General features: G+C 51.0%; 1 protein-coding gene and 1 pseudogene across 1 annotated transcript; both read right to left on the bottom strand.

Moving 5' to 3' along the window:
* Positions 1 to 28,565: 28,565 nt before the first annotated feature.
* On the bottom strand, positions 28,566 to 90,899 carry LRRN2 (leucine rich repeat neuronal 2). Its single transcript, XM_035010238.1, has 2 exons — positions 90,848 to 90,899; positions 28,566 to 31,598 (listed from the first exon to the last, which is right to left on the bottom strand). Exon 2 carries the CDS (start codon positions 31,361 to 31,363, stop codon positions 29,201 to 29,203), a length of 2,163 nt encoding a protein of 720 aa, XP_034866129.1. The 5' UTR covers positions 31,364 to 31,598; positions 90,848 to 90,899; the 3' UTR covers positions 28,566 to 29,200.
* A 5,606-nt stretch (positions 90,900 to 96,505) lies between these two features.
* Positions 96,506 to 97,949, bottom strand: LOC118013804 (annotated as a pseudogene).
* Between the last annotated feature and the right edge of the window lie 44,642 nt (positions 97,950 to 142,591).

Raw genomic sequence — 142,591 nt, 5'->3', positions numbered from 1 at the left:
CTTCCTTTCTTTCTTCCTTTCTTTCTTCCTTTCTTTCTTCCTTTCTTCCTTTCTTTCTTTCTTTCTTTTTTTAATAGGGCTTATTTTTTTAGAGCAGTTTAGATTCACAGCAGAACTGAACAGAAAGTATCGAGATTGCCCATATCCTCCAGCAGCGCCCCCCCCCAGCTCCCCCACCATCCCCATCCCCACCAGAGGGGTGCATTTGTTACAGCTGATGAACCTACACTGACGCATCATCATCACCCACAGTCCATGGTTGACATGAGGGCTCATTCCTGGGGTTGTCCATTCTGTGGGTTTGGACAAAAGTGTGAAGACATGGGCCCACCATTAGAGTCTCATACAGAGTTTCACTGCCCTAAAAATCCTCTGTGCTCCACCTGTTCATCCATCCCTCCCCCTGGCAACCACTGATCTTTTTACCAGAGTTTTACCTTTTCCAGAATGTCCTGTAGTTGGAATCACACAGTACGTAGCCTTTTCAGATCAGTTTCTTTCACTTAGTAACATGAATTTAAGCTTCTTCCACGTCCTTTCATGATTCAATAGCTCATTTTTTTTTTTAGTGCTAAATAATATTCCATTGTCTGAATGTACTACAGTTTATTTATTCATCTACCGAAGGACATCTTCTTCACTTCCAAGTTTCGGCAATGATGAATAAAGCAGCTGTAAACATCTGAGTGCAGGTTTTTGTGTAAACATAAGTTTTTAACTCTTTTAGGTAAATACCAAGCAGTTTGATTGCTGGATCGTATGGTAAGAGTATGTTTGGTTTGTAAGAAACCACCAAACTGTCTTCCAAAGCGGCTGTACGTTTTTGCATTCCCACCACAACGAACGAGAGTTCCTGTTGCTCCACATCCCCACCAGCATCTGCTACGGTCAGTGTTCTGGACTTTGGTCATTCTGATAGGCTGTGTAGTATTTTAATTTGCATTTTCCAGATGCCATATGATATGGGGCCTCTTCTGTGCTCATTTGCCATCCACGTATCTTCTTTGGTGAAGTGTCTCTTCAGATCTTTCACCCATCTTTTTTTTTTTTTTTTAAAGATTTTATTTATTTATTTGAGACAGAGAGAATGAGATACAGAGAGCATGAGAGGGAGGAGGGTCAGAGGGAGAAGCAGACTCGCTGCCGAGCAGGGAGCCCGATGCGGGACTCGATCCCAGGACTCCAGGATCATGACCTGAGCCGAAGGCAGCCACTTAACCAACTGAGCCACCCAGGCGCCCCAACCCATCTTTTAATCAAGTTGTCTGTTTTCTTACTATTGAGTGTTGAGTTCTTTGTATATTTCAGATAGCCATCCCTTATCAGGTGTGTCATTTTTTTGTTTTTTTTGTTTTTTAGATTTTATTTATTTATTTGAGAGAGAGAGAGTGAGAGAGAGCATGAGCTGGGGAAGAGGCAGTTGGAGAAGGAGAAGCAGACTCCCTGTTGAGCAGGGAGCCCGATGCGGGACTCGATCCCAGAACCCTGGGTCATGACCTGAGCCAAAGGCAGATGCTTAACCAACTGAGCCACCCAGGCGCCCCTATCAGATGTGTCTCTTGCAGATATTCCCTCCCAGTCTGTGGCTTGTCTTCCTATTCTCTTGACAGTGTCTTTCATACAGCAGAAGTTTTTAATTTTAATAAATGAGTTCAACTTGTCAATTCTTTCTCTCATGGGCTCTGCCTTTGGTGCTGCATCTACTTTTTATGCAGACCACACCAGTGGTCTCCTGACTGCTGACTCCCCAGGTCCTTCATCTTCGGCCCTCCCTGCCCTGCACTTTGAGGATCTCTGTGAACTCCATTAACACAGACCTTTCATGTCCTCAGATGGCTTCACTTGCTGCTGCCTTTGCCCAGCCAGCTCCTGCCCATCCTGTGGAATTCGGTTCATGAGCTTCTTTAGGGACATCTTTCCTGAAGTCCCAGTCCAGCTGGGGTGCCCTCTCCCCATCACATCCCTCTGAGCCCCTGGCTTCTACTTCCTCCCTCAAGTCACAATTGTAAGATGCAGCTTCCTGCTAAGATGTAAGGTCCGTGAGGGCAGATGTAATTTCTTTACCGATCACTGTTTATCTCTGTCTACCACTATGTTTTGATCCTAGCAATAGTGATTATTATTATTATTATTATTATTATTATTATTATTATTATTATTTATTCATGAGAGACAGAGCGAGAGAGAAAGGCAGAGGGAGAAGCAGGCTCCCAAGGAGCAGGGAGCCCGATGCGGGACTCGATCCCAGGACCCTGAGATCATGACCTGAGCCGAAGGCAGACGCTTAACCATCTGAGCCACCCAGGCGCCCCAGTGATTATTTTTTTAAAAAGATTTTATGTTTATGTAATCTCTACACTTAGCGTGGGGTTTGAACTCACAACCGCAAGATCAAGAGTCACATGCTCCACTGACTAAGCCAGCCAGGTGCCCCAATAATGCTTATTTTAATAGCGAATACATCTATAGCACTATGTGCCAGAAACCCTCCAAAGCAGGTTGCATATTTGACTTAACTCTGCAATAACTCTGTGAGTGAGTATAAGATTATTTTCAGTTCACAGACAAGGTATCCAAAGCATAGTTTGCCCAAGACCACAGAGTTAGTAAGTAGAAGAGCTAGGGTTCGAACTCAGAAAATCTGGTTCCAGAGTTGGTGTTCTTTATTGTACTAGATTGCCTCTCAGGTTCATTACATCTTTGTTGAATAAATGACTACATCAGAGAGAAAGACAGAAACAAAGACAATTAGGAAATAGTACAAGAGAGCAGGTAGTTAAAGATCAGAGTGAATGAAAGAGGCATTTGCCTCTGAAGGGCTCCTTAAGGTTGTTGACTGACTGATGGATGGACTCTGAACAGGGACACTATCCTGCCCCAGCCCTTCCTTCCTTCTGGGATGAGCAGCACAACGCAGATAATTGGTGAGACAGAGCCTGAGTCTTTTGTGAGGGGTGTGTTGGAAGGATGCCACAGGGCACATTAGTCTGAGCCACAGATAATTACTGCGGAGATATTCAGGACATCAATTAAAAAGATTCAGCCAGTCATTCCCAGCAGCTCTGGCTCAGCCATAGCCTTTTTAGGGGAAGACACTGGAGTGTCCAGGGGGCCCTGAGGTCACTGCCCCCATTCCTGCATCCGACCCAGTTCTAGTCACATCAGGGGTCTCTGCCATTGTAGACACTTGGGGGACCCACCTCCCCTTCCCCACTCACCCGTGCCAGGAAAGTTTGCTATCTGTTGTGTCATGTATAAAAGTAATTTGCCCAGACAGTGAAAATATAATTGAGCAGCCTTGGGGAATGTTCTGCTCCTCCCTGGGGAACACCTAGATGTCATACCCGCAATTGAGAAGGCTGGTTCCCTGAACTAACTTGTTCATTCTGTGAGTCAAGCCATTTCTGTTGTTCCTGCTCTTTAAAGGAGAAATGTGGCACTGTTCACATGGGGAACAGGGACTTGGTGGGCCTCTGGAAAGGGAACCCCGCTTTGACAGAGATAAGAGGCATGGGGCAGGTGCTGACTCACAGAGAAGCTGGTGAGAGGGCGGAAGCCCCTGCAGAGATTGCGTCCACTGTAGAGGCTGCCAAGCTCCTAAAAGCCAGAACCAAGATGGTGGCCCAAGACCTCCAAGGAGATGGTGGGCCTCCTTGAACAAGCCCAGATTCCTGCCTCCAGGAGACATGAGGAAGGTGTGGGCAGGCAAGTACAGGACAGCCTAAAATGCTGGGAAGGAATCTAGAGGCCAGATAGAGATGAGCCTTTCCTACTCAGGAGGCTAGGGTAACTCCTGAGGTCCAGGGCAGTAGGAGAGCAGATGACAAGCGTACCCAAGTGGGCTCCCAGTGCTCACACCTTGAGAAGAGGTAAGGGGACAGGTATGGAAGGGTCAGAGGCTCCCCAGCACCAGAAGTTGGGGCCCTGAGCTTCTGTGATTAACACCCACCTCCTAGAGGGTAAGTAAATGGAACTAGGAATTTTGGAAGCTTCAGCAGTGCCATCCTGTCTTGCCTTTTCTACAGTTGGGGATATGTCACGCCATTGTGTTGGACATTCCTGAGGGATTGCCCTTAACTTCATACAGAAGTCCCCCTGCTTTTTTTAAATTTTAAACCCTGAGATCAAGTGTTGCACGGTCTACCAACTGAGCCAGCCAGGCGCCCCACAAAAGTCTCCTTTTAAAACCTTCTCTTACTACGTTAAGAGGATGAAACCTGGCGCCTGGCTGGATCAGTCGCTGGGGGTGGAGCATGCAACTCTTTTTTTTTTTTTTTAAAGATTTTCTTTATTTATTTGAGGGAGAGAGAGAGGGGGAGGGAGGGAGAGAACACAAGCAGCGGGGGAGGGGCAGAGGGAGTAGCAGGCTCCCCACTGAGCAGGGAGCGCAATTCAGGACTCGATCACAGGACCTTGGGATCATGACCTGAGCTGAAGGCAGATGCTTACCCGACTGAGCCACCCAGGCATCCCAAACATGCAACTCTCGATCTCTGGGTTGTGAGTTCAGACCCCACGTTGGGTGCACAGATTACTTAAAAAAGAAAATTAATTTAAAAAAAGAGGAAGAAACCCTTTATAGCTTTAGGTCCATTTATGTGAAGCTCAAGAACTGGCGAACTCAATCTATGGCAAGAGAAATTGGGAATCGTGGTGGCCTCGGCTGCATGTGTTTGTTACATGGTTGTATACAGTTGTCTAAGCTTACTGAATGGTAGACTCAACATCTCAAATAAATACACAAAATAACCCTATCGCACTGTTTTTAGGGAAGAGATTTTCCCACTCTTCTTCACTGTAGGTAGGTGGCTGGCCAGGCCCCCAGGGAAGCTGTCATGTGTAGTACAAAGTGCATAAGAGACTCTTAATCTTAGGAAACAAACTGAGGGTTGCTGGAGGGGAGGGGGGTAGGAGGATGGGGTAAGTGGGTGATGGACATTGGGGAGGGTATGTGTTGTAATGAGCATTGGGTGTTGTGTTAGACTGATGAATTACAGACCTGTACCTCTGAAACAAATAATACATTATATGTTAATTAATTGAATTTAAATTTTAAAAAAAAGAAAGAAAGTGCACTGACTTTGAAGTCTGTCTCTGGTTCTAATTCTGTTCTGCCACTATCATTGTGACCTTGGATAAGCTGATCTCAGATTTCCTAATCTTTAAAATGAGTTGGGAGGGGCACCTGGGTGGCTCAGGCGGTTAAGCATCTGTTTTGGGTTCAGGTCATGATCTCGGGTCCCAGGATTGAGTCCGGGTTGGGGCTCCCTGCTCAGTGGGGAGTCGGCTTCTCCCTCTGCTTCCACACTCCTTGCCCCCCCATGCGTGCGCACACTCTCTCTCAAATAAATAAATAAAATCTTGAAAAAAATAAAATGAGACGGGAAATTGTTATAAGTAATCAAGCTATACAGCAAATTGCCAGGCATATAGGTGGTGCCCAGACATCACCTCCTACAAGAAGCCTTCCCTGCATTCTCCAGCCTGGGTCAGGCGTCTTCCTCATTCCCACACAACCAGCCTTGGTGCATGTGTAGTTCAGATCTGTGTTGTCACAGACCTCTGTGGTTGCTTATTGAAGAGTCAAACAGCAAATACAGAATCTACAAATGTTAAGCGTCACCTTTATTGTAATATTTTATCTTTCTGGTCCCCACCCCCCATGAGGCTCTCAGATCTTGAGGGCAAGGGCTGGGTCTTGCTCAGCTTTGTATCTCCTCTGCAATAGCAAGTGCTCAGTCCATGTGTGGCCAGTGAGTGAGCAAATACTACATAAATTAGTACAAGCGTAAGTCACTGAATTGATGCAGGAAAGAATGCACACACTAGTGAATTATGAAGAAATAAATGGGTCCATCAGGGCATAAGTGAGGGACCAGGTGAACGGTGAATCAGTGAATGAGGAGAGAGCTGAATGAAGGAAGGAAAGAAGGCTGCTCAAGGAAGAGCCCCCGAGGGAGGGCTCAGTGGCTGGAGCTCTCCAAATACAACCATTGCAGAGACTTCTCTCCCTTTCCTTCCAGCCAGCATCTACCACCGCTTTGTGGACACAGCCGTGCTGAGGAAGTGCGAGGCAGGACAAGCCTCCAGGAGGCAGGGAGCTAAGTCCGTGGCTCCCTCCTCTGACATCATGTCCCCAGTAAATTGCCCCTGTCTTGTCGGCAACAGAGCACAGAAAGGCTGTCAGGAGTTTGCATTATTTATCTGCTCTGTAACATTTACTGGGATGTAGTGTTTAATAACTGTCATTCCAATATAACTTTTCTTAATCCCTTCAGATCTGCTGCTCTAGCAATTTTAAATATTTATCAACACTCTCCGTGTATTTGCTGGTTGGGTTGCAATTTCTGGTAATTAAAGATTTACAAGACACTGCGTGAGATTTACAAAGGATTGGTAGAGATCAAAGGGGGAGCAGAGGAGAGATCAGGTCTTGGAAACTGTGGTTGGGAATTCCCAAGCTGGAGTTTGCTCTCCCCCAGGAAAGATGGAGGCTCCTTCACTGGTTCCCTTTGTCCTCTCCTTTCCCCTCTTTCCCATAGCCCAGCATTCCAGTAAGCAGACCTCGCAGTGAGACCCAGGTCACAGTGTGGTCCTGCCTCTCTCTGGAGCCCCCTATCACTGCATGCCAACCTGGGGCTGGGTGCTGGGGGACAGCAGGGAGTTAGGCAGAAAAGGTCCCTCCTGACATGGGCTTACGTTCTAGTGGCAGAAGCAGACAATGAACGCCAACAAATTTTTATTTATTTATTTATTATTATTTACTTTATTTTATTATTTTTTTTTAGAGAGAGAGCAAGAGTGTGCAGGAGTGCGCAAGCAGGGAGGGGCAGAGGGAGAAGGAGAGAGAGAATGCTAAGCAGGCACGATCTCAGGACCCTGAGATCATGACCTGAGCCCAAATCAAGAGTTGGACGCTTAAGTGACTGAGCCACCCAGGCACCCCAAACGTCAACAAATTTTTTTTTAAGATTTTATTTATTTATTTGACAGAGAAAGACACAGCGAGAGAGGGAACACAAGCAGGGGGAGCAGGAGAGGGAGAAGCAGGCTTCCCGCTGAGCAGGGAGCCCGATGTGGGGCTCGATCCCAGGACCCTGGGGTCATGACCTGAGCCAAAGGCAGAGGCTCAACGACTGAGCCACCCAGGCGCCCCAACATCAACAAATTTTTAAAAATCATTTTGGATTTTGAAAAATGCTATAGAAGGAGTAAAAAGATAGTGACTGTGGATGGGAAGCTAATATCAGAGTTCCTTCCCTTGGGCAATAGAAACTGACTCAGCAAGAAGAAATTTCTGGAAGGATAAGGAGAGTTCATAAGGGGTCAAAGGAAAGGATAAAAGAGAAAGAAGATAAGGGGAGACATGGGAACCAGGGTTATTTTGTGGCAGGCACCAACAGACAGTCTCTTCAGAGGGTGGCCTTTGGGAAAAATGTCTTCTGACCATGTTCTGTTTTTGTGACACTGCCCAGGAGTTACAATCCAGAGACCCAGGTGTTGACTCTTAGGCAGGGGAGAGTAGGGTGTTTTGACTGACAGCTTCACCAGGACTGGGTCCGTTGGGGGGAGAGAGAGGTAGTTACCCCAAACAAAGTCTGAGTGATGAACCCCAAAGAAGGGGTCACAGGTGGTGGGCATGCTGGAACATCAGGTGCACATTCATCTCAGAAGGCTTCCCGGGGGATATCTGAGCTGACATCAAAATGATGAGAAGGGGCCGGACACATGAAGAAGTGAGGGACGAGGGACAAGCAAGGGTAAAGCCCTATGGTAGGAAAGAGCTTGGATTTTCAAGGGTCTGGGTGGCTGGTTCTGTCTTCCCTCACAGACCGGGCTTGGGATTGGGCCCATCTCCAGGTCCCCACAGGCATACCTTGGCCATGTTAGGGGCCAGAATTTTGTTTATTCCAGATGGAATGGAGTAAAAGTCTTAGACCCAGACAGCATTCCCTAACTCCTAGAACAGGGAAACCAGTGAGGGTGGAATTTTGGTCAAGTCAAGTCATGTTTCTGGAGGCCGGGGGAGGAAGCGGTGGCGGGGGGAGGGGACTGGTCATGTATTCAGTTTGGTAGATTAAGGATGGATAAGATACAGCACAGTCCTCAGAGCGTGAGATACACACAGATCATGACAGCAGGGCAGTGACAGAAGGAAGCCTGGAGAGGTGATTCGAAACCTTGCTTCTTTTCTACACCATGTATTTAGTGTTATAAATTCCCCATAAGGACTGCTTTGATTTTTGTTTGTTTCTCTAAGTCTCTGTTTCGTCATGTACAAAACAAGAATAATAATAGTACCTTATTCACATGAAATTTTTCTAGGGATTCAATGAGATAATATATGTAAAGTGCTTACATACACCTGGTACATAATAATAAGCGCTCAATAAATTTTAGCTATTATGATGAATAATAAAGGCATGTAAGTACCACTATTCCAATACCAATGATTTTGAGATGTTGTATTTTTATTTTATTTTCATTCAATTCAAAACACTTCCTAATTTCCTTTTGCTTTGGCCCATGGATTGTTTAGAGGTGTGTTACTTAGTTCCCACATCTTCAGGAATTTTCTAGTTATCTTTCTGCATTGATTTCTAATTTATTTCTCTTGTGTCAGAGAGCATACTTGGTATGACTTCTATCCTTTAAAATTTATTGAGTGTTATTTACAGTCCAGAAGATGATCTTTCTTTTTTTAGTTTTTTATTTTATTTATTTATTTTTTAATTTTATTATGTTATGTTAGTCACCATACAGTACATCATTGGTTTTTGATGTGGTGATCCACGATCCATTGTTTTCATATAACACCCAGTGCTCCATGCAGTACGTGCCCTCCTTAATACCCATCACCGGGCTAACCAATCCCCCCTTCCCCCTCCCCTCTAAAACCCTGTTTGTTTCTCAGAGTCCATAGTCTCTCATTCATCTCTCCCTCCAATCACCCCCCCCATTTTTCCCTTCCTTCTCCTAATGTCCTCCATGCTATTCCTTATGTTCCACAAATAAGTGAAACCATATGATAATTGACTTTCTCTGCTTGACTTATTTCACTTAGCATAATCTCCTCCAGTCCCATCCATGTGGATGTAAAAGTTGGGTATTCATCCTTTCTGATGGCTGAGTAATATTCCATTGTATATATGGACCACATCTTCTTTATCCTTTCATCTGTTGAAGGGCATCTCGGCTCTTTCCACAGTTTGGCTATTGCGGACATTGCTGCTATGAACATTGGGGTGCATATGGCCCTTCTTCTACCCAGTAGTGCAATTGCTGGGTCATAGGGTAGCTCTATTTTTAAATTTTTGAGGAACCTCCACACTGTTTTCCAAAGTGGCTGTACCAACTTGCATTCCCACCAACAGTGTAAGAGGGTTCCCCTTTCTCCACAACTTCTCCAACATTTGTTGTTTCTTTCCCTGTCCATTTTAGCCATTGTAACTGGTGTAAGGTGGTATCTCAATGTGGTTTTGATTTGGATTGAAGATGATCTTTCTTGATCAAAGTTTTGTGTTAACTTGAAAGAATGTGTGCCCTTGCTATTGTTGGGTAGAGTGCTCTGTGGTGGTGACTAGGTGAAGTCGGGTGAGGGTTGTTCCAATCGTCGATAACCTGGCTCATGTTCTGACTGCTTGTTCTAGCAAGTATGGAGTGTGGGGGATGGAAATCTCTGGTTGGAACTGTGGTTTTGTCAGTTTCTCCTTACGGTTCTATCAATTTTTGCTTCACATGTTTTGGAGCTCTGTTATACGGTATATAAATGTTTACAATTGTTATACAATAAAGAACTATAAAGGCCCCAAATGTTAACTGAGAGAGTTGAGAAGCCATAATCTGGAGCTGATGAGACAAGACTCTTTGATGTGCGCTGTTCGATGCCCCACAGGTCAGGGGTCTTCCGGTGGGGGCTGTAGGAGCAGGCACCATTCCTCGCTTGTGTGAGTGGTGAGCGCTGTTCACCTTAACCCTTTTGGTTTCCTTCCCCCCACACCCCTTCACACAGATTCTTCCCATGCACATGCTGATGAGTACTCAGCTGAGTAACTGAGGGAGATTCTCTTTGTGGATCTCTAGGGTCCGCACTCTGTGCAACTCTCTCTCTTCAGTTTTCTTTCCTGCGAATTCTACCTGCCCTGCACCCTCAGCACTGTCTCCTCAACTCCAGGAGCCCACCAGGCTCCCCCTGGGAGCCCCTCCCCACCTGTGGCCTGGACACTCTCTGAAGGTAGTGAGCCTAGGCAGTCATAGCAATGGTCTTGTTTATTTCCCATCTCAAAAGGATCTGCATTGCCTGGTAGCCATGTCCTGTAAATGGTTGTTTCATATATTTTGTCTGGTTTTTTGGTTGTTTTCAGTGGGAGGGTAAGTCCTATCCCTGTTACTTCCTCTTGACTGGAAGCTGGTCCCTTTGGATTTTGGGGACCAATTTTATGATGCTGACGTCACATGTGGCAAACTCAGTAGGAGCATCCCAGCGGAGGTCCTGAGGCATCAGGAGCAAACATATGCTCAATCTCTCAGGTCACTCTTCTTTTCAGCAATAGTTTTGGCTTTGCCCTGGCCCTGATAGACAAAACCCCTGACCCCTGGACAACACGTGAGCTTGCAGCCAAAGCTACTCATCATATGGACCAAGCCGTAAATTCAGGCATGCCCAGCAGCACCTCAGCATCAAGCCCTAATGCTGTCAATGGAACTTGACCAAGCAGATACCAATGACTCATGTAAATTCTAGTAACAAGTCACTCAAACTCCCCAGTGTGCCCACTCCTGGAGCTCTGCCACCTCATCCTCAATCTATATCCACAGATTCCTGCAAAGTTGACCAAGGAGGAGAATGATCAAGATTGCTTTGCAAAATTCTTTTTTTTTTTTAATTAATTAATTTATTTATTTGAGACAGAGAGAATGAGAGAGAGCACATGAGAGGGGGGAGGGTCAGAGGGAGAAGCAGGCTCCCTGCCGAGCAGGGAGCCCGATGCAGGACTCGATCCAGGGACTCCAGGATCATGACCTGAGCCGAAGGCAGTCGCTTAACCAACTGAGCCACCCAGGTGCCCCGCTTTGCAAAATTCTTCATGATGTATTGATATCCACCCAAAGTAAACTACCTTAGCATTATTGCTCTTCAGAAGTGCCCTGAAATAGAGAACAGATGTCCTCCTGGTGGGAGTACTTTGAGTAGTACAACCTGTTGACTATTTTGCTTGGAAGGAAAGATGGCCTGAGGTAAGGTTCTTACTAATTCATGTGCTTTGTTAATGGTTTGGCCAGATGGTGAAGAACTTGAAAGGGGTAAGATGCAAGAATTGGTGACAAGCAAGTTTAGTAAAAGATATGTGGATGGGCCTCTTAGAATGCGCACAGAATATGAAAATATTTGTATTCCATTGGATATTTACCAAGCTCCTATTGGTAATTGGGCAGACAAGAAGGTCCACTTTGTGGATGTTAGTTAGAATTTTCCCTCAGCAACCCCAGGGTTTGCTCAGTGGGTTTCTGAACTGAGTGACCATGGTACCAAGCTGAGGGCTTGGCAAAGGCTTAACCAGGGAGTCTCACCAAGACTAACCCACCATTGTTAAATGCCCACCATTCCAAAAGCAGAAATCAGCCCTGAGCTCCTGACTTGGTACAATAACCTATGGGGGCTGGTCAGCTGCTTCAGCCCAGGCTGGTTATTTCAGATCCCATCCATGTAGAGGCTAAGATTTGTTCTGAAACAGATAATCATTCCTAGTGGAATGAGGGTCCTTGCTCTCCAGGGTCAATTTGTAATGATGGGAGTCTGCAGACCTTTGTTTGTTTTCCCAAGGAATAGATTCCTGGAATAGAACCAGGCTATGGCAGACAGACTTTGCTGCCATGGGTGGATCATCAAGAAGGTTCAGAGACAGACTGGGAGGTGGTACCTGAGCCAGAGCCGGCTACAGGAGTGAGCGAATAGCCAAGTCCTAAAACGTTTATGCTTTGCAGAGTTCAGTGATTGCTATGGTGTGTGTGTGTGTGTGTGTGTGTGTGTTGCATGCCAATATCTCATCTTTTTTTTTTTTTTGGCCAATATCTCATCTTTCTGATCAGCTGGGGAGGGCTTTCAGGCCAGGGATGATTAAAGAGGTCTCAGAGGGAAGGGAAGAGTGAGGCAGTCTCTCATCCTTGTTTATTCAGAGGCTAACATAGGTTCTGTCACAGAATGAGAAAAAAGAACCGAAAACAAAATGAGTAAATCTTCGGGTTGGAAGGGATCTCAGAGATGATCCAGCACCGTCCCCCACCGTTCCAAGACTCTCCACCGATCTCCCCCAGCTGGCAGCCCCCTGGTGTCTGCTGGTTGATTGTTCTAGCTACAACTGATCAAGTGCTTTCTTACCCTGGGGAGGGACTCGCATAGACATTAACCTCATAGAAGCCTCATAACCTGAGGAGGTACTTATGCGTATGTACCAGCAAAGAAACCGTTTCAAGTAGCTTCATCAGAGTCACCCAATTAGTCAGTGAGAGAGTCAGGAATTGAAGCGAGAAGGATCTGACTTGGTAGCTTGTGGTCGTAAACCCTCTGCCGTCCCGTTGGAATATGCACAGTGACAGAGGTCTCACCACCTCCCACAGTAACTCCTGCTCTGACTACAGCTGCAGATACGAGCGATCTCTCTTTTTTTTTTTTTTTAAAGATTTTATTTATTTATTTGAGAGAGAGAGAATGAGAGAGAACACATGAGAGGGGATAGGGTCAGAGGGCAAAGCAGACTCCCTGCCGAGCAGGGAGCCCCATGCGGGACTCGATCCCGGGACTCCAGGATCATGACCTGAGCCGAAGGCAGTCGCTTAACCAACTGAGCCCCCCAGGCGCCCCACGAGCGATCTCTTATGTGCGGCATATATACATCACTTAGCCAGCTTTGGCTGTTGGAAAACTTCCTTACGTGGGGCTGAAGCCTACCTCCCTGTGACTCGCGTGGCCTGTTCTGAGTGTCCTCTGTGGACTCCTGAGAACGGTGCTCCTCCTGCCTGCACCCGACCGTCCTACTGCGGTCTGAAGCTGGCTCTCGCAGGCTGCAGTGTGCGAGGGTCGCAGCTGACCCCACTTCCAGTGCGCTCGCTGACCGGGGCGGGGGGGGCCCAGGTCGTGGATGCCATTAGCATGGGGCGCTCAGGAAAGCAAGGTGAGGTCTGCCCGGTGCAGAGACTTTCCAGACCATTGCCTCCTGTCTAGACGCTGTGCTGTTATTGATGCCATTTCACCTCGCGTTAGCTTTTTTGGCAAGAGAAATTCTTCCCCTGCTCTGGCCTGCCTGGCTGAATGACTATGGAACTTAGCTCAAAGCAGGAAATAATATGAGAGGGCAGGAACGACAAGCTCCCCTGGTCCTGGTCTGAGTCACCTGTGATTCTGGCCTCTGGGTCTAAGTGCTGGGCAGGGAGAGGGGGAGGGGAGCTTGCACGTGAGTTTGTAGGGGTGATGCTTGGCAACAGTCTCTTCTGGAGCAGAGCTGCACTCTGTGTGTGTGCGTGTGATGTAGTGGAGTAATCTAGAAAACAGCTGTTGAGCATTTGTCTCAGCCTCGTCGACCTGGGCCTTTCCATTCTTACCTTGGATGTGACTGAATCTCATTTATTTTATTTTTTTTTTATTATTTTTATTTTTTTTAAAGATTTTTATTTATTTGACAGAGGGAGTGAGAAAGCACAAGCAGGGGGAAGCAGTAGAAGGAGAGGGAGAAGCAGGCTTCCCGCTGAGCAAGGAGCCCGATGCGGGGCTCGATCCCAGGACCCTGGGATCATGACCTGAGCTGAAGGCAGATGCTTAACCGACTGAGCCACCCAGGCACCCCGAATGAATCTCATTTCACTGGAAAAAGCATCTTCCAGACTGAGCTGAGCTCTGTACATGAGATAACCTCAGACCTTCCCCCTTCCCGTGCCTCCAGTCCTCAGTGCAAAGAGGTAAGTTAGGAGGCTACACTGGGGTGGGAGCCAGGAGGTCCAGAAGCCCAGTTCTGGCCACCCGTCTAAGGCTGCAAGGAGTGAGCACGCTGCCCTTCCACCTGGGCCCAGACAGAGTCCTCTGTGGTCTGTGCATGTGGGTTATGGTTGTTTTCCATAGATGTGTTCCTTGCATGAAACCCCGTGCTAAATGCCTTGGATTTCCTCCTCATTAAGGTGTAACGTGGCTCCTGATACATAGAAGGGAATGAGCACAAGAGCTCCTGGACACTATCGGACTCTCCCAATTCGTGAGATGGGTAAGAACCAAATGCACCCAGGGGTGAAGAGGATGGTGCGTGGGGCTCTGCTCTCCCCTGCCCGCCACAGTATGGCTGTTGAGAGAGGTCAGGCGTCTTAGGTTTCCGTCCCAACATCACCCTCGGCTAGCTGTGTGACAAAGGGCCACGTCTCACCCACCTGCCACATGAGAGGATGGCTTGGGGAGCAGACGGGCTCTGGTTTGAATCCTGGACCTGATCTTGGGTAAGTCACATAAACTTTCTGGACTTTTGTCTATAAAATGAGGTTAATACTCTTCACCTCCTGGATTTCTGGGAGGATCAGAGAGAATGTGTGCAAAACACCTGTCTCACAAGGACGCTTGATGTGTGCACATTCTCACAGGGACGCTTGATGAAGAATAGTAGCTATCACTGTGAGGAGTCCTTGCTGCAGCTCCCAACCCTCTTAGCGATGGCATGGAAGTAACAGGGCTAATGGAAATGAAAGCTCTTTGGGGTCCTGCATGCTGGATTAGTTAGCATGATAACAACAACCGTATTTACATAAAAGTCCCTAGTCCTCTGTGTTCCCAGAATGTACAGCTCTGGGGGCCCTGGGGAGAGTACCAGCACTTTGGGATGGACCCCCCTCTGCACACCTCTCCCCCAGATCATTGCTCTTCCCTTCCAAATGTTCCCAGTTTGGGGACTTGCCGTTTATCAGTTGCTGTAGGGGAGATTTTTGTCGTGCTAAGTCTCTCCACTCTGCAGGGAATGGCCAATTACTGCCAGGCTTGGAGAGATGCATCACCTCACACCTGGCTCCTAGGACCCCTTGGCCAGGTTGGCTCCCTGGGCAACAGGCCATAGATCACAGCTGTTTTTCCAGCCATGGGCAGGAGGGCCAAAGGGAGAAGGACATGATCACTGGGCAGAAACTGGGAGGCCAGGGAGGCCTTGAAGAAACCATAAACTCTTCATTCCTCAGTGTCACAGGACAGGGGACAGCTAGATAAATTCAAATACATCAGTAGTCCAGAGCTTTGGATCAGATTCCAAAGGAACTCCAGCGTTCGTGTTTCATTGCTTGGTCCCCGCCCTTTTTTGCCTACCCTCATTTCCCATAACTTTGGGAAGGCACTGAAGGCCAGAAGACAAGAAAGAAGTCAAAAAACCTGGCTAATTTTAAACTTGACATTAGTGGTTGCACGTTAGAACACTTTACGTGGGTGGAAGGAGGATGGAAGTTGGCCAGCCCACCCCCCACCCCACTCCTCCCGTGTTTCATCAGCCTCATGATTCAGGACTTCATGCATTTACTCACACATTCATTCACTCATCAGAAACTTATAATGAACACCTACACTGAACCAGGCTGTTTTCTAGGTGTCAGGAATAACAAGTGAACGAGACTCTGCTCTGTTCCCAGAACCTAGTGTTTTTGGAATACAAGCAAGTCGCCAGGGAATACACCCAGTGTGCAAATCCTCTCACGATCCCCACGGTAATGCCGAGAAGAGGCTCTGACTCAGAATTGCGGAGGCCATGGAAGGCTTCCTGGAGGAAGTGACACCTAAGCTAAGACCCTAAGGATGAATAGAACCAGCTAGATGAAGAGAGGAAGGACAGCGTTGTGGGGAGAATGTTCCAAGTCGATAGAACACTGTAAGCCATGTCCCAAGATAGATAGCAATTGCTGGATCTCAGACAAGGAGGGAAGTAATAGGATTGGATTTGAATTTTGGAAGGAGCCTCTTGGCTGCTGATTCCCTGCCACACCCCAGAAGGGAGGCGGGGAGGCCAGGTTGGAGACTGTCATAGTGGTGCAGGGGAGAGCTGACGGTGGCCTGGCCTTCTACACCGGTGTCCTCGGCCAGGCTCCCCCGTGGTCAGCCCCTTGCCCTGGGCTCTGACCACCGGCCCTGTCCCCTGTTCCGACCCCAGACCTTTCTCATTGCGGAATGCTCCTGCAGCGGAGGGATTATAGGAGCACCATTGCTCTTGGGCGTTTGCTCGACTCACTGCCTTGGATGTTCTGGTTTCCTTTGTTCCTCTCAGGCCTGCCAGAGCACAGGGCTGGGTCATGGCCATGGGACTGCCCCGGATGTGGACGTGGGGGCTCGGAGGAGAAGGCAGGGGAGGACAGGACCCCACTCATTCGAAGTGAGGTTCTTATTTCAAGTCCAGAGGTGCTGGGGACTCCTTGTACTCAGTGACCTCTGAAAAACAAAGCAGGTGGAGACACTGGAGCCCTTGTGCTCTGTGGGTGGGAGTAGAAAATGGTGCGGGAATGGAAAACGCCATGGCGGTTCTTCAAAACATTAAAAATAGATTTACCATATGATCCTGCAATTCCACTTCTGGGTCTATACCCCTAAGAAGAGAAAGCAGGGTCTCAAAGAGATGTTTGCACACCCATGTTTCCAGCAGCATTACGCACAAGAGCTAAAAGCTGGAAGCACGTCAGGTGCCCATCAGTGGAGAAATGTATAAGCAAACTGTGGTCTCTACATCCAAGGAAATATTCAGTGTTAAAAAGGAAAGAAATCCTGAGACCTGCTACAGCATGGATGAACCTTGAGGACTTTATGCTCAGTGAAATAAGCCAGTCACAAAAAGACTGTATGATTCCACTTATTTGAAGTCAAAGTCCCAGAAACAGAAAGTAGCAGGGTGGTTACCAGGGGCTGGGGGAGGGGACAGTGGGGACTTGTTAATGGATAACAGTTTCAGGTTTGGGAGATGAGAAAATTCTGGATCCTGATTGCACAACCATGTGAATACCCTTAACACTTCTGAACTGCATGATTAGAAATGGTTATGCTAGTAAATTTTATGTTATGTGTTTTTTAACCACAATTAAAAATTAAAATGAAGAAATCATATCATTTACGTAATTTTTTTTTTTTTTTTTTTAAAGCCAAGCAGGGGCAAGGGTGGGCGGTGGGGGTATTAATAGCTTCCCCTTTCTGAGGTCAGCAGGGAGTGAGAGAAGGTCAACCCAGATTCTGACTCCCCTCGCCTGGGCTGCCCCAGGTAAGGACGTTACCTCCCCAGACATCCCCTTGTCCTCACTGGGGTTGGCGAGGACTGAGAGGCACCTGGAGGAGGCGGAGAAGCAGCTGAGCCTTTAGCTGGGACCCACACGGCCAAGGGTCACAGCTGCCAAGTCCTCGACTGCATCCCTTCTACACGTACATTCTCTCTCTCTCCCCTCAAATACATATTTACCGCTTCCTTCCCCCTCTGTATTAATCTTAGCCTGTTTCTTCTCTGCAAAAATAGTGGGCAGGCTGGGAGGGGGGAAACGCCATATTGCTTTTGGTCTCACACTCCCCCAGGGGTGTTTCTCCCTCCCTATTTCTCTCACCTGGTTTCTCTCCAGAAAACTAGCTGAGGTCCAGCTGGAGGCAGGGGATGGCTGGGATGATAGGCGGGCAGCCCCTTTGATCCATCTGGGGAAGAGTAAGCACGGAGGGAAGGCTGCTGCGGATTTCCCTTTTGCTCAAGTGCGACAGCACCCTTCCTCATGCCGCCTCCGGCTACAGCCCCCGGACCCACTGGGGGTCCCAGCCTGGGCCTGCTGGCAGCACGCCCTGATGCGCTGGGCCTCAGGCACCCAGGGGCTTGCGTGGTTTCTCAGATGCACCCTTCTCTGCCACCTCAGGGGTTTCTCCAGCTCCAAGCCCCGCTCTGCCATTTGGCCTGACCCATTGTATGTCTGTCTTGTGGGTCTTGACCATACACACACCGTGGTTGAGTTCCTCTATGTGCCGGGTACTCAGTTTTCCTAAGTTTTGGGGCTTCTCTCCACCAGGATGCGGTGGGTGTCCGTTGAGGGGTCGGCAAGGAGGAAGAGTCAGTGCTGAGGGTGTCTTTCTTAAAAACAGGGCAAAGCCCCCCTGGCCTCCCCAGTCTTGGTTGGTTCTCCCCTTCCGAGCTCTTCATCTGTGTTCCCCTCCATCTACCTCTGGATCGTCGCCGTCTTGTATTACTGGCCTAGTATAGAAATGCTTTCATTGGGCAAGACTTGACTCCCTAATCACAGTAGACTCCCGGGGGGAAAGGCTCTTCACTTCTTCTTGGACTTTGCAGAGGGATCTTAACACAGGTTTTATTTTTTAAAATTTCATAGCGCTTCATCCGTTTCCCATGGGCCTCTCTCAATTTTTTCTATCCAGCTCATTGACTTCTGACGAAGCTGTTGTGTCGTGATCCTTGTTGATTTTCCCGTCTCCAGTTATTTATTGATCCCCCGCCCCGCCGTCCCCCAGCCTTATTTTTCTCAGTGGCTCTGAGGGTGATTGAAACACTGCTCTCCCGTTGGGGGTCGAGATGCGCGATTTCACTTTGCAGTGGCCTTGTATCGCCTTCTTTTGTGTGGTGACCACCACCCACCATCAGCACGGACTGACGAAGACCTCTGACGCCTGGCCTGGGGCTGTGGATAAACGGGAAAGAACAGTGGAGTGGGGGTTAAGGCCAGAGTGTGGTCGGTTCCTCGGTGAGTATTTTGTGTCATGCTGACTCTCGTGTCCCCGCACAACCTGTGAGAGCCAGAGAGTTAGCACTCGGGTCACAAGGACCTCCGTCTCGCCCTTCTGACACTCTGACGGCGATGTCAGATGCACCCCCGATTTGTGGGGTCTAAGTTCCTCCCACCACCGAAGGAGCCCCCTCTCTCACGTGGGAGGGGAAGCCTGGGCTGAGCTGATCCCAAAGTTCAGAGCTAATGAGTAGGAATCACAGGGCCGGGCTTTTGGTTCAGTCCAAGGAAGAACTTTTTTTTTTTTTTAAAGATTTTATTTATTTATTTGACAGAGAGAGACACAGCGAGAGAGGGAACACAAGCAGGGGGAGTAGGAGAGGGAGAAGCAGGCTTCCTGCTGAGCAGGGAGCCCGATGCGGGGCTCGATCCCAGGACCCCGGGATCATGACCTGAGCCGAAGGCAGACGCTTAACGACTGAGCCACCCAGGTGCCCCCTAAGGAAGAACTTTTCAACAAACTAAACTGGACGGGCTGCCCTATGAGGTCATGAGCTCTCTGTCACTTACAGTATTTAAGCTGGGATGAGACGATGGGGTGGCTGTAGAGAGAACTTCTCTGGTGGGTGAGGAGGGGTGGGGCTGGAGGACTCTTCCAGATCCGAGAGTCGACTAGTCTCTGTCTTTTGTATCATGGTGTGAACTCCTGAGGACAGGGCCTGCTTTATTCATGCCTGCATCCCCCAGACACAGCGTAAATACAGCCCTAGCCCCCTGGCTGATGACTGAGTGAATGCCTGACTAGGTTCACTGGATGCAGGAACCAGGGCTCATCCTCCCAGTGAGCCTTAGCACCTGGCCACTCTAGAAGCCAGAGGCAACGTTGCTTCCCCACAGTCCTTCCCGTGGAAGCCGGAGTGGGCGACTGGGGCCCTGGGGAAAGAGGAGAGGTCCTGAAAAGAGGGGTTGCTGGCTCAGTCATAAAGGTGGTTCTGAATGTATCGAGCTCCTACTACAGTGACTCTCAACCTTGACTGTACATTTGAGTCACCTGGGGAGCTTTTAAAAAAAGTATTAAGGGCTGTATCTCACCCCTAGAGACTCTGATTTAATTGGTCTATGGAATTGGGTCTCAGTGTTTAAAGCTCCTGGGGTGATTCTAATGCAGCCAAGGCTGAGAACCACTACGTTACCAAGTGCCAGGTGCTTTACCTGTGTTTTCTCATGAATCCTCACAACACCTCATGGGGCAGGGCGCAGCGTCCTAGCCCATGGTTTCCCGAATCCTGGGCCTCACCGTGGGAGCCTGTGTTAGAAATGCAGATTTCTCAGCCGCACTCCAGCCTCGCTCTGGGGTGGAGCCAGGCAATCTGGGTTTTGAGCATCCTCCCGCTGGTTGAGCTGTGTGTTCCAGTTCTCCGTGAGGACCAGAGGGAGGCCCCAGCAGCCCTCCCTCCCTCACAGGTGAGGCAGATAGGTACGGCCACGAGGAAGGATCACAGCAGGGATTTGAATCCAGGTGCATGCCTCTGTCCAGACCCGAACGTCCTCCCTTTTACGGGTGGTCCTCTATGGTCAAAGCCAAGACACACCACGCTGCTTGTGGGGAAGGGACTGGGGTCTCCTGTGAGCTCCGGGTCGATTCTTTCTCCTCTTCGCTTGGCGCCAAAGTGTAAACTCCATCTGGAGCCCAGTTGCTCTTGCCCCTAGGGAAGCAAAGGGCAGAATACCCCAGGATTCATTCTAAAAGTTTTATTAGGTGCCTAAAATAGCTTCTAGCAGATGGTGTGTAGAATGGGGGACCGGAGCAGAGCTGCAAATGACATTTGCAAAGTTGTGTGTGTTGGTGCAAGCACACTCATGGGCACGTATGCATACAGCTGATGTGTGTACGTGCAGGGTTGGGGGGTTTGTCAGAGATGTTGAAGAACTGTGCAAGGGGACATGAAGGAGAAGTAGAACAGGATGGATGACTCTGATCTACCTACGATTAAAGAGGAGAAAGTCTTTTTTTTTTTTTTTAAGATTTTATTTATTTGCGAGAGAGACAATGAGAGACAGAGAGCATGAGAGGGAGGAGGGTCAGAGGGAGAAGCAGACTCCCTGCCGAGCAGGGAGCCCGATGCGGGACTCGATCCCGGGACTCCAGGATCATGACCTGAGCCGAAAGCAGTCGCTTAACCAACTGAGCCACCCAGGCGCCCCAAAGAGGAGAAAGTCTTGAGATTGGTTTTCCCAAGGCACTTGTGTGAATCCTGTGCCAGCCCTCTGCACACGGTAGCCAGAAAGATGTCGTTGACTGGCCGAGGGATCTCTAATGTGGCTCTTGGGGTTGGGGAACCCATGGAGTTGACATGGGGGTGCAGCAGAGTCCAGGAGCCTTGTAGATTTTGATGAGTTGAAAGCCCGAAGTTGACTGAAGGTTAGGGGGCAGACACAGGAGCCCTTGCTTTGCAAATGAAAACATTGGGAATTCATTTTCCTCATTTTAAAGGAAATGTCTACATGTGTAAATCCGAATCCCACTTAGGGGCAGAGATGGTGGATGTTCGTCATTCGGATCCTCCCTGACAGACTCTCAAACTGTTGGGGCTGTCTCTGTTTCCCTTGGCAACTCCCAACTATACTCTTAAGGCTTTGTACTTGTGAGTGTGACTCTTGGATCTTCTAATGCGGTAGTTCTTGATTTTTCTGAGTGTTGGACCCATTTCAGAGTCTTATTAAATACAAAGTGCCCTCTCTCAAGAAAATTTCATAATCATATACACAGAAAAATCTGTCAGCAATTCATAGAGGCCCACGGACTCTCCAAGTCCGTCTTTGAGCCACTGGCTCTAGTGGAGGGCCCCGAGGAGGTGGGCTCAGTCCAGCCCTGCCCTGAGCCAGGATACTAGAGTGCTCGTTCCCTTGCACCCCTCACTGTGGATAATGACATTGAAGCCATTAGAAGGCAGGGGCCTGAGTTAGAGGACCCTGTGTCTGGTTTCAACTGCGAGAATTGGGACTTCAGCAAGCGGTGGCCGGTGGCCATTGAGCTCTGAAACTAGGACCTGCCACTGAGGCTCCTCAGCTCGGTCAGCTGCACTCCCGCGCCTCCTGGGGCTCTTACTCCCGCCCACCACACATCCATCCCTCTAATCCTTACCTGTAGGAGTGATAGCACCTCCTCTTTATCCTCTGGAGTTAGTGCCCGATTATTGCCCTCTCGCGTCCCAGACCCCCGAGAGGAGAGTACTCCACTCGCTCCCTTGTTTTCGATGTAGAAGATAGTGTGGGTAGGTGGGTAGAGCAGGAGAATTTGGAATTAGAAGACCTGCGTTCAAATTCCAGCTCTACCCTTGTTGGTTGTGTGACCTTGGGTCAGTTATTTAAATTTCCCAAGCCTCAGGCTCCTTACCTGTAAAATGGGGATAATAATCCTATCTGTTCTGCCTAACTTCTTGAGTTATTACTAGGAGCAGATGAGAAAGTAGATATCCAGGAGCTTAGTAATGGGCTACAATGGGCTGCACGTTATTCTTGTCATGAAGTTGGGCCTGGGTTCCTTCTTCCCTCCTTATAGGCTGACAGCCTGGCCCTTTTTGATTCCTGACGACAGCAATGAGGGGATGAAGTAGAGCTCCTTACCACAATGTCCACCTACTCATGTCCTTTTGTGTCAAAGGGAGCTGCCATTTTTCAATGATGGCTCTTTCAGAGCTCTAAGACATTCACCAGCAAGACCACCTCTGTCTGCAGAGTGGTGCTGAAGGTGGGAGTGGGGGACTGTGGGGATTGGAAATTTTTTTTTTATTATGTTATGTTAATCACCATACATTACATCATTAGTTTTTGATGTAGTGTTCCATGATTCACTGTTTGTGCATAACACCCAGTGCTCCTTGCAGAACGTGCCCTCTTTAATACCCATCACCAGGCTAACCCATCCTCCCACCCCCTCCCCTCCAGAACCCTCAGTTTGTTTCTCAGAGTCCATTGTCTCTCATGGTTCGTCTCCCCCTCCAATTCCCCCCCCTTCATTCTTTCCTTCCTGCTATGTTCTTCTTCTTCTTTTTTTTAATTATGTTATGTTAATCACCATACATTACATCATTAGTTTTTGATGTAGTGTTCCATGATTCATTGTTTGCATATAACACCCAGTGCTCCATGCAGAACGTGCCCTCTTTAATACCCATCACCAAGCTAACCCATTCTCCCACGCCCCTCCCCTCTAGAACTATGGAATCTGAAAAACAAACTGAAGGTTCTAGAGGGGATTGGAAATTTCTACAAACAAGGCAAGGGGGAACTCTGGGGTCCTTGGTTGGGGACTGCAGGAAAGAGAACCTGGAGGGGCACAAAGACACTGAGGGTGTGCTCGGGACAGAGTGGGGGTGCTGATTCATGACTGTAGCCGGGCTGTGGAAGCTCACAAGCAGCAGAACCAGCTTTTGGATGAAGATAACAGGAGAATAGCTCAGGCGAGTATTGTGCTAGGGCAGTGATCTGGGCCACTTGGCCGGAAGGAGGCCACGGGGACCGCATTTTCTAATCAATGCTATAACATGGGTGTGAAGTCCAGATGAAGTGGCGGCGGGTCCTCCTGCCATCTAGATACTTGCTTGGTGCATTGCTGGGCTCGGTGTCGAGTCTCTGAGGAGCTCCTGACTTGCCCAGCTGCCATCTGGCTCAGAAGCAATGGAAACTCACTGGCAAAGCTGCTCCGGACGTAATTCTGACCAACAATAAAGAACTGGTTGGTGAGGGGAGAGATCAGACTCCTGGAGGAAGCCACTATGCAGTTCTAGAGTTCACGGTATCTAAGGAAGGGAAAGATGAGGGGGCAAAAATCAGACACACACCCCCAGACTTCTACAAAGCATGTTTCAAAGATTCAGAGAAAGGAATCAAAACTGTGATTCTCAAGAGAATCGAGTTCAAGAGGTTTTAAAACTGAAGTCCTGTAAATGAAGTCACAAATTATCCTGAGTGTAAAAAAAAAGAAAGAAAGAAAAGAGGGCAGCATCTAAAAATAAAGGTGGCTGCACAGGGGAGCTCTCCAGTGCACGAAAATTTTAGAAGTTCTTGTGTTCTCAAAAAACTAATGACATACGTTTAAAGTATATGAATTTGAATATAGCTGAGTGGGGTGGTTAAAACTGAGCCCTTGGAATTCCTGTTTGAATCTCAACTCTGCCACCTACTAGCTCTGTGACCTTGGATAAGTCATTTGACTTTTTTGAGCTCTGATATCTAAATCTGTAAAATGGGGTAGTGGTATCCCGTCTATAAGGGAATGAAATGAAATGGGGCATGTGAGGGCCAAACAGAGGGGCTGGCACGTAGGAAATGCTCAGTAGCCACCATTATTAGCATTCTATTAAAAATACCGGACATGCTCTTAATCAGAGGGCAACTGCAAAAGGATCACGCCAAAGGGTTGGAATTGTACGGGGAAGGTGAAAGACAGGTTGATGTGACACTTGGGGAAACCTCTGCGGAACACACCAGGGTTCTCCTGGGAAAATCATCAAGAAGGAAGGCGGACGTCGAGTCTGGAATAGCCAATGAGTTGTCAGCGGCCAACAGAGGAAGGACAGGGCAGGGACTCCTGCTGTCCCTGCAGCCTCTCCCTCAGAGGGACGTGCTTGATGACAAACACAGGATGCAACTGAAGGCCAGTCAAGGTCATTCCTCACTCCCTTGAATGAGTCTCACTCGCTGTTGCGGGGCAGGACACGGATAGAACCTGCAAATGTGATGGTAGGAGCTACCTTGAAGAATCACCGGGAAGGCTGAGCGGTCAGGAGTCTGCAACAGAGCCAGCATGGCTTTGATTTTAAACACGGGGAGGAGGATAGATTTAGAAGATACAAGGTGCACTTAGTGCCCATGCCTGGCAGAGTTCTAGAAGTGGTGACTACATGGAGAGAATTATTGGAGAGGCCCACCTGGCCCACCTGCTTCTGCCCTCTGCCACCGCACACCCCATGCTCTTCTCAGTGTAGCAGCCAGAGGGATCCCCTCAAGTCCGAGCATGCCACGTCTGCCCAGGAGCCTGCTGTGGCTCCCTTCTACCTGGAGGAAGAGTCCAAGCCCTTCCAGTGGCCCAACCCCCACCTGACACCCCCCCCCCCCACCTTGTCTGAGCTCAAGTCTCACAGTTGCCCTTCCCTTTCCTCTCTTGCTCTGGCCACACTAACCTTCTTGCTCTTGGCTTTCACCCTTGCTGTTCTCACTGCCTGGATCACTCTTCCCCCAGACAACTACTTGGTTTCCTCCCCCAAGGCTTTGCTCAAATGTCAGCTTCTCCATGAGGCCTTCCCAGAGCACCCCATGCAAGGCCTCACCCTCCCACCCATCCTCTTCCCTGACTTAGGTTTTTCTCCATAGTCCTCATTACCATCCTACATACTACAGATTCTTACTGTGTGTCCTGTCTATCAACTTTCTCTGCACATGAACATGCAAGGTCCACGGGCTCAGAGATTTGTACCTGCATCCCCGTTTCCTACCACTGTGCCACCCACAGAGTCATGTTCATTAACTATCTGTTGCTTGGGAGGGAGGGACAGAAAAGAAAGGAGGGAGGAAGGGAGGGAAGGAAAGGAAGGAAGGAAGGAAGGAAGGAAGGAAGGAAGGAAGGAAAGAAGGAAAGAAGGAAAGAAGGAAGGAAGGAAGAGGGCACAGTTAGAAAGAGGCTGCTAGACTAGGGTGACCAACCATACCAGTTTGTCCAGGACTGGGAGAGTTCCTGAAACAAAGGATTTTCAGTGCTGAGACCAGTAAAATTCTAACTGGTCACCTACACTCACTTAGCCAACTGTGTTTACTTCTCTGACGCGGGGACTAGGCTGCTAGCTCCCAGAAATGTCTCCAGCTCACTATCTCCACATTTCACAGCCTTCCACAAAGTCTATCTGTGGGAGGATGCAGAAACGTGGGCTGCGAGATAGTGTGTTTGAGCAGCGTGTGGTTGGCTGAGTGGCCGCACTAGACATGTTGATTGATGGAGCCAGTCAGGATGGTGGGAAGGCTGCGCGGTGAGCCACGGATCCGTGTCCTGGCTCCACAGTCTGAGCTGTGGATGAGCACGTGGAAGGCAGGGGAATCTTGAAGTGGCATGTACCAGGGAGGGAAAGCTAATATACTCAACAATTGGGCCCGGTTTTGAAATCATCTCGATCGATGGAAATGACAGACCCTATGTAACAACTTAAAATGTAAAGGGAAATAAATCCTGCTTTCTATTTAGGGTTAAAGAAAAAAAAAACCATCTGAAATGTACAGAAGAGACCAGGCTTAATAGCTGTTTTGTTTTGTGTTAGTTGCCCACACGCTCGGTCCAGTGTGAAAGCAGAGACTCTCCCCCCAGAGACGGTGTCTAAACCGTCTAAACAGACCTCGAGGGGCGTCGTGGTGGTGCTGTCCTCCCGCCCGGCCCCACACACCTGAGCCAAGTACCGGGCTCGGTACCAGAGGAGAGGCTGCTCGCTCTCATTTGCTGGCTTTCTAGCTATTCTAGGACACAGCACCCACAAAGCGCCTCTTACTCCTTCCCCCAGATGGCTGTGGCCTTGAGGTTGTGTCTCTGCGACAGAGAAGAGACCCCTCCCTCCCTCCTCTTCCACCTAAGTTCTCTGGGATAGCCAGTGTTTAGGACTGGGGATTCAGCTGAGAGAGAGGTTCATCTAACTACAACTGTTTCTCCCCCCAAGAAGGAGGGATTCATTGTCAAGGGCGCAAGGAGTGTAAGCCCCACGGCAGCCGGGAGGCGGCAGTGCGGTGAGTCCCAGGAGCCAGGGCCGCATCCCCTTCCGCGGGGGGCTCACGGCTCCCACCATTCCCCAAGGGCTTCCTGCCTGCAACTGAGAAGGCTGTGCGAAAGGAGGGTAGCAAAGGGGACTCAGAACAGGTGTTCTGAGCTAGCAGGTCGAAGGCCCTGGGCCCCTGGCTGGGCAGGCGGCCACTCTTTGGGTTGCTAGGACCAGGCCCAGGGCTGGTAGGAAAGCTCTTGGTGGCAGTGGAGGTGGCTGACGGGAGGGGGCTGCAGGGCTCCCCAGGCTTCCCGGGGCTCTGGGGGCTGATTTAGGGGGAACGGCACTTTGATTCTTCGTGCCACGTGGGCCGGACAACAGCCAGCGCCCGTTGTCCTAGAGGAAAGGAGAGGCATCGATTTCCGACTCCTGTCTTTCGTGCTCAGCAACAGGCCCTGCCCCACGTCTTCCCCATGGGCTCTGGATTGGGGTATGGCCCCAACCCTCACCTATGGAGAACAAGCTAGATCCCAGAGGCCAGTTCCAGTCAGTGGGCGGGGCTGCCCGGAGTAAGTGACAGGATCCCAAAGCTCATCAGGAAGGAACATGGAGAAGATTAGGAATGTCGGCCCTGGGTGCCCAAAGGGGAGGGGGAGCCCGTCTCTGCTTTCCCAGCCCCCTCCCCTAAAGAGCACATGCCTGGCCCATGGGAAAAAGCTGGCATGAATGGGGCCTGCTGACCTCAGGGCAGAGGGTGGTCATTTCCTAATGGGGCCTGAGCAGCCCACCCGTGGAGGGGGAGGGGCGGACAGACAGTCCTCCAGCCCCTTTCCTGACTCTCCTGGGAACGTACACCGACAGGTACCCCTATACACGCCGGGGCCTGCAGCGGAGGGAGTGAAAACATTCTAGCCCCCCCAGGCCAGACTCCGGGGTTCTCAGAGTGTGGTCCCCCGACCAAGAGCAGCAGCGTCACCTGAACACTTCCTAGAAATCCAAATTCCCAGGTCCTCCCAGATCTAGAGCCCAACCTGGCGGTGGGCCCAGCCCCCTGTGTTCCGCAAGCCCTCAGGTGCTTGTGATGCAGGCCGATGCGGGCGCCCCCTGCCTGACAGAAAGAAGGCCTCTAGACCAGCTGCCACCAAGGGCTGCAGAGGGGAGCCCTGCCGGCGGGCTGGGGGCGAGTGTCCTCTTTCTAGCTTCCGTGGGGCCGATGCTCCGTGTCCACCTGCGCATGCCTTTGCCATCTCCGTGGCGCAGTGGCTTGGAACCGCCCTGTGTGTCTGGAGCGCGGGGGTGCTCAGCCTCACGAGTTGCTTCTTCGGTCTCAGGAGACCCATGGCTTTCCTAGCCCCTTCCAGAAACAAGCGCTGTGGCCCAGTGGCCTCTGCTCTGGAGCTGCAGCCCCCTTGACCGGCCACAGCAGCCCCCCTCCTTCCCCCCCCCGCCCCGGGGTCTATGGCCTTTCGGACAGATGCTCCTCTTCACATTTGGTCCTAAGAAGTCAATCTGTCTTAGCAAACCAGGCTCATTGCAAATGATACCGAAATGGACCGGAAAGATCAATGCAGCAATTTCTTTCTCCCACAGTCCTCCCCTCCCCAAATCCTCTATCACCCCACACCCCCTCCTGCCCCAGTGAGCCAAAGTTCTTGCTGTCTTGATGATTTGCAATTCTCTGCATGACTCTGCCTCTTGGGTTTGTTTAATTAGAAATAGGCCGGGAAGTGCTTCCCAGGCACTGGCATGTTAATTGCTTATCAGGGAAAGAGAAGGGGTGACAACGTTTAGTAATGGAAATTTCCACTCTCTCCATCTCTCTGAGCTTTTCTCTGTTTTCTTCTCGCACCTTCTCCTCCCTTTCCCCATCAGCTTCTCCTGCTCTCTGCCCTTCTGCCCCCAGCTCTCCCGTTCACAGTCACAGGGGCTCTGGGGAGCAGGCCTGGACTCAGCCCTCCAGGGAACACCTGTGCCCTCTGTCACCATCTCCCTCTCCCCTCCTGTCCCAGCCCCTCCCCCCGCCAGCCCCTGGGCTCGCAGAGATTCCAGAGCAGAGGGCTTTACAGGTGCAGGTACGCTTAGTAGTCAAAGATGAGCTTCCTTTTGTTTCCTTTCCCCCCTTATTATTGTTATTCTTATTTATTTTTATTTTTTACAAAACAGGAGAAAAGAGTGAACTGGGTTGGGGGGAGGTGACACATTTCTCCACAAAGGTACAAAATTGCCTATAGAAAGTCAACCTCGCAGTGCCAACCCGGGCTTGCCAAGATGAGGCGTTCCTGGGCATCCCCCTCCCCAAATGTCTTTCAGATCCGGCCGGGGACCCACTGTGGGAGCGGTCCCCCAAGGTGGGGAGGAGAGGCCTCCCTCAGCCCTTGCCCAGGAGGGGAAAGAGCAAGCAACTGAGACTGTACAAAGAAAGAGAAGAGGAGGGGGGCGCATCCTGTGGGCCAAGGGCCTGGGGACACAGGCAGGGGACATCCAAGCAGAGGCCCAGGAGCCTCTGGGCACATAGACAACTAGGGAGATGGGAGGCTCTAGCCAGAGTCCTTCCTGTTCCTCGGAGATGCTCCTCAGAATGTCAGCAGACAGGCCCCCAGAAGGTAACGGGGACTTCGTGGAGGCGGCGGGAGCTGCAAAGCCCCGTCTGTCTTGGTCTGGCTGCCAGGCCTCAAGCACGCGGGTCCCTGTCACTTTCCGGGCAGGGCATCTGGCCCAGACTGCCTCCCTTTTGGTCAAAAGGAGTCCTAGTTACGTGTCTACTGCGGAGAGCAGGCTGAGCTTCGAGAATTTTGCAGCAATGGTGGGGACAGTGTTTCTGCTTCTGAAGACCTGGACAGCTTCCTTCCTGGATTCCAGGCCAGGATGAGGGGCGCGGACACCACTCGGACCGCGGGGGCACTCCAGCCCCAGAAAGCCCAGGCTGGAAGGAGAGGCCGCCCACCCACGCCCTGCCTGGGCTGAGCAGTGCCAAGGTGGGCAGCTAGCCCGGCTGCCAGCAAGAGGACAGCGAGGGCCAGCATGGCTATGAGCCCGGGCCGGTCCCCTAAGGCTCTGTGGCAAGGAGTGGCCTCCTTAGTCCTGGTCCATACGCATGCCAACTGGGTGTGGGCATCAGCAAAGGCCACTTGCAGGCAGGCCCAGTACTCCGTGGCCTGAAGGAGGCGGGTGATGTTGTAGCTGTGGGTGCCCCTCGGCAGGCGGGCCAGAGCAGGGGCGCCCTGGCCCCGGAGGGAAGAGGCGCTGGACCAGGTGAGGTTGGTAGAGACTGTGTTGGGTGGGGGGACCCAAGACAGTAGGATGTGATAAGGGTGGGTCTCCTGCACCCGGAGCTCCAGCCCCCGTCCCTTGTCCCGGCCTGGCTGCAGGGGAGCCCGGCCAACCACCACACTGACCGTCTTACTGTCAGCCCCCACCAGGTTCTGGGCCACACAGGTGTACAGCCCCGCCTCTTCCGCCGTCACCCTCCGCAGCTCGAGGGTCCCCTCGGGGTACACCCGGTACTTCCTGCCAGCACGGGCAGCCGTTAGTCGAACCCCGGCTGGAGTGACCCAGTAGATCTCGGGTTCCGGTTCGGCCAGGGCCCGGCAGTGTAGCACCAGGCTCTCTCCACTGGCCACCTGGAGGCTGGGGGGGAAGCTGCGGGGGGAGATGAGGGGCAGGCAGTGGTCCGTCATCTCCCGGAAGGGTACCTCGCGGACTGGGCGGCGCTGGAGGTCTGGCGGCTCGGCACACAGGGTGGACTGTGGCTCGATGAAGCGGACACGGGTGCTCGTGGCATTGGCCCAGCGGATGACGCAATCACAGCGGATGGGGTTGCCGTGGAGACCCACCTCCTGCAGGTTGGGCAGGGACTCCACCGTCTGCTGGTGCAAGGCACTGAGAGCATTGTTGTTGAGCATGAGGGTCTCCATCTGGGGCAGGTGGTGGAAGGCGCGGGGGTGGATGAAGGACAGCCGGGGGTTGTTGGTGATGTCCAGCTTGGTCAGCTCGGGGAGGTTGACCAGGGCGAACTTGTCGATGGAAACCAGCTCCTCCATGTTGTTCAGCCCCAGCTCCTTGAGGTGCAGCATGTTGGCAAAGTCCCCGGGCCCCACCCGCTGGAGCGGGTTCTTGTTCAGGTCTAGGAACTTGAGCCCGGGCACCTGCTCCAGGGCCCGCCTGGGCACCCGGGCCAGCTGGTTGTCATAGAAGGAGAGGCTCTCCAGGCTTTGCAAGCCCTCCAGGGAGTAGTCGGAGATCTCCCGAAGGTTCATGCCTGCTAGCACCAGGCTGCGCAAATTGGCCAGAGGCCGGAAGTTCATGTCCAGGATGGCATCTACCTTGTTGCCACCGATCATGAGGATCTCTAGGTTGGGCAGCATCTCAAACCAGCGGCTGTCGATGGCCCGCAGCAGGTTGGAGTTGAGGTGCAGCCGCAGCAGGTTGCCGAGGCCAGCGAAGGCCCCGGGGGCGATGCGGTAGAGCCGGTTGTGGTTGAGATAGAGTTCCTGCAGGCTGGTCAGCCCTGCGAAGCTGTGGTCCTCCAGCCGGGTCAGCTGGTTCTCCTCCAGGTGCAGGCTCAGCAGCTGGGGCAGGGCACGGAAGTCACAGTCTCGAGCGTCCGAAAATCTGTTCTGGGACAGGTCCAGCTCGGTGAGATTGGCCAGGTGGTTGAGCTCACTCCGGTCCACACGGACAATGCCGTTGCTCTGAAGGAGCAGGGTCTGTGTGCCCGCGGGCAGCCCGGGGGGCACGGCTGTCAGGAGCAGGTCGTTGCAGTCCACGGTGGTGGCCTCCCGGTAGGACGATCGCGGTGTATACCAGGGCCGGATCTGGCAGGCACACTGAGGGGGGCAGGGCACGCGCCAGGGTACCACGGGCACGGCGGCAGTGGCACCAGCCACCCAGGCCAGTAAGAGGGGGGCCACAAGGAGCCTCATGATGGAGCAGCAGGGTAGGGGACCATCCACAAGAAGAGTCTGGAGTCCTCCACTCTTAGCAGTTTGCAGGCTGAGGGTCAGCAGCCCTGCCAGGGCCTGGGGATCCACCCTCCCAGGACAGTCATTCTACGTGGGGATGGGTGGGCATCGCTTCTTACCCTTCTGGGTATGGCTCTCCATCCTTGTCCGCTGGGGCTGGGCTGCTCATTCATTACCACACCCCATCAGGGCAGCCCTGGAAGAAGAGGATGCAGAGTAAGGAGGTGGCAGAGAAGCAGAATCCATTCCCTCTGCCCGTGTCACCCCTGTTTGCAGAGGGCAAAGGAGCTGAGAGAGATGGACTGGGCCACAACCAGGGCTCCTGGGTTCTGTCCTACAGCCCTCAGGCTTTATTTTATTTTTTTAAATTGATTTATTTGTCAGAGAGAGAGAGAGAAGAGAGAAGAGAGAGAGAGAGGACAAGCAGGTGCAGCAGCAGGCAGAGGGAGCCTGATGCAGGGCTCCATCCCAGGACCCTGGGATCATGACATGAGCCGAAGGCAGACACCTAACGACTGAGCCACCCAGGTGCCCCAAGGGGTCCCACTCTTAAGCTTCAGTGTCCTTTTCTATTATCTGCTGGGGGAGTGAGTCTTCATGGAAGGAGGGAAAGATTGAACCAAGAAGCTTTCAGGATAACTCAGGAAGGGGTGTGTGTGCGTGCGTGTCTGCAGAGGAGAGGGGATGCTGGAGTTCCTGTCATCTCCACAGTCCTTCTGAGCCGAGACATGTGGAATGGATTCTCCTACCTTTCTCACATCTCCCTGCCTCCCTCCTTGGCTCACTGGGTAAATGGAAAATAAAGTGAGAATTTCCAGGCATCCCCCTGAGCAGTGTGGGTAGGGGGTGGTGGAAACAGTACAGATTTTAAATTCCAGGGTGGGCTCTCAGGACTCTGGAAGTGGAAAGGCAGTGGTCCCTGAGCCCACACCCAGACTGGCTGGGGAAGGGGCTGGTCCTGCCTGGGGCCTGCTTGGGCTCTCCTCATGTATGGCTTTGGTTTTCCCCACTCTCCCTGCCCAACAGCCTGGCTGAGCTCCCTGGAAGGAGGAGGTGGGGTTAAGAAGCCTGGGCCTGGGCTCTCCCGCTTACCCACTGTGCATAACACTCTTAAGCTGAAGTTACCCTGACATGCCCCCCTTCCCATGTCTCCTTTTCACTGTCTCCTAGACAAGGCCTACTTGTTCTTTGCGCCTCAACTCAAGGTCAGTCACCTCCTACAGAAGCTTCTCCCAAACCTCCCCGCCCCGGGCTGGCCTAAGGGGCCCGCCTTATGCGCTTAGAGTGCCCCATGCTCCCCTCTGTCCTCACCCGGGCCACGTCTCATGGAAATGGCTCCCAGCGGGGAACCGGTCTTGGTCATCTCTGTGTTTGGGGCATACAGCAGCTGCCCAGTGGATGTTTACTGTATGAATCGATCTCTGTGGCTCCAGGGCCCCATCCCCTCAGGAGGGTCTCCCCACCCCCAGTGTAGAATCGAAGCCACTGTTCTTTCCCACCTCCCAGGTATGGCTAATCCAGGCTCTCCCACAGATCGCAAGGCCAGGCTGCGTCATCCTGGAGGCAAGGCCAGCCTTGGCCTACAACCAACATGGGAGAAAAACCAGGGGGCCTTGCTGCGCCCGGTCCCCTCCTGAGCAGAGGTCCCATTCGGGTAGTCTTCCAAATGCGGGTATCAGGGAAGCACCCCAGCACTTACTGGGCACCTGAGATCTGCCTGGACCCTTCCAAGACTCTGAATATTTTATTTCATTTAACCGTTATAACGTCATAACGAGTCGACAAGATAAGCATTAATACCCCTAGTTTGCAGATAAAGAAATTGAGGTTCATTAGAGGTTAAAGAACTTGGCTCAAGACACATAGCCGGTAAGCCGCAGGAGACGGGAATCCACCCAAGTCCAGAGGTTGGGCCACTTACACCATCCTTCTTCGTCCCCAGGCCTGGCTGTGGCTGCAGGAGGCTGAGTGCCCATTCTTGTCCCCTGGGGTGACGTCTACTACCACCCTCTAGGCAGGGTCCTCTCAGCTGCCCAGAGGGGCTCTGTGCCCATCTCACTCCGCTTCCCGGATGCTGGGGCTGGGGAGGGGAGCAGTTGGAGGAGGGATACCTTCCCTTGAGCAGGAGAGCGGTACGCCTGTTTACATTTGACTACTTCCCACCTTCCTCTGCAGCTGTTTCTGAAGGTGGGAAAACAACCGTGACTTAAAATGCACAGAGGTTTTGTGTGGGGGTGTGTGTGCCCTGACACGTACAACTCAGAGCAAACAAACACACGTGTACGCACGGACACATGCCCGCATACACGTGCGGAGGGGAGCCCAGGGAACTTGGCCACCCAAGCCGGGGAGTGGCGGGCAGGAAGAGGGTGGGGGATTCTGTAGTCTACTGTGTGGATGGAGAGGCAGCAGGAACCAGCTGAGCCCCAGGATGGCCCTGTCATGGGGCTGGACCTAGGCCGGCGCTTACATACCAGAGGCCCCTGCCTCCTGCCTAGACCTGGCATGAGGGAGCAGAACCCACCTGCAAAAAGATCTTACTATTACTTACCCCTTCCTACCAGAGCACACTGGGAAAAGGTACTGACTTCTCAGAGCATCTGCTCCTTATGTCTAAAGTGAGGTTGTCATTAGGATTAAGGGAGCTGAGTGTGGCACACAAAGAAAGAGCTCAATAAATGTGAGTTCTCGTCCAGCTCCGGTCATCCTCAGGGTTGGGAGACTCGGCAGCTACAGGACTTCTCAGGGGCAACAGATCCTGTTGCTCAATAAGCCCCTACGGAGCTTGCCCACTGTGGCCCAGCATGGCCGCCAGGTGGCATGGGGAAACAATGAGCAGAGATAAATAAAACGTCACACCTTTATGGAGTGACCCTCTGGCAGGACTGAAAAATGCAAAATGATAAGAAGAGCCCAAGACAGTTCTGAAGGGCAACTGGGCCTAGTGGAGCATCCTCCTGGCTTTGGCCGCTGACTGAGCCACAGGTGTCTCTCCTCCAACACCTTTGTTCTGACACCTTTGTCCTACAGATGCTCAGCCGTGTGCAGGGGATGAAGGAACCACTTAAAACTTAATTAAAAACCTCCTGAGACTTGCCTTTCCCTCTATCCCAGGCAGCACCCTCCTCCTCACCCCCTCTGGCTGGGCAGGTGGGTGAGGCAGAGTGCCTGCTCCTCAGCCAGAAGCCCAGGGCTGGCGTTTGGCACCCAGAGAGAGGTAGGGGCTGGATGACACGTTTGGCTGCACCCCTGATCCCAATGCTTGGCAAAGGCCCAGACAAGTCCTCCCCCTCACTGCTGAGCACACAGCCCCCTCCAGGGAGGAGCACTGAGCTGCCCACTCACCTGAACACGGGTTCAGGCCGTCTTGCACATGCCCACTCATGCCCACTCATGCAGGCTGATTAGCGATCTCTGCCGGGAGCTGCAGAGAAAGCTGATTGTCTTGTATCTATAATCTCCGGGTGAGCAGGAGTTCAGATGATTGTGTGGACACTTTCCCCAACTGGATTTCAAGCTCCTTGAGGCAGGGGCCATGTCTTACACGCTTTTTGTGCACCCAAAGCTCGGAGTGCAGGGCTGGGCACGCAGAGGGTACTGGTAAAGGACACCAGCAGTGAAACAGATGACCCTCCCATCAACCCCGTGTGTAGGCAGAGAAGGGATTATTCAGTCTGGTCCTGCAGCAGAAGCACCTGAGGCTTGGAGGGCTCACGTGACTCTTCAGAGGTTACACAGCTTCCATGTGGCGGGGTCAGAATTCGAACCTCGGTCGTGGACTCCAGAACCTGAGCCACCAGCCCAGCCAAGGCTTGCTGCCTGGTGGATCCAGGTCTGCCTTAAAGGAGCACAGCACCAGGCTGACCTGGAGTGCCTGCCTAAGAGCTGGCCTGGGTCCTCAGCTCCTCTTCCCCCACAGCCACCTGATGGGCCCCCACAGACACCCCTCCTTGATTTCGGGCTGGAGTGACACCACACCCCCCCAACTTGGACAGCACAGGGAAGACTGTCCCTGTGTGAGTGTGGCTGGCCCTGGCACCACAGGGACAAACAGCCGGCAGGCTGCACACGGACCTCAGCCTGCCTTCTGATTGGGGGCTGGGGGCTCTTGGCCAGCCTCGGCTTTCAGTGATGGGAGACTGAAAGCCCTGGAGCCACAGTCAGGGAAGCAGGGCTGTCCAGTCCAGGCGCGGTTTCTTTTTCAAGAGCTGGCTCTGCAAGCTACGTGGGACCCACCTCTTCCAGGCAGCTGCTCTGGATTTAGCATTAAGTGTGGAATGGTCCCTTACACTCCCTATTAAATTCAGACCCTTGGCAAAGCTCTGAATGAAGTGTTTGGGAGAAGCTGTTGTCAAAGGCGGCTCCTTCTCCCGCCCCGCCCCCCCGGCCCCCTCCCTCGGCCCCCTCCCCCGGCTGAGTCCCGCCCCGCCCCGCCCCCCGGCTGAGTCCCGCCCCGCCCCGCCCCTGGCTGAGTCCCGCCCCGCCCCCGGCTCAGTCCCGGCGCTCCTGCGGGTCGTGACAGTGCGCTCCTCCAGGTGGTTTGGTGGATGCCGAGTCTCTCCCTCCCCTCCCTTCTCTCCCCTTCCAGGCAGCCTCCACCCAGCCTCCCAGAGCCAGAGCCAAGGGTCCGGAGGGAGGAGCGGTGGTGGTGGTCGATGGCCTGGCCTTCGCCGCTTCAGTGCCAGGTCCCCCTGAGCTGCGGAGACAGAGTGTAGCGTTGATAAACTCCGGCCTCCTCAACAGCAGATAAGCGGTGGGAGGGGCGCAGGGGGTGGGAGGCCAGCCCTCCATCTGCGCACCTGGCCTCCTGCTCGGCCTGGGAGGTGAGCCGGGCTCCTCACTCCCACCTCTCACTGAATCACAGACAAGCAGGACCTCAGAGCCGAGGAGGACTGAGCGTTTATCTAGCCTTGCAGAGTCTGAGTTCCATAAATTACTTATGCAAAGGAGGAGCGGTGGAGCGGAAGGAGCCTGGCTCTGCCGCTTACAGTGTGACCTTGGGCCAAGCAGGCAACCTTCTGAGCCTCAGATGCCTGAGCTGGAAAGGGGGTATTACCCTCCTCCCAGAACCACCGCTGGGGGGCGTGCAGGAGGTCAGGTGTACGAAGTGCTGTTCGTTCCCTTCATTCGTCCCCCTCACAGCTGCCTCTCATTCCATCTTACCACTTACTTCTCAGCTCTCACCTTTTGTGATAAAAAAATATTTTGAACTGTAACATATGTACAGGAGAGCGCTTCCATGGCACTCGTCCCAAGTGGGCGGCTCCATGAATTTCCCCATTAGTAGGTACCCGGACAGCCACCAATCAGAACAAGATGTAAAGATTTCCAGCACTCCAGAAGGATCCCAGGGGGCCCTCCCAGTCAATATCCAGCCCCCACCTGCACTTAACCATTGTCCTGACTTCCATCACCATCCATCAGTTTCATCTCTTAAACCCAGAATTCCCCTTCATTTTCCATCACAACCTGGGACCGGGGTCTTTGGAAATGGTGGACTCTGGCTTTAGGGAACTCCAGAACTTCAGACTTGAAATTCCCTTACATCATCTTCCTGCTTCAAAGTGGGCTACGCTTCTCAGGGCCTCACACTATTCTTTTTTTTTTTTTTTAAGAGAGAGCACGTAGAATGTGCATGCGAACAAGCAGGGGAGGGGCAGAGGGAGAGAGAGAATCCCAAGCAGGCTCCATGTCCAGCGCAGAGCCCGATGCGGTGACAGGGTCTTACACTTAATCAGCCATCTCCAGGAGGGCAGGGAGGCTGTTTCCTCTTATTCCCCTTTCCTGTTCTACAATTCCCAAACCTGGAAATTGCTCTACACCTTAGGCCCCTGCTCTGGTTGAGTCCTCATGGCCGGGCCTGTGAGTGCCATGTGCCCGGGGCAGGAAGATGGCAGAATGGCCTCCTGCCCCACGCACCCCTGGCCGCCCTGTGTCTCTCCTCCAGTCTCCCTTCCCCAAAGCCCTGCGGGGTCCTGGCCACCTCCTGGGGTGGCATTGATGCTTCCTTTCCACTGCCAACCCCCTAGGTCTTCTCATTACAGAGAATGGGGCACCAGGCACGAGGAAAAATGTGGGGGTGGCCAGGGAGGAGCGGCCCAGACTCGCTGCTAACTGTCCCCGGCCCTCTCCACCCGGCTGTGTCAGAGGCTCTTCCACTCGACTTGTCCCACATCCAACATCCCACATCTCCCACCACACCTGCTCTTGCTTCTGCCCTCCCACGTCTGTCCATCAGCAGCACTGCTGTCCAGCAGTCTCCAAGACCCAACATCTCCACCACCTTGACCTGTCCCTCTCCCACCTCCCCACACCCACCACAGTGCTTGCACTTACTTTCCCCTCTCATTTCTTGTCGTGACCCTTACATCAGCCTCCTCGGGGGCCTCCCGCTCACCTCTCTGCGGTCGTCCCGTTCCCAGACACCCCATGCTCCCGCGAAACTGGACTTGCTATTTCCTTCCACACCTGGGGCCCCTCACTCCGTGAAGCCCTTCTCCAACTCCAACTGTCAGGTCCTCTTCAGCCATAAAAGCCCATCCCCCATGCCCCCTCCCCTGTGACACTTTCTACAGGTTTGACTCCCTCCGAGAAGGGTGGTCTCTCCCACCGCATCGCAGTCTCCAAGACTCTTCGAACAGACCTCCTCCCGAATAGCACCTTCCTCATGGTCAGTCCGTGAGTCTGTCTTCCCAACCAGGCTGTGGGCTCGTGGAGGAAAGGGTGCTTTGTTTTTGCTTCATGTGTCCTCAGAGCCCCATGCAGGGCACACTTTCCCTGTAGGGGTTGGAGGCGTTCTACTGTGTGCACTGTTATCTCAACCCACGTAGTGGGTCATGAAAACAATTTAAAGTGAGTCACAATCTGCATTTAAAAAAAAATGAAACACTATAGAAAATATCATTGAATGCAGCTACACTAAGCACTGTTTTGAGAAGTTTTAGCTCTCTATTTTACATGCACACATACACACTTGTGCACAGTCAGGAACATGATGCAAAACCATGCCTTTTTTTTGCCCTTGGCTCACCATGATAAAAGCTTGAAAACCATTATTCTACCGAGCATCTCTCCTGGGTAAGGTGAGTCCCTTCCGCTCTGGTTGATGCTACTGGAAGGATGACATAAAGCAGAGTCTCGGAAGAAGGCTATGACATTCCTGAGCGCCTGCTCTGTGCCAGGATTTCCAGTGGCTCCCAACCACCTGAGAGGTGGGTCCTTGACAAAGCGGGAAGCTCAAGCTCAGTGGAGCTGTGGGGTCAGACCAAGGCCCGCAGCTGGCAGGTGGGAAGCCCAGACTGGAATCCAGGGTGTCATTGCCAGCCCTTTCTATTTCCTTGGCTCTGGTGCCAGAAGCTGATTTCTGAGAGTGGGTGTCGGGGGGTGGCTGGAGGAGAATAGGGAGGGAAGCGGGAGGGCATCCCCTGGGGAAAGGATGCGGGGCTCCCTCCTCCACCCCTGCCCCCTTTCCTCTGCAGTGGGAGGAGTCAGCGTTCCAGGAAAAACCCCTCCCTGGCCCTGGGGGACAGGGCCTTGTCCTGAATCGAAGTCTCTCCATTCCCTGTCTCCTGGCTGGCCTGGGCAGAGGATGCTAGAATTCTGGTGTCTGGAAGGGAGCCTGACTCTTTCTTTCTTAATGAGCAGTGGAGGGTGCCAGGAGGGAGCGCATGGGCCATTGCCCTCTGGCTGCACTGCTCTGCACAAGGCTGCAGGGGAGCAGGGAGCGGTGCAGGCTGAGTCTGCCGTCGCCCTGTCCTGCCAGGTTCTGCTGATCATCTGCCCACCTGCAGGACGCCTGCCCTGACCCCTTGACCCCTCTCCCGGCTCCCACGCCCCAGCATCCCTCCATCATGAACCGCTGGTTCCTTTCAGTCTGTCTCTCCCACTAGACTGTGAGGCCCTGCTCCCAAGTCTGGCACACAGTAGGAGCTCGGGGACCATCTGCAGGACAGCAAGAGGGAGGGCAGCTGAGGCAGAGCAGGGAGAGAGGGGGGCTGCTTGCGCCAGTGCTCCTGGAGACCAGGCCAGTCAGAGTCTGCGCTCAGGCCCTTCTGCATCCTTTCTTGGCACCTGGAAGGAGACACACACTGCTCCTGGGGTCTGTATCCTTAGGCATGCACCTGGCTCCCCTGGCCCGGGCTTGCGCCTTCCCTCCGGTGGAGAAGGCACTTCTCTCTGACTCAGGCTTCTCTGCCTCTGGATTCGACATGATCCTACGATGATCCTCGCCCTTCTAGAGCTCTCCCAGGCTCCCCCTCCAGAAATCCTGTGGACTCCACCGAGCCCTCTGAGAGTGTAGGTTAGTGGTTCAGGGGTGGGCTCTAGAAGCAGCTCTGCGCCTGAATCCTAATGTGGCTGTGTGACCTTGAGCATCCTCACTTGGGTTCTTCCTCTGGGCATGGGGAGAGAGCCTACCTCATGGGGGAGCCTGAGAGAGATGATGTCTGTAAAGTGCCTGGTGTTCAGTAGCGCCCTCTTCTTGTTTTATCCACCTCAGTTTGTCTGAGGCCCAGCCCCTGGCTTCTAGACCATCTCTGCAGCAAGCCAGCACCAGACTGGCCCGTCCATGGTCGTGTGGCCTCTAAGACAGGCACCGTCTCCTAGGGACTCTTCCACCGCAGGCTGCCACTCCTTCCCTGTGCAGCTGGCTGCCCTCCCTGGGACCTCCAAGTGGGGTCCTGTTTCTAGTCTCCAGGACAGCTCTGGGACCCAGCTCATTTATAGGTCACTGATGTCCGACACAAATCTCATCCAATAAACAACAAGGCTCCTCCTGGCTTAGGTGAGCAGTGGCTCTGTTCCCCCCAGATGCTCTCTGGCAGCTGGGAGAGGGCCCCTCTTAGTAGCCGAGTTCTAGATGTCCCGCCTGCCAACAGCCCATGGTCATTCCACACTGGCTGTGGATCCTCCCAAGCCCAGCTGCTGACCCGTGAGCCTCTCCGGCCTCCCTCCCTGTCACTCTCCATGGCCCTCCTACAATCAAGTGGGGGTGCTGGGCAGTTCCTGCATCGTCTGGAAAGGCTCCCCTCCCCCGCAGCCAGGGCCCCAGAATATCTCTTCAAACACAGTAGATCCCTGGAAGCTAGGTGCAAGGGCAGGGGGAAGGGGTGTGTTTGAGGGTAGATTTCGGAGAGATGCAAGCCATGCTCTCTCCTGCCCCTGAGCCTTTGCACAAGCAGGGTCCTTGCCCAAAAGGCCCCTTCCTCACCTGTGTATCTCAGGACTTCCTTCCCATCCCTGAAGTCTTCCCTGACTGTGGCCTCTCCTACAAATTCATCAATCCCTTGCTCCTTCCCCCCTCCTCTGAGAGCCCACACCTCCTCTCAGACTGTGAGCTGTCCCGGCACAGCTCTGTGGCCCCAGAAAGAACACAGGGAATCAGCGCTGTCCGAGGTGAATGGGGAGATAGACGAGGAGGTTTCTCTCTCCACAGTGTTGGGGGTGGAGGGAGGGACGCCAGGGCACACTGGGGGTCAGGGGAGATGCCCAGGGCAGGGGTGGGGCAGGGTTTGGGGCCTGGAGAAAGGGAGGCAGAATGAATGGGGAGCAGACCAGTTAAACAAGGAGAAAGGCCAAACCTCTTCTAACGGAAAAGGAAGATGAAATCAGAATGAAAATTGATGAGGCGGAGAGACAAAGAGACTCGTCTCATCAGCAGGTTTGCCAGATGAAGCTCGGAGATCAATCACGCAGTGGAAGGAGCCTCGGTCCCGGCGCGGGGCAGCCTGCGGGATAAATGGCTGCGGCTGAGGCCCCGGCAGTGACGATGGCCTGTCTGTCCTCAGCACCTCCTCAGGGTCCCCTTCCCGGTGCTGCTGGCCTCTCCCCATGCAGCCCGGGTCAGGCCTGGGAAGAGCATTTCTCAGAAGCTCTATCCAGCCTTCTCCGCCCCTGGCCCATCTTCCCTGAGGCCCGGAGCAGGAAGCAGAGGTCAGGACATGGGAACCAGTGGTAGAGGACACAGGAGAGGACTGGGCTGCATTCTAGTCTCGGCTTGGGGACAGACCCTGGGACATGTCCTCTCACTTCTCCGGGCCCTGGGCTCCTCATCTGTGAAACGAGGTGGTTGGGCTGGAGTAGCAGCTCTCAAACTGTGGTCCCCGGACCAGCCATGGCAGCGTCACCTGGGAACCTGCTAGGAAGGCAGGTCCTTGAGCCCAGCCCAAGGATGACTGCAGAATCAGGAGCTCAGAGGGTGGGCCCTGGGCTGAATAAGCCCTCCGTTGCGTGATTCTGGCAGATGCTCCTGCTCAAGAATCGCCGGGCCAGATCATCTCTAAGGCCCCTCCAGCTGAGATCAGAACTCCGTCAATAGGAACGGTGTCAGCTGGGAGCGCTCAGTGACAGCCACGTGGATGATGAGCTTCTCATCACCATGCTGACAGTGAAGGCTCGGGTATCCCAGACCCCCTCACCCTTTGTGTCCCGGCTGCAAGGAAACGCTTTACCCAATGAGCATTAATAGAGCCCCGACTGCATTCTGGCCCTGTGAGGGGGTAGGGATGCAAGGTGATGGGAAGGGCAGGCAGAGAGTCGCAGATTAAAAAAAAAACCTTGATCTACTAACATTTGATAAAAGCGGTCACAGAAGTATATACTGAGGGCAGCAGGGGCACAGCCTAGAGGAGAGAACACGATTCTGCTGCATGTGGGAAGCTGGGCAAATTTACTAAAAGTCAATGAATTATACAAGAGAAGTGAGTGGAGTTGATGGTATGCAAGTTGTATTTTGATAAAGTTCTTTAAAGCAAATTCACAGAGGAAGTGTTGCCTACATCAGTAGGTCAGTAGATGCACAGATGGTGGGAGGCATTCTACGCATATCGGGGACACCAGGAGCAAAGGTCCTGGAATGAAAGCAGATGAAGTGAATTCCAAGAACTGCGTGGTCCCCCGTAGGGCCCGAGAATGTGGGTGATGTGGCAAAGAGACTGGAGCAGCCGGTTGGAGCCAGAATGGTCTGGACATGATATTGCATGCAGAGTGTGGCCAAAGGGGCATCCAGGCAGCGGCTACCACTGTCACCAATAATAGTCTATCAGGACAGGATGCACCTTGCAACTTCAGTTCTTCCGTGTTTGTGATCCTATGTGATTCTCATGAAAGCTCTGGGAGGTCATAGGTGTCATTACCCCATTTAAAAAAAATATTTTATTTATTTACTTGAGAGAGAGAGAGCGTACACGCGCGCGCCAGAACAGCGGAGGGGCCGAAGGAGAGGGAGAGAGAATCCCAAGCAGACTCCCCGCTGAGCGTGGAGCCCAACACCAGGCTCAGTCCCACAACCCCGAGATCATGACCTGAGCCGAAATCAAGAGTCAGCTGCCTAACCGACTGAGCCACCCAGGCGCCCCGAGTTATTACCCTGTTTTACTGGAAAGGATATTAAATGACTTGCCCAAGGTCCTACAGCAAACAAGTCCTGGAGCCAGGGCTAGAAGATACGCTGTACTTCCAAGGCTGGCCCTTATTTTCCCGGTGGGACAGCAATGCTGCTAACGGCAGCTGTTGATTGAAAACTGATTATGAGCCTGGCCTCCAGCCAGCAGCCTGACATGAGCCTGCGCTGAGTGCTCAGAGGCACGCTATGAGAGGGGGTTAGAGCCCTATTTCCCAGATGTGAGAGGGTAGGGACCTTGCTCAAGAACATCCAGCTGGTAGAGAGAGGACTCAGACGAGGTTCTGGCTGGTGCCAAAGCCTCAACCCTGCTCTAAAACCTGTGCTCTAGACCCTGACCCCACATCCTCCTCCTCCATCCCCCACTGCCCAGTTCTCCTAGGACTCAGAATGCAATGGGGGAGATTTCCAGTGACTTCTTATTCAACTTCCCTTGGCGTGGGCCAACACAAGAGAAAGAAACTGGCCCCTGGCCTGGGCTGAGCAGCCCCCCTTTCCTTGGAAAGGGAAGGCCCTTTCCAACCCGGCAGAGGCACCCTCCCCTCCAAGCCCGTCCATGCCTTCTGAGCCCAGTGCACCTGCTAGGGGATGGGGGGGCCCCCGCGGGTCGCAGAGCCCAGAGGATGGAAATGCCTCCGTCTCTGATCAATAACAGGCATAATTCAGTGACTGCGGCAAGTACAAAGGAGCGTAGGTTAAATCAATATTTAGAAGCTTCAAAATTACACTAATTAAGAACAAGTCTTAATGATTTTTACTGTTGGGGAATAAAAAAGATAAAAAGCTCACGATTCTACCTTAGTAGCTTGTAATACTTTGGGAAGAGCAGAAGACGAAGCGTGCCCCCAGCCAGCCCCCCTTTCTGCATTGCAGGAGAGGGGAGAACCTTCTCCGTGGTGGCATGGGGAAGAGAGAGGGGGAGTGGGATGGGGCACAGCATGCAAGCAGCATGTTGTAAAAGGCCACTGGCTTGGGGTAGGGACCATTATGGGTTGAACTGTGAGCCCCAAAAGATATATTTAAGTCCTAACTCCCAGTACCTGTGGATGTGGCCTTAATCTGGAAATCGGGCCTTTGCAGGTGTAATCAAGTTAAGATGAGTTCATACTGCATTAGGGTGGGCCCTCCTCCAGGGACTGTTGTCCTTATAAGAAGAGGGGAGTTTGGACGCAAAGAGGCACAGGGAGAATTCCATGTGATGGCACAGACAGAGATGTAAGTCTGACAACTTTGAGCCGAGGACTGCCAAGGGCCGACTGCCAGCCCTGGGAGCTAGGAAGAGGTGAGCAAGGAGTCTCCCCTGGGGTTTCAGAGGGGGCGTGGCCCTGCCACACCTTGACTCCAGACTTCTGGCCTCCAGGACTGAGATGATAAATGTCTATTATTTTTTTTAAATTTGTTATTGTTATGTTAATCACCGTACATTACATCATTAGTTTTTGATGATAAATGTCTATTATTTTTAAGCGCCCCCAGTTTGTGGAGCTTTGAGAGGGCAGCCCCAGCACACGGCTACAGGGCACTTGGATTCCAGTTCCGTTTACTAACTGTACAAGCCTGGCAAGATGCTTCCCCTCCAGGAGCCTCGGTTTTCTCCTCTGAGAAACAGGGATAAGACTAGCACCTTCTGTCTCTTGTGCAGAGATATGGTACAGAGGAGATGAATACAGGAGTGTGAAAGGTGCACCCTGAGCTGTCAGTGCTACACAAATGTCACGAGGGCTCATCGCTGGCGGCAAGAATCTGGGAAGGGGCCCAGGAACCGTCTGTCGGGTGGTGCCAGCTCGTTGGCCTGGTCTAAAAACCCAGTCAGATCCCAGGTGTGAGATGTCTGCATCGTTAGAGATATTATATCCATGAAGGGGATTTTATTGTTGTTCTCAACACTATATTTTTTTAAAGATTTTACTTATTTATTTGAGAGAGAGACAGAGAGAGAGAGAAAGTGAGAGAGAGAGAGAGAGAACACGAGCAGGGTGAGGAGCAGAGGGAGAAGAAGACTCCCCGCTGAACAGGGAGCCAGATGCAGGGCTCAATCCCAGGACCCTGGGATCATGACCTGAGCCGGAGGCAGACAATCAACCGACTGAGCCACCCCGGTGCCTCTCAATACTATTTTATTTGCTGCCCATTTAGCCCTGGTTTTCTCATCTGTAAAATGAAAGGCTTGGACAGCATTATTTTATAGGTATTTTCCGGCATCATTCTCTGGGCTTATTTATGTATGTATTTTAAAAGGATAGTATGTCTTAACAGCCCAAACTTGGTAGCCCAGGACAGTTCAGAGGGACGCCAGCTAAGAGCCGTAACAAGAGATCAGGAGTGTTCTGGTGCTTTGCACCCCTCCTGCTGGGTTAACGGAGGGGGACCCAGAGCACTTTTCCTCTGTCTTCCCTCGAACGTACCAGGCATGAAAGGAACAGGAAACCACGTAGGCAGCAAATAAAATCTCTATTGATCATGAGATGGCTGGCATCCCACTCCGGCTGGCTCCCAGGACTGTTCGTCTTAAACACACATTTCTAGAGATCCACTCGTACGTAATACGGGAGCTGTGTCTTGTTAAAGTGTGGTGGGACAGGGCGACTGAGCGCGGAGTTGCTGCCCCTCTGTTGGGCCCTCTTCCAGGTGTCTGGGGGCAGATAAGGTTCTCAGGTAACTTCTCAGAATCTTGGAAGGAGCTGCACCTTGCTGCAGTGGGGTTCTCAAATAGGGTGGCCAACCTTCCGGCCCTGTGACAACCAACATTCTTCCCAGATGGTATTAGTGTGGAGAAGGAGCATCTGTTTGCACATGGCCCTCCCAGGATGGGTGACACCAGCAGCATAACTGTGATAATGATCGCCACGGGCCATGCCCTGAGATTCACCGCCATGATGCCGCACCATCATGGTGGCTGCCACACCTGCCTCCTACCATCTCCACCATTAACACCAGCCCCATCGCGCTGCCCTGGCTGCCATCACCACACCCCATCACCTCCTCCATCTATTGCCACATCACAAGTACCCTATTCATCATATGAAAGTGTGTATGGTTTCATCACCGTGACAGGTATGGAATCTGAAACAGATACGGATTTTGCCACTGGAAATACACGTTAGGTGGTAAGACCTCTATAATGCTAACACGAGACTGAGTGGATTCACATGGACCCAGAGGCCACCCGCAAACAAAGCATGGGCGTGGTTGTATGATGCACACAGGGAGAGCACCAGGGGAAGGGAAGCAGGCAGGGGACCTCCACATTCTGCTTGGGGGAAATAAGAATGACCGTCCTTTGCTTCTTATTATTTCTGTATTTCTGAGCTCTGGCTGCACCATCGAATCATAGAGGGATCTTTTATTTTTTATTTTTAATTTTTTTTTAAGTAACTCCTCACTGGGAAGTTCTCCAAAGTGGGGGACTCACACCCTGAGATCAAGACCTGAGCTGAGACTAAGAGTCACAGGCTTAACTAACTGAGCCGCCCAGGCGCCCCCATATAGGGATCTTTTAAAATATTCTAATGCCTACATCTCACTCCAGTCCAGTGAAATCAGTCTCTGGGGGTATGATGCAGGCATGGTATTAAAAACAAAAAAAACCCACAAAAAGAAAACAAAACAACTCTCCAGGATTTCTTTGTATGTAAATCTTACATCAAAAGAGAAAACCCTGTAAACCGAAATTGAACTCCATTGTCGTTGATGCTGAAGTATTTAGGGAAAAGTGTACTGATGTCTGCAATTTCCTTTGAAATGCACCAAAAATAAGATGGATTGATGGATAGATGGGAGAGGGAGGTGAGAACAAGTCTAGGAAAAGGTTAAGGGTAGAATCTAGGTGGTGGGTATATGGTTGTTCGCTGCAAAATCCCTTCAACTTTGCCATATATATCAAATGTTTCATAATAAAATATTGGGGAAAAAAAATCCCCAAGTGGTTTAATAGGAAGCCAGGACTGAGAACCACTGCATCTGATGGAAAAATCCATACCCATGTGTGTTTCTCTTTCCTTCACCTTCCCTTTGTGGAAGAACATCATCCCCACCCCCCAACCCCGCCTGCCCCTCCGGTTCTCATCATTTGCATCAGAATCTGGCCCAGTACTCCCCAACCCTTCTTTGGTCAGGGCACACACAGGAACGTGTATTTGTACAGTGCCCCTGGGGAAGCAGAGGTGGCTGCCTGCAGCAGGAGGAAGCGGCTGGGGAGGGGCCAGGCTGCTCCCCCCACCTCATGGGGTGGCCCTGAGCGCCCAGGGCTGTGCCTGGGACCCACCGTGGCCCTGCTGGTCGGCTGGCTCTGCTCTGCTCAAATACCCCCGAGTGTCCCCTTTCTAAAGCTCTGGCTCAACATTCTTAGCAGGGATTCAATGCTATCCCAGAAAAACCAGAGCAGAGGCTATTGCAGTGCGTGCGTGCGTGCATGCGTGAGTGGTGGGGAGGACACTGCAGGGCACGCGTGAGTGGTGGGGAGGACACTGCAGGCAGGGCCGACCCCACGCCTCATGCCTCATCTGCATGCTCCTCCACAGCCTGCCTGCCCTGCGGGGGAGCGCCATGGCAACACCGTGCCCTTTAAACACGCGAGTCTCTGCTCCCCGCGCAAAGCTGCATTAGGCAATTTAATTAAGGAGCTGGCGGCAGACAAACTTTGTGAGTTAAAGGCATTTTATTAAATCCCACTGTATTATGCAGCTCAGATCCCCCAGGAGCTGCAGAGCTGGGGGAGGACAGAGAATTTGCTGGGGTTTTCTTTTCTCTTCTTTGCTTTTCCTGGCCTCCCTTCTGCTTCATGAAAGCATTCACTGAGCGTAGGGGGCCCAGCTGTGACTGCCCCCCCGCCCCCTCCAGCTTTGGGCCTTGGCCTAGGTCTGCGGGCAGCAGTCTGGGGACCATGATCAGCAGCACGGACCCTGAGTGTCGCCGTTCACAGAGCGTCTTCACACTCGGTACCTCTGGGGCCAGGCCTCCGACCCTGCTGCAGGATCCAGCACACACGCCTCCCGATGCCCGCACCAAGCCCTGTGCTTCCAGGCATTATCTCACTGAGTCCTCCCACACCCTTGGAGTACGCCCTGCTGGCATTCTCCTTTTATAGCAGGAGAAACTGAGGTTTGCAGACACTAAGTAGCTTGCCCAAGATCTCGTAAGTACAATGCGTGGAGGAGAAGCAAGCCCAGACAGGCCTAGCGCAGAGGCCATGGTTCAAAGCAGGACTCCCTGCTACCTCCCAAGGTTGGGTCTTCTCCTCTTTCACCCTGCAGAATGGGTTCCACTCCAGACACCCAGCCAGGAAAACAATTCCAGGGCGAAGCTGGGTGGGAGTGGGGGTTCCAGGACCCTGACCTCCTAACCCATCAGGCCTAGAATGTGTGAAGTTGTCTCATGAAAGTTACACCCAGGCCCCGGGAACTTGCCGACAGGCTCAGAGGGTCCAACCCCTCTTCCTGGCCACCCATCTCCATGTAGGACCCAAGGTCAGGAAACCAGATGAAGAACACTAGGATGCAGGTAAGAGAGAAAGTGTGACTTGCCAAGAAACTGCAGCAACACCCAATCTGCCCTAAGTGGAGAGGGCTTTGGGCCTGTCTATGGGGGCCTGCCACCAGGTTCCTGCCCCTGGGCTGGGGAAGGGTCTCTGGGGCTCTGTGAGCCCACCAGAGGACCCTGTCCTGACAACACCTTCCTCTGGCGGGTCTCCTCAGCTCCTCAACTTTGGGAGTCCCTCCTGTGTGGGGAGTCCAAGCATAGGAGTCCAGCATGACCCCTGGGCAGCTCAGGAGAGGCCCACTGTCCACTTGGGCTCTGGTAGGCCCTTGGGCCTCCAGGGCCTCCTTAGCCTGCCCAGTTGGTCAGCCAGGCCTGAGGGGAGAGCCCAGGCTTAGGAGCTGTGCCGGGGGTGGGGGGGAAGCCTCTCCCCGTGCAGACATTCCCTGCACCCCGCCCTGGGCACGGCACGGCAGAGATGAGTGAGACACGGTGCCTGCTCTCCAGATCTGTCCTGGGGGACAGTCCTCTTGGGCTCAGTGTCCTCAGTTCTAAAATGGGGACAATGACATATGCCCTGCAGGCTAAAACAGATGCAAAAAACCTAGTTAATTTCATTAAGGCTGCCAGGGACTTGGCCCTTGTCTCTTACTCCTCACAGTAACTCTATTATCCCCATTATGCGGATGGCAAGGATGAGGCTAAAAGAAATGAAGCCTCTTTCCCAAGGTCATACAGCTAGTCAAGGGCAAGAACCAGTGCTCTTAACAATGCATATCTATATAAAACATGCACATGATATGTATATGGGCATCTACATGTATATATTACATGATTATATATTTTAATAACAGCGTTGAGATAACAATTCATGTACCATAAACTCACAATCACATTATATCTGAAAAAGAAATTTAATAGCTGGATTTGCCACCAGGCTTAAAGATATATTCTTGTCTGCTAGGAGGACACAGGTTTTGTGAATGTGGGCTGCATCGTCTTGGAACAGGCCCTTGGGAGCTGTAGCGAACCCCACTGCTCCTGGAGGCCTGTGTCCTTTGCCCCTCCCCCACCCTTGCTCTTTATCCATCACCACCCTCTCCCTGCCCCTGCCAGACCCTCAGGTTTCCACCTGACTCTGGGGTCTCCCGTATCTGTCCCCACTGTCTCACTCCACTTAGCAGAAACTGAGACACAGCTGTGGGTGCTAGCCCCAGTGACCCCCCTCCCTGAGAAGTCCCTGGAGGGGTGGCTGTGTGTGCGGTGGGGGGGCGGGCAGCGCATCAGGGAAGGCAGGGCTGGCTGCCGGGAGGGCCAAAGGGCCCATTCAAGGGACCTCAGTTCCACACTACCACCAAGTCTCCCAGGGAAAAATCCGCCTCTGAAGGGTTTGGCAGTAAGAGATCTTGTCTGGGTGGAAATTCAGAGGTTTTGATCCCAGCTCCACCACTTACCAACTTTGGGACAATCTCACTGAGCCCTGTTTCTTCTCATCTGTCAAATGGTGACAAGAATGTCTGTCTTGAATTTCAATAGGTACCATTTATTGAATGCTTACCATGTGCTGGGCCTTTTACAAAGCTTATTTCTTACTTAGTCCGCACAACCTGCCCCCCACCCCCTGCCGCCATGAGAGTGACAGGGAAGTGACAGCACAGAGAAGTTAAGCAACTTGCCCAAGATCACACAGCTAGGACACAGAGAAGCCGTGACTCAAGTCAGGCACTGTGTGATGCTGAAGTCCTCAACTGCCAGGCTGGGAGGGAGCCTACGGAATGACGTGTGCGAAAGTGCTTGTGAACAGAAATCTCCAGAACAACGAAAGCAGGGGGTCTTCCCGCGGACCCTCACATGGCTCTGCTATATAGAGCTTCACCAGTTTTCTTCCAGTAAGAATGAGTGTTCCAGGGGCGAGTCACCCTTCGCTCTGCTGGAGCAGCATGGGCAGTAGACATGTGTATGTGTGCGTGTGAGCACGTGTGTATCTTACACAAGCATGTGTGTGTGTCAGGGGAGGCAGCGGGCAGAGAGGTGTGTGCCCAGCTAGGTGCACCAGCTTGGAGCAGAGTGGATCTTGGAGGGGAGTGGATCTGGAGGCTGTACTTTGCCAGTGCTTGCTCTCCTGGGCACAAGGCCTGGGTGGTGCCAACTTGTTTTCATAGCCATTTTCCCAGGGAATTAACAGGGGAACATTCTCCTCTGTAATAAGGATAAAAATAATAATAATTAACACAGCTGTAGCTTATATTTCTCCAGTGCCTCTCTCCCCAGACCTCAAAACTCTGGGCCTACAGCAAATCTGCTGGCGTTATAGCCCCACCCTGGGACCCGGGAAGCCTCAGCATCACCACGCTTTCCGACTCCTCCAGCTCGGAGGCCAGCGCAGGTGCACACGAGACTGACCTGTCCCTCTAGCTGCCACGGCAGGGCTGGGAAATGACCCCGGGCCTCCCCGCTCCATCCCCCTCGCGTTCTGGGATGGCCTCGCGCCCAGGAGTAGGAGAGAGGGTCAGGGAGGGAGCGAAGTGTCAGCTGTCTTTGCCCAACCTCCAAAAGTGCCCTCATCACCACCCCTGGGCTCCCGCACACAGCCAGTTCTGCCTCGGGGAGGACTGCCGCCCTGCTCCTACAGCCCGCGGGGACCCAGCCGGCGGGTCCGGTCCCTGCAGAGGATGGCTGATGGCTTTCTCTGGTCCCAGACAGGAGTCATTACGCACCAAAGGTCTACTGTAAACAGGTGATAAGGCAACTTTACTCAGGGCGCACATACTTCCAGCCAGGGAGGGACAGGAGCTTCCAGGGGTGGCCAGGGTCGGGGGGGGACCTTGCCGCAATGGGCTCTTCTCCTCCAAAGCAATTTCCAGGGAATTCAGTGCAAGGTGGCGCTCCCAGGGTCCCGAGGGGCGGGGAGCCGGACAGAGTTTCAGACAGAGAGCCCACGACAGATTGCCCAGGCAGCCTACCCACTCCCTGACGGACACCAAGAACAGCAAGCAATTTAAATACGCAGAGAAGACAAGGCGCTCATGCGGCCAGCAGCTTCAACCTCGCCATACACACTCTTGAAAGAAATTGCTAGACCTCAGTCCCATTTCCTTTGCTTTCTCCAAACACTGCAGGACAAAGAAGGGGCCGGTAGGGCAGACACGGTCAGGAACTATGTTTATCATGAATATATTTCCCCAGCATCTCCAGAGAGAAAGCCTCCTGAATCTCGAGTCCACAGATGGACTGAAGAGTGTGGAAGTACGTACAACTGTGTGCAAACACGTGTGTGTGTGTGTGCGTGTTTCTTCCTGGAGGGAAGGGCCAACACTTGCCTCAGATTCTCAGGGCGGGGGGTCTATGACCCCAAAATGTTAAGAAGTGCGGCTCTCTTCCTTGGTCAGTTTTTTTTTTTTTTTTTAAGATTTTATTTATTTGCGAGAGAGAGAATGAGAGACAGAGAGCATGAGAGGGGGGAGGGTCAGAGGGAGAAGCAGACTCTCTGCTGAGCAGGGAGCCTGACGTGGGACTCGATCCCGGGACTCTGGGATCATGACCTGAGCTGAAGGCAGTCGCTTAACCAACTGAGCCACCCAGGCGCCCCTCCTTGGTCAGTTCTGACGGTGATGGGTGCCTAACTTTTCCATAAAGGTCCCTTCATCTTTCGGAATGCAGAGGTGGATTCCACCTGCTTGAAGAGGGGGGCTGGGATGAGTGTGGGGACGCAGCGACTGCAGACTGATGACAGAGTCCTCTGCCACGCAGAGTCGTGGCTGCCTCTAAGCCAGAGGCAATGATGAAGTGATTTCCCCCTCACCTCATTTTTCCCATTGTGACAGCTCCGTATCTACCGTTCCCTGTCACTCTCATGACAGCCTTCTGACGGTGAAGGCAGCATCAGTGTCATATAAATTCCTCCAGAGCCCCACGGCTAAGAGGAGATCAGGTTCAGGAAGCTGGGAACCAAACGCTCTGCACAGCAGTGTGGAAAGAACAAAGCCTGTAGCGTAGGAAAGACCTGAGTTCATACCCTACTTCTGTGTCTTACTAGCTGTGTGACCTTGAACAAGTTACTTGGCCTCTCTGTCAGTTTCCATATCTGTAGAATGGGAATAGTACCTCACGGGGTTATCTTGAGGATTCACTGAGGTCCTGCTGACAATCTGGCATAGTGTGGGCACACGGAAGGAGCTCAGCGAGAGTCCTCTTCCCCAGCAGGCATGGGTAGGGACCTGCGTGCCTCCATCCGTCTGCTGCGTCACTATAATATCCGAGGAAAGGGCACCCCAGGCGCGTGGCTGCTGGTCACATGGGAATGGCAATCAGAGGCCACTTTCCCCACGTTGACCAGAATCTTCCGATCCTTCGTGGCTTGCCTGGGGCCCTTCCTCTTCCAGGAAGTGTCCCTCACAGTGCTCTGTCCTGACATTCCACATTTGCCACGTGCACGTCCCGTCTCTCCATTCCATCTCTTTCCCTCTGATGAGAGGTTGCTTCTCCCCTCGACTGAAGGGCAGACCCCTTGGCTCCTCCAGCTGTAGCTGCTCCCCCCTAGTCCCATCCCTGCCCACCTCTCCAGACCCTCCCCTCCTCTTCTCTTTCCCCAAATGCTATAGGGACTGGCTGCTCTCTTTTGGGCTTTCAGGTCTTTGAACTTGTTCTGGAATATCCTTCCATTCTCTGCTTGGGGAGCTCTTAATTATCCTCCAAGTGCCAGCTCAATTGTCATCGCCTCTGTGACACATTCTCTCCCTCCTCTTGCTCCCACAGCACCTTCCCTGGCTTAGCAGGTGCCATGGGGTGGCCATCTGCCTCCCAGAGCATGGGCTGGGCCTGCTCCATCCCGGCTCCATCCCGGCCTCCCCTTCCTCTTGCACAGAATCTGGCAAGTGGTCCGCGGTCAATAAATGTGGGCTGGGGTAAAATAACAAATGGTGTGCTTGTCCACGGCTGGCAGTGGGGTCCCCCTTAACAGAAGGCTTCCTGTGAAGGAGGCAGTCCCCCCTCAAGGGTGGCTAGCTTGGGTCCTGCTGACGTAGGGCCCAACCCTGTGTCCCGGCTAGACGCGTAGGCAGGTAACAGAGGGTGACGTGTGCATCCCATTTGGATTCCGCAGTTGGCTACTCCAAGCCACGAGGCAAGGGCAGAGGACGGCTGGAACCTTCTCCACCTCACACCCGCATGCGAGAGGGAGAGGCTGGGGAGGGGATGAGGAAGGGGGCTGACAATCGTGAGCACTGGCAGTGTTAGGTCTAGCTCTACCAGACTGCCATCCTTGACCCATCTCACAGATGAGGACACTGAGGCTGAGAGGCTGGCTTCCTTGCAGAGAGCCATGCACGAAGGGGCAAAATCAGAGCCAGGTTTGTTCAGCTCTAGAGTGAGCGTTCTTTTCTTTACAAGATGCTGTCTTCTGCAGAAACCATCACAAAGCACCCAGAAGAAACAGGGATGGGGGAAAGGCTCACACTGAAACACTGTGTCTGTGTGCATGTGCACATGTGTGTGTGTGGTGTTTCTTCTTCACCGATGACGAAGACAAAGAGAATAGTTGGAGGATGGTTTCAATCAGTTGCCAATGTGGTTTTGGACAGACAGCCACCATGTCTGTGGGTCAGAGGATTTCACACCAGGGTTTATGTCTACAAGGTAAAGCTCTAAACAAGTATTGCCATCTCCATGAGGTATGGCTATTTTAGCATAGTGATTTCTTTTCTTTTCTTTTAAAGATGTATTTATTTATTTTGGAGAGAGAGAGCGCACAGGCAGGGGTAGGGGCAGAGGAAGAGGGAGACAGAGAATCTCCAGCAGACTCCCCACTGAGTGCAGAGCCCCACACAGGGTTCGATCTCATGACCTGAGATCATGGCCCCAGCTGAAACCAAGAGTCCAGCCCTTAACCGACTGAGCCACCCAGGTGCCCAGCATAGCGATTTCTTCCTCTAACTCAGTGACAACTCGGGAGCCTTTGTCCTGCCTGTTTCTAACTCACCATGTTTGGTTACTTACACTATTTGGCCAAAGCCTTAACCCCCAAAGGGTGGGGAGAAAGTGCGGAGAGGGTGGGGGAGAAAGCCCTCCAGAGTGAGAAAACGGAGGGGAACTCCAGACACAAGGGTGAAACGGGGGAAAGAGCCAGGAGCAGCCTGCTTGGACTGAACTAGCCCATCCCACCAGGGACTTGAGCTGCCTTTACTTTTGATTGGAAATATGTGATCTGAAAAAACTTGGGACTGATTTCTATGCTTTTTGAGTTTCTTTCCCCAAGTGTGTTATTGTTTTTCTTTAGTTTTTAGTGAACGTTCCTTTCCAAAAACCTACACCTGTTCCCGTTGAAATGAGAGAAAGTAGGGACCCTAGGTGCTTGGGTTAGCGCACAGCTGGGGAGCAGTAGAGCCCCTGGGGAGAGCAGGGCTGCAGGAGCCAGGGCAGGGTGGGAAGGAGAGGGGGAAGGGAAAAGGGACCAGCAATTGCATCCAGGAAGACGGTGGGTGCCTGAGAAGGGGGCCCCATCTCCTCCCTGCTTCAGGACCCAGGTGAGATTCACGGACAATTCCAAGCACCTGGATTCCTAGCCAGGGCCCTGCAGGGGGCCAGCAGCTCTGACAGCTTCCTGTAGGGGTGGCACGAGGGTGGCTGGCTTGAGTCCTGCGGGAGTGGGAGAGGAGGTGCCCAAGAGCGTGGCCTACAGTAACTGGAAGATTCTACCTCCAGGTGGGAAAGGAGGCCGGAAAGCAAAGGCAAAAGAAGCCCTTGAGGAGCCTGGTGTGGCAAGGTTAACAGTTTCTTTCCTTCAAGAGAGATTTCGTGCCACGCTGAATAAATAAAATATGACGCAACTGCAAAAGACGCATTCTACAGTGTATTAGATGCCACCACACTGTTACCCGTCTGTCAGCCGCCATCAGGGTGACTGATGACTTATCAAAGGCCACTCCAACGTTTCCAAATGAGATGTTTTGATAGAGGTGCCATTCAACAGAGCCAAAAATGCCAGAGAGAACCTCAATGTAAATGAGAGACATTTGTCACCTTTGTCTCACCTATTTAAAGGTTTCTTGTCTGACAACGAGACCTTCTCCAGGAGAGAGCTAAGGAGGGAGAGGGGATGAGAGGGACAGAAGGCGTACTGGAAGACGGGTGGAGGAGAGGGGAGAGAAGAACACAATCCGGAGAGAACCCAGAGGAAGGGGGGGCTGCTCCTCCAGGACAGCAGGAAGTCAGGGGCAGCAGACGCCTGGGAAGATGGCTCCGAATTTTATGCCGAGTCACCCTGTTCAATATGATAGCCCCCATATGTGGTCATCCGGCTTTGGGAATGTGGCCAAAATGACATGTGCTCTACACGCAAATGCACACCAGCTTGAGAAGATTTAATGTGGACAAAGAATGCAAAATACGTCATTAATAAGTTATGGCGATAAAATTTTGAAATGAGCATTTTGGGGATATAGTGGGTTAAATAACGGTATTAATTTCACCGTTATTACTTTTTTTAAAGATTTTATTTATTTATTTGAGAGAGAAAGAATGAGACAGAGAGAGCATGAGAGGGGGGAGAGTCAGAGGGAGAAGCAGACTCCCCGCCGAGCAGGGAGCCCGATGCGGGACTCGATCCCAGGACTCCAGGATCATGACCTGAGCCGAAGGCAGTCGCTTAACCAACTGAGCCACCCAGGCGCCCTACTTATTACTTTTTAACGTGGCTACGGGAATATTAAAATCACACATGTGGTTTGCATTATAGTTCACTCAACAGCGCTAGCACGGACTGGGTCAGAAAGACTTCGGTTCAAATCCCACCTCCACCCCTTACTCAAGGATCCTTGGTTGAGTCGTTTGACCTCTCCAGGTCCCAACTTCCTCATCTCGTCAAACGTGAAACTGTGGTAGAGTGCTCTTGGGAGCTTGGTGTGAGGACTGAATCATGTCATGTGTGGAAAACATGTGACCTGACACCACACCAGCGACACGGGTGCCCCGCTTCCCCGTCCCCGTTCCTGGGGGCCAGGACTGAATGCTCTTCTAGCCTCGTCACTGATTAGCTGCACGCTTAGCTCTTCTACCGCTCTCTGTGAGAATCTGGGAAACCACTACCCCTTTGTAGACCTCGATTTTCTCAACTGTAAAACGAAAGGACTGGGGCATGTGCCTTGAGTCCTCCCGAAAGTTAGACCCTTAATATGAATTAGCTAACCTCCGGGAGCCTGTTTCCTCACCTGCATTATTTTGAAGGGCAAGCAGCCGTGGTGGCCCGGGGACGGGGGAGGGACTGCAGCACTGGTGTTCCCGTGGGTCCTAGGGTGACATGATGTGCTGGTGTCTTCTGGCAAAAACACCACTACCCCCTGGGTTGGGGTCTGAAACCAGCCAGGGGCTGTAGCTAAAGCTTCCATAGCATCTGTATCTGACGCCGGGGCTGTGACCAGCCGATCGAGCCCACGTGGAGAATTCAAAGTGCTTTGGTCACAAGGTATGTCTACAGAAGGTGAGAGGGGCCTTTAAACCTTTAGCCAGGGACACGACAGCATTGCCTTATCCCTGGGGAAAGAAATATCCTTCCCACAGAGATTATCCCTGCTCCCAGCTGCCGCCCCCAACCAGCCCCTCTCCTCCCCTGTTGTGCCCACTCCTCAGCCAGTGCATTGGGGATGCAGGTCAGGATTACCAGGGCCGAGCAAGACAGGATGAGGAAAACCTAGGGTCAGCCAGTCCTCGAGGCCTCTGACAAGGCCAGAGTGGGGAGCTGATGGTTTCTCTCTCTGATCCTAAGTTCCAAGGCCTTACAGAGTAAGAGACAAGAGCTCCTCTGGATGGATCCAGATGAATGTTTCACAGAGGGTGGTCCATGGTCCCCCTGAGCCATAAACACCCAGCCAGAGTGCCCGTTAATCATGAAGATTCCTGGAATCCACCCCAGACTCCCAGCATTGGATCCTCTGAGGTCAGACCCAGGAACCTCCGTGCTTAACGTACTCTGGAGATGTTCTTGGATAGCCACAGGTGGAGATCCCAGGTCTAGTGATTTTGAGGACAGAACCCTCACCTCCCATCCCCCGCGCGTCACCCACTTCTCCAGGGAGCAGGCTTCCTTTCCGTCAGCCCCCTCTGCAGCTGGGCGTGAGATGTTTGAGCAGAAGCGCAAGGCCAGATATGCATTATGAGGGCAGGGAAAGCTGGGGGCGGGGTGACCACACACCCGGACACTTGGGGGTCACAGCTCATGCTGCAGCAACAGGGGTCCCCGTAAGAACGCCCGCCATGAGGAGGCAGCCGCACTGGAGTGGCTGGTTGTTCTTTAGTGACAAGAGACAGGTGTATGATGATGGGTTCTAAGCTCCCTCTGAGCGGACTGGGTATTGAGGCTGTGGAGGGCCAGGCCAAGGAGGGGCAGGAGGGAGGTGCACTGCTTCAGCAGAGGTCGGGGCAGCATGGGGGGGGGGGAGTTCGAGGCACCGAAGTCACCAAAGGCCCAACAAGCCATGGGGGAGACAAAGGGGCTAGAACTGAAGGGCTCGAGGCCTGGGAGTAGAGGGGGAAGACAATGGAGAAAATGTGAAGAAGAGGAGAATGTTGGAGAAGCGCAGCTTTCCCCCAGGGGAGAGCAAGAGGGGCCCAGAGGAAGCTGCAAGCTCTCACAGGCTGCGCCCCCCGCCCCCCGTCAGAGGAGTCTGCACTGCGGGATTGGGGGTGTCAGGGTTAGCAGCCTGAGACATGACCCAGTCCAGTGGCCCCAGAAGCTGAGGCTCAGAGACAGGAAAGCCCTTCCTCTCCCAGTTCCCAATTCCGTGTGCCTCCCACCTCTCCACCTGCCTCCACTGGGCTGAAGGGTGGCGCCCGAGGGGCAGTAGGGACCACCAGGGCACGCCAACACCACCCTCCTATGTGTGACGGCAGGGTTTCCTCACCGGCTCATGTGGGCACTGGGGCTTGTTCTCGACTTTGTAGAAACACTTTCACTTGCGTGGGGTTGTCACCACGCAACACCACTTTTGTCACCACCTTCCCCACTTAGCAGATGAGGAACAGGGATTTCAGGCTACTTGGTGGTGGCTGCAGGCCTGGACTGGACCTCCGCTAGCAGGTGAGGCTGGGAAGAAGCTTCTGCCAGAGTCACAGGATCCAGAGGGGAAAGCTGCAGAGCCCAGGGCCCTGGCTTCGGGATGGGGGAGCCCAGGGAAGGGGCATGTGTGAGGTCACAGAGCAAAATCGAGAAAGCCAATACAAGAGCTCAGGATTCCCGATTCCAAACTTATAAGCAGCAGCTCCTTGAAGATGTGGGCAAGCTGAGGGTTGCCCCCCAGCCAGGGGCCGAAGCCAGGAGCTAGGGTTGATTCCCTGACCAGCTGCTGCTCAGGACCTGGGGTCAGTTCTCCCTGAAGAGCGATCTGCTGAGGGTTTGGGGGCCCAGGGCTGAACCGCTAGACTGTGAGGTCCTTGAGGGCAGGCTGGGTCTTACTGGTCTCTGGATCCCAGCACCTGGTATGGCCCCCAGCACGCTGCTACCGCAGGGAGCAAAGAATGAATGATGTGTGAATGACTGAATCGAATCAGCCTAACCAGAGTGGAGGCAAAGTGCGGGGACAGGTGTAGTAGGAGGACACGGACTAGGACTCGGGACTTTGCATTCTTCCTTCTTTCCTGCATCTGCAGCACGCCAGGCACTGTGCTGGATGTCAAGCCCGGGACGTGAGAGGAAAGAAGAGTCTGGGGAGGGAGGACGGAATTCAGCAATAATAACAAAGCATGGCAGACCTCTGTGTGACCTAGAGCAAGTCCCTTCCCTCTCGAGGCCTGCGTCTGCTCAGGGGGAGTCGGCATTAGACCACCCACCCGACCCCCAGGACTAGTGGATGGCGGGCCTGCGAGCCCTCTCCGGCTGCAGAGAATCACAGCCTCGCTGCACCAGAGCTGTGGGCAGGGTGGGGAAGAGCAAGGCCAGGCAGAGGCGCCCTGGCCCAAGGGAGGCAGCCGGACGCTCCTGGAAGCGGGTCCCTGGAGACTGCGCAGCCAGAGTTAACTGGCTGTGACAGAGGAGCGAGCCAGTAGTCAATTCTGTTCAATAAAACTTTGATTGCCTAGAAGCCTTGTAAACAGGCAGCTCCCCTGTGGGCCGGAGGCGCTCTCTTCTTCCCCTCCTCCTGCCAGGACCTGCTTTCTCGTGCTCAGCCCAGCCCCAGCCCCGTGCCAGCCCCAGAATGTCCCTCAGCCACTGGTGCAAGGTGGGAAGCTAAGGGTAAGTACCCCTCCTCCTCCTCGCAGGTGAGGACCCAGGGCCACAGGACAGTGTGGGGGGTGGGCAGAGGGGAGGAAGCCAGAATCACTTAGCCCTCATTAGTCCAAATTAAAATCAGGAGTGAGATGACAATTACAATTTGCAGTGGGCTAATTGTTTTCCCTCTGAAGCTGATCGTTTTGTAGATTGGGGAAATTAATTGTCTGAAATCCCAGGTGGATTGGCTTTGAACCCAGCTGAGGCATGGCAATCTCTGCCGCCTCCTGGACTGGTCCTCCACCTCGTCACCATCCCCAGGGTAGCCACCCAGCCTCGGGTTTTTGCCCTCTGGGATCCTCAGGCAGGGAGAGACTGAGGGTCTGCGGGTCCCGGGTGGGAGGAGGGGAGAACATGTCAGAAAGGCGGGGCTGGGGAAGCAGTTGGTCAGAAGGTTCAGGGGCTCAGAAGCCCCAGAGCTCAGGGCTTCCAGCTACCAGGAGGGGGCGCTCTAGCCTTCGGGTGTCTCCCTACCTAAGGTGTGCAATCTGACCAGCTGAGCGGTGGGCTCTGGGAAGTCTCCTTCCATTTCCCAGAAGTTCTCATTTCTACTGAGCATTCAACAGCCCTTGCAACGTTTCATTCAACAAACACCAATGGCCTCCCGTGTGCCAGGTACTGTTTAAGGAGAGTTAGGGACACAGCAGTGAACAACAGAGACACAATCCCTTCTCTCATGGAGCTTATGATAGTGAAGAAGGATGGACAATGAATGGTGACTCAACATGTAAGTAAATATGACATCAGATAGTGCCAAGGGCTCCGAAGGAACACGGGAAGCAGCATGGCCCTCCAAAGATGTCCACGCCCTCATCCCTGGAACCTGTCGGATTTGTTAGCCTTAACCCAGAAAAAGGAATAGTGCAGATGCAATTAAGGTCAAGGACCTCCAGATTAGGGAGAGTGTCCTGAATTATCTGGATGGGAGAAATCCAATCACACGAGCCCTGAAAAGTAGAGACCTTTCTCCAGGGGGAAGCAGAAGAGGGGTTCCAAGCATTCAAGCATTTCATGTCCTATTGCTTGTTCTGAGACACACAGGGACCAAAGAGAGGCCTCTAGGAGTTGACAGCCAGCAAGGAAACAGGGACCTCAGTCTTATAACCTCCAGGAACACGCTTCCACCAGCCACCTGAGTCAACTCGGAAGCAGATTCTCTCCAGAGTGGACACTGGATTTTGGCCTTCTGAAACCTGGAGCAGAGAAACGAGCCGAGCGAATCCGGACGGACTTCTGACCTACACCACTGTGAGGCACCACGTCAGTGCTGTTTCGAAGCTGCTAATTTTTTTTTTTTTTTAATTCGACAGAGAGAGACACAGCAAGAGAGGGAACACAAGCAGGGGGAGTGGGAGAGGGAGAAGCAGGCTTCCCACTGAACAGGGAGCCTGATGCAGGATCCCGGGATCATGACCTGAGCCAAAGGCAGACGCTTAACGGCTGAGCCACCCAGGCACCCCTAAGCTGCTAAATTTATGGTAAATATATGGCAACAATAGAAAACGAGTTCAGGAAGTAAACACGGAGTTAGGGTAGAGTGCCATTTTCCTCTGAGGGGCCAGGGAAGCCCTCTTTGAAGAGGGGATGTGTGGATAGAGACCTGAATGAGGAGGCAGGGTCAGCTGACTCATTCATCCCCATTTCCTGGTGTTAGCACCTAAATCCTGAAAACGCCCCAAACCCCCTCCGTCCTGGGCAAGCCAAAGGGTTGGTCACGGTGAGGCAGAGAGAACAACCAGCAGAGGCTGAGGGGGGTGCCTCTCAGGGGAGCCGCCACAGAGTGGAATACAGGAGCAGGTGACAGGGCTGATGGGGAATCTCACTCAGAAAACTCTTCAGAAGGGGGACTGGGCAGTTCTGGCTAAGGTCGGGCGGGTGAGAACTCCTGACACCCCCCTCGTCCCCAATGCGGGGCTCCCCTGCTCCGCCCACCTTCGGTGGCCGGCCTCTGCCGGCGCACAGGTGTCTCCCGGAGTTAGGGTACCAGGTGCCGCCTTCCCCAGCGGGCTGCGCGCGCACTGCCAGCCCCACACAGCAGGGGGAAGGAATCTGCGCGTCTTTAATTAGGGAGACAATAGGAGGCTGAGAAGGAGGGAAGCCGGGGGTTGTGGATGCCTCACGCCCTGTCAAAACAGCACCTAGGAGCCCGAGGAATGCCCGAGAGGTAGAGGGACAGAGAAAAGCAGAGATGGGCAGTGGGCCTCCTGGACACTCCGCTCCTCCTCAGCTCGGCCGCCCCGCCTTTGCGTGAACCCCACCTCCTCCCCCAGTTCAGCGGGGCACCTCCAAACACTGGAGGCAGGCAAGAAGCAGCTGGTTAGGCGTGAAGCAAGGAGCTAGGGTTGTGTTGAGGAACAAAGAAGGACCGGAGTTAAAATTTTTGGCTCTTTGGTTAGCTGCGTGATGTCTGGCAAGTTAATTGCTCTGGGTCTCAGTTTTCTCTTCTGTACAATTACAGTAATAATACCTACTTTACAGGGTGGTGGTTGTAAAGATTAGAGATGTCAAAAAGTGTCCCACATGGAGCAGGTACTGGATAAATGGTAGTTATTTCGATTATGAGCACTGAACGTCCTCTCCCAAATCCCAGCCCCCTTAATCCGACATTTCTCAAATCAACATGCCCCAGGATCACCTGGAGCGCTTGTGAACATGCAAATACCCATCCCACCCCTCTGGTCCCTGAGCCCAGAAAGCTGCAGGTTGAACTCGTTCCCAAGCAGGTGAATGTAACACAGGCACGTGGGTACACACTCGCCGTTCCAGGCCGGTGTCTGCCTCCTGGGGGGAAACGGCCTCAGGCTGTCCTGCTCCTGTATCCCTTTCAGAAGCTGCTGGAAAGAGCTGGCTGGGAGGCAGAGCCTTCCCCCGACCTTCTACCCTCATCCGGGGGTCTGTGCCTTGAGCGGCTTCCCCACCTAAGCCGGGTGAGGTGGTCCTCCATTTCCTGGGATGTCGTAGAGCCTGGGAAGGTCAGAGCTGGAGGGCACCTGCACATCCACCTTGTTTTACAAGGGAAGAAACTGAGGCCCAGAGCAGGGAAGTGACTTGTACAAGGTCACACACTGGAACTCTGGGCTTCTGGCTCTGATACGCAAGGTGAAAGGACTCGGCCACGTGAAAACTAGTCCCTCTCAACTCTCAGGTTCTGTGTTGGGGGGATGATCGACTGCAGGAGTTGGCTCCTCTGGCCCCAGGTTGGGGATCCCTGAGGGAAGCCCAAGGCTGGTCACTTTCCTTGATCACTAGCCACCCTGACGTCCCAGCCAGGGGGTCTATAAAAAATTTACGGCATCCCGACCCTGGGGGTGTCATTCAGTTTATGGTCTACTTTTGGTGGCGGTTTTCTCTTTCCTATTTTTTTTTTTTCCTCCTTCTTCCCTCCCTCTCTCCATTCACTGAAGCACAGATTCTGTACCTGCTCTTTGCCACACGCCGGGGATAAATGAGATGAACAAGACCCAGCTCTGTCCTGGGGCCGCTCTCAGCCCAGCAGAGCTGATAGACACTCAGATCTGACTCGGCCCGGGAGCTGGGAGGGGCGCCAACAGGGCAGGGTAGCGGTAATGAGAGCTGGCCCTCAGGGCAGCACGTCTTTCCCCGGCACCGCTTCCGGCTCGGGCTCTCTGTATCCTCATCTGCCAACAAATAGACAGTAATTTGGGTACCATACAGCACTATTATTGAAAAATTAGGACATATGGAAAAACATGTGGAGAAGTAAACCATATATATATATATATTTTTGAGAGACAGAGACAGAGTACGGGGGTGGGTGGAGGGGATGGGATGGGGCAGAGGGAGAGGGAGAGAATATCAAGCAGACTCCCTGCTCAGTGCGGAGCCTGATGCAGGACTGGATATCACGACCCTGAGATCACAACCTGAGCCGAAATCAAGAGTGGGGACGCTCAGCCTATTGAGCCACCCAGGCTCCCCCGCAACAACCTACTTTTCCACCTCCTCATGCTAAACACTGCTATATTGGTGCATATCCTTTCATGCTTTTTCCTATGGTGGTAAGTATTGTTTGTCTCTCTCCCTGGGTTTCAGGTCATCTTTCTTATTTTGGTACAGTACACCCTTTAGTTACTTTTGAAAAAGAAGTAAGTTTCTTGAAAATCTGCATGTTTGAAAATGTCTTTAATTGTTCTCCATAATTAATTGACAGGTTGACTAGAAATATAATTTTAGACTAAAAATAACTTCCCCTCGCAGGTTGGAAGGCATTTTCCCACTATCTACTTACTTCCAGGGTACTGGGGAGAAGTCTGCTGCTACCCTAAGGCCTGTCTCTTTCTTCCTAGATAGTTGTAGAATCTTTATCCCCGATGTTCTGAAATTTCAAAATGTGTCCTCGTGAGGGTCTGTTTTCACTAATTGTCCTGGGCACCTAGTGGATCCTTGCAATTTGGAAATAATCATTTTCATTTAAGGAAGCAGAATATGTATGTTCAATTTATAAGAGCTCCTTCTTGTTCTCTGCATTTTCCTTAAAAAACAAAATCACCCAAATGTCCATCAAGTGATAAATGGATGAATAACACGTGAAATAGTCCTACAATGCAGTGTCATTCAGCCATAAAGGGAATGAAGTGCTGATCCTTGCCATACCACAAATGCCACTTGAAAACACGGTGCCGAGTGAAAGAAGCTAGTCACAAAGGCCACGTGTTGTATGCTTCCACTTATGAAATGTCTGGAATAGGCAAATGTCCAGAGATAGAGGGTAGATTAGGGGTTGCCACGGGCTGGGGGGAGGAAAGAATGGGGAGTGACTGTTTATGGGTATGAGGTTTCTTTTGGGGATGATGAAAATGTTCTGGAATTTGGTAGTGGTGATGGGTGCACAGCCTTGTAAAGAGAGGGAAAACCACTAAACCGTATATTTTAAAAGAGTGAATTTTATGGTTTGTAAATTATTTCTCAAATTTTTAAAAAGGCCCCTGGGATGTTCTGTGGGCATCAAATCCTCTCCTCTCCCTGAGGATGTCCAGGGTGGTGGTGGTGGTGGTGGTGGTGGTGTTTATGTTTTCTTTGGCTCCTTGCATAGGACTTGCTTCTTCAAGTTGTTTTCTGTTTACTTTGGCTTTATGCTTTTTTTTTTTTTAAATATTTGATGCTTTCCTCAAAAATCTAGTAATCCTTAGCCGCCAGTTCATATTCATGAGTGAGGCATTTCGAAGGTGCCCGGAACTCTGCGTGCATGGACAGAGCCTGTTAACTGCTGGTTTCACCAAGTGGGGGGATGTTCGGAGGAGCCCCCAGATGTGGCCATTTGTCTGGCCGCCAGCATTCCCTAAGCCAGCAGGAGGAAATGGGCAAGGGGCTCCCCCATTGTCTTGCAAACTTGAGCAAATGCTCAGTTTTCAATATATTGTCTCATCTCCACCCATGCTTGTCCCCATGTCCCCAAGCCAGCACTTGTTGGGGTCAGTGTCCCTGATGTTCTTCCCAGGAGGCTGTTAGGTTAAAGCAGGGATAGTTCTGTGGTGAAATGGGGTGAGGAATCACTCTGGGGGAGCACTCTCCTGTTTTGGGCCCTACTCTATACCCTGTTTTCAGATGTCACCAATTTCTGAGCCTTTCGTGGTTCGAGGGCAAGAATCTGCCCATTTCTCACTGGTTCCTCCATTGGGGTCTCCAAGTGTTTCTCTGTCAACCCAAGTCAGTTAGTTTCCAACTCCCAAAATGGTATAGGCGTTGCTGATTGGCTGTGTTCTCCTCTCCCTTGCCCTTGCAGGCTTGCATCTTTTTTACTCCTTTGCTCTTATGTGGGTGTGGTAGCAGACGGAAATATGGACGTGTTCTGTCTACCGCGTTTAATCAAAGTCCCTCTTTGCTTTGTCATTTGAAAAGCAGCAGACGGTTGGCATGGTCAGGTTTCTCATAAAGTGACTTCTCCTGTAACAGGCAAACCCTACCTGACATGAAAGAGTGCGCAGTGCTGAGCTGCACGGGCTGGGAGCCTGATCCCGAGAAATGTCCCAGCGAGCTGAGTTCGATGACTTTGAGCTCGCTAACCATCCTCACTGCAGCGCTCAGTCCTACTTGGCTGCATTTTATGGGGAAAATTACATGGCAGTGTCTGCTCTATGGATCCATGAAGGGCTGTGATGGATCCCTCAAGATGTCAAGGGTCTAGTGTACCTCTGTTGCTATGGGAACTAGTTCCCTGGTGACAGTGGGGCTTAGTGATATCCACAATGGTGTGATGCATGTGGATTCTGGCTCTGGTAATGGGCAGAGGGCAGTCCTTAGAGAGAGGGCCATGCTCACCGTCATGACCAGCCATCGCCTTCAGGACGTCTCCTGGTCCCTCTCTCCCTGAGCACCTAGCGTGGGGCCTCACTTGGAGCACCTCAGCTCAGGGGATGAGGATGAGGACAGGGAGGGAGAGGGTGACCCTCTGGCCCAAGATCTGGAATCATTCGAGTGCTCCTGGAGCTGCTTCCAGATCTAGCCCCCCCAGGACTTCTGCTTCATGGTCACCCAAGCGAGGGAGAGTGGGCTTAAAGCTCTTTCAATGGTCGGCTTTCATCTGTGCTGACTTCGTGGGGTGGGGAGGAGATAGATAGTTCAAAAGTCACTGTGTTTGGCTTTGAAATGTATTCTTATTCCTCCTCCCCCCACATATTTATGATGCAAATGAATTAATACAAGTTAAGGGATTAGAACAGCCTGGATCATGGTAAGTGCTTTATAAGTGTTTGCTATTATTATTATTATTATTATTACAAAAATTGTATTTAGCTTGGATCCCTATGAAAACAAATTTGCATGCCCTGCCTCTCTGCAACTCCCTGGACTCAGAAAATGCATGAGGCCCAGGGATTGAGAATTTCTGGGTTTTTGACTCCTCTTTACACAATACGGAATACATCCCCATCCAAATATTTTGCTTATTGGTTCATCCCCTTCACTAGATCAGTGAGCTCACTCCTTGCCACTTTACCAAGAACCAATGAGCTGTTTGTGAGGTCTCTCTCTCCAGGCTGCCCTCATGGTTGTCCCTCCCTGGTGCAGGGGTGAGAGGCAGGCCCAGCTGCTCCTCCTTCCAGTTCCTTCCTCCCTGCTTTGTACCTACTGCTCCAGAATATCCCTGGTCCTGAAATGGCCTTGGCTTGCCCGGGGGGTGGGGGGCATGCTCTGCTCCTCCTTTCCAGCTGTGTGCGCCCACTCCCCTCCATCTCTCCTGCCTTCTCTGTCCTCCTCACGCCTTCTTTTCTCTCTCTCTCCTTCCCCTGGGCTGGGAGCCCCTTAGGGGTGAGCTTTGTCAGTCTTTGTAGTCTGAACACCCAGCTCAGGGCCTGGCACATAGTAGATGCCCCAAATATTTATTTCCCTTCTTTTTGGGATGACAGAACCCTCTTTCTGTATTGTTCTGTTTCTGCTTTGTGTCCCCTGCCCCCCCACCTGCCCCCCACTCCCCCCACCAGCTGCCCCCCAAAGCCTCTTGGGTTGCTGCTCTGCCTGGCCGGGTGCCAAGGGGATGGGGTGCCCACGGCTGGGAAGCCTGTCTGACCTCGGCTGCAGGAAAGGCCCGAAGAGGGGGCTCCACTCAGCATGTCAGGACTGATACCTCCTGATGAGGAGTAGGCTTGTTCTGTGCAATTTCCATCTCATTTGTCTTTTCATTTGTACCTTAAATTGGCCAATTTCATCTGGAATGTGCTTGGACTCTCTGGCAGTCCGCACACAACAAATGAGGCGCCCCAGCAGCCAACAGAGAGCCTGGCAGGGGAATGGGCCCTGGTCTTCCATGGCCACAGGGCGATGGGTGCTCAGCCTCCGGGAGCACTAATGCTTGAGGGCCGGTGACCAAACGTGATCTCCACAAGGCTAGAGGAGGGGAAGGGGGAAGCTGCAACAAGAGAGGGTTTAAGGTGAGGACCTGGGAAGAGCGGGTTTCTTTCTTTTTTCATTTGTTCCTATCTATCTGCTGGCCTACCTACCTACCTACCTATCGGGGGAAGGGTAAGTGCAGGGAATGGAGGAGAAGTTGTTTGGGCTTTTAGGAGTAGGTAGTATGGGGCGTCTGGGTGGCTCAGTTGGTTAAGCGACTGCCTTCGGCTCAGGTCATGATCCTGGAGTCCCTGGATCGAGTCCCGCATCGGGCTCCCTGCTCAGCGGGGGTCTGCTTCTCCCTCTGACCCTCTTCCCTCTCTTGCTATCTGTCTCTCATTCTCTCTCTCTCAAATAAATAAATAAAATCTTAAAAAAAAAAAAGAAAAAAGAAAAGAAAGGAGTAGGTAATATGAAATAACACTGAGTGAAAGAAGCCAAGTACTCCAGTCATATGAAATTCAGAAACAGCAAAGATAATCTATGACACTGGAACTGTGAATAGTGGCCACCTCTGCAGGTGTTAACTGAGTGTAAGGGTGCGTGAGGGAGCCCCTGGGGGCGTTCTGCATCCTCCTCTGGGCTGGGGTCACATGGGGGGTTATTACAAACCCCGTGTACGAATGCATCAAGCTGCACACTTAAGGATCTGTGGGCTTCGCTGTATGAGTCCCACCTCAATAAAAATGAGGGAAAAAAAAGACACCAGTAGTTTTCAAATTTTACTGTGCATAAGAATCACACGGGTACTTATTTAAAATGCAGAGTGCTAGATGCCCTGGAATCTATTATTTGGTCTGGAGTGTTGCCTGGGAATGTGCATTGTTAACATCCCCATCATCCCCAAGGGTGATTTTTGAGACAGGTGGTCCACAGATGAGACAACACAGGGGCTTGGGCATCTGCCCAAATGGCCTAAGTGCCATCCTGCTGGGAGCCATGAGGGGTGGCTGGTGGTTAAGGACTCCCAGATGCCCTTGGCAGGGAGGGTAAGGAAGGGTTGGCCACACTGCCGCATAGAGGAAGCAGGTCATGGAAAGGTGGGGCAGCTCTCCGGGCTAAGAAGCATCAGGACAGGGCGCCTGGGTGGCTCAGTCGGTGAAGCGTCTGCCTTCGGCTCAAGTCATGATTCCAGGGTCCTGGGATCGAGCCCTGCATTGGGCTCCCTGCTCAGTGGGGAGTCTGCTTCTCCCTCTCCCCTTGCTCGTTCTCTCTCTCTCTCTCACTTGCTCACTCTCTCTCAAAGAAATAAAATCTTTAAAAAAAAGGATTAGATCAGGGAGTGCGCCCCCTCATCAGGGAAAAGCATTATTCTGAGCAAGGAGCCCTCTTGAGCACTCCTGCCCCCTGGGCACCGTTGGGGCTGCAGTGGCTGGGGAAGCAGAGGTCAAGGACATTGGAATGGCCCACTGACTACAGGGACTGGGCACTGGGTATGGTCTATCGTGCATTCCTCAGCAAGCACCTGCTGCTGGACAGGAGGAAGGAACCCAAGCCTGAAGGCACGTGGCTAAAGAGAAGACCCTGGGGAGGGTGCAGACAGGCTGGGAGGGCTGAGGTACAGGGAGGGAGCCATGTTTGGGGAGCATTTACCATGTACCTGATCCTTTACACACGCCATGTCACTTGACCCTCACAATAATTCTCTGACCTGGCTTACTTATGTCCACCTTACAGAAGATGAAACCAAGATGAAGACACATTCACCAACTCATCCAAGCCACAGATTCCCAAACAGCTGCACTGTGAACTCTGGTCTGTAGGACTCGAGCCCCTCGATCTTTCCCTGTCCCCTGCTATCCCTCCCTTTCAACCTCTAAGAGTGACAGCACATGTAAGAATTTGCAAAAATGCTTTCTCACACATTATCTTACTAGATTTTCACAAACATCTTATGTTAGACGGGTATGAGTCTTATGGATGGAAAATTGACCTTCAGGGAAAGGTTAACCTGCTCAAGGTCAAACAACTGATAAATAGTGGGAACAAGGCTTTCAACACAGGTCAGATGGCTCCATATTTGCCACCGTCCCTCGTCCGGACCCTGAGAAACACAGCCCAGCCCTGTCAGAAGTCATCTGGGAGGATCTGGGGATGCCACTGCCTAGGGCACAGCTTGGTTTCATGATGACTGGAAACTGGTTTTCTTAACCTCCCCCATCCAGGGACCGAGACGGAAAGCTGGCCTTAGCAGGGACATGGAGACCCTGGAAGCTTCGGTGAGCTGCTCAAGATTATACAGGACGCCGAGGCCAGAGTGGAAACCAGAACCCCTGTTGCTCAACCAGTTCATTTCCAGAAGCCTTTTGGGGTATCCCTTCGATCTCACGTGCTTTGCCTCAGAGGCCCTCCCCTTCCTCCTTCATTTGGACCATGAACTAGCTGATGCCAAAAGTGCAAAGGAAGCATCAGCCGAAGTTGGGGGGAGGGGGGAGGGCAGGGCAGTAGCCCCTGGGAGTCTTCACAGTCCCTCCGGCAAAGAGCACCCAGAGGCAGGAGCCCGTGGACCTGGGACATCTGAGCAAGGTACAGGTAGGGACCGGGATGTCACACTGGTTCGCTGCCCTGACCCCACCCCTAAGGGATTTCTCCAGGCACTCTCCCCCGTTAACGTGGCCACGAAGGGGTCGACACACAACATGCGAGGAACACGCTGCTTAGGGCGCTGTGTCCTGGGGTGACCTGCCAGCATCTGGACTGCTCCAGGGTGTCAAGTCTTACAGTGGTGGCCGTCACGGACCCTCCATTCTGCTCATGTGTGCCCTAGAGGAGTATTCGCTTGGTGGCTTCTGTCCAGCAAACATTCTTTGCCCATCCTAGTTTCTTCTCACGGCCTACTCTGCCCTGGGAAATGAAGCCAGCGTTCTCGAAGTCAGACCCAGTTAGACCAGCAAATCGGTGGCCTGGAGCTCATCACAGCACACACCAAGCACGCGTGGCAACACTGGATTGTCCTGCAAGCTGCTCCTTGTGCCTATTTGTCTCCTTGGATTATCCATTCTCTGTTTCCCGCCTTCCATCACCTCCCTAATGGAGACGCAGGATGCAGTCCCCCACAGGCTGGCATTCATCTTCCCAGTCTGACCCTCTTGCAGCCTATTAAGCTGCGGCTGCAAGATCGAGGAGGGGAGAAAAATGAGAACAGCGCAGAGAGAGCCGTGGAGGGCAAATGGGACTCTTTTAGAACCGGGCCCATTGATAAGTCAGGCCAAGAAGAAATGGCTTCGAGCTCTGAGAAGTGGAGAGCTCCCCAGACGGCAAGGGCAAGGCCAGGCAAACAGACCGTGTTGCTGGGTTGTGCACAGCAGGAGGCCAGGCTGGGTCTCTCTGCAGAAGTCTGGGCAGTGTGGGAAACAGGCCACAGCTGCCCCGCCTCAATGAGGAACCTAGCAATTCTCCCCACTCGCCTCTGGTCCTCTCCTCCCCAAGCACTGCAGGAGTATGTACGGAAGCCGACAGCCCAGCCCTACTATAGATTCAGGATTCTCGCTTCACCCGCACTCTGCTGCAATCTGTTCATTCCTCTCCCGCTGCTGCCCTGGCACTCTGCAGAGCCCTCTTCTACATCTGCTGCTCACCGTGCTCCATCCGCACCCTGCCCTCTGCAAACATCACCCGGCCGGCCTCATGGGGCCGGTGCGCCGGGCAGGCGTGACCTCCTTTGCCCACCTCCTCGCTGCCCACTCCCTCTTGCTTCCCTCTGACTTGGGAGAGAGGTTTCCTCCCTGGAAACACTTCCCTTCCCCTGTCCTCGGGAAACCTACTCCTTCTCTTACTGGCTCCCCACCTTTGAAAACCACCATCAAAATGCCCCTTCTGTCTGTTACTCCCTCTAAACACAGAGCCTCTTGCAGATACTCCCGCGAGCTGCTTCTCAATCTCCCAGCTATGCTCCATCCAGCAGCATTTCTCAGCGGCGGGCTCTGGAGCTCTGGCGAGAATCACCCCACGTGGCTAAATCCCTTCCTTCTGGGGCGCCTCTAGGACCAGTCTCTCCCCACTCTTCCGTGGCACCTCTCCTTATGGCCTCATGTAGCCTCCTGTCCCCCTGGCATGTCAGGGGTAACGTCGCCCCCTTTAGCTCCCTGCAGTAGCGAACGTCCGCCTGCGTCCTTAGAACACGGGTCCTGGGGCGCCTGGGTGGCTCAGTCGTTGAGCGTCTGCCTTCGGCTCAGGTCATGATCCCAGGGTCCTGGGATCGAGCCCCGCATCGGGCTCCCCGCTCGGCGGGAAGCCTGCTTCTCCCTCTCCCACTCCCCCTGCCTGTGTTCCCTCTTTCGCTGTGTCTCTCTCTGTCAAATAAATAAATAAAATCTTAAAAAAAAAAAAAAACAACACGGGTCCTGAATCACACGCACCTTGGCCCCACTTCTCCACTTGCCCTTTACCCAGCAGACCCTCTACCGCCCCAACTACCCCCAACCATGGGTCCACTCTTCTTTGGCTCTTCCTCCGAAGTGCCTCTGACAACAGTGAATGGTCATGCATTCCCATGGGTCTGAGGACACAATCCCAGATGGCCTGCCGAGAGGTCAAAATTACTCTGAAGTCTGGTTTTATGCCTCTTTGTGAACGTCCCCCTAGCTCCGTATTTGCAGTTCCTCCCTGAATCTGAGTCACGGGGGTGGCACGGCTGAGAAGCCTGTTCCCCGGCTTATTCTGCACTCGGGCCTGTGTCTCACGTCCTCCAGGACACCTTCTCCAATTAACCTGGTCTGTCCTTTCCACCAAGTACCACTGGCTTTAGGGCCGGTACCATTTAGTTTGGTGTTTAATGATTTCTTAATTGCTTTGAGGGTAGGTCAACCCATTAGCAGTTCCTTGAGGGCAGGACCTACCCTTCTTTATGTGTCCCTCTAACGCATGGCCCTTGGTAAGGCCCTGATTGGAATAAAACCGAGGGTTCCCTTGGAGGCCCTGCGACATGTTTCCCCAACACCCTCTGTGAGAGTCCCAGCCCGGACGCTCCACTTATGTACAACGTGTCGCTGGAGGCCGGGGCGGGCTCCCTGTGACCTCACCTCTCCCAAAGGGGAGAGGGACGGCTGGGGTGCTTAAGCAAGCCCATCTCCTGGGCGCTGTGCCCAGAGCGAGACTAGTCCGACTTGTGGTTCCTTTCCAATCACTTAATCGCATTTGGCTCTCCACACCTGAGCTTGAGGACTTCCAACAGCTCCACAAATCCTCCTTAATTAAGCCTCCGGAGGCCCCTGCCGAGTGGCAATAACGCAGCTCCTCTTCCATAGGTGAAAGCAGCCTGGCGGGCTTTCCAGCTTCAGGTGGGCACGCTCAGGACCCAACCCGCTGTGTCTGCGGGCTGCCCCAGCTCAGCCTGCCCCAGGAGCAGCATGCCTGACCCGGAGACGGCTGAGAGGCCAGTGGCGACAAGAAGCATGAGCCCAGAGGGTTTCTCGGCGTTGTGCTAAAATGAGCAACCTGCAAATCAGATGCAAAATACCATGCAAGTATGGCATATATTAATTTGGAACCAACAGCTTTGGGCATTTTAGGCAATTAAGTGCCAGCCCTGTATATGATCATGTTTACTTCCCCAGTTTTCCTTTTCTGATATTCCAAGAAACACTGGCAGGGCGCTTCTGTAAGACCTTGGGAGGGTCCTACACCCTCTCTCTCGAATGCCTAGGCACAGGGACACGTTAGACGTGGCTGATACCTGTGCAAATGTAAGACACCATCTCCTCCCCATGCTCACTGCCAACCCTCTATGGAGCACCTCCTCGGTGCAAACCACCAGAGAAGAGCAGGAAGTGTCCTCAATGAGTTGAGCTTGGTACAATAAACAACTACTGGGTGCCTGTTACTAAATGTATATTAAGTGCCACTTACTAGCTGTGCGACCTGGGGCAAGTCGGTTTCCTCCCTTGAAATGGGGTAACGCCAACGTGCTGCGGGGCATGAGTAGTTACACTGCAGGACCTCCCTATCGCAGGATACTGCTCAGCAACAGAGAGGAGCAAACTACTGATACAGGCAACAACCTGGATGAACCTCCAGGAAATTATGCTGATGGAAAACAAAAAAGCCAATAATAAAAGATTATAGACTGTGTGATTCCATTTATGTAACATTTGTGAATTAACGCAACTGTAGACACGGTGGGTGGATGAGGGGCTGCCGGGGGTTAGGGATGAGGGTGTGTTGCTCTAAATGTTGGCACAGGGAGCCTGGTGATGGTCTAGGTAAGTAACCTTGATTGTGGTGGTGGGTACACAAAGCTACACACACACACACGAATGCATGTATGACCGGGGAAATCTGGATGAGCTCTATGATCTACATCAATGTCAGTGTCCTGGTTTTGATATTGCACTGTAGTTATGTACGGTGCGGTGTTAATACCAGAAGGGCTGGATGAAAGGTACTCAGCACTTCCTTGGACATTTCTTTGCAGTTCCAGTGAACCTATGCATATTTTAAAATAAAAAGTTTTTTAAAAAATAGGATATAGTACCTAGAACATAAGGCTTTTTTGAGGCCCAACGAGTTAATATCAAGCACGTCACATAGCGTCTAGCACATCATAAGCCTTCGTTATCTATTGTTGTTGTGACTACAACACGCCAGGCACTGGAGTGCTGAAAGTCACAGTCTGTGTCCTTGAGGAGCTTCCTATCCAGCCAGAAGAGGAAGACACAGCAAAGAGAGATTTTTTAATAGGGTATGTTGAGTGTGCCCAGTACCTGGGAGGAGTTCTGTGGGTCTGGGGGAAGGTTTCCTGGGAAAGATATCATTAGTGCCAAGTATTGAAGCATGGCCAAGAGTCAGCCAGGTGAGGAGAATACAAAGGGCACCGAGACAGAAGGAATGGTCCGAGCCAAATTGAGAGGTATGAGCAGCACGAGATGGTGGAGAAACCAGGGGCAGTTGGTTTTACTTGGTCCTTTGGGGGCAAAGAGTGGCAGGGAAATAGGCTGGCAAGGTAGGCATAAGTCAAGCCAGGGAGGCCGTGTATGTCTCAAGAGCTCAGACTTTGTCCTTCAGGAGGCAGGGTGTGAGGAGTCACTGTCCTCCATCGGCCTCGGCCACCCTTGCTCTTGACTCTGTGGATTCCCAGGGCGCTCCTGCCGCTGGGACCCCAGAGAGGGCTGGATCAGTGACTCTGTCCCAGCCTTGAATGAGGGGTTGTAAGTATCTGAGAAAGTGAGAGGCCCAGCACAGGCTCTGCAAAGCCAACTTGGACTGGCCTTAATTACATAGGACATAAGCCTGCGGCAAACCGAACTGCACGTCACCTTCCAGACCCACCCTCTCCTCCCCACCCCACGTGGATTTTTGTCTTTTGTGGACTTTTTTGGGACCACTCCTCCTTCCACTACTGTGGATAATCCAGCCACTCTTTTCTACAAGCCTGTGTATGGAGCGGTGCCCCACAGAAGTGGGGTCACAAACACCAGGTTCAAGTGACGGACTCCGAATGACTGACCCCGACTGTGGGAAAGCCACCAAACCGTCCCGAGCTGTAGGTTCCCCCACCGTGAAACAAGGGTTCCTAAGGCACCAGAAGCTGGGGTGTGGCTCCAGGGACACAGATAAATCAAACACCATAATGTATGTGAAAGAGCTTTGCAGGTTGTAAGGAACTGTTCAGATATGAATGATTATTGTTATTGCTCCTGAAATTGGTTCTTTCAACCTGCACCTCTGGTTGGAAAATCAGAGTAAGTCCCCTTTGAATCTGGGCAGAGTCTTTAGTGAGGGAAGGACAGAGAAAGGAAAGGAAAAGAGAGAGGAGCAGGGGCCAGGCAGCGGCTATCTGGTCTACCAATGCCACACTCAGAGGGTAGCTTTTCCCTCCGGCTTTTCCCATGAGATCCTTTTTGTATCTAAAGGTCTTTCACTAATGAAGTCACTCCCCAAATATTTTTTGAACACCTAATAGGTGCCACGCACCAGTGCCACGATGGTGAACTCAATAGCTAGGGCCTTTCCTCTCATGGAGTCACAGTCTACTGGCAAAGACAGACATTTATCTAATAAACACCCAATTATCTAATTAGATATCATGATGCACGTTATGGGAAGGAAGCATCCAGGACATTGTGAGAGTGTCTACGGGGCCTGAAAAGATTCTGGAGGTAGCCTAGGGAAGCTTGTCAAAGAAGGGCTATTTGGGTGGAGATCTGAAAGATCACAAGAGTCTAGGGAGGACCAGTATGAGTGGAAAGAGGGACTAAGGGCCAGGGAACAGCATGAGTAAAGGCCATGAGGGCAAAAAGAGCCTAGCAGTCAAAGAACTGAAGAAGCCAGTGTGCAGAGTGCAGAGCAAGGGAGGGTACTGGGAACCACTGAAGTGTTTTGAGAATATGAGAGATGGTGACCAGATCTAGAGACTCGTGTCTCTAGAAGGTCATTCTGGCGGCTATTTGGAGACAGGACTTGAAGTGCAAGGGGAGATGCTCGCACGCCAGTCACAAGGTGACCCCAGTGGTGCAGGCTGGGCTAAAGTGGAGACAGGGAGGAGTGGCCGGTCTCCATGCTGTCCGGGGATCAGACAGGCACTGGTGAGGGACTGGACGCAGAGGGGTGAGGGGAAAGCGTGGACACTGACTCCCAGGGTACACAACTGGCTGGAGGAGGGGCCATTCACAAACACAGGTTAGGCTGGAGGGGGACCCAGCAGGGGGCGGAGAAGGCAGTGAGGGGTTTAGGAGGAGAATCATAACTCTGTCTTTAGATATGCTAAGTCTGAGGTTTTTGGAGACATCCAACTGAGTCAACTAGGCGGGTGGATGTAAGGATACGAACTGAGATGAAAAGATGCAGGCTAGAGCCGTACTTCTGGGTGTCACTTGCATGGGGCTGATCACAGAAGCCTTTCATGAGATGGCCTAGGGACAAGTGTCTAGTCGGAAGAGAATGCCTTGAACCAGACCAGACGGAACGCCAACGTTTAGAGTTGGAGAAGGGAAGGATGAGTCAGCAAGATGACTTGGGAGTGAGCAGGGAAGCCAGGAATATGGGACCAGAGAAGCCAAGGGAAACGAAAGTGTCAGAAAAGGAGTGAAAAATGCTTCTGAGAACTAAAATATGCTCCCTGGTGTAGCGATACGGAGAGCTGTTTCGGAAGAGCAATGGGGGAGGAAGCCAGGCCGAAGTGGGGCAGAGGAAGAAGCCGGAGGTGCGGATGTGAGGAGTGCTAGGGTAGTCAACCCTTCCAAGAGACCTGGCTCAGAAGGAGAAAGGACCCAAGGTGCGAGCAGGAAGTGGAGCTGGGCTTGAGGAAGGCTTTTGCTTTTGTTGTTGAAGATGGGAGAAGCTTGAGCACGGTGGGAAGGATGTTCCCGAGGAGACCGGATAGCGGGACCAAGACCAGAGGTTGAGGGAGAAGTGGACTGGGACCGGGAACCTGGCCTCCTCTGCTGGAACAGGAAGGGGGGCGGGGCGAGGACTGGTGCAGAGGCAGGTATGTGTTGGGTGGGGGAGTTGGTGCGATGAGTTGAGGGGTCCTGCCCAATGACTTGTATTTCTCTGGCAAGTGGGAGGTGAGGTCCTCCACAGAGCGTGAGGGCGTAGGTTGAGGTCTGGGGAAGAAGGTAGGAAACAGGCATTGTGGAGAGTCACGAGACAGCTAGGGGAATGTGGTGGGAACACCAGGCACTCCTGAAGAATAAGGTGGGTTAGTGATGGTGAATTTCTGGAGGTACCTATCTGCCTTCTTTTGTGCCTTTTTCTAAGCAGGTTGAGTTATCTGGATGCAGGTGGAAGGCAGCAGATAGTGATTCATCCAGAACTGGGGCTTTGCCAGACAGGGGCAATAACAAGACAGGGGGTCCAGAGAGTCTGGGACACTGGAGGGGGCAGTTCTTAAAATGATGGGACATGGAACGTATCTGGACTTGGAGAAGGGAAGGCAGAGGAAGGCGATAAGTGGCAAGAGAGGAGAGGGGCTGAGGGGGCCAGTGGATGGAAGATCCCCATGAGGCCACAGAATGGTTGTTCGGGAGTCACTGGACAAGCAAGCTTGGTGACCAACAGGGGGTGACCAGAAAGCAGGGTGCTCCACCAGGTGATCTTCAGGTGATGGCAGATTTTCAGGTGACTGGCTGAGGTGGGAAGGGCTGATGGTCTAGGGTAGTAAGAGCAGCCCATGGAGTCGCTGGTCTCAACCAGGACAATGGATGGACTGGGAAAGGAGAGGGTGCCTATGGGCAGATGTAGAAGGCTTCACTGCATGAGGAGAGTGGCTGGTGATGATGGGGGGAGGGGTGTAGCCTGAATTTATGAGATTTGGGAATAGTCTTTAGAGAAATTATATTCTCTTTCACTCTGAAGTACATTCTCCAGAGTGAAAGTTCAGGAAAGAAAATGGGAGGAGTCGTAAGAAGAGGTAATAGATACAGTACAGGGTCAGAAGTTAGGAGATTCACAGGTAGTCCTGACGACACCAACATGCTGTGTGACCTGGGGCAAGTCTTTTCCTCTCCTGGAGTCTCAGATTTCTCATCAATAAAAATAGGTTGGGGGGGACTGGCTAAGCTAGACCTTCCCAAATGATGTCAGGGAGCCACGAATGGGTTCAGGTGTGCTGAGATATTGATCCCCACCCCCACCCCAGCCCTTGGGTCGGAGTCCCCGAGCCATCATCACTGTGTATATGTGCTCTAATGTGAATGAGAAGGTGTGGAAGCGTGGGCCAGACACTCCTCAGGGCCCCCGCCGTGTCTGATGTTCCGTTGTGCGCATCTCTGCTGCTCGGTCTTGGAGGGGGCTGTGGGGAGGCTGATGGAAGAACAGACAGACTCCTGCTGCAGGCAGAAGTCCATCTGCTGGCAGAGATGGAAGCCAAGTCTCCCAGCTCCCCCCTGCTCCTCTCGCCTCCCACCCAGCACCAGCCGAGGGAGCTGTGATCTGCTCAGGTGCCCAGGTGGGGGTAGGTGCATCTGCCCCTCTTCTGTCTGGTGGCTGGGTGGTCCCTGGCGGCCCCCTCAAGCCTCAGCAGTGGCTTATGAAAGTGGAGGAACAGCCACCCACTGGCTCCTTCACCCACTTTCCAGTTCCAAAAACAGACTCACTGTTTCTGAGGAGTCAGGCAGCAGTTCTGTCTGCACAGGACCCAAACAGAGCCTTCACAATGCACACCTTTCTCTTGGGGCTAGCCACTTCTCAGGAATCCACGGATGATCCACTTCTGTGTTTGACCTTGGACCACCCTCCCGAGACTACTGGCCCTCCTTGGCCTCCCTCTCCCTCCGTCTCCCATCGGATGTGATATGCTTAGAGAATGTACATGCAGCCTAATTCCACCCTAATCACAAAATATCAGGAAAGACCCAGCACTTGACCCAGTATTTTGTACACAGTAGATACTCAATAAATATTTACTGAATAAATGAAGACTACTTTCAAATACTTAAAAAAGAAAACCCTACCAAGCCCACTGGAATTTTTAAAATTATTGACCACATTGCTCCTATGTATTTGTGTAGATAAAAGATCACTTTTAATATTCTTTAGTATTTATTGGTGCTTACTAGGTGCAAGCATTTTACGAGTATGAGCTGGTTTCCTTTCCACAACACGTGAGATGGGTACATTAACCCCATTTTACAGATCAGCACACCAAGGCTCAAAGACAGGTAGAGAAACACGTCCAAGGTCATAGAGCCGGTAAGCAGTGGCCACAGGATCCTAACCCAGAGGTATCCAACTTTAAAGACGGTGATCTTTGTGGCACATGGGGCCACCTCTTATGGTGCACAAACAGAACAGAATGGAGAAAGTCGGACGCAAAGTGGAGGCAGAGAAGTGCGCAGGAAGGCTCTAGCAACCCAGTCAGAGACTCCCTACTGCCTTAACCTGGGGAGCTGCTTTTGAGGTTGGGTAAGTTTTGCTGAAGAAAAGTGCAGAGGGTCAGGCGCTCGCTCACCTCGCCCCCTTTGATTGTTTGGCTGCTTCACCCACTACCTATGCAGTCTGGCATTTCATTCAGTGCTGCCGGGCTTGGTTCTCTGAGCCTGCGGAGGCCAGGGAGCGGCAAGGACTCGTCCTGGCGACAGACCTTCCCTGCTTCCCTCCCCATGAGGCAGAGCGACTAGTGAGCCCAGGGAGCGGGCGGGAGAACGTCAGGAAACACAAGCGCTCTGACCTGCCGGGGATGAACACGGCTGTTGGCCGCCCCCCCACCCTTGCCCGCCTCTGCCTGACAGGTGAGCAGCTGTACTCTACATCTGTCTGTCCATCTGTCTCCCTCTCGGGGCCGGGAGAAAGCTGATGCTCCTGAGAGAGGAGGCCCTGGACCAAGCAGCTCCCTTACTCCAGAGATTCATCAGCAGGGACTAGAAAGGGTGGGGCAGGATGAAGAGCATGCCTCTCTCCATCCCAAGCCCCAACCCCCTCCCCACCGTGGCCCTCTTGCTGCGCCCCCCACCTCCTCACTAGCTCCCCCAGCTCTGCCTGCCAAGCTCTGCAAATTACCACACATGCCAATAAGTCATTAGAAACCAGAACGACAAATGCGGGGTTGCCATGGAGACCAATACCAGGAGCCGGAAGCCCTGGGGCCGGCCCCGTGGCTCAGGTGTGCTGTGGGGAGAGCTGGGAGGGCCCACATGCCTGGCAGAGGGGAGAGAAGGCGCTCTGCTCTCAGGGTGCTGATTCCGGGCCTTGGCCCCCCTCCCTAGGCCCGCCCTGCGCCCCTGCGGCCCTGCAGTCAGGTGCTGCGGGAGGGCAGGTGCGAGGGGGCCAGGGGGCCGAGCCCCGCCCTTCATGGAGCTGTGCCTGCACCCTGAGCAGGTGGCTGTGATAAGGCCCAGCTGGGGGTTGGCCCTGGGGCCCTAAGCAGCCTGTGCTGACTGTCCGGGTTTGGAGGAAACTGAGTCAGGGAGGGGCTGCGGGCAGGACCAGCACTCAGGCAACGCTCTCCCATCTTCCCCTGGAAACTCACTTTTGCTTCTGCCCCGTGCTTATTGCAAGAACACACACGTAACACTTGTTGAAAACGGATGAGTGGACGAGCGAATACGTGTAAGCCCCCGAGATTTCTGACAAGACAGGAGCAGCCCCCGCCCGTCTGCTAGCCCAGCGTGGCCTCTGACACAGGCCCTTCTCTCTGCGGCCTCAGTTTCATTATCCGGAAAACAACTGGATCGTGCTTCACGCACACACAGCGTATCTCCAACCGAGCTCCCCAGAGCTTCTGTTTGGAGGGGTTCGTCTGCGATTATGGGCCAGGAGGAGGCCGAGGCCATGGGCTTCCAGTCCCCCAGCTTTCCTCCACTGGCAGCAGCCTTATATTAACCTCCTGTTGCTGCCACGTAGAGCCACAGAATTAGCAGCTTAAAACAACCCATTTGTTGACTTACAGTTCAGATGGCCAGAAGTCCCAAATGGGTCTCACTGGGCTAAAGCCAGAGCGTCAGGCAGGTCTGTGCTCCTCCTGGGGGCTCGGAGGGGAGAATCTGCTTCCTTGCCTTTTCCAGCTTCTAGAGCTGCCCACATTCCTTGGCTCATGGCCCCTTCCATCTTCTCAAGATGGAAGTCTTTTGGCAAGTCTTTTCTCACCTCTCATTGCTCTATCAACGACTTCTGCCTCCCTTTTCCACATTTAAAGGACGCTTGCGATTGATTACATTGGCCCTACCTAGATAATAATTCAGGATAATCTCTTTGTTTGAAGGGCAGCTGATTAGCAACCTTAATTCCACCTGCAACCTTAATACCCTCTTGCCGTATAACGTAACATATTCACAGGTTCTGGGGATTCGTAGGCGAACGTCTTTGGGAGGCCAGGAATCTGCCTGTTACTGACCTTCCAGAAGCCCTTCTGCTAACATAAACTGCTGACCAACACATATTTTGCACGTTATATGTATTATACACTGTATTACAATCAAGTAAACTAGAGAAAAGATGTTGTTAAGAATGTCAAAAAACTAAGCTTGGGCGGCTCAGTCAGTTAAGGGTCCAACTCTTGATCTCAGCTCAGGTCTTGATCTCACAGTCGTGAGTTCAAGCCCTGTGTTGGGCTCCATGCTGGGTGTGGAGTCTACTTAAAAAAAAAAAATAAATAAAATAAAATTCAAAAGGAAGAGAGAATATATTTACAGCGCTGGGCTGTATTTATTGATACCATAAGTTTATGTCATTTGTTTATAAGATGAATCATCCGTCAGTACCTATTTCGATACTGTCTTACAGGACACAAAGCACCGGAGGTGTTAAACGTGTTACTAACGCTGGACATCAAAAATGAGAACGATATGACAAAGAAATTCATATTTATTTACAAAACAGTTTTTCCGATATATTTTTGAAAAACATCCACGTGTAAGCGGACCTGCACAGTTCAAATCTGTGCTGTTCGAGGGTCAGCTGTATACTTTGTTTTGAAAACAAAAACAAAAACGGATCCATTTCTAGAAATGTTTGAAAGCCACATGACCAGAGGACTCTCGGTTGCCACCGGTCTTAAGGTACTATGACCTGGACGCCTTCTTTCCTCCCTGGGGGATCCTTGCGAGGAAATCCGGAGGAACTCTGCGGACTGCCCCTGGAGTATGAATGTTGGCAGGCTTGGGCTGTCCCGATGGGGTGTGCAGAGAGATGGGTCTCTATGTCCACCAGGAAAGGGGGACCCAGGGAGGAGAGCAGGAGGGATGTTTTGGGGAACCCACCTGTCTTGGCTCTCTCCTCAGCATTCCGTAAGCACCCCTATATTCAGACTCCTCTGCCCTCATCTGTTCTTATTTTTATTTCCAGGGAAGGTCAGATGGAACTGTGTATGCAGAGTACAATCTCTCCCATCAGACTGAAAGTTCCCTGAGGCCATGACCTTGTTCTTTGTTGCCCATTACTCACCCACATCGCTCGGCACTGCACCTGGTGCAGAAGGGATACTGATTTCATAGTCATAAAGTGGAGAGCGCATCCTTCCTTCCCATACTCTGACCTCTAATACTGTCTGTCCTCTTCCTGGATTTATCCAGAGGAGTCCCCAGATTATTTATAACAAACTCGGGAAACCAGTACCCAAGTTCAGGAAGCACAGGTCTTAGAATCTTCCTGCTAGCACCTTTTGAGGCCTGTAATGATCAACTCTAGCATTGCAGGTGGGGCAGGCCCTGACTTGCCCCTGGGGGGCACGGTGGGCTCTGTTCCTCCTCCCATTCAGCATGGCCTCTGTTCTTACCTCTGCAAGACACCCCCTGCTGACCTCCCAGAGCCCAGTACAGCGAAACAAAACTCTTACAAGAAAGGTGCCCCAGGTATTAATCACAGCCCTGGTGTTTTAAGATTTTATGCAAATTCCTCGCCCTCTCTCAGCCTTATTTTTACCCTTGGTATAAGCCGACAGCTCATTCTCATCGCTCCCTCTGTCAAATGTCTCAGGGGATGCTGGAAAAGAAATGTGATGTGGTGGGGAAAGCTGTTCTTTGGAGGAGCGGCCCTGGGGACATGGAGGAGAAAAGGAACTCACATTTATTGAGCTTCTACTTTGTAGCAGGCACTTTACACAGATTAGCTCCTTTAATGTGGTGCCTGAGAACCAGGGTTCTGGCGTCAGAAAGGTTTGGGGCTGAATCCCAGCTCTGCCACTTGCTGGCTGTGTGGCCTCTGGCAAGTTACTTAATGCTTCCCAGCGTGGTTTCCTCAACTGAAAAATGGGGGGAAATCATATCTACTTCACAGTGTTCTGTGGATTAAATGAGATAAATGAGGTAAAGCTTTCGGCACATCCCGAGCACTCACCGATTTTAGCTCTTGGTATTAACCACCCCATGAAGTGGGCACTATTAACCCAGATGTACAGATGAGGAAACGGAGGCTCAGAGAGGTTAGGTCAAATGCCCAAGGGCCTGTGGTTAGGCAAGGGGCTCTAACCCAGCTCTGATTCTGGTCCCTCTGTCTGTGAGCCATAAGGACAGCTTCGGGCTTAGGCCTGTGTCTTCCAAAGATTGTGCCAGGAGCCTCTGGGGTAGAGCTGCTGGGCTCTCCTTTCTCAGGCTGCCCACGGCCCAGAGGAGGGGGAGAAGGCTGTTGAGCAGACGGCTTGGTCCCGTGGCAGGGGCAGGGAGGGTCCGCCTGTGGCCCCGGTGGGCCAGGGCACTATCAAGGGGTCCCACTCCATTCCAGAGCGATCTCTCTCCAAGTAACTGGAGTGAGCCCAAACCGCCAAGCCCCAGGCAGCCTCTCTCCAGGGTGAGGACAGACTCACACCGCGCCCCCCCCCCACCCCCATAGGGGAATGTTTGCTCCTTTCGGCACAATTTTATTTCCAGTTCACTCTAAGTAAAACTAACTGGAATGGCCTAGGAGTAACCTACCCAACAGGAGCTCAGGCGGTGAGGGGAAGGGTGACAAGAAGCTGGCTGCAGACAGGGTGGAAAAAGGGAGCTCACGGGAATTAGAGAGAACCAGCTGGGGGGGATGGGGCAGGATGGGAGGGGGAGGCTGGTGGACGGCAGCAGACCAGGAGAGTGCAGATATAGGAAAACAACTGGAGAGCTGGAAACAGGGCCTTCTCAAAGCAAGAGGGCTTCACAGGACAGAGATGGCTGGCTCTCCAGAGGAGAGGGCAAGAGCACAGGAACATGGTTTTCGTTCTCTGAAGGGCTGCTCTCTCGTCCCAGGATGCTGGGGTAAGGACTGTACCAGCGACTGAGGGCCTGCCCTTGGGCCTTCCTCCCATGCATGCCCCTGTCTCGGTCACCCTTCTCCCCCTCCCACTCCCCAAGCTGGAAGTTGCCCACGGGAGAGCCCTCCCCTCTGCAGAGCCACACTGCACCCCCTTTCCCAGGCCCAAGTCAGACGCACTTCCTCAAGGAAGCGTTCCTATATACTCCCACACACAGCTCGCAGTTCTGATAACATTTATAGTCTAAATCACACAGTTTAGCACTTGGTTTTAAGTAACTGTCTGGTATTATTCCCTCGTCATTGCTTGTGAGTATAAGTTTTGCCTCCCCAACTGACTGGTGGGTTTCCTTACCAGTGAAGATCGTGTCTTATGCTTCTTTACATTCTCCTCCATCCCAGAGCCCACCCTGCCTGGGAGACAGTCCCCGTGGAAAGGGGACTGAGTGGGTAAGGACTGATGGACCCCATTGGCTTCGATGGCTGGAGAAGGTCCTGACTAGCCACCCAGGGAAATACTGAAATGGACAGAGGAAACCTCAAATTTTAAAGGGTTGGGTCCTGTCACCCTTGCCCTAATCCCTGCAATGCCTCCCCATCCGGCTCTGAGGAAAACTCTTCACTCCAACTCCAGGGCTCTCCAAGCTCTGGCCTCCTAATATCCCTCAAACCCACCAGACACAGCCCCACCTCTGAGCCCCTGCACCTGCTGCTCCCTCTGCCTGGTGCACCTTCCCATCTCTCCACCACTTCATCTTTACTCACGAGTCATCTTCTCAGCAAGGTCTCCCCAGGCCATCCTGTGCAGAATTACAAACTCTCCTCTTCCTACCACAGACTGTCCCACTGCCCCCGCCTTGCTTTATTTTTTTTCCAGCACTTGCCATTCTCAAACGTACTATTCATTTCACTGTATTCCCCAGACCATAAAGTCTAAGCTCCTCAAGAGCGGAGATCTCTGGGTGCTCACTGTTTTCTGTGCCCCCAGTGCCTGGCACAGATGCTTAATAAATACTTGCTGAATGAAGAGATCCCAGGCCCACGCTGTGTCTGAGATGGCTCAGAGATGGGTCATGGACAGGAACATTCTGGAAGTCCCTTCTAGAAATGGGATTCCAGGATTCCACTCCTGGACCAACTTGGGGGAAGCACCTTCCTAAGTTCAGAGGCCTGGAGCTGTGTGAGCCCCAGCTACCTTCATCCCACTGGGAGGTCTGTCCAAAAGTAGAAGGGGGGCACTTTCAGGCAAGGGCAAGTGTCAAGTCCCCCCCCCATACACAGCTTTTTAATTTCTAGCTTGCCCAGCAGCTGCCCCTCTGTGCTCGCTCCCTCCCCTGGATGTCGCACCTTTGCCCTCCCAGGCCAAAGACAGACACTTCATCCCCTGCCTTTGAATGTTCATTTTGAGAACACTTTATAGAGGAACATAACCTTTTCTGCCTTTCTTCTCTCCTCCTCCTTTGTCTCTAAAAAGACAGGGTCAGGTAAGACAGACCCACTTTTCCTGGGGACCCATGCTGGCTGTCTAACTCTGCTGCCCCTTCTTGCATATGTTTTTTTCCTGGATAATCCACCTTGTGACATGCTTGTAAATGTGAAGGATTGTACTTGTTCCTCCCAAGACACACAAGCCTTCCCACTGACGGCACTAATTCCAAACCATCCCCACCTAATCTGCCTAATCTGGGCTCTGTGCCCCATCCTCATGTCTCCTAGCAGTCACCTTCATATTGGTTCCCACTACTGTGGCTGTGGGGACTGGCTCTTAGGTCCCCCTTCTCCAAGGCCCCTGGCTCCCTGCGGCCCCAGAGGCACCGAGCTGAAACAGAAGGAAGCAATGTTGGCTCTCGAAGAACTGTGACCTACAGGGGCAAGAAGAGGGGAAACCCTCTCTGAAGGTCCCCCAAAGGGGACAGGCAGTTCCCAGCTTGGACAAGACTTGGGAACTTTTCAGAACTTTGGGGAATGGGTAGGATGGTCCCAGAGAATGTTCCAGGAGGTCCAAGGGGCACTGGATTCTGGGAGTGGTGCAGGAGACTTCGGGTCAGAGAGAATATTAACTCCTGTTTTTTTTTTTTCTAGCTGCACTCCTTGAGCAAGTTACTGAACGTGAGTCTTGGTTTCCTTGTGTTTAAATTCGAGATAATAAAAGTACCTACCCAATAGGAGTGTTTTGGAGGATTTAATGTGCTAACGTATGTAAAGCACTTGGCATAGCGCCTGGCACATAGTAAGTGCTCAGTAAATGCCCGCGGCTATCGTGAGTGCCATTTCAGTGTGAGAGGTGGAGGCTGAGACACAGCTGTTGCCCCAGGAACCCCCTGCCTCCTCTTCAACGCGGGACCCACTTCAAGTCCATCAAATGCTGATCAGCAGGGAAGGAGTGGGGGGAAGAAATGTACAAAGAGAAACTGAGTTCTAAACCAAACCTGGTTCTGCTCACCTCCTAAAAGGCAGCTCCCTCAGCCCATGTGAACATCTGAGAGGCCATGGTCACGAGACCAGTCCCAGCAGGGATACACCAGATCCCTTGCCCAAAGGCCAACAGTGTTAGGCTGAAAAGTGTGGGGATGTTCTGGGCAACCTGCCAGCCCCACTGGAAGCTCAGCTCTGAGCGCTGGAGACAAAGAGGCCAAGGTGGGACATGTCCCAGGTGTTCCTGAGATCCACAGACGGCGACACACATACAGCGCAGCATCCACGACTCTGGGGCCCCAGACCCCCCTCGGCACCACGGTCCCCAGACCCACCATCTGTGCCCGGCTGACTCCTTTTCAAGCCTTGCCCCAAATGTCACGTCCTTTGAGAACCATTTCCTAACCTGCAGACGGAGCCAGTCACCTCTCTATCAGCACATCCCTGTACCCTGTATTATGGTACTTGCTTCACTGTTGTAAGACTGACCCTCCACTTCATGATAATGGTAGTCACACAGCATTTACTAGGCCAGCCACTGTTCCGAGCTCGCTACATGTATTCACTCATTTAATCATCATAACGACTCTCTGAAGTAGGTACTACGATTATCCCGTTTAGATACAAGGAAACCGAGGCGCAGAGAGGTTAGGTGACATATCCAATGTCACTCAGCTAGAAGTGGAGCTCCACGCAGGTGGAGCCTGGATTTGAACCCTCGCGGTGTGGCTCCAGACTCTACACTCTTACCGTGAACTCCTGGAAGGCAGGGGCAACATCTGATGAGTCTCTGTCCCGAGCACCTAGCACGGGGCTGTGCACACGTACGTGCTTAGAAGAGATGGGCTGACTGCAGAAGCCAGTGCCTGTTTAAGGCTAACTTGGTGACTATTCCAGCCTCTGAGCAGCAGGACTGAGAAACCAAGCTTCTCAGGGAAGTAGAAGACAAAAGCGCCCTTCTTACTCGCTCTCTTAGCGATCCCACCGCACCCCTTGTCTGCCCTGTCTGCTTCTGTCTTGTCCCTTGCCTTCTGTTTTTGTTGTTTCCCAGGTTATCTTCTGCCTTTGTGCTCCTCCCCTTTTGTTCCTTGATCACTCTCCCCCTTTCCTGCCCCATCCAGCCCCTGCCCATTGCCCTTCCCGGTAGCTCTTGGTACTTCAAAGCCTCCCTCCTACCCCCACTCTTGGCCTTGGAGCTTTTATAGCGTCCAGGCTTGCCCAAGGAGGCTGAGAACACCAATGATATTTACTGGCCATGGACCAAGCTCCTACAGCCTGACCCTGAATGAAAACAGCAATTTCCCATCAATTCTACCTGGATGCAGAGTGGGGGTGTTGGTGGGGGGTGGTTGCCTGCCTACGGCTTGTCACCAATCTGTGTGGGATGAGGAAGATCCGCTGCCCTTCCCGCCTCCCCTCTCAGGGTCCCAACTCCTCCAAGAAGCCCTCCCCGAGCACTTGAGAAAACTTACTCATGCCATGAATCTGAATGCAGCAGATCCTTATATATTCTAATACTCTGAGGAGAAGAGGCACGCTTCTGAAAAAGGCGGTTACAGTGTAACTTGGGACGGCTGTGCGAGAAAGGAACTGCAGACAATTAGTGATTTCAAAACAGAGACCTACGTGACCTGGGACAAGTAGTTTATGCTCTGTGGTCCTCAGTATCCTAGCTATGAGGAAGGGGATGATAATCTGGACCTTAGATTGTCAGGAGCATCGAATAGGATATTTTTTGTAAAGCTCCTGACAGACTGGTCCTTAGTAGGTGCTAAATAACACATTTGTTTCTTTCTCCGTTCTCTAAAACACTGGCTGTCTGCTCCACCTCTCAGATAAGTGGAGAGATATGAACAGTCCAGCCTTTCAGATCAGAAATGTCTTAAGGACAGGATGACCCTGGGTCTGTAAGCTCTGTGGTAAGTGGTATGCTGTAAGAAGCTAAGCCTGTCCTGCTAGAGGTCACTCGCTGTGTCGATGATGACGACAATTCACTAGGATTGTTCACACTACCCTCCCCCGCCCCCAAGCAGTGGGTCTTTGAAAGAGCCTGGTGGGCACAGAACTAATCAGCTGGGAAGTCCAAATACAAGTTCAGTTCTGCCCTGAGACATGGAGGTTTGTTTAATTGCTATATCCTCAGCTCTTAAAATAGTACCAGGCACATAGTAGGTGCTCAATAAATTGGGAATGATTTTTTTTAATTTTTAAAGCAATGGACTTTCTTTCAAATAAAAAGATGGATAGGGGTGGGCTAGGAGGGGTAAATGGCAGGGGACAGGGGGCATGCCAGGGAAATGTCGCTGCCAGGCCCACCAGCCCAGGCTCCTCCTCTGCAAAGGGGATACAGCAAAGCCAACAGTGTGTGTGTCCCCACCTTCAGGATGTTCGGGAACCGAGTGCACATGCCTGGCTTGTGATTTATGCTGCAGTTTTCAGGAGAGAAGGGGGGCAAAGATGGAGACAGAGATCAGGAAGGGAGGGAGGGAGAGGTCTTGGAGAGCAGTGTGAGGGAAAGGGAAACAAGGAGATGCCTGTGGAAGAAAGAGAGTGAGGGGTGGAGAGAAAGAGGAAGAAGGAGGGAGGCACAGGGAGAAAAGAACGGAAGCGGGGAGCAATCGTGGACAGTTACAGAGGAAAGCTGCTGTCTCAGCTTGCCGGGGAATTCATCTCAGTAGACCCGTGAGTTCCCACTGCCTCTGCTGCCTCCTTGGGGTTAGTCAGGCTGTGCCAGGGGGACAGTGTGCATCTGGGGGTGCTCCTGGATACCAGGTGTCCACCAGGCCCCGGGCAGGTCTCAATCCCTGAAGTACTGTGCCCTTAATTCCATCCCTGCCAGAGAATGAGGCCCCATCCAGGTCCAGAGGGACCCCCTAGGCAGGAAGGAGGACACTCAGGGTGAACCAGCGCAGGGGGAGGGAGAAGGGCCTGGAAGGCTCAGACCCCTAGCTGTGCCCTTCTCTTTCCTCCCTCTCCACACAAGGGCACCTGGCCAGCCAGGAAAGTGGGTCAGGCCACCTACATCTGACTTTTTTTCTGAAAACAACAGGCAAGGGGAGGTTGTCTCAATGCCCTAATCACAGCCCTTGCCCATCCCATGCCCAGTGATCTTTGTTGGTGGGACCTTTAAGCAGTGGGCAGTGGGAATCAATCCTGGCCTTCTCACTCAGGAAGAAGACACGAGGCCAGAGCCCATCCCAGGCTGGTGGGGAGGAGGGAGTCTGCTGTTGGCCTGGGTACGTGGAAAGACACAAATCTCAATGATGGTGACCAAGCTGGGGGGGGGGGGCTGTCTCTACTACCCTGACCCCGGGAGGCTGTTTTCTCTACCACCCCACCACCTGGGGTCTTCAAACTGCTCACTGACCCGTCCATCTCTGGCAACTGAATGCTGTGCCCAGCCCACCGCTTCCCGACCCTGCCGTCGCCCAATTAGAAGCTGCGTTGGCTCCAACAGATGGGAGCTGCGGCAGGCTGAGGAACAGAGCACAAAGCCCAGCTGACATTTTCCTTCCTGTTCTTTCCGCGGGGGAGGAAGAACAGGGACGGGGTGTGTGTGTGTGTGTGTGTGTGTGTGTGTGTGTGTGCGCGCGCACAGCAACACCCCTAGGGCCCACCCCCCAGTGCCCAGGTCTCCTGCACCTCTTTAGCGTCTCAGCTCAGCCCTAAATGGAGGTCAGTTCGCCCTCACACTCGCCGGTTCCTCGCTGGCTGGGCAGCCAGAGCCTGCGCCGCCCTTCGCCTGCAGGACAGACGGACCACCTGTGGCTGGCCAACCCCTCCTGTCTCCTGGGTGCCGCGGTGGGCCCAGACCTGTCCTTCCGAAGCCGCTTGCCACTCCCAGAGCCCCCAGGCTGGGCCCAAGGCCGGCCCATCCCCCACCCCAAATGTCCCATCTCAGGCTGCGGACAGACCCCTACCGGCCCAGGAGAAGCCTGGTTCCTGGTTCCAGATACTCCGGACAGACACCAAGGCCACCTTGTCCCTCCGCACGGACACCTGAGCTCCAAGCAAGGGGAGGTCCCCGCGGCCCCGGAGAGCTTCCACCCCGCCAGTCCGCCCCTGTCCCGCCTTCCCTATCCCCTCGGCCACCTCTCGGCTCCCCGACATCTCCGGGCGCCGCTCTACCCAGCAACAGTTTGGGGTGGCTCGGGCCTCCCCGGGGGGATTAAGGCCCAGCCGCCCCCTCCCCTGCCGCCTCCGGTGCTGCCCGCGCGGTCGGCCGCCTTCTTTACCTTCTCCCGCCCTGCCTCCGTCAGCCCCGGCGGCCGCCTCCCCCCCGGAGTCCACGGCTCCCGGGGCCGGCGTCCCCGCGGCCGCCCGCGGCCCGCCCCTCCCCCAGCCCCCGGCCGGCCCGGCGGGGGGGAAACCCGGCGGCGGGGACCCCGAGCCCAGCCGCTCCCGCCGCCACGCCGACGGCCCCCCACGCCTCCCGGGGCTCAGCCCGGGGCCGCACACTCACCCGCGGGCGCCGTCCGGGCTCCCGGGGCCGCCGTCCGCCGCTCGGCTCCGGCTTCGGCCCGGGGCTGGGCTGGGGGAGGCCGGGGCGCACCCTCCCTTCGCGCCGCCGCCGCCCGCGCAGGCCGGGCAGGGTCGCGGGCGCCTTCCCCGCCGCCGAGTTGTCCGGGCAGCGGTCCTGGGCCCCGGCCGGGCGAGCGCGGCCGCAGAATCGCCGTCCTCGCCGCCCCCGCCCGCGCCCGCGCCGTCCGCGCCCCGGGCTCCGCGCCGCCCTGCGCGTCGTGGCCGGAGGCTGGCGGGCGACAGCCGGGCGCTCCCTCCGCGCGGCGCGGCCGCAGGTGCACCGAGCAGGCCCTCGCGCGCCCCGCGCCCCTCCGCGCGCCCCTCCTCCCGGCTTCGCGCCCAACCTGCCCGCCCGCTTCGCCGCCGCTCTCCCAACCTCCGCGCCCCGCTCCGGTCGCCTCCTCCCCGCCTGCATGCCACGCCACCGCCCCCCTCCACTCCGGTCCCGCTGCCAGTTTAACTCCTGAGTGGCCGGAGGCCCCCCTCTCCCTAACGCGCACACGCACCTCGGAGGGAGGAGTTGGGTGCGGCCGATGCTAAGGCTGGAGTCGCTGGGGCGGGGGGTGGTCCTGTGCCTTTGCACGCCGGGCTTGGCTGAAAGAAGGGGGCACGGAGCCCAGATCTGAGGGGAAAGGGGATGGCCCTTCTGATACTGCCTCAGCCTCTTGCAAAGGCCAGGAGGACAGAGGGGGAAATTCAGCAGCTTTTAGAGGACAGGTGCGTCTCGCAGGCATAGCGTGCTCGGAAGAGCACATTTTTGCCACCCTCCCAAGTTAACAGCGGACTGAGGAATACAATGAATGGGTTGGAACTTGTTCCCGGGCACAGGCACCTCTCATCCTCAAGAATGAAGTGGAATACCCACCCCACCCCCCACCAGTTCTCATGCCCTTCCAGCATTGCCCCCTGAGCTGGCAGCTTTGGCATTCTGGAAGGTCCCATCATGACCCTAAGTGAAGGATGGCAACCTACATAGGCGTTAGGCAGGAACTGGCAAGTCCGCTCAGGGGCTTGGATTTGGGGGATGCCCGTTCTGCTGGCTGTGCTATGAACATTGGGAAAGGAGAGCAGGAGCTGATCCGTGCTTGGGGGCGGGGGGGGGGGGCGGTGGCGGTGCCGGGCTGTTGCCCGGTGCCTTAGAAAAGCTGGGTCACTATTACTGACTGGGGCTTCGTAGAGTGAGTCTTCTGCGGGAAGCAACTGCTTGAGGCCCTTGCCTTGGGGGTGGGGGGCCTTCAGCCTGGATCACTCAGAATGCACACAAGCTCAGCTCCATGATAGGCCACACCCCGCGGATGGGTTTTGAGCAGAGCCTGAAATACCAACCACCGGGGAGTGGGCGAGGGGGAGCCCAAGGTACTGGGAGTCCTGCCGGGAGTGGCATCCATCCAGTCTGTCTTCCTTCTTTCGGGGCTTGAGCTCAACACCTCCTGCGAGCTGAGCTCGGGACAGAACACTGACGGAGCTTTCTGGTTCTGTCTTTTCCAAGGGCACAGTCAATGGTAACGCCATGCCTGGAGGCTTTTATAAAGTCAGCTTGAAATTCTGTGTGTTCTGTGTGCACAGAGGGGGTTCTCACTTTCGTCTAGCCAATAAGCAGGTATTAAGTTCCCATTGTACCTCCTAAACCCCCACCCCACCCTCCCAACCTCCACCCCTGCCGCGGGGCATAATGGTCTCAAGGAGCTTAGGAGGATGAGTTGGAGGTATATGAAACAAATTTTAACATTTCGAGGGAATGGAAGTGCCATAGAAATACAGAATGAAAAAGCCATTATTGGCTAGGGTTTATTCATGGAAGGTTTTATGGAGGAGTTGAGATTCAAGCTGAGTCCAGATGGTAGGATAGGATTTGAAGTGACAGAGAAAACAGGGACCAGCAAAGGCAGGAAAGTGGAGACAAGCAGAGTAGAATGGCTTGTGTGGAGGCTAGGGGGCAGGAGGAAATGTATAGAGCTACTAGTAGATGCCAGGCCTTTTCACGTATTTCTCTTATTTTCCCTTCTGAGTTGGTTCTCACCCCATTTCACAGACAGGAGCATGGAGGCTCAGAGAGTTTAAGATCTACAGGCAGAATTTGAACCCTCTTCTAGAAACACACGGTGCCCCTGCTATAACACTATATTGGAGATATGCATGCAGAGTGAGGGCAGCTGGTGAGCCTGAATTGCCAGGCTGAGCAGTTCAGCTATGGCCCAGAGCACAAGAGATTTGGGGTAAAAGAGGCAGGAAGGTGGGAGACCAGAGAGGAGGCTGTGGTAGGAGTGATGGGGAGCGAGCACGGACAGTAAATGCCGTGGGCCTTTGTCAGGAAGACCCGGCAGAGCTCTAACACCGACTAATTGAATGAAAGAGGTCAAAACTTGCCTCCAGGCTTTTGAGTATGAGTGTTTGGGTCCTGCGTCAATTCAGTGGAGCCGCCTCGTCCTCCTAAGGTCAGTGTATTCACAGACTGATCCTGAGAAGGAGGAGAGGTTACCAGTCCTTTATCTCTCAATGACCTGAGCGTTCAATCCAGTGCCCGCCCCCCGCAATATCTGTGCATGCTGCCATGCGTGTCTCAGCTCCTGACCAGACGGTGAGCCTCGGGCGGACTGAGACCGTTCTGCACAGCATCAGGTCAAGACTAGTACCTTACAGCAGATGCTCAATAACCAATTGCTGAAGAATAGATGGGGCAAAAGCACGTAAAGTTTGCCAAGTGGCTGGGTCCTAAGTCACAGATCCTGCGAGACACACAGTGGGTAAGGGATAAGGGAATCATTTCCTGTGGGGAGAGAAGGAGGCAATGTTCTCTTGAGCTGACTCTAAATTTCACATAACCCAATGGGACGGAGCAAAGAGCGTAGGTTTTCGAGCCAGAGGTTTGAAACTATTTATCACTATTTATCAACTTTGTGTGGCTTCAGGAAAAGTGCTTAACTTCTCTGACCTCTAATTCTTTCCTATGTAAAAATATTAATTCAAGGGGTAGCAGTTAATACGTGGTGAGTACCAACATGGAAGGCATGATGCTAAGCACATTTATGCATCAGCTCATTGACAAGTCCACCAACCCTAGGACTCTGGAGGTAGGGGGAGAAACGTTTCACATTTACATAACTTGTAATAATAGAGCTGAGATCTAAACCCAGGGCTGTCTGATGGCCGAGTCTAAGCCCTAACTGCCACCTAGCAACACTTCTTCAAGATGAGGGTAGTAACAAGGGTATTCATTCATACTCACAGGACTGTTGCAGGATGTAATGGGTTGTGCACGTCTGGCAGCGAGCATCGTGTCTGGCACATAGCACACCTCAATAAATAAATGGGAGTCTCTCTCTCTCTCTCTCTCTCTCTCTCTCTCAACCTGGCTCTCATGGCAGCCACTCCGAGCCAGGTACTTTGCTGGGAAAAGATGGGGACTCAGTTCAGTCTTTTGGAAGCTCTTAGGTAATTACCAGAGGACTTAATGGCCCTGTTACTGACCTTTTGCACTGTAAGTTTAATCTCTAGGCTTAGCCATGCCTAACTCCCTGCCAGGAAGACGGGGACGCTGTGACACCCAGAGTGTCTGTGGAGAGAGATGCTGAGTACACGCCCCTACGAGTGATCCCCCTCAGTGCACTTAAAGCAGGGGTCAGACACCAAGCTAGTAGGCATGTAGGCATGCTGTTTGTGTGGTGGGGCAGTGAGGAGAGGGGGGCTCTTCCTGGAACCTGGCAGATGAGCCGAATCAGGGAAGGAAGGCTGGGGGTGTGGTGGCGCCTCCTTCTGTGGGCCTTCCACTGCTGAAGACAGCCTTTGCCCAGCCCCCACCTCCGGAGGCCCTGGATGGGGCCTTTGGAGTCCCCGGGGACTGTTGCCCCACCAGCGCTCTAGGTAGGTACAGAGTGCGGCTCAGAGCGGCGGTCCCCAGGCTCAAGCTTCACCTAGAGCACGTGTACAAATTCCGGCCCCGCTGGTCTTCCTGAGAGCCAGATTCTGCAGTTCTCGGAATCTGCATTTTGGCACACTCTCCAGGTGATTCTGATTCAGGTCAGTAGATGAACCCTGTTTTGAGACACGCTGACCCAAGGTGCCCATCGCTCTCTGACTGCTCCCTGCTTGGGCTCAGCGAGTACAGAGCTCTGTTCTGACTACTGGGAAACAGTGAAAGGTGAACGCACTACCGGAAGTGGGTTCGTGGGAAAGTTGGTGAAGCTTAAACTTTAGGGTTGCTCACTTGTGGGATGAGGGGAGAAAGCTGGAAAGTTGTAGGGTGTTCTCAGTGGGGAGGGGAGGCCATTTTGCAAATAGGAAGCATTTTTATGTAAGCATTTCTGGTCAGCTGAAAGAAGAGACATTAGAAGAAAGGGATCTGAGTTTCTAAACCTTGTGTACATTGCTGTGATCTCTCTAGTTCTGAAGAAATATCACCATTGGATTGAATTTTGTATGGGTTCTTTTTCTTGAGAGACCCCCATGAAACCTGGCTCTTCCCTGGCCCCTGCCTTCAGGGAGCTCCCAGGATTCACAGATACCCTTGGAACACAGAGAACCAGAAGGGCAGGAGGACATTGCAGATGGCAGAGCTGTGTGGAGCTGTGTGGAGTCCTCAGATTCCTGGAAAAGGCACTGCAGGTAAAAATGACGGAGGTTGAATCTGTTTTTGCCCAGGAACAATGTGATAATGGAAATTACATTCCTCACCAAGGTCCTGGTGCCCAACTTTTTATAGGAATAAGTATACATACCATAAACACCACATTTAATCAACTGTAAATGATACACTTGTGCTCTGTTAAATTGAATCTGAGTATACAAAACAGCTAAATCGGGCAATATGGTGACCAAATCCCATTCTGTTTAATTTAATGTATTCAAAAGATTCCCAGGAGAACTGCCATTTTGGGGGGTGCAAGAGGGAGTGGTGGAGAGGATCAGAGAGACTCCCCCTTCGCTCCATATGAAATCTGTTTAGGCAAGGGGGAGACTCTCAGAGGTCCGAAGCTGGGGGACAAGGTTTCGTACCCCATGGCGCATCTGAAAAGAAACCAACTCGGCAGCATCATTTGTGAATACACCTGGCTGATTCCGATGTGCACGTCTGTAAGTCGAGCGCTGCCTACACACACAACAGGAATGGGGGACATTTAAGAGGGCTTGGGGTGCTTGACATTGGATGAGGCTGATCTGGAATGATCTTCCTGGAGGAATACATTTTTGAGAAGACACTTGAAGGCAGGCGTGCAAAATGGTTAGGTTTCCTGAGAGATTAGCATGAGGGATGCGCAGGACATATCCGTTTGATTTTTGACCCACCTCATTGTAACCCACAGTCTGTCAAAAAGACTTTGTCCCTAAGTGTTCATTTCCCACCTCGCATCTTCTCCAATATTTTTCAAATTGCGGGTGGAGACCCAGGAGCAGGTTACAATAAGAACTTGCTTTTAAAAATGAAATAGAATAGGAAACAACATACTTCATTAGTACTTTCGTTCAGTGTCATGTAAACATATGTGTGTACTGAGTCACGGTGTTCAGTGTGTTTCTTACCATGGGTCTTTTTTTTTTTTTCTTGAGGAACTAAAAAAGGAATTTGTTTATTGAGGCGGGCAGGGGTGTTGCTCAATGTTGCCTATTTCTTTCCCTTCTGCTTCATGTGTATTACAAAACAGTCATTGCATGCGATGGTGAGCCCAGCGATTAGCGAGAAGAAGCTCTAGAAGCCCACTTTGCCATCTCGACACTGGTCTAGGTCCTTCATTATTTTGTCCACGACCCCCAGAGGGTCCTTTTGATTTTCCAAAAATCCAGGGAACCCCTTTTCCATGAGTATTCTCAGGTCCTCCTTTGTTAAGTAGCCTTTATCCCCAGCAAACTTGTGAAACGTGAACATCGTGGTTTCCATGGTGTGTTCCATTTGAGATGGCGTTTTGGTGAGGTCTGTTGAAACCTTGGCCCAAGGCACAGCGGGGATGATTGGCTGGCTGGGACACACCTTACCATGGGCCTTTATCAAACTTTGGTTATTTATTCCCAAAGCCTGCAAATAAGATACACATGGGGTATCTCACATGTTAAGAATAAAGTATTTACTCAAATCCAGCCTCTTTACTTGGCATTACTTTTGTTGCTTGTCTTCTTTTCCAATCAGACTCTATTCATTTCTGAACATTGCATTTCAGAAGTGGTTCACAGGGCAAAGAAACTGGGACTCCATGTATCCGGATCCTGTCCTTTTCTCTTTGTACTGTCTCTGACCTCTCTATTTTCCTTCTTATTTTCTTTCAGAGAAGGAAGTCTTTATGATCTTACTTCCAATATTTGGATTAATTCCAACATAGCTCTTAGAGCCCACAGGGCTCTCCAAAAAATCATTCCTAAGGTCTGTCCTAGTAGCCACCACCTGGGTCTATTTTTGCTTCCTAAACTCATGCTTCTGAAGCTGGGTGTGCAAAAGAACTAGCCGGGGAACTGATTAAAATGTAGTTTTCTGGATCCCACCTAGTAGCACTAAACTGGGGCTTCTGAACTGCATTTTTGACTAGCTTCCTCAAATGGTTCTGAGGACCACACTTTAAAGACCACTATTAATAAACCCTGGAGAAAATTCCACTCTTTCCAGGATTCCCTCATCCCCCCATTCTTCACCCATTCACTCCTGATTCTGATCACTCTACTTTGTTTCCCTTCTGCAGGAATAGTCTCAGTGTATGCCACTCTATGTTTATTTGCAATCATTTGCACTTTGTCCAAGAAGTTACCTTATCTGGGTATCCCGCCTTCCTACTTAACTTATAAACTCCCCCCAACGAACTGTATCATTCATTACAATTTCCCCAGAGCGCCCAGCAGAAGACCTTGCTCCTGGCAGACTTCCCATAAGCTCTCTGTGCACAGGACAGAATCCTCCCATATAACCCCCTGCCCCTCCGGGCCCCTATCCTCTGGGTGGGGGGTTCCCATTCAGGAGTTTTTAGGGCAGGGATAAGTGACTGAGTTGTTCTCCGTATCAAACAGCACTATCGACTGGGTGATTTTGGCTCAGTCTGACTTTGTCCTTTCCATCTCACCTCCATGGGTTTAGGGAAAAGTCAATCGGTAAAAACTAATGAGTCCAGATGACCCCCCTGGGATTGTAGCTTCATCGAGGGCTGTTATATTCTTCAGTTCTAGAAACACATCGAACAGCGAAGGCAGAGGGCTGAACAGCAAGGCTAAAGCAAGAAAGAGGCAAGCTAGTGCCTTTATGGAAGTAGTCGCTCTCAGGAGCTCACCCTGCACTTGCAGGACCCTGAGAGAGAATGCCTTTATACATTTTGGCTCTAGGTGCTTCCCTGCCTCACCTTAGTCCCAGCCCAGTCCCAGCCTACTTGCAGTCTAAAGCAAGCACCCTGGGCCCTAAGTCCTGACCATCAGGCCTTACAATGGACCAAGGGAGAGAAGGCTGAGGATTGATGGTTCTTCAGGCAGAGGTCAGCCTGGTCCATTTTCCTGCCCTGAGCAGCTGTCCTGCATGATGAGCAGCTTGAGTAAAATTGACACCGAGCCCCTGATTCTGTGCCAGGAGCATTCTGGTCCTTATGAGGCTCACGGAGCCTGGGCTCCCAGCTAGGAGGGGGCCCCAGGTTTTCTGGTGGAAGTCCACTGGATTTGTTTGTTCATTTGTTTGTGTTTTCCTTTCTTCTCCTTCCATCACTCCCCTGCCTCTTGTGGAAAAGAGATCCCACAATCCCCGAGAGCCACTTGTCAAAGGGACTAAACTGTTCACCTTTGGAAATCTCATCTTTAGGTTTTATCCCTATTGCTCCTTCTGCCACAAATCACGTTTCTGCCCGTTTTACCCCCAGGGGAGATGATGAACAGCCTGTCACTGGGTACCAACTTCTCTATGCAGGGACCCTGGGGCCTTTTGGTTCATAAAGTCTTTTTTGTGCTCTTTTTCTTCAGACACTCTAAACTCATCTCCTTTGCTGGGGTTTTTCTTTTCTTTTCTGGAAGAAGAAAAATTATAAGGAGAGGAAAAAGAAAAGCAGGGGGAAGAAGTGAGCTAAGACTTAAATTCGTGCCATGTCTCCCTGAGCTGAGGGGGACCAATCTGCCTGAAGGCAGGACATGGGGAGATGGCCCTCCAGATGCTGTGCTCCTTACAGACCAGGACCCTTATCAGAGAATCCAGGAGCTTGGGCCACTCTTGTGCATTTCTGCACAAATAGTTCATGGTCCAATTTCCCTTCATGGACCCCAGGCCCCTGCCACTGTTGGGTGGGTCTCGCCCTGGATGCCTGGGTCACAGAGAAGCAGAATTTTCAGCCTCCGCATGGGACGACAGAAAGCTGAGGACCGGGGTCAGGCACTCAGCCCCTCTCCTTCCCTGCCCCCCTGCAATCTCAGGGATGGCTTCCCCATACACTGACTTGGGTGGCTGGAGTGGATGACTAATGCATGTCATTTTCAAGATGCTCTCTCTGCACAGGAAAGTACATTCAGATCCAGGTTTTAATTGTGTGTGATTTTAGCTGAGATGGTGTTAATTTATTTCCTTTGCTACTTCAGCGGTTCTTCATCACGGTGAAATTATCTGGAATGTATCTTTTTTTTTCTTTCTTTCTTAAGGACAAAGAGAAGAAGCTGATCTTGCTCTTTTCCCATTGACTGAGGTTTAGAACATTCTAGGGGCTGCCAGATGCTGTTCAGGGGGAGCTTCAGGTTGGAGACCCTATCACCTCCCACTATCTAGTCTCCCTGCTTCCAACAGCCAGATTTCCCAAAGGGAGTGCTTGATGCGAAGGATCTTTACCACCCAGACAGACTCTTGGGCAAATTGACCAATACAGTGGATTTTTCAGGCAGAGCTGGCCCCAGTTTCCAAAATGAGAGATGCTTTCTTCCTTGGACAACTTGAGAAAAGGGGAACAACCTGACATCTACAAAGGGCTTCTTGGAGGAAAGGGACTGTCAATCAAAGAAAGATGGTGCAGGAGGCACCTAAGACCCCCGACTGGTGCTCTGAAGCTCATGTTATCGGACTTTGGTTGCAAGAGAGGGTCTATCATGTGGGTAGGGCAGCATGAATATGATACCCCCTAGAACAACATTGTGTGGTGGTTTTTTCTTCACTCAAACTCTTCCTGTGATGAGCATAAAAATAGCACACATGCCTTCAGAGATTCTGCTGCGTCTTGCCCCAGAATTTTGCCCTCTTCAGGAATGATCCTTTTCTATGGACCTGCACTAGCTAAGACCATTTTATCAAGCCTGACTTACTCTAGTTTTTACTATAAAAGTAAAAGAATGTTTATTTTTCAAATGCAGAATTATAGTATCATTTCGAATGTGCTCTTCAATCTCTATTTAAGTTCTAAACTGGAGGTTAAACTTCCCCACCCCTCCCCATTGGAGAGTCACTGAATCATTGCTTAGATATCCAGCACAGGAAATCAGAAGAGCATTAACTATGCCAGGCTGGGACTATTCTAGGACACTTTTGTCTCTTGTCATTCTCCCCATCCCGTGAAATCTGCATCTTCTTCGGTCATTCTGGCACATAGTAGGAAATTCAGGAAGTACCTGTTGCATAACTCTTACAGTATTAAATTATTATCAAGTGCTTGGCACAGTCCTGGTGCCTGACAAGGTGTTCAGTGAGTGTTAGCCATTGTTCCTAAGGTCCCCCGTCCCCATGTCCTGGAGTCCACCTTTCTTAAGAAGCTCCAGCTGGTGGAGATGCTTATATTCTTTTCTTTTTTTTTTAAGAGAAAAATGCTTTATTTAATTTTTAAGTTTTTTAAAAAAATTTTTTAGAGAAAGAGAGAGAGCATGAGTTGGGGGGTGGTGGGCAGAAGGAGAGGGAGAGAGGGAATCTTAAGCAGGCTCCACACATAGCGTGGAGCCCAGTGTGGGGCTCCGTCCCATGACCCTGAGATCATGACCTGAGCTGAAATCAAGAGTCAGACACCCAACAGACTGAGCCACCCAGGCATCCCAAAGAGATGCTTATATTCTTAAGGTGCCCTGGGACAGCCCTCAACATCCTCTTATTCTGCAGAACTTAGGTGTTATCTCTAAATGGTTGCCGCTTGTCCAGATACCAGCTTCTTTTGGTGTAGACAGAAGCCCAACACAGTGCTTTGCTCAGAGAAGGGCCTCAGCTCATGTCTGTGGAGGGAGAGAGTGAAGGGTCTGGGGCCCTCCCCTGGCAGCCCCTTTGGTCAGGGGAGGCTGGGGCTGGACCACACAGCTCCTTGGTAAATAATTAAGCCTCTCTGGTTGTGTTTTTTGTGTATAGCGCCCTGACTTACCAGCACATGATCATGGCTTGAAAATCATTCTGGTCAGCCCATCTTTCTAGCATGGCTAGGGGTTTATGGGAGGCTAGTATCATTCTGCTGTTCACAATTTGTTTCTGACTTCTCCCTAGATTGCTTTGAATAGCTTTGGAGCTCAGACAGCTCTTCCTTCCAGTTGCCTTTGGTCATTTCCCGGCCATGTCTCCTGCAGCCTCAATCTTTATAGGGCAATAAGTGTACATTCCTTTCCCAGCCTGCTGTTCCCAGACATGTCTATCTGTCCATTCATCCCCCACCCCCCAACTGCTGTTTCTTAAACACTAAGCATATACTTACTATGTGATCCTGCACTCCCCTTCCTAGGCATGTGTCCCGGCAAAATGAAGACTTGTGTCCACATAAAATCTTGTATGTAAATGCTCGTAGTAGTTTTATGCGTAATAGCCCCAAATTGGAAACAGCCCGAATGTCCTTCAGTGGATGAATGGTTAGAAAAACTGTGGTACATCCATGCCACGGAATACGAGCCAGCAACAAGAAAAGGAATGAACTATTGATACATGCAACAATCTGGTTGGATCTCCAGGGCATTATGTTGAGTGAAAAAAGCCAATTTCAAAAGGTCACATATTTCATGATTCCATTTATATGACATTCTCAAAGTGACAAAATTATACAGATGGAGAACAGATTAGTGGTTGCCAGAGTTTGGGGAGGAGGGGTGGTTAAAAATGAGAAGCGGGGTATGGCGTTACTATAAAGGGATAGCACGAGGGATCTTTGTTCTGTTTCTCGATTATAGTGGTAGTTACACGAATTCTACGTGTGTGATCGAATTGCATAGAGCCACACGCATGTGAGCACATACAAGTGCACGTGAAACTTGCATAATCTGCATAAGGTCCGTGGCTTGTCCCAATACCCATCTCCTGGTTTTGGTTTTTGTTTTACAAAAAAAGAACCTTCAGCTTTTGTAAGGGCGTGATGCTCAGAATAGGTTTGGAAGGGCTAGATTCTCCAGTATTAGGAATATAGCTAAAATACTTCAGTTCTTCTAACCTACAATGAATCCATTTTCCCAGAATCATTATAATCTCATCTGGGAGCTCTGTTTGTTTCCAGCCTATGCCTCCTCTTGGGGTATTGTATTCTAAGTGGATCATCTACCCTGTGAAGTAAGACTACAAACTTATTTTGTTTATTTGATTATCCTAAGCCTAATCAGCTTCACCTTCAAGTTTAAGGGAGGTTCTGAATTCAATTACCGTAGGACTTGGTTGTGCTCCTGCTTTATTTTAGGGCCAAGTCTCTGAGCCCATGGTGAGCTCCTGGTGATCTGAGGCCCCACCCTGCGGTTGTCGTGGGGTACCTAGTGCTGCCTGCCCTTGGGGGTATCCAGGGGAGGGGTGGGCTGAAAGAACCATTCTAAGACTTGATTCATTTAACCTCTCTCACTCCTTCCCCAAGTGAACAATCGCAAGAGCTCTGCTCTCTTACCCCTCCTAAACTTCTGGAGGGGAAAGACAGGGCCTTATTCTGCTCCGGTTACTCTTCATCTCCCTGTGGCTCGTCTAGGCCAATCCCCACCTTTTGCATCCTGATCTTCTGGGGCTCCCAGGATGGTAGACAATCAGCTGGGAGTGAATCTCACCCCCTTTCCTATCTCCTTAGAAACAGACTAGGCTTGCCTGGACAGAGCCCCTCATTTTGTGGGTGAAGACCCTGAGACCCTGCAGTGATTAATGGCAGAGCTGATCTGCAGCCCCCCGTGGTCAGCCTCTCTTGGAGAAGGAGTTCTGTTCATTTATTTCTGGTTGGCAGCCCTGGTTTGTTAACTGGGGGAATTTGGGTGACAAGAGATGTAGGACTTCATTGGAGCTGCCCTGGCAGTAACTTAGAGCCAGCCTTGCTCTGGGCCCCCGCCCACTATTTCCCCTGGGACCAGATCTTCAAAAGAGGCTGATGGGGTGGGGAAAGATCAGGAGGAGGAGAAGCTTCTGGCTCTTCTGGGGGCTCCTTTGCTTTTTGTTGTTCTGGCTTTTTGGAGTACCAGGTTTATCCTCTGAAGGATCAGCCCCTTCCACGTCAGGAAGGCTGAGCATTGGACGGTGTGGGCAGGTGGAGTGATGCTGGGGAGTACTGTGGGCAGACTGGACAGCAGTCATCAGTTGGTTAAACAAGCACCCTCCCACTGCCCCAAACCATGCACACATGTACCCATGCACATAGCAGGGGGTTTAAGCATACTTCTTCCTGACTTCCAGGATGGTGAATGATTGAGGACACAAAGGTTAAGACCCATACGACCTGGTGTGAATCTGGACTCTGCCACTTTCTGGCTATGTGACGCAGGTGAGCCTTGTAGATACTCTTAGACTCCATTTTTTCATCTCTAAATAGGGGTAATGAATAGCACCTCTTTCATAGGAATGTCTTAAGTGTTAGAAGAGAATGTACGTAAAGTACCCAATCTAATCCCTGGTACTTAGTGAGGGTTCAATAAATGTAAGTTATTTTGACAATGCTGATCATGATGATAGTGAATATGAATGTTTTTTAAAAATTCCATATTTGTGTCCCTCATGTTTCAGCTTAGACACTACTTCCTATAGAAAACCTTGCCTGGCCCCACAAGAATGGATAAAGGGCCCCTCCTCTGGCTCCTCTAGCACCCTAGACTTGTCTACCTTAATATTTTCACCTTGTCTAGTCGGTCTTGCCAGCCAGACTGAGTGTGAGAGCAGTGTCCACACCTTGCCCATCTCTCTATCCCCAGGGTTTAGCACAATGCTGGGCAAATAGCAGGTGCTCAAGAAAGATGTGTTGGATGAATGGATGAATGAAAAGATGAATGAGTGAATGCAAAGATGATACAAAAAGGTGGGACTCAATGTGCCCTCTCCACACTGAGACTAGTCCTACCTCTGGGGCTTTGGGCATTCCATTTCTACCTTCTGGAACGTCTATCCCTATCTTTCCATTTTTCTTGAACGTTCCCATCCTTCAAGGTCCAGTTGGACTTCCTTGGCTCCTCTGTGAAGTCTTCCCTGATTATTCCAACCCGCTGTGACCCCTCCTGGGTTGGAACTCACATGGGATTATTTGGTGTTGATTTGACTGTCTGTTACCTTGTTATATTTATGTCCTCTCTGCCCAAACTCTACGTTCCTAGATGGCAAGGATTTTACCTTCTTCTCTCTGTAGCCTCCGTGTAAATTTGTAAGCCTCAGGGGCTCAAGAAATGTGTATGGCTGAGAGTCAGAGGGCTGCGTATGAGGCAGCGGGGCCAGGAGAGCACAGGCAGGACTGGGGGGTGGGCGCCCACTGGTGCTTCTCCCGCCCCCGTTCTCCAGGCAACCTGGGGCAAGTGACTCATTTTCTTCACCTGTCCTCAAAAGCCAAAGTGCTTACTCAGAGGGTGGATGGGAGGAAGTGCAAGTGGGGTCCTTGGAACAGTCACGTTAAGCCGCCCTTACTGCTCTTCCTTCTTCTGGACTCACCCTCCCCCCGCCACACACACACACTACCATCTACTGAGTTCATTCTGTGGGCCTGTGCTTTACATCATCTTACTCTGACCTTTATGAGAACCCTGTAAGCAACACATTGGTCCCCTTGTTTGAAACACAAATAAACTAAGATTCAGACATATTAGGTAACTTTTCAAAGGTCACACAGCTAAGAAATGGCAGAACCAGAACTCGAGCCCTGGTCCGATGCCAAATCTGTACATATTACAACATAATTCAGAAAAAGCATGAAAGTCTAGCCCTGCTCTGCCACTGGCTTGCTCTGTGACCTTTCCCAGCTTCCTTACCGTGAGGTGGTTGAGCTGGGTGGACTTTGCCATCACTCCTGACTCTCAAGCTAGAATTTCCTACTCGACTGTGAGCTCCTCGAGGGCAGAGTCAAGAACTCAGTCCAGGCTCCCTCCCCAGCATCTCCCATCCTCCCTACATTGAGGAGGCCCACATGCTTGTGGAATGACAGACTAGCTGAGTGGGGGGGTGAGTGGGAAGGGGTGCTGGTTGAGAGTGAGGGGGTGTGATGCATTTGCACCAGTGGAGGGCGGCCTGGCCTGGGCAGGAGAGACAAAGAGCAGGGCTTCTGTGGTCTGTCTCTGTCTGGGTTAAAGAACATGGACGGGGTGTTGCTTAGGCTGGCAGTTCTACCACAGTCCCGGGTGGGTCTAGGTGAGCTTGTGGGTTGGGTGGCTGTGGAGAGAGGGTGGTCTCGACTCAGAGCTATAGCTGCCGCTGGTTATCTGCGCTGAACCAGAGCAAACAGGATTCAGCAGTTGAGTTACCGTGACCTATCCTGCTCTCCACAGCTGTCTCTTCTCCAGCCGGGAAACTCAGCCTTCAGGACTCAGCTCTGTGACACGCTCCCGGATGCCCTGGGAGAAGCAATCTCTCTTGTCTGCACTCCTGTGTGTGATTAATGAGAGGCCTTGCCTTGACGTTTCTCACCGCAGAAGAGGCCATTTGAGGCCCTCGACATCTAACCGAACGCTTGATGTGTTTGAGACCCACCGGAGAGGCGTGGCTGTCAGAAATAGCCAGCTGCCCTTGCCCCCTTCCCCGGAGTCCAGTGGGAGGGTCCAGAGTGGTTACCAGCTGCTCCCTTGGGGTCCCTTACATCTACCTACCACTCAGCCACCTCCTTCATGGGCTTTTGCCCCCTTTCCCTCCCCGAATCATGCTGTTTCATCCCGCACATACATATCCATCACCTGCCTGCCATGGGCCCTGCCCAGGAATGACAAGAAGGGGGCCCTAAAGCTCTCTCATTTTATAGAAGACACTATTTCCCACGAGGGAATAGCACAGTCCACTCAAGGGCTAGTCTGGAGGCCAACCGTTATGGACCCTGAGGGCTGTGAGCTGGCAGAGTGATGGCTGGGCTGTCCCTGGGGGGTGAAGGAGGGTGGCATGGAGCCCTGGGGTGATGACATTATCACCACCTTCTTCCTGCCAAACATCCTCCTTGGCCCTGGTCCGCTCAGCACCATGGGGAAGCTGGGGAGGGAGCCACACACAGGGCCGGAGAGCGGGTCCCAGGTACACTCAGCCAGGAGGCAGCGGGTGGGGGCAGGTCCTCGGTTCCCTCTGGAGGGGGCTGGGGAGCTCTCCACTGAGGGGTTCCAATATGGTTGGTCTCCCCACCAACCTCCTCCAATGTGCCTCCCACCCTAACCAGGCCCAGAGGGAGTCACTGTGGAGGGTCTGTCACCGAGGACATTGGCTCCCCAGCCCCTGAGACAGAGGCCCTGACACAGCAGACAGGCTGGGAGGGCCCAGGCAGAGGGGAGACATTGTTCTTTTGGCTACTTTATTTCTTTGGTTTGTGGCTGTTTGACAATAGCAGTAAAAACAGCTTATAAATTAGGTGCCCGGCTGTAAACTGCAGACACAGCCGTGGTGCAGGGAGCCGAAGGGCCCTCCTCCGCGTCTCCCTGGGCGCTCTGCTAGCCGGCCAGCACCCCATCCACGGCCGAGGGCGCCCCTAGACCGTGGGGCTGGCAGGGCGGGCAGGGTGGCGCCTCTGGTCACCGCCCAGCCGGGGATCCGCTGCTGTCGGCTCCTCAGGGGGCTCTTCAGACAGAGATGTTTATATCTTTCGGTGCCGTCCAAATTACAAGCAGGAAACTGGAGGCTAGGGAGCATAAGCCAGGGGGCTATGAGGTAGGGATTTCTTTTTTTTTTAAAGCTCGATTTTTTTTTTTTAAAGATTTTATTTATTTATTTGAGAGAGAGAGAGAATGAGAGAGAACACATGAGAGGGGATAGGGTCAGAGGGCAAAGCAGACTCCCTGCCTAGCAGGGAGCCCGATGCGGGACTCGATCCAGGGACTCCAGGATCATGACCTGAGCCGAAGGCAGTTGCTTAACCAACTGAGCCACCCAGGCGCCCTTTAAAGCTCGATTTAAATCAACCTCCAGAAGATCTCAAATGAGGCCAGAGGGAGCTGCAAGAAGGCAAGGAGGCCTGGCGGTAAGTCAAGTGTGACCTGATGCGCGTGTCCTCTAGGTCTCCTCCTTTGTGCGGTGGCTTTTCCCTCCCAGCCTGTTCAGAAGGCCGGTTATTGTCAGGGAGGACCCACGGGACGGAGGAGGGGTGCTGGTGCAGCTCTGTGGCTGGGCCGGGCCACGCCTGGCTTTCTGGTCGCCTTCTCTGGCCCGAGGAGGTGGCTGGCCCAGCCCTCGATGACAGAAGCACCTCCTGTCTACCCCTCGCCGGGCACAACATCTGGCCTCTTGCCACTTCACCTTCCTGCTCCAGACCCAAAGGGAGCCTCAGGACCTGGGTCAGGGCCTGTGGTGTCTAAGCAACCCCTCCACCCAACCCCTCCCCCCACCAGATGTGGGTATGTGGAGGGGACTCTGGACTTACACACCGACCAGATCTTAGCCCGAGAGTGAGTTCCCAAACCCAGAACCCAGGTGTTTGGCCCCGGCACCCCCCAGTGATGTTTCTCTGCTCCTTCATCCACCCCCTGGCGTGGCTGTGCAAAGCTCCCGTGGCTGGCTGGCTGTGGCCTCTGCATTTGTTTGTTTTCTTTGCCTGTGTCAAGTCATTGGGTGTGTGTATCCTGCCCACATGAGCAGAGCTTGGAGAGCAGGAAGGAGGGCTGCTCCCCCTTTTAGATCGGGGATTCTGCTCTGGGAGCAGGCCTGGCCACAAGGATGCCAAGAGGCAGGGAGAGGACATCCGGGGCACCCAGGTGATGTGTATGTATGCAGATAAATTGATATTGAGGTGCAGGTCACGAGTCTTGTGGGGTCTGCCTTTTTTCCAAGAATTTTGGTCTTTTACTTATTGTCTCATCTTGTGGGGCGGCTGCCCACACATCCCACCCTGGCCCAAGCCCAGAAGGTCTTACAGGGGCAAGTTCCTGGGCTGTATTAGACCAGTGTTAGACCTGATGTATATTAGGCCAATGAGCCACAAAGCAATGTGCTGTCTCTTTTTGAAAAAGAAGACATTTCTGGCCCACTGGAAACATCAAACGTTAAATCTAATAAGCTGTGTGATCTTAGGCAAGTCACTTAACCTCTCTGAGTTCAGAGCTTTTTATCGTGGCAGTTAGGAAAGTGATCCTTGTGAAATTGCTCTGAGGATCAAGGGAGATATTAGATGAGAAAGCTCTGAAAAGTCAAAGTGTTCTAGAATGTCACAACAACGCTAGATCAGCAGGTATAAACTGGTGAATACCGGGAGAAGCGGAGTACTCCACAGGCCCTACTGAGTCTGTGTGCTTACCACCTGTGCTTGCTGGCTGGGTCCTGTCTCTTCTCTCTGCGCGGTGTGTGTTTCAGTCATTTCACACACACACACACACACACACACACACACACACACACGTGCAGCTCTACGTGCTGCTGATTGATCATTGACACCCCAACCCCAGGCACTTGGGGGGCCCAGAATCCATGTTTCCCCACAGCATGGGGCCCTGGACCAGGAGTAAAGGCTCTTGGGGTGACAGCCCCGCTCCTCACCACCCACAGCCCAAACTCTAGGGTCCAGGAGACGCTTGGGTGACTCTGGATATAAATCTGGATCCATTTGGGGATCTCCGGGGCCAACAGTTCCCTTGGGGGGCCCAGGGTGACATCCTGGGACATTCTTTGGCTAGCCTGCACCTAGTGTAGCTATTTCCAGGTGGGGAAGGCTCCTCGGTGGGTAGTTGCCACCCCCCCACCCCCACCCCCACCCCCCACCGAAGAGAAGGGTCTGTGAGCCTCAGGAAATATGTTTATGGGCCTTAGTAACACCTCCTATCTCATTGGGTGGGTTTACAGCTAAAAAGCATTTCTAGTTTAGCAGAATGGGAATCAGAGGATCTTCTTTATTATTGAACTTTAGTTTCAGTCTGGAGAAAGTCTTCCCAACCGATGTGTCCACACCAGACATTCAGGCCAACCCATGTCCCCCCTCCCAGGCCCAGGTCTTGGGCCATCCAGCACACAGGCCTGGCATAGCTGTTCCAGCAACTCTGGGAGCTCCCCAGAGCAGGGACCCAGCCCCCTTTGCCCCCCACCTCCCCGCTTCCTTGGTACATCAGTATATGACTCTGTATGCAGGGGCTTTTGGGTAGCTTCAGCAAATGCAGAATGCCTAGAATTTCTATGGGGCTGGGCCCAAGATGAACCACACTTAAGTTCCAGTTTCCCCATGAGTCTAGAATCACAGTGAGCTGCAGTGTGGTGTGGCAGTGTGGGGCCCCTCTCTCCTTCCTTGTCTCCTGCCATCAGGGAGGGACAGTGTTGGGCTGGGGTGCAGGCTGTGAGTGCCAGGGTGCGTGGGTGACCTGCATCCCCATGGTAATGCCTCTTGGGATCTCTGCTCTGGTTCTACTGTGGCAGGAAGCAAAAAGCCTACCGTTAAAGCCTTCCTCCCTGCTGTCCCCAGCGTGGTATTTTTCCACCTACTCCTCTGGCTTTGGTATCGATTTAAATAGAGAAGGCAGGTGGGGGGGGGGTCGAGTGGGGAGAGGACCTGGGGAACAAGAGGCAGCCTGAAGGAGAGAAGAGAAGAGGAAAAGGAGAGAAAAGCAGGGTGGGTGGGCAGAGAGGCAGGGCGGGGAGGAAAGAAGGGAAGAGCTGCAAAGGAAGTTGAGCAGAGGATGGGGAGCCAGGGACTAAAAAGGGAGGGAGCCAAGGGTGGGGGTGGGTGGGTAACACAGCTTCCCTGGTGGTCGGCGGAAACTCCTCCCAGGCCACCCCTCCCCCAGCCAACTGGAGGGATCCGCCTTCCTGGGATTCATCTGGAGCCCAGCACCCCATCCCAGGGAGAATGCGGCAGGGACCTGGTCCTGGGGATGAGCCCCTGTGGCTTTGTGGGATATGTGTGGGCAGAGCTGTGCCACTTTCTGGCCCACCTGACAGGAAACCTTTCCCTTTCCCCCTACAGCCCCACCGGTCCTAGTGGGTAAACCCTGTGCATAATCATCAGGTCCCTTTCTATTAGATGAAGGCCCTTGGCATTCGGGGCTTTCCTCTGTCTGCTCCAAGGGGAGAGGTGACCTCTGAAAGGAGCCCCCCATTCCTGCCCCTGTTGGGGGGTCCCTGGGCCTCTGTGCGGGGCCCAACCATGCTAGGTGCAAGCTCTTTGGGGGTGATCCCCATACCCTGGGCTCTGTTGTCCCCCTTCCTTTCTGTCCTGGGGCTTTGGCTTAGAAAAAGACAAAAACACAACTGTGTTTATGGGCACAGTTGGATTTGTCTGTGTTGCCATGACAACAGTGAGGGAGTGAGGGCTGCCCCTGTTCTCTCTCCACCCCATACTCTGCTCCTTTCACAGGCTAAAAACCTCTCTCTGTCTCTGTCTCTCCGTCTTTCTCAATTTCCCTTCCCCCTACCATTATTCCTAATTTCCATGGGACTTAAATCTCCCTCCCCTGTCTCTCCCTCTGGAAAGAGTAAGGATGTGCATATTTCTCCTCAGTCCTAAGACTGTGGGTTCCTAAGAACTGGTCCCAACCACTGATGGGGGTAGTGTCCCCATGTTGTAACTGGGAGCAGAGGGGGAAGGGCCCTGGGCCAGGTTTGTTCACCAAACAAGATGCTGAGTCTAAAGAGAGAGCAAGGCAGGGCGACCTCTGCCTTTGGGGATTTGGCAGAACTTGTATGGGTTCTGACAGATGCACATAGGGCATCCAGCAGGGGGCATTGCGAGAAATGGCCCTACTGTGTGAGGGCAGGGCTGGCATGGGTGTTTGGCATCGGGGCTGGTGGAGAAGACATTGCAGACTGAGATAACAGCTTTGGCAGAGCCACGAGGTGGGAACCAGCCTTCGGGCTCGGGGGCTGCAGGTGGATGCAAGGCGTGGCAGAGAGGACGAGGCTGGACTTGCCCTGGTGCTCAGGGGCGTCATCCCTATCCCCCCTCTCCTCGACCCTCCCTGGCAGCAGACCTTCAGGGAAGCCTCTTCAGCTGCTGGCCTGTGCAGGTCTTCAGGACAGGGCATGGTAGACATGCTGGGCTCCACGCTGTGCTGCCAGGGATAACCTTCCTTAGCCCTTGCCCTCAGGGTACCATGCGTCAGAACTCATCGACATATGTCTCAGCAACCAACTCTATCAGAAGCATAAATAAAATATGAAATTATCAAAAGATAACCAGGGTGATGTGCTTTATCAGCTCAGGGTAACAAATCAGGTGGCGGATGTTTTTGATACTTACATTAATCCTTTAAGCATCCATCGGCAGGATTTAGCGAGAAGCCCAGGATGTCTTTCTCGATGTTCCTGTCTTCCTCCCCATCTCTTGCCCCTTGTACTTGTCAGGAAAGTCCTTGGGCAGTGGGAAGGGACCTGTGAGCAGGTCATTGGAGGGCTTGAGCAGCCCATGCTTCTGTCCCTGCTAATGAAACAATGGTCCACATTGGGCTCACACGGTCCCCTGGGCTTTCTGTTGCTGATCAGATTCCTGCACAGCCCCACACAGGAGTGTTCCAGGCTTGGGCCCCTGACATACCACAAATGAGTGTCTACTCACGGGTTCAGCCGCTGTCCCCAAAGATGGCCAGCTAAGTAGCTGGGTCGGGGAGAGTTTCCAGCCATAGAACCAGCCAGTCTGCCACCGAGATATTCTAGACTCCAGTAGGAAGGCCAGATAGTCTAGATCAGTGTGTCCCGGATCGTATTGTGTACTACAATCTCCTGTGTAGAACTTGCTGGAGCACAGATTCGGGGCCACACCTCCAGAGATTCTGGCTGAGCAGGTTTGCGATGGGGGGAGCCTAAAAAGGTGCATTTCTAACAAGCCCCCATACAGTGCTGATGCTGCAGTCCAGGCACCACAATGCAGAGCCTTGTCTAAATTCTCCTTGGTGTCCATTCCCGCCAGTGATGTTCAAGGTCACCGTCTCGGTCCGTCAGGACTTAGTGCATCTGAGTAAATAAGAGATCGACGTCTTGGCCCTTCTCCTTTCCAGAGGCTCCTTGGGCCCTATGCAAATGTGTCTATTCCTCTCTGGCTACTTTGGAGACACCTTTACCAATAGTTCTCAGAGTGGGGTTCCTGGACCAGCAGCGTAAGCATCACCTGGGAACTTGTTAGAAATTCAAATTCTTGGGCCTCACCCCACACCTACTATACTGTGTCCTTCTATGTGATGGTCAGTGAGAGGCAGCCACAAGAAGAGATGCAGGAGAAGCTCAGGAAAACAAAGTTTATGATACTCACAGATTCCGGAAACAGAAACACACCGCGCAGGGCCATGTGGGGCCACACCAGCGTTGTCAGGAGGCGGAGGACCTGAAGCAAAGGAGGGAGCCTGGCCCACAGCCGTGGCTGGGGTTTCTGAGGGAAAGGCAAAGCAGAGCAGAGCAAAGAGGTTATGATTGGCTAGTTCGAATAATTTCGGTGGGCTCTAAGTGGTAGGGGCGGTCGCAGGTATCTGGCCCTGGGATGGTTAAGGCAGAGGAGTATTGCCTCCCAGAGTGTATGGGGCCAGGCAGAGGACATGTGGCTCGGGGTGAGTTTCCATATCAAAGGCATGCTCCCCTGAACTCTTTGCCATCTCTAAGACTTGGTTAGTCCTAGAAGGGGCAGTCTCTCTCCCCGACTAGAAAGGTTTTTTGTTTGTTTTTAAAGATTTTATTTATTTATTTGAGAGCGAGAGAGAGAAGAAGAGAGAAAATGTGTGTCTGCTAGTGAGCAGGGGAAGGAGCAGAGGGAGAAAGACAAGCAGACTCTGTGCTGAGTGTATAGGCCGGACACTGGGCTCCATCCCACGGCCCTGAGATCATGACTTGAGCTGAAATCAAGAGTTGGACGCTTAACCAACTGAGCCACCCGGGGGCCTCCAGAAAGGTTTTAAAGATGTCAAAGCATTATATACAGAAAATAAAAAATATAAACAAAACACCCACTGATTCAGAAAGGCCAGGGAGGGGCTCAGCACTCTATTTTAACACCTCTCCAGGTGGTTCTGGCGTCTGGGGAAGTGCGAGAACCATTGCTCTATAGAGACCAAGAGGTATTAGAAAGGCAGCCATAGAATAGCTCCCAGAGGTGTTTCCACGAGGGAGCCCCTTCCCCCAGCGTCAGCTAAGCAGGGCCGCTCCCCTGACTCTGCTCCGCAGTCCGCCAGGCAGCTGGGGCGTGGGGGCAGGGGCTGCCTGGCCGCTGGGAGCTGTCAGCCGCTTCCAGCCTGCCCTGTCACTCCCCGCTGTGTGTCTCTGGGCTTGTCACCCCCTTCTTTGAGTCTCCTCAGCAGAATGTGGAGACTGAACCTGATGCTCTGGAAAGCTGCTTCCAGGCCTGCCTATGCTTGCTTCTCTTTATCTCTCCTCTGAGTCCTCATCTCAACCTTGAGATAACGCCCACCCCTGGGATCAGAGAGACGGGGAAATGGGGTGATATGGGGGGAAAGTGCCCAACAGGTGGTCGGGGCCTGATAAATGTTTGCTGAGTCTTAAATCACTCTCTTGTCCTCCCAGTTTTGCCAAAACCTCTTCTTACTCCTTATTTCTGCCATAGTCTGTGTTTTGGTCAGGCCTCGGGGGACCTCCCTTCTCTTTATAGTATTAGCCTCTTTGTACCCTATCAGTAGTGGGCGGGGAGAGGAGCCCCCTGTGTACGGCCTCAAGAATCGGGTGATGGAGAGAAGAATGGGGTCACTCAGTATCACCAGGCACCCAACAGCCTTGGGCGCACGACGGAGCCGGCCTGCTCCAGTCCTCTGCTCTGCGGCTTCCTGCTAAACCCAAATTCCCCTTCCTCTTTTGGGCCTCAACTAACACCCCTGAGCAGCAGCTCAGAGTATCTGAGCCCCGAGCCCCGAGCCTGAAGGATACCCCTGAGTTTCTTCCCTGCCCGTCACCACTCCACTCTGTCTCCTCCCCCTCCCCCCGCCCCCGCCCTTCTCTGCCAGGGTGCCTCTGCCAACGGCTGGTTATTTATATCCCTGAGCAGCTGCTGACAGACAACTGGGAGCTGGGAGGCGGCTGACAGGGATGAGCTAGGCAGAGATGACAGGGTGGTAGGCGGAGCTGTCACTCTTTGCAGGACGGCTGGGCAGAGCCTCCCCTGCACCCAGGAGGTGAGCCTTAGGCAGGCCTGGCGGGGGCATCTGGGGAGGGCACCTCAAAGGCAGCAAGGACTACGAACCTTGGCGGCGGGGCAACTGGGCTTGGAGGAGTGAAGATCTTTGTCCCTGTTGACCTTTTTCAGAGGGGAGGGATCAGCTCGGGCTTCGTTATCTGGGCACGTGCCCCGGCACCTGCTGCTCACAAGCTGGATGACCTTGGGCGAGTCACTTCCTTACGCCGGTAAAGTGAGATGGTTGGAGAAGATGTTCTCTCAGTTCTCTTGAGCCATGTTAGCGTAGGGGTTGCGGACATAGACCCTGGAGCCTGAATCTTGGCTCTGCTACTTGCTTGCCGTGTGACCTTGGACAATTTCCTTACCCACTTTGTGCCTCTATTTCCCTTTCTGTGAAATGGGGGCTTTTAATCGCATCTACATCAAAGGCTTTCTGTAGGGATGAAAGGAGTTAATTAATACCTGTGCTAGCATGAGAGCGGTGTCTGGAACACAGTCATCTAGTCTAAACAGAACCTCAAGTCTGATTCTTTGGATCTGTCCCCTTGCTCTAAGGTAACTATATTGGAAAATATTAAGAGAAAAGGGTGAGGCCCTTTATATATCTAGGGCAGGGGGGAGGGGCAGTGGGGGTCACCTTGAAAGCACATTTGTGTATATATAAAACTCAAGTGGTGCCGTTAAGTGGTAACCTGCACACCGGCAAATGTTTGGGCTAAGGCTACATTGGCTCTGAGCCTGACCTCGTCTTCTGTTACTCCACCTGTGACCTCTGGGGACGGTTGTTTGCTCAAAATAGCGAAAGGTCAAAAGGTTATTGTGCTCTTTTTCCAGCTCTGTCTGTCTGTCATTCTTCCTAGATGTCTTTGCCTCTCCGGAGCTCCTATCTTCCTTCCAATCCCTTGCCACCCCTGTTTTAAAAACTAATACCTGGTCTTGGAGAGAACAGAATCCCAAGTATGTAATTAAGTCCCTGGGCACAGCTGTGCCTACAGCACCAGCCTGGCTGTCAGGGTGGCGCGGGGGGGGCTGAACAGGAAAGGGGGCGGGTGACCTTGGAGCAGGGAGCCCGGCAGTCCATGTACCAGCCTGAGCCCGGCGGGCAGGCAGACAGGCACTCGGGGTTTACAGCAACACCTCTTCAGCTGGGGTGTCTGGGAGCAGGTCAGGCTGGCGTGGACAATGGCCCCTTCTCTCTCACTCATCTTGGCCCTCCCGGTTAGAAAGGAAGCTTCTCTGTAACTGAGGAGGGGGACAGAGCGAAGCAAAGGAAGCTGATGGGTTACCACGGCAACCAGCTGAACACAAACTCTTAGCCTCAGCTAATACTTGACTTGCAGAACTACTTCCATGACCACAACTTAAAAGAGAACACACACACATATAACCCTTTGAAAGGAGAGCAATTGTTGACGCATTCTTCTGTAATCATAGCAATTAGTTTCTAATGTTGAGGTCCAGATGCATTGTGAGGACGAGCTGAATTTGTTCCCTTTTAGAGAAGCCCCGTGCCATGCACTCTCTTCTTGGAAACCCGAGGCATTGGTTCCAACATCCTAACATTGCCCAGGAGTCACGTATGGAGGATTACGTCGCCCAAATCCCTTAATCCTTTGCTGAGTCATGCTGGTTGTAGACCTAAGTTAAGATTTCTGGTTTCAGAGAGTCTCCTGCCTTTGGCCCAATGCCACAGCAGAGGGGAAGAAGGGACAGTCAAAAATGGCTAGTCATTCATTAAGCAGTTCCTGATCGCCCACTGTGTGCCAAATGCCAGGAATTAGAAGTGATAATAAACATAATAAAAATCTGGCCCCTGTCACCAAGGAGCTCAGAACCCAGGCAGTCGGAGGTATATAACACAAATTACCTGTTACTACCGATAAGGGATCCACATTTGCAAATGAGTTTTATATATACACAAATGTGCTTTCAAGGTGACCCCCATGATGCACGCTTTCTTTAAGGGAGAAAGTGGGAACTGGGAGGGAAAGGGTGAGAGCTGGATCTAAGACCATGGTCCCTAACACCCCTAGGCCTTCTACCTCCTCCATCTTTGCTCGCACTGCCTCTCAGCTATTGGGGTCAGCTGCGGCTGCCAAGCTCCTTCCCTCCCGGGGGCAAGCCTCCTTCTCAACTGCATCAAAGCTACCTCCTCGTGCAGGGGGTCAAGCTTGTGTCCTACTGGTAGCAACCTAGTGGCTGGAAGGGCCACACTGGGAAGACGTCTTTCAAATGAGCATACTGCCCACACATTTAACTTGCATGCGCTCGTGCATGGCGTCTCATGTGATCACCAGCTAGCCCTCCAGATCCCACTTCACGGGTGCGTTGCGGGACCTCGGAGAGGTCTGTTGTGCACAAGGTTTAGGGTAGATCCTGAGACTGCAGTATAAACACTTTCAGCCCTGGGTCCGGACAAGCAGAAGGGCTGGGTGGCTGGTGGAGCCAGGCCTGGGCGGCCAGGTCCCTTTTTGCAGACCTCTGCTCAAATGTCCCTTCTTCCCTCCTACCTTCTCCAAACTGCTTCGTCCGCACCACTCTCTCTCCCCTTCATCCTGGGTTTTCTTCTCGATACTCCTCGCCACCTGTATCTGATCCGTCTGTGTGCTGTCATGTCCTCATTAGATCAGAAGCTCGTGGCTAATTTGCTCACTGCTGTACTCGCTGTACCTAGAATACTGCCTGGCACACAGCAGGCATTCAATCTGTTTGTTGAATGAGTGAATGAATGAAAAAAATGGAAGCTCAAAACAGATCTCCCTGCCCCCTGCTCTGCCCACTTGGGGGAAGATGCCACAGGAGATGGCGTCTGAGGAAGCAGGCTGGGACCATCCCCGGGGCAGTGCGCCTGCCCCCTCCCGGGGACCCGGGAAGCATACATGGCTAAGGCTGCACGACAGGGACAGGGGTTTCCCAACAGCCCCTGCTCAGAGACAAGATAACAAATGCAACGGTTTGGGGTTTGGGGTTTGTCACTGCTTCCCACTTCCCCCCCTCTACCCGTACCCCGCATCACATCGGGCGCAGGCCTTCCGGCTGCATAGGGCCCTGTTCTCCCGCAGTCTCTGCTCCCATTCCCAGAGCCAACTCCCTCCCGCTCCACACTGACACTCCCAGAGCTCATCTGGAACCTTCTGATTTGCATCTCCAAAGAAATAAAATAAATTCCACTAAATGCTGTTTATTTTTCCTTCTGTTTGCCCCGAGGCGGGCCTCTTATGGCTCGTGGGATCTGGAGTGGGTAATCAAGGTGATTTCCATGGTTTGGGGAGCCAGGGAGCTCAGGGGCCTTCACAGAAAAAAAGAAAAAATGGGAACTGCAAACTTCAGTTTGAAGTGGCGGGGGGGGGGGGGGGGGGGGGGGGGGGTGGGGTCTCGGGCGGAGGAAAGATAAAACGGCAACAAAACCTGCCTGACACAATTACAGCCACATTTGCATAACAGAGACCGAGAGCTCTCTTAGAAGGAGTGGTAATTAGATTCTCCGGTGTTTAGGGACACTTTCCAGAAGTGGGGAGAGGAGATGGAAATGCAACCTTGAAAGTGGAAAAAGAATGAACAGAGGAGGATGGCTAGCAAGCAGGTGGCGGCACAGGAGGGACTCCAGACCAGGGACTAACGGGCTCCAGGCCTCCCCCTGCCCGCAGGTAAAGATTTCCCACCCAGATCTTCTGTCTGCCCAGCTCCAGGGTGGGGGAGGTGTTCAAGACTCAAAAACCTGTAATCTGGGAAAATTTCCCAAACGGAAGGATCGAAGCACAGGGTCTGGGGGAACATTTCTGTGTGGTCAGGAATGGCGAGGAGTCCTGTGGCAGGAGCTGGGGGAGCAAGGGGAGGGTGGGAGGAGAGATCAGAGCTCGCGGAGGCCTTGAGCATCATCTATGGGTGTTGGATTTTACTCCAAGTGAGAGAGAGGCCACTGGAGGGCTGGAGAAGAGCAGTGACATGGTACGATTTTTCATAAAGACAATTCCCCTGCTGTTGGGCAGACTGGCCGGCGCAAGGTTAGAAGCAGGAAACCCAGCTCGGGGGCAGACAGGCAGACGCGGTTGTCAGAGGGTCTAGGTGGTAGCAACGGACATGGTAGGACGTGTCTTGGAGCCAACAGAATTGGTTGCTGGATTGGATGTGGAATATAAGACGAAGGATTCAGGGACTGTGGCCAAGGTTTGAGCCTGAGCAGTTGGAGCTACTCTTAACTCAGATGGGAAAGAATGCAGATAAAAATCAATATAAAGATAAAAGTTCTGTTTTGGAGATGTTAGGTTTGAGATGTCTATTACGTCTCTAGGTGGAGAAGTCGATGAGAAAGCTGGAAATTGGAGGCTGGAGTTCAGAAGAGGTCTGGCCTGGAGCTACAAATCTGCAGATAGACCGCCCTTAAGAGTCATGAGAACCATGTAGGAGATGCTACGGCAGTGCTTGTCCATGGTGAGGAAAGGTCTGAGAATGAGCCCCGAGGCAGAGCGGTGTAGAGGGTCTTTCTGGCAGATTGGTGGAATAGGAGAGGTAAACTGGGTAAACTGAGGCCTAGGTTTCAAGCATCCTATCCCCTCCACCCCCACTCCTGAAAAACTCTCAAGGCTTCTGGTCCGGGAGATGTGAGCGGACGCAGCCCAGTTGTCACTGAGGGAAAGAGAGACAGGAAAGAGCTAATTGTGACCTGGATGAGTCCCTTCCCCTCCCAGGCCTCAGTTTGCTCCCCTGTAAAAGGAGGGGTCAATGCTTGGGCTCTAAGGGCCCTTCCAGCCACCTCCAGAGAGTCTAGGGCACTCAGGGAATAGAACTGACCTCAGGGAACAGTTGGGCTAATAGATACCTCCTTCCCCTCATCTGACTCTTGTTATCTACAATAGAGTTGATCCTTGTTACCTGTGGATTCTGTATTTGCAAATTCATGTATTCATTAAAATTTGCTTATAATACTAAAATCAACACTCGGGGCGCTTGGGTGGTCATTCACAGAAATGTGAAGAACGGTGAAAAGTTTGAATTGCCCAAGACCCATGTTCCCGAATGAGGTCAAAGGAGGAGCCCTCTGCGTTCTTGTCTCGGCTCTCAGACTGTAAATAAGTGCCCGTTTCATGGTCTATTTAGTGCCACATTTTCTACACCTTTGTGCTTTTCGGTGGTGATTTCACTGTTTAAAATGGCCCCCAAGCATAGTGCTAAAGTACTGTCTGGTGTTTCTAACCTCAAGAAGGCTGTGATGTGTCTTATGGAGAAAATATGTGTTTAGATAAGCCTCGTTCAGGCATGAGTTATAGGGCTGTTGGCTGTGAGTTCAGTGTTAATGAATCAACAATATGTATTAAATTAGGTGTCTTTACACAGAAACACATAAAACAAGGTTCTGGATTGATCGATGAAAACGTTGTGACAGGAGCTCACAGGAACCTCACCCTGTATTTCCCTTAGGAGCAATGGTTCAGTATTTGCTAATTCAGTGTTTGCAGAGATTTATAGACCATAACTACTGTGAATAAGGAGAATCGACTGTATTTAGTTGTTTGTTAAACCCTAGTATGCACACACACAACATTGTTTCAGGACTGCTAACCATACCCCTGTGAGAAGTGAATTTATTAGCTAAAGTACAGAACCTGAGGACAGTTCTTTTTGTCTTTAGAGTGTCCAGTCAAAACTGTTCTCCAAAGTTTCTTCGTTCTTTTCTTTCCCATCCTCTTCAGTGTGGGTAATATGATTCCTGTATAATGTAGTTTGGTTTACCTCTTAGTTTCTATTCCATGGTGGGTTCCCCTGACATTCTGGTTATTTTTTAAAATTTGCATATGGTGAAATTCACTCTTGGTGTATACAAGGTAACAGGTCTTGACAAATGCAAAGTCATGTATCCATCACCACAGACATGATACAGAACAATTCCATTACTCCCCAAATTCCCTTGTCCTGCTCCTTTGCAGTTGGCCTCTCTCCCCATCTCTAACCCTGGCAACTATGAGTCGTGTTGTCCTTACAGTTGTGCCTCTTCCAGAAGATCTTGCAAGTGGAATCGTGCAATGATAGCCATCTAGATCTGACTTCCTTCACTTTGTAAGATGCGTTTAAGACTCATCCACATTGTGTGTCAATCCATAGTTTGTTCCTGTCTACTGTTGAGGAGTATTCTGCTCTGTGGAGGTACCACACTGGGTTTATCCATTTGCTGGTTAAAGAACATGTGGGTTGCTCCAGCTCTTGAAGGTTTTGAATAAAGCTTCTGTAAACACTCATGAACAGGTTTTTGTGTGAGCATGAGTTGTTTCTCTTAAGCAAAGGAAAGTGGGACTATAGGGCCATATAGTAGATGCACGTTTAACTTTATGGAGCTGCCACACTGTTTCCCAAAGTGGCCGTTCCATCAGTAGTCTCTCTGGCAGGGTGGGAGAGCTTCTGTTGTTCTACAAGCTTCCCTGCACTTGGTTTTGTCAGAGTTTTTAAAAATTTTTAGCCATTCTAAGAGGTTCGTAGTGGTATCTCATTGTGGTTTTAAGGTAACAGTCCCTAATGATGAGTGGTTTTGAACCTTTTCCCACATGCTCTTTGCCACCTCTGTATCTTCTCTCGAGAACTGCCTGTTCTAATTTTTTGTCCCTTTTCTTAGTGGAGGTTTGCTTCCTTATTATTGAGTTTTGAGGGTTTTTTATATAGTGTGGATACGAGTCCTTCTTCAAAAATGTGATGCGCAAATATTTTCTCCCCATCTGTGGCTTGTATTTCTATTCTCTTAATGGTGTCATTTGCAGAACAAAAGTTTTGAATTTTGAGAGTATCTAATTTTTCATTTTTTCTTTAAGGAATCATGCTTTTGGCATTATATTGAAAAACTCCTTACTTAGTCAAGGTCACAAAGATTTTCTCCTACGCTTTCTTCTAGAAGTTTTATAGTTTTATGTTTTATGCACCACCCATATGTAAAATGACCCATATGATCCATTTTAACTAATTTTGAGTTAAATTTTGTATGAGGCATGAAGTATAGGTTGCAATTCATTTTTTTGGATATGTTTGTCCCATTGTTCTAGCTCCATTGTTGAAAAGACTAACCTTTGCGTAGTCTTTTTTAGTCCGTTGAGGAAAAAACTGACTTTCCCGATGGGTTGAAACTGTCCAATTCCGACACCAGTTCCAATGTTTGTTTGTTTGTTTTTTCCAACACCACCAAGTAATTAACTCAATAATGACACTGTCCACCTGGAGATAGCATCAGATCCCACAGATTAAGGGCTCAGTCTGACAAGACAGCCCTACCCTCTCTCCCTGCAGGTGCCAATCACACGTACAGATTGTTACCTGTGCCTCTGACTGACTGGCTATGAATCAGAGGTTCCATTCATTTGTTAGGGCAGTTCATACAACTGGAAGTTATAGAACGTCACCCAGGAAATTACGGAAAGGCTTTGGACTTTGCACAAGTCATCACTGTGGGGAGGGTTGTTGAGCCAACCTCAGGCAGCCCTTTTGGGGAAGGGTGAGAACCTTGTTGACGTCCAAGCGCCCCCAGCAGGGACATGTATTTCTCTCCCACATTCTGGCTCCCCAGCCCGGCATGGACGGGTGAGGTAGACGCTGCAGCCTGGGCTGGAAGCCAGGTTGACTCACTGGCCCAGGATGAGCGTCTATGGGGAAAGCTTGTTTTGTCTGCCCTCGCAGTGAGTCCCGTTGCAATAACAGCACCAAGGTGTCCCTGTGTTTTGACTGCTCCCTCCCTGGACTCCTAATGGAGATTGACAGAATCTAGCATCCCAGGTAGTTCTATTGTCAGTTTCAGCAGCCTCCTGTACCTCATTAGACAAAAGCGGAGAGAAATGAGCAAAGAAGGAACGTCAGCCCCAGAGCAGAGGGGGCCTGTTAGAGCCAGCAGCTTTCAAGAGATGACAAGGTAGTGAGGAAATTACCTGGGCCTTCCAACCAGCCCCTCTAGGCTCTGGGTGGGAGACTGGGACATTTGCGACAACGATCTGCAAAGCTGTTCGGTTGCAGCCACAGGCCCTGCTCATTGAGCGACAGTTGAGAGGAGGCTAAGAAAGACTGCCTTCTGGATTGCCCAGCCCTTGGGTCAGTGGCTCCTCTGGGCAGTGGGACCCATCAGGGAGGTGTCCCTGGGTGGCTTGGGTGTGAGCAGCGAGTGGATGCAGTTGGGGGTCAAAGCCTTGTTTGATATATTTAGACCTTTAGGGTTTCACTCAAGCTGGATAAATGGTAACAGGCCAGGAGAGAGAGAATCCTAGGCCTATAGGAAAATAGGAATCCCATGACTGTCCCCAGCCCTGGCCAGAGGCACAGCCAGACTTGCACAGATGCACACATACCAGGCCAGCACTCACACATAGCACCTCGTGTACAACGTGTACGACACTCCCCCGGGTACTCGGACACACTTGGAGGCACACAGACCATTAGACCGGACCAAATGCCAATGGCAAGTGCAGACCACACCCACAGGTTCCTGCCGAAAGCGCTCATCTGCGAAGTTGTTGTCTGTGGCTTATGGCATCAGCCTCTCTGCCATCTATTTACGGCTTGGATTGTACAGCTCACACACACATTCACACCCACCCACCCTTCTCACAACACACAGCACGCACTCCCAGCCAATGCCACAAACACATTCGCATGCACACAAACATACGTGCCTCTTCCATTTCCCCCGTGCAGGAGAGCTCCTGCCCAGACCCGGGCACTCCGATGCCTGCTCACGCCCCACGTGGGTACACCTAGGTACTCTCCCTCTCTCTCCCGCAGGCTCTCGCTACGCCGGGCCAGTGCACACGCGGACCGGCAGAGCAGGGAACATTCTCCACCTCCCTGCTGCCATTGACATGCACCACCTGTCCTGTCTGTAGTTCTCGGCTCTCGGCTTCGACTGGGTTGAATGCCAGAGTCTGTTGGCACAGAGCCCAGAGCAGCAACCTGGCAGCAATTGTCCTGAGGGAATGAGCCTCCCTGAGCCCGGGATGGGTGCAGGCCAACTCTGGAAGGGCCATCAAGGGAAGAGGCCCCCGTAGGGGACCCCCACTCCTCCCCGGTGCTGCGGCGAGCCACGTGGTGAGTCAGCACATTGGCAGCCTCTTCATCCCTCCTTTTTCCTCCTCAGAATCGGGGACATTTCAGGTATTCCGGGACTTTCCTAGAAGCAGGAGTGAGACCTGGAAGAGATGCCAGCCTAGAGAAATCAGAGTCAGAGTCTGGGGTGATTGCATTTTCCACGAATCTTTGCTTGTGCAACCCAATAGCCCCCTAATCTAGAACGTGCCTGGAACTACAAATCTTAACTGAAAAACTACGACTGTTAGCCTGTGAAATAGGACCCACAGCGCTTTGTCTCTCAGGCTCTCTGTGTATTACGAGGAGAAAGGCAAAGATGAGGCATTTTTGCAGTTACTGCGACCGACAGCAGAGAGCAAATCATTTCTTCCCCAGCTCACGTGTTCCTGGCTTTACCCACTGGGGGCATCTTGTGCTCTCTGTAACGCACTAAGTAATAATACTAGTCGCCACTATTTGAACATCTGGTATGCTCCAGGTACTACACTAAGTCCTTTATAAACGTCTCATTTGATCCTCATAACATCCTTGTTAAATGTTATTACAGTCAGGGAATCTGAGGTTTTGAGAGGCTGAGTAGCTCGCCCAAGATCACAGAGCTAATGAACAGCCAAGATAGGATTTCAACTCAGGTAGGTCTGTTTCTCAAGCCCATGCCTTCCCTACAGCAAGCTTACACTTACGGTCACCAGTCAGAGAAGGCAAATTCTCTTCATATACCATTGCCTAAGCCCATATCCCCTTTCTGTGTCCATATCCCAGTCTTTTTTTTTTTTTTAAAGATTTATTTATTTATTTGAGAGAGAGAGTGTATGTATGAGCAGAGTGAAGGCCAGAGGGAGAGAGAGAATCCCAAGCAGACTCCCCTCTGAGAGTGGAGCCTGATGCAGGGCTTGATCTCATGACCCTGAGATCATGACCTGAGCCGAAACCAAGAGGCAGACGCTTAACCAACTGAGCCACCCAGGCACCAGCCCCATCTTTCAGTCTTGAAGTGTAAGCCAGACTACACACTGCAGGAACTGCGTTTATTGAATTCATTTCATAGTACCCAACATACTTCCAGGAAAATATAGTAAAGATTACCTTAAAAAAATTTTTTTAAATTTATTTGTTTGACAGAGAGAGAGAGAGAGCACAAGTAGGCAGAGCGGCAGGTAGAGGGAGAGGGAGAAGCAGGCTCCCTGCTGAGCAGGGAGCCCAACTCAGCACTTGATCCCAGGACCCTGGGATCATGACCTGAGCCTAAGGCAGACGACTGAGCCACCCAGGCACCCCTTTGTAATTTCCTTTTTAATGATAACTGTGTTTAGATAAGAACAGAGAGGGAAGCAAACCGTAAGAAACTCTTAACTCTAGGGAACAAACTAAGGGTTGCTAGAGGGGAGGTGGATGGGAGGATGGGGTAACTGAGTGATGGGCATTAAGGGCACTTGATGTAATGAGTACTGGGTGTTATACGCAACTGATGAATCACTAAATTCTACCCCTGGAACTAATAATACACTGTATGTTAACTAAATTGAATTTAAATACAAAATTGGAAAAAAAATAATGGCTGTGTTTTAACAACTGTCTCACAGAATTCCTGAAAAATGCATGGTCCTCCCCATTCAGTCCTTCTCAGACAGGACTGTACATGCTGGAATTTGCCGAAGTACATAGTTGAGGCCCCTGCTGTGGGAGCCTTGTGGATAAAGTAGGGGCACTGATTTCTGCATGCCTGTTTTGTCTCCCTTTTTGTTTATTTATTATTATTTTTTTTATTTTAATTTTTTAAAGTAGGCTCCATGCTGGGTGTGGCGCCCAATGCAGGGCTTGAACTCACAACCCTGAGATCAAGACCTGAACCAAGGTCAAGAGTCAGACGCTTAACTGACTGAGCCACCCAGGCACCCCTTGTGTCCCTTTTTAAACCTCAGTTTTGCCCTCTATCATAGAAGACATTCCACCCAGAGTCTCCCTCCATTGCAGAGATGGTATTGAGAGAAATAAGATCAGGCAGTAGTAACACCTTCCATCTTATGGAACCTTACAGTTTACTAAGCCTAAATGCTCATAGCAGCTCTGTGAAGTGAGGTCGATGGAGCAGTAAAGTTAGTGGATGGGCCATTTCACACCTGGTCAGCACACTTTTTTTGTAAAGAGCTAGAGAGGAAAGAGCTAGGGCTTTGTAGGCCATGTGGTCTCTATGGCAACTACCCAACTCTGTGGTTGCAGGTTGAAAGCAGTTGTAGACAATGCGTAAGAAACCAAAAGCAGCTATGCTCCAATAAACTTGACTCAGGGACAATGAAATTTGAATTTCATATAATTTTCATGTGTCACAAAATATTATTCTTCTTGTGATTTTTTAAAACTGTTTCCAAATGTAAAAATCATTCTCAACTTGCACAACGTAAAAACAAGCCACAGACAGAATTTGACTGTAGGCAATAGTTTAGGGACCTTTTTTTTTTTTTTTAAAGATTTTTATTTATTTATTTGACAGAGAGAGAGACAGCGAGAGAGGGAACACAAGCAAGGAGAGTGTGAGAGGGAGAAGCAGGCTTCCTGCGGAGCGAGGAGCCTGATGCGGGGCTCTATCCCAGGACCCTGGGATCATGACCTGAGCCGAAGGCAGACGCTTAACGACTGAGCCACCCAGGCGCCCCGGGACTTTTTTTTCTAGAGAGAAAGAGAGCATATGTGCCTGTGCATGTGATTGGGGGGGAGGGGCAGAGGGAGAGAGAGAGAATCTTAAGCAGGCTCCATGCCCAGAGTGGAGCCCAATGTGGGGCTTGATCCACAACCCTGAGATCATGACCTGAGCCAAAATCAAGAGTCCAACACTTAACCAAATGAGCCACCCAGGTACCTCAATAGTTTAGCGATCTTAACAGAAGACAAGAACAATGACTTGTTCAGGCTGATATAAGTGGGTGGAATTAGGACTGGCTTGGTTCCTAGTCCACTGAACCTTCCACTAAATCAATCTGTCACTGAAAGGAGGCCCTCTTGCTCCTGAATACACCTCAAGGGGCTCAAAGGTAAATTCTCCACTGTGGGATCCTCTGTATTCCCCGGGGGCTGGTGGGTCCCCCTTCCCCTCCTGCCATTTTTTGCTCTTTAACTATAGAGAGCCTTCCTGTGTGGCCAAGTCAAACAGGAGGGGTGTTTTGACAATGTGTAGTTACAAGCAATTTGTAACCCTGCTCCCCTTCTGTTAGGGCAGAAAATAAAGAGCCCCCTGTCTTTACGACTTGATTTTATGACTCTGTCCTATTTTTTCCCAGGTATCCTAAATTTTCACATAGCGGGGACTGCCTCTCTGTTTATTATCCTGTATTCCCAAGTGCTAGTCCAGGACTCTTCCCTAGGAAGAATGCAGTGACTAATGTCTGAGCTCCCTTGAACCATTGTGGTGTGCAATGGGAAGTGGGTGTGACTCACCTGTGTGGTTTATTTTCCCTCCATTATTATGAAAAATTGAAACATCCAGAAGAGTTTAAAGAATTGCATGGCGAACACCCTATGTTCACCAGCTGGATTTCCATCACTAACATTTTGCTATATTTTTTATCACATCTATCCATCCATCAGTCCATTCTCCAGTTTTCCACACATTTCAGCATAAGTTGTGGACAGCAGTATGATTAACCTCTAAACCCTTGTCATTCACTAGAGCCCAGTATTTGTTCATGCCTCTTATTTATTTATTTTTTGACCTGGAATGCATTTGAGAATGGAATACATTGAGAATGGAAGCTGCCTCCAGAAAATAGCTCCCCATGATCCTGACCCCTAAAGACTTCACGTGGGCCTTCTTCCTTTGGTCTTTCCTCAGCTTTGATAATGCAAATTCCTTTGGTGGAGAGAACTCAGCTCCACCGGGTGGTGGCTGACACAGTGGACGCAGCTTCTGGTCAGGCCTGGGTTTAAGTCCCTGCTCCATCATTCATAGCTGTGTGTCTTTAGACAATTTTTTTTTTAAAGATTTATTTATTTATTTGAGAGAGCGAGAATGAGAGAGAGAGAGAGTACATGAGAGGGGGGAGGGTTAGAGGGAGAAGCAGGCTCCTCGCCGAGCAGGGAGCCCGATGCGGGACTCGATCCCGGGACTCCAGGATCATGACCTGAGCCGAAGGCAGTCGCTTAACCAACTGAGCCACCCAGGCGCCCCTAGACAATTTTTTTTTAAATATTTTATTTTTATTCATTTTGTTGCAGAGAGAGAGAGAGAGAAAGACAGAGAGCATGCATGAGCAGAGGGGCAGAGGGAGAGAGAATCTCAAGCAGCCCTACGTGGGGCTTGATCTCACAACCCTGAGATCATGACCTGAGCCGAAATCAAGAGTTGGGTGTTAACTGGATGAGTCACCCAGGCGCCCCGACAAATTTTTGTTTTTAATTTCTTTGAGCCTCCTCACATATCAAATGTGGTTAATAATTACTGTCTTGATACTTGTAGTGAGGATCTCAAATTGTGCAGGTGAATTACCTCATGATGACAGTGTGGTAGGATAACCAAACTGAGAAATTAATTGTCTGTTGTCCTGACTATAACAATGTCACAGAAGCCTAGAGCTATTTCCAACTTCACCCCAGCCCCACTCTGGGAAGGCCATCCAAGCACTGAGCACCGAGGTTTAGGCTCTTCTCACTCCTGGGAGGCGTTAACACAGCTTCTTTGTGTTTCCACTCTAATTAAATAAATAAATAAATAAATAAATAAATAAATAAATAAATAAATGAAAGGGGGCGCCTGGGTGGCTCAGTCGTTGAGTCTGTCTTCATCACGATCCCCGGGTCTTGGGATCAAGCCCCGCATCGGGCTCCCTGCTCGGCAGGAAGCTTGTTTCTCCCTCTCCCACTCCCCCTGCTTGTATTCCCTCTCTCGCTGTATCTCTCTCTGTCAAATAAATAAATAAAATCTTGAAAGAAAGAAAAGAAAGAAAGAAAGAAAGAAAGAAAGGAAAGAAAGAAAGGAAAGAAAGAAAGAAAGAAAGAAAGAAAGAAAGAAAGAAAGAAAGAAAGAAAGAAAGAAAGAAAAGAAAAGAAAAGAAAAGAAAGAAAGAAAAACCAACCTTTCCAAAGCCTTTGCTGAGGAAGAGTTGGGTCCATGGGGAGGCTGCTAGCTTTGGCGGGAACTGGGGGTGGTTTGAGCCCTGGAGAGAATGAGGATTGAGGGAAGGGGCAGGTTTTCCTTGTGGTGGGGACTAGCCCTCCACACCCACACAGCTACCCAGGACAAGAGTGGGTGTCTTACGGGGTCTCAGGGCCTATGGCCAAGTCGGTATGGAAGGACTGGACTCTATGAGCAGCCTCCAGCTCCCTGAAGGGACCCTACAGGTTCTCACAAAGGGCAGAAGCCTTTCTCCAAGCTTTCTGAATTGACTAACTATCCCAAACACTCAGAGAGCCTCAGAGAGGAGAAGGGGTTACTCCCAGCATAGAGTGGCATCCTGCCAGCTAGGTAGGTGGCACCTCAGTCACATTTAATTAAAAAAATTAACAATCCATCCTTGCAGTGTTCCCTCCTTTCCCCCACCCCCACCCCAGAAGTCAGTGTCTTGCGAGATGTGCCAATGGGAGCTGGCTACACGGCAGAGAGCGGGTCAGGGGCTCTGGACCGGTTCTTTCTCTTCTGGCAGGTTTCTCATCAGAGACAGACCTGAGAGCCATTGAGGAGGGAGACATGGCTCAAGGGTTTCCACCTCCCACTTGTGGGGAGGGAGAGAGCCTGGGGAAAGAGCCAAGAGGAGGGGAAGCGGAGCAAGCCTGAAAACCCTTCCATCCCAGAATCACAAGCAGGTTCCCCTGCTCCCACTCACCTCCCAGCCTGCCTTTTCCTGTAGGGTGTCTGCTGAAGAGTAAAAAAAACAAATGGAGCGTGAAAAAAATTCCGCAAAAATAATTACAGGTTACAGCGAATCAATTGGAGCTGTGTAAATAGCCTCAGGCAGGTAGCCGAGTCAGGGTTCCTTAGCTTAACACCTGCCCTCCCTTGGCAGCTCCCGGGTGAGTCCCGGCCCCGGGGGCTGGTTGTGAGGGCTGAGGACCGGACGTGAGTCCCAAGCCTGTCCTAGCCGGCTGTGCACACTTGGGTGATGGACACCGCCCTTCCCAACCTCCGTGCCATCCCCTACACTGCCATTTTATCTACTCAGTATCTGTCATGCCTGTTGAGGGAGACAAATCTCAAAGGACGTAGTAGATGCAAATTGCTTTGGAGACAGTGTGGTGCTAGACACGCGGGTCATCCTGTGACCTGCTGACTGTCTCTTATATTCACCCTCTTTTGTCCATCTCTGTCAGCTGCCCACCCCTCCTCCTGGCTGCTGCAATAGCCCCTGGACTGCCTCTGCTCTGGCCCCATTTCTCATCTCCTCAGTGGGCTTGCTACCAGCACGATCTTCCAAAATCCAAAGTCTGATCCTATACCCTAGGTTGTCTAATCCCTGAGGACTGGAGGGAAAAGCTGGAAAGAAGGGTGGAAACAGGTTTATACAATTCAATAAGCACTCATTGATGTGCTTGCTTGGCATTCGCAGGGGGTGTAAAGAGGTCTATTGTGGTGTCCTGCCCTTGTGTTGCTTAACAACAATGGGGGAAGACAGTTTGCAAACATGAAACAAACAGAGTGCAATTACATGCAAAGTTGTGTGCTTCTAGTTGTAAAATAGTTCTGTCTACTGCAGAAGCCCAGGGAAGCTCATGACAAAGACTAGGTGTAAGACGGGACCATGAAGAGCAGGCTGGATTGCAATGAAGAGAGAAGGGTGGGCTTCTGGACAGGGGATCAGACTGGGCTAAGACTTCGGGGGCAGGGGGCAGTGGCGTGGGGAATACATGGTGGGGGGAGAAGGCGTCCAGCACGGGGATGAGCTGGCTGGACTCTACCGGACAGCGGGTGGGGTAGTGGAGTCAGGTAAAGCAAGACTTCAAAGTCCAGCCTGAGGCAATGAGATCTAATTTAGACTAAATGTGGATAATCTAATGAATTATTGATTTGCTCAACGGATAATATCATAGCTCAGAAGTGGAGGAAGCAAGGAAGAAATGCACTGCTCTGGACTTAACTCGCACCAGCCCCAGGGAACACTTGTTGGCAGTGGAGTGACTGGGACCCTTGGAGAAAGTGACCGTGTTGGCCAGGAGTGGCCCCAGCAAGCAAGCCACCAGGCATGGCAGGCATCTGTGCTAAGCTGGAGGAAAGGGCATCTGAAAAGCTCCACTTGGGAGATCCGAGAGGCCAGTCCCCTGGGCGGAGACTCAGGAATGGTGGTGGTGCAGAGGGGTGGTGAGGTGCTGGGAGGTGGAGGCTTGGAAAGCGGAAACGTGCGATACTGTAGGGATGCTAGGGAGAGAAGGCACTGCTGCTTCCCACCATCACACACACACATGCTCACACACGCACACACAGGCTCTCTGCAACCCATGTCTGTCATTAAGCATTTAGGCAGTTAATTCTCCGAGACGCGCTGCTGAGAGCACCAGGAGCCTTGTAGAGTTGACAGTGGGATAGGTTGCAAGGCTCATTACAGAATCTGGAGAGACTCCATAGAGACGGGACTTCCCCTCCCTGGGCCTCTGCAGGGGCTTCTGTGCCTTTCTGCCTCAACTCCTGCCCACCCTGGCAGGCCCAGTCCCTCTGCCGGCCCCTGGCCCTGGGCTCCCAGCCCTCCTCTGACTCTGCCCCAGGTCTCCGGCCAGGCCCACCTCTCCGGGTCCCGAGTCAGGTTCCTGATCTGAGCAAGGTCCCACGCCATGTGCCCTGGGGGAGAAGCGGGCCGGAGGGGGCGGCAGGGAAGTGGAGCCTAGAGAGAAGGCACGCACTTTGCCCCCAGCAGGCTTGAACAGACACAGCCCCCAGGACGCACTTTGCCCCCAGCAGGCTTAAACAGACACAGCCCCCAGGACGTAGGGTGTGTTTCCCATACCGCACCCCATTATGAAGGGTCTTGTTGCCCATAACGTGCAGCACCCAGCACAGGGTGGGCATTCCAGCGTTGAATGAACGGGGGGATGTTTGAAGGACTTACTGCACCCTTGCCTGGTACCAGCCGGGGTTCCAGGGGCTTGGGGTACATCAGTGAACCAAAGCCATAGGAGCTCCTGCATCAGAGCAGCTTCCACTCCAGGGAGGGTAGGAGGGCAATAAGCAACCAACATAACAAACAAGTAAATTATGTCTGCTAGAGGGGCTGAGCGCTGCAGGGAAAACAGAGCAGAGCAAAGCGGGGGCTAAGCACTGCAGGGAAAACAGAGCAGAGCAAAGGAGAAACAGAGCAGAGCAAAGAGGATGGGGAGCGGAGAGTGCAGCAATTTCAACAGGGAGCTCAGGGCAGGCCTCCCTGGGAAGGCAACATTGAAGCAAAAACTTGAAGAAGTGAAGGAGGGGCATTCACAGGCCATGGAAACGACTAGAGCAAAGGCCCTGAGGTGGGAGGGTCTGGCCTGTGGGAGAAGCAGCACGCAGCAGAGGGGGGCAGGAGGCGTAGGCAGCTCCTTTTGACTTCCACATGAGTGAATGACTGAATCAGCCTCAGGTCAAATGGTGCCTCCCATGGAGACCTTTCTCAATGATCACTGTGCTCAACATGGCGCTCTGGCCCCAACACTCTGTCCCTCACCCCCACCGCCATCCAGCATATTATGTCTTTGAATGGCCTGCCTCCCTAAGAAAGGACATAAGCTTCATGAGGCAGGATATTTAACTATGTGTTCACTGCTCTACCTCCAGGGCCTGGTGCCTAGTAGGTGACCCATCGGTATGTGTCAAATGTCAGAACTGTTAGCAAGTGTGAAAAGGACATGTTGCCTTCCACACAAGAGACTCCTGAGGAGCTTTGCAAAGCAGCTCTGAATTCCCTAAATTGATGGGAATCTTTCTGACCCACGTTGATTGTTGTCATCCTGGGGGAAGTCAATAGTGGTATGCCACAGGGCTCTTTCACTGGCTTTGATTTGTTGAGGGCAGGGATGAACAGTGCAAAGTTCCTCTAAAAGGGTGTCCTAAGATCTTCCTCAGAGGCAGGCAGGTATTTTACCTTTATTTGTTCAACAAATATTTATTGGGCACCTACTATATGCCAATCACCGAGCTTACTGACTTGGGTTGAGTGGAGAAGAAGGGAGGGGAGGTTGGAATGATGCCACCTAGCCCTATCCAGGACCCCCAGGGCCAGCCTTCGTTGTGCAAATGGGTAGAGTATGCCAGGTGCATGCTGGGCCCTGGGAATGCAAAGATGAATAGCTGCTGACAATCTAGTAGATGTGAGACACATGTAAACAAATATCTGCAAACACATTGTGATAAGTACAACAGCAATGTATGTGGGGGACTCACACAGGAGTGGTACCTGTGTTGAACTAGGAGTTGAATGATGTGTCACCTTGTGGTCTGGTTTGAAGTGCTCCCAATATCTGGAATAAGGAATTCAGTCATATGGGTTAAGCATTGTCCTCTTCCTATGGCTTGAACATAATTGGTATTCCTGAAAGAGTAACTAACAAATTACACAATTCATGAGCTGACCTTCCTACACGGAGGAGACCAGGTACCACATGAGGAGAGCTGACAGAATGTGTGAGGAAACCTCCTCCCAGTTCTCTGCCCCCTCTCCACTTTCAGTTGTCTCCATTTGCAGGTGCCAAGGCTTTCTGGATGTCTGCGGGGTTCTCTCTAATCTTAGAGGGAAAGATTTGATAAGCACATTAACAAACACACTATACCAATAGGCTCATGATCTGGGCTGTCCTCACAGCTCTGTTTTCTTCCCTTCTTCGGAGCATCTCTTGGGGAAATTGAAAGTTCCATCTCCATATAGCCTGGTGTGGCTTCCTGAACCCCTTGCTTACCTCTGCCTCTGAGGCCAGCCCTTTCCTGCCATGTCCTAGACACAGATAGGACTGGATGAATGTGAGGTTTCTTGGTTTTGGCAGGAACTGGATAAAGGCTCCCGTGACTATCTCTGTGAACAAATTAGAGGAATAAGTTGGATGATAATATATTAGAAGGAGGCCTTGTTGGCATAACAGTCAGAAGGAGTGCTGATTCTTATTATCACAGAGGTATGCAACAGGCTTTTTCATTGACCTTGACTTTTCCAATGTTGTAATCAGTGGCATGGATAAAGACTAAAGGACACAAAGCTTAAAGGAAAAAAATAATATAGAAATTGACAAATTCAGACATCGAAAGACTAGATGAGGAGAGACAAACTAGATTGTCTGCTGAATGACAGTGGAGGCTCTCCCTGGGGCAGCCCAGCAAAATGCAGGCTCTGGAGGAGGGCTCCAGGAACTCAGGTTGGAACGGATGAAGGCATGTGAAGTCCTCACATGACTTGCATTGGGGAACAGGATATTTCTCATGCCAACAAGGTTGTAACCCAAATTTCAAAGCTCAGGATCTATCTCCTCTTTTAGTGTTCAGTGTTCATGATATTATAGTCATGGAAATGTAATTCACTGCTGATCTAGGGGATACAATAAAACGATTTCATTTTTATTTTTTATTTTACTTTCCCATCTTTATTATTAAGATGTAAGGCGATATGGCCCAAGCATGTCTCTTCATAGGATGGCAAGTGTCTGGGAAGACTGTGTCTGTCTTTCCAGCCATGAGCCTGAGAACCTATGCTTTGAGTCTGCATTGTTTGTCATCTGTAGTGTTTATCTTTGTCCCTGGCTCCATAGATGAGTTAAAACGACAAGATTAAAGAAACAGAACAGGGTAAAGTGTTATACAAGCAAAAAGGCTGCATGCAGGTTAAAAAATGAATTATGGGGGCACCTGGGTGGCTCAGTCGTTAAGCGTCTGCCTTCAGCTCAGGTCATGATCCCAGGGTCCTGGGATCAAGCCCCACATCGGGCTCCCTGCTCCGCAGGAAACCTGCTTCTCCCTCTCCCACTCCCCCTGCTTGTGTTCCCTCTCTCGCTGTGTCTCTCTCTGTCAAATAAATAAAATCTTAAAAAAAAAAAAATGAATTATGTAAGTCCACAAATGGGGGCACTTAGCATCACAGCTTGAGAGAGAACCCTTGAGAGCATCACAGCTTGAGAGAGAGGACTCAGAATGAGTGAGAAGAATGATCTAGTGGCTGATAAACTTGTGTGGTCTATGGCTTTCTTAGCAGATGCAGCATCCAGATTTCAGGAGAGCACACTGTGCCAGACCACTCCTGCCCATCTTGCCAGACCACTCCTACCCAACTGTGCTTAGTGCTGCCTTCTCTAGGTTCAGGGAGAGCACAGGGACCAACAGCTATGCCAAGTACTGAAAGGCCAAAAGAACCAGACTGGAGCAGACTAATTGGCTGAGGCTGACAGAGTCAAGCTGGCCCATACTCATATCCAAGATTCTAAAGCAGAAGGGAGAGTCAACAGAGATAGGGAATGGACCTGGATGTCTGCAAGAGGACCAGGTGGAAAAGTCAAAGCAAATCATACTGAAGCAAACAGGAGCAGGTGGTCAATTACTGAGGAGGGAAGCTGATGAGGGCTGAAGTAAAGGAAGAGCAGGTTGGAGTGCAGCTCAGGAACTCTTCTAGGAAAGTCTTGTTGCTTTGAGGAAGGTACAGTACCACTACCTACCTTATTTTAAAAACTATCTTTTTTTAAAAAATCAACTAATGCCTGGGTATAGGTTTTATACAGTTAAATGGTATCACTAAGTCTACATTGAAAAATTGTGGTCTTTTGCCCTACTTTTTTGACTTCTTGCTTCCTAGAACAAATTGCTTTCAACTCTCTTCTCTGTTTCTTCTGTCTCTCTGCCCCCGACCCCTCCATTTCTAAATAGTAGGATTATACTGCTGTATTTTGGTTTTTCAGTTTTAGATTTTGGTTCCTATATGGAAGATGAGAACGGTGTTCTCTTACACCAATCTTTCCCACACTCCTATCGCCCAATATATTTATTCAATCCTTTCTTTCCATCCTGCCATTATAGTATTGTCACCTTGTAGGTGAAACCAATGTTCAGTGTTTACTATGTTATGGTCATGGAAATTCAATTCACTTCTTTTTTTTTTTAAGATTTTATTTATTTGAGAGAGAGTGAGAGAGAGAGAGAGAGAGAGACAGCACAAGATGGGGAAGGGTCAGAGGGAGAAACAGACTCCCTGCTGAGCAGGGAGCCTGATGCAGGCCTCGGTCCTGGGACTCCAGGATCATGACCTGAGCCAAAGGCAGTCACCTAACCAACAGAGCCACCCAGGCACCCTGCAATTCACTTATGATCTAGGGGATATAATAAAACAATTTTATCTTTTGGACAATTTTATGTTTTACCTGGAGTTAACGGTTGCCTCATTGCTTGCTTAGTTGCATGTATCTATCACAAATTCATTTCAAATTCCTGCTAAAACAATAAAAATTGTCTTAATATGTACAAACATATTAGGAAGTCTGTTTCTTATTTTCTCCCCCTCAAAAATTCCCTTCCTGGTGCCCTTTGTCTCTCTGTCACATCTAACTGGTAGGTCTCTCAGCTTGTTGCACAATTGTCATAGTGAGCTTTCCTTCATCATAATCTGAGAATTCCTTTTGCCTCTCTCTTATGTTAAATTTCTTGTTTTTTTGGATTCCATGTTTTCCTCTTTCTTAGTTTATCCACTCTTTTTGGCAGAATACACCTGCAGGTAGCTTCTTGTGAAAAGATAAGTGGGAGGTTAATTTTTTGAAGCCTTGCATATCTGTAAATGTCTTTATATGTTTTTTACAGCTTTATTGAGATATAGTTCATAAACCATAAAATTCACCCACTTAAGTGTACAGTTCAATAGTTTTTTAGTATTTTCACAGAACTGTACAAACATCACAATTTAATGCTGAAACATTTTCAACATCCCAAAAAAGAAACCCTGCACACATTAGCAGACATTCACTATTTCTGCTCACCTCTCTTTCCCCAAATCCCTAACCCAATCCTAGGCAGCTACTAATTTACCTTCTGTCCTTATGGTTTTGCCCATTTTGGACACTGCACATAAGTGGAATCGTATAATATATAGTCTTTTATGACAAACTTCTTCAACTTAGCATAACCTTTTCAAGGTTAATTCATGTTTTGCCATGTATCAGTACCTCATTTTTTTAAACTGCTGAGTAACATTCTGGTGTATGAATATACCACATTTTCTTTCTCCATTCTTCAGTTGATGGATATTTAGGTTATTTCCACTTTTGGCTGTTTTGAATAATGCTGCTGTGAACATTCATGTACAAATTTTTGTGTGGACATATATTTTATTTCTCTTGGCTAAATACCCAGGAGTAGAATCGTTAGGTCATATGATAACATTTTGAACCATTGCCAAACTATTTTCCAAAGTGACTGCACCATTTTACATTCCTTCCAGCAATAGATGAGGGTTCCAATTTCTCTACATCCTCACCAACACTTGTTATTGTCTATCTTTTTTATTTTAGCCATCCTAGTGAGTGTGAAGTAGTATCACATTGTGGTTGAGTATACTTTTTCCTCATGACTAATGATGCTGAGCATTTTTTCATGTATTGATTGACACCTTATTTATTTATTTTTTTTGGAGAAATGTCTATTTTAATCATTTGCCGATTTTTATTTTATTTATTTTTTAGAGAGAGAGTGGGGTGGGGAGGGGCAGAGGGAGAGGGAGAGAGAGAATCCCAAGCAGGCTCCACACCCAGCATGGAGCCGGATGTGAGGCTCAATCTTATAATCACAACCCTGAGCTGAAATCAAGAGTCAGATGCTCAACTGACTGAGTCACCCATGTGCCCTTCATTTGCCAATTTTTTAATTGACTTATTTGAGTTTTATTTTTGATTTTTAAGAATTTTTTACATATCCTAAATACATATGATTTGCAAATATTTACCATTCTATCAATTACCTTTTCACTTTCTTGCTAGTATCCTTTGGTACACAAAGGTTTTAAAATTTGATAAAGTCTAATCTAGTTTTCCTTTTGTCACTTAGTTTTAGTGTTGTATCTAAGAATCCATTACATACTCAAAGATCACAAAAGTTTACTCCATTTTTTCTTTTAGGAGATTTATAGTTTTAGCTCTTATATTTGAGTCTATAATCCATTTTGAGTTAATTTTGTATATGGTGTGAGGTAAAAGTCTAACTTCATTCTTTTGCATATATCTAGTTTTCTCTGACTATTTGTTGAAAAAATAGACAAAACCCTGTCTTTTCCCTCATTGAATTGTCTTGGCACCGTTGTTGAAAATCAATTGACCATAAATAAGAGGGTTTGTTTTCTGGACTTTCAATTCTATTCCATTGATTTATATGTCAATCATTTCACCAGTGATACATTGTCTTGATTAATGTAGCTTTGTAGTAGGTTTTGAGTTGGGAAGTATAAGTCCTTCAACTTTGCTCTTTTTCAATATTGTTTTGGCTACTCTGGATCTTTTGCATTTCCACATGAAGTTTAGAATCAGCTTGTCAATTTCTGCAAGAGGAATCTGGAATTTTGATAGTAATTGCATTGAATCTGTAGATCAATTTGGGGATTATTGCCATCTTGACAATGTTAAATCTTCCAAAATATGAACATGGGATTTCTTTCTATTTATTTAGATCTTTAATTTCTTTTAAAAATGTTTTGTAGTTTTTGGTGTTCAAGTCTTGCATTTCTTTAGTTATATTTATTCCTAAGCATTTTCTTATTTTTGCTGTGATTATAAATGGGATTGTTTTCATAATGTCTGTTCATTGTTAGTATATAGAGATTTGTTTTTTTAAACATATTAATAAACTCACTTATTAATAAACTCACCTTAATAAACACACTTATTAATACTACTAGTTTTTAGTGGATTCCTTAGAATTTTCTATATACCAGATGATGTCATCTGCCAGCATAGTTTTATTTCTTCCTTTCTAACATGTATCACTTCAATCCCTTCTGTTGACTAATTGACCTGGCTAGACCTTTCAGTATAATATTGAATAAAAGTGATGAGAGCAAACTTCCTTGTTTTATTTTTGATCTTGGGGGGAAAGCATTCAGTCTTTCTCCATTGAGTATGATGTCAGCTGTGGGTTTTTCATAAGTGCTTTTTATCAGACAGAGGAAATCCCCTTCTATTCCTAGGTTGTTGAGTGTTTTTATCATGAAAGACTGTTGAATTTATCAAATGCTTTTTTTTTTTTTTTGTCATTTCTTTGACATGATCATGTGCTTTTTATCCTTTATTCTATTAATATGTTGTATTACATTGATTGATTTAGTAGGTTAAATCAACCTTGCATTCCTGGAATAAATTTTATTTGCTCACAGTATATAATCCTTCATATATATTGCTGTATTTGGTTTCTAGTATTTGTTGAGCATTTTTGCATTTATATTCATAGCAGATATTGGTCTTTTTTCTTTTCTTGTGATGTCTTTGGTTTTGATATCAGGGTAATACTGGTTTCATGGAATGAGTTGGGAAGTGTGCTTTATGTCCTCATATGCTTGTTTAATAGTTCAGTTGGTTGAAAAGAGTTTTTCTCTAGAACAGGAGCTAGCTAGCAAACATGTAAAAGAGCAGATAATAAATATTTTGGGTTTTAGGGGCCACACATAGTCTCTGGCACATATTCTTCTTTGCTTTTATTTTATGTTTTTGTTTCTATAACTCTTTAAAATTTCAAAAGCCATTCTTAGTGCAGGGATCATAGAAAAACAGGCTGTAACCTGGATTTGGCCCACAGGCCATAGTTAGCCAACCCCTGTTTTAAAATTTCAAAGGCATTGCTCTATCCTCTTTCAGTCTCTTTCCTCAACCTTTTATGTCATCTTTTTTTGTGGGTTGCTTTCTCTCTGAAAGCATTTATATTCTATTTATCTCTGATTTATAGAAGTTTCTCAAGGATGTATTCTGGTATAGGTCTTTTTTCTTTATTATACTAAGAAAACTGTCAATATGAAAACTATCAATATGGAAATATATATTCCTTTAGTTCTGGAAAAAATTTTTAGTATTATTTCTTTGCTAATTTCTTTCCCATTTTGATGTTCTCTCCTTCCTGAACTCCTGTTATTCATGAATTGATCTTCGAGTCTTTTAAATGTTTCTCTATTGTCCCCTCCCCTCCCCTTAATCAATCTTTTTATTCTGACTCATAGGAGATTTCCTTAACTAAATTTTTCAACCTTTTTTTGAATATTGAAAATTTTGACTCATATATATATATATATATATTTCTGCCTCTTTTTTATATATATTTAATTCCAAGAACTTTTTCTTATTCTCTGAATGTTCTCTTTTATAGAATCCTGTTTTTGCTTCACGAATGTAATATATTCTCTTACATCTCTATTTTAAAAAATGTTTTAAGCGTTCTTTTGCTTTTTTCATTGTGTGCTTCCTTATCTTTTTTCCTCCGTGTTTTTTCTTTGAGAAAAGGTTGACTTGTCTAGATGTTTTCCTCCTGTTTGTGAATCCTTTACTAGCCATTTGAATTTAAGAGTGAGAGACTTAAAATCTGATTAGAAACTCAGCTAGGCTTGTTTACTAGTGTGTTTCACTGGTGACTAGACAGGGAACCTGTCTTTTTGTGAGAAAGGAGGAGAAGGTCAAATATAAATTTCTCTTTTTTTCTCTTTTCCACCACAAACAATTCTTTAATCTCCTGCCTGGGTGTGGGATTGTCTGCCAATGTTCTAGGAGCCAAGTGGGGAAGAGGAGGACTAGGCAGGCAGGGGACTCATATTTTGGGATATAAACTTTGATTAAATTCCCCTTTACTCACCCTTGGCTCATCTATGTTGGTATTCCTAGTATAGAGCCCCTCTTGTTCAGTCTCGTAGGAGAATAAACCTCCATCATTTGCTAGGGTGGGATTGAGGTAAGTACATAGTTGGATCTGGGGAATCTAAATACTTCTTATAATGACCTTCAACCAATCCACCCATTTCAGCCCCACCCCACAGCTCCCACTTCAGAGACTTCAGGTGCCTCCAATACTAAAACCTTTACAAGGCTCTGGGGTGCTAATTGGCTTCCTCTTAATGGCTTTCCTAAGGTTCAGTTTTTCTGGTCTGCTAAGTCAGTTATCATTTGCACATCAAATTTTCAAGTTCTAAAAAATTTTTAAACATGTCTTTTTTATTTTTAACTCTTATCCTCTTTGAACTTGAGAGTTTATGACTTTAAACTATTTTGCTCTAACTTTAGTCAGGTATTGGAAAGAAGCTCAGGTAAGTGTGTATAATCAATCTGTCATGTTTTAAAGGAAACTATTACTTCCTTTTTAAAGAAGATGATTCCACATCCTTTGGGAGTCTCCTCACTGAGGTGCAGTCAGTATCCCCCATGTCAGTTCACACAGCCCCTGGACTCCCAGTAAAATAATCGAAGTTCTCACCTCAAAAACTGAGAAAAAGAGAAGTGAAATAAACCCAAAACAAGCAGGAGAAAGGAAATAATAAAGATAACAGTATAAATTAATAAAATTGAAAATAGTAAAACAGTAGAGAAAATCAATGAGCTGGTTCTTTGAAAAGAACGGTAAAACTGACAAACCTCTAGCAAGACTGACAAGAAAAGAGAGGACACAAATTATCAACATCAGGAATGAAGCAGAAGATAACCCTGAAAACCCGCAGACATCAAAAGGATAAGAAGGGAACAGACCACTTTCTGGAAAACACAAACTACCATCATTCACCCAATATGAAATAGATCATTTGAATAGCTCTGTGTTAAAGAAGCTGAATTCATAATTAAAACATTCTTTCAAAAGAAATCGTCAGGCCCTATATCCTTGCTGATTTTTGTGTAATTGTTCTATCAATTGTTGAGAGAGAAATGTTAACATCTTCAACTATAATTATTTTGTCTATTTCTCAGTTCTATCAGGTTTTGCTTTACATATTTTGCAGCTCTGTCGTTTGGTGTGTGCACATTTAGAATCGCTGTGTCTTCTTGATGAACTGACCTTTTTTGTCATTACGTAAAGTCCCTCAATTTTATCTGTTATTAATACAGCCACATCTGCTTTCTTATGATTAATGTTTCCATGATATATCTTTTCCCATCCTTTTACCTTCAACCTGACTATACTGTTAAATTTGCAATGAATTTCTTGTAGATAGCATATAGTTGGTCATGGGTTTTTTTGTAATTTTTTTTATTTCCTTAAGTAATCTCTACACTCCATGTGGGGCTTGAACTCACAGCCCCAAGATCAAGAGTTGCATGCTCTACCAACTGAGCCAGCCAGGCACCTCTGGTCATGTTTTTTAATCCACTCTGCCAATCTCTGCCTTTTAATTGGTATATTTAGACCATTTACATTAAATGTAATTATTGATATGGTAGGGCTTAAACCTGACATTTTATTTCCATTTTCTGTTTGATCTCTCTGTTTTTATTTCTTTGTATTCTTTTTCCTGACTTTCTGTGTACTACTCAAACACTTTTCAGAATGCCATTTTGATTTAGTAATGGTGTTCTTCAGAGTATCCCTTTGCATAGTATTTTCAGTGATTGCTATAGGCATTACAGTATATACAATAACTTATCACAGTCTATTGGTATCATCATTTTATCAGAGTATTGTAAAGAAACCTTACTATCTTTTATGTCCCTTTACCCTCCCTATTTGCAATATAGTTTTCTTATATATTTCCTCTACAAATATTTAGAACCACATCAGACTATGTTATAATTTTCCCTTCAACTGTCAAATATAATTTAGAAAACTCAAGAAGGAAAGCTTATTATATTTACTCATATTTTTACTCTTTCTATTGTTCTTTTTCCTTCCTGATATTCCAAGATTCCTTCTTTTATAATTTCCTTTCTGTTTCAAAAATGCCCTTTAGCCATTCTTTTAGGATAGACCCACTAGGGACAAATTCTCTAGTTTTTCTTCATCTGAGAATATCTCAACTTCCCTCCATTCTTGGAGAATATTTTCACTGTCTCTATGATCCTAAGGTTGGCGGTTCTTTTCTTTCACTTCTTGAAAAATATTATGTCACTTTACTCTGGCCTATATAGCTTCTGATGAGGAATCCACTGTCATTCAAATTATTTTTCTCCTATAGGTAGTGCCATTTTTCTCTGAACTGTATCTAGATTTTTTGTCTTTAGTTTTCAGAAGCTTAATTATGATGTGTTTTGCTACGGATATATAGCATTGTTTGTGGTTTACTCTGATTCTTGAATCTGTAGGTTTATATCTTTTGTCAAATTTGGGGAGTTTTCAGCCATTAATTCTTCCAGTACTTTTTCAGCCCCACCCTCTTTTTCTTCTTCTTCTGGGACACTGATGACATGGATACTAGAGCTTTTGTTACAGTCCCACAGATTCTTGAGACTCTGTTAACTTGTTTACAGTCTAT

This window comes from Mirounga leonina, unplaced genomic scaffold (genome assembly GCF_011800145.1).
Source record: "Mirounga leonina isolate KUSES-001 unplaced genomic scaffold, KU_Mleo_1.0 Mir_154, whole genome shotgun sequence".
Lineage (NCBI taxonomy): Eukaryota > Metazoa > Chordata > Mammalia > Carnivora > Phocidae > Mirounga > Mirounga leonina.
This window is presented reverse-complemented; position numbering and strand designations above follow the sequence as displayed.

Excerpts from the sequence above, each read along its gene's own strand:
- LRRN2 (XM_035010238.1), bottom strand. The coding sequence starts at position 31,363 with ATGAGGCTCCTTGTGGCCCCCCTCTTACTGGCCTGGGTGGCTGGTGCC.